This window comes from Tamandua tetradactyla, chromosome 1 (genome assembly GCF_023851605.1).
Source record: "Tamandua tetradactyla isolate mTamTet1 chromosome 1, mTamTet1.pri, whole genome shotgun sequence".
Classification (NCBI taxonomy): domain Eukaryota; kingdom Metazoa; phylum Chordata; class Mammalia; order Pilosa; family Myrmecophagidae; genus Tamandua; species Tamandua tetradactyla.
The window spans coordinates 182669215-182813393 of NC_135327.1; the positions used below are offsets into that span (position 1 = coordinate 182669215).

General features: G+C 40.7%; 1 protein-coding gene across 1 annotated transcript; it reads right to left on the reverse strand.

Annotated features, from left to right (window-relative positions):
- Window positions 1-7127: 7127 nt before the first annotated feature.
- Window positions 7128-93228, reverse strand: KLRG2 (killer cell lectin like receptor G2). The gene is made up of 5 exons (XM_077164438.1): window positions 92418-93228; window positions 38418-38519; window positions 37812-37957; window positions 10682-10785; window positions 7128-10089 (listed from the first exon to the last, which is right to left on the reverse strand). Exons 1-5 carry the CDS (start codon window positions 93226-93228, stop codon window positions 9969-9971), a joined length of 1284 nt encoding a protein of 427 aa, XP_077020553.1. The 3' UTR covers window positions 7128-9968.
- Between the last annotated feature and the right edge of the window lie 50951 nt (window positions 93229-144179).

The window sequence follows — 144179 nt, forward strand, 5'->3', positions numbered from 1 at the left end:
TGGAGAAATGTGACAAGGTCTCAGGGAATTCAATGACAACAAGAAGTGCACAAATACACGTCTGTGAGTGTTCCAGATGGATAAGAGAATGGAAAAGGAGCAGAAAGAATATTTGAGGAAATAGTGGTCCTAAATTCCCCAACTCTTATAAAAGACATAAATGTCCATGTCTAAGAAGTACAACATACTCCAAACAGAATAAATCCTAAGATCTACTCCAAGGCACTTAGTATCCAGATGTCAAATGCCAAAGACAAAGAGAGGATTTTGAAAGTATCAAGGAAAAAATGATTCATCACATAGAAGAATACTCAATAAGACTAAGTCCCAATTTCTCATCAGACACTAAGAAGGCACTGAAAGAAAAAAGCTAGCCAAGAATTCTTTATCTGGCAAATCTGTCCTTCAAAAAGGAGGGAGAGCCTGAAATAGTCATGAACCAACAAAAACTGAGAGAGTTTGTGCACAAGAACTTATCCTACAAGAAGTACTAAAGGAAGGTATACAGGCTGAAAGGGAAAGACAGGGCAGGGAAGCTTGGAGGATAGTGCAGAAATGAAGATTATCAGAGAGGGTAACTAAAAGGGTAAAAAAAGAGTCAAAATAATATAGGATATATAAAGCCAAAGGATAAAATGGCTGAAGTACTTCCTTTACAGTAATAACATTTAATGTTAATAGATAAAACTCCTCAATCAAAATACAAATTGGCAGAAAACATTTAAAAATATGATCCATCTATATACTGTTTACAAGAGACTCACCTTAGACCTAAGAAAACAAATAGGTTGAAAGAAGTAAAAGGGTGGAAAATGATATTCCATGCAAAGAGCAACCAGACAAAATAGACTTTAAAAACAGACTGTTGGGGGGGGCAGAGGTGGCTCAGTGGCAGAATTCTTGCCTGCTGTGCCAGAAACCTGGGTCTGATTCCTTGAGTGTGCCCATGCAAAAACAAAAAAACACAGACTGTTAAAAGAGAAGGATATTATATATTAATTTAAAAGGATATTATATATTTTAAAAAAGGGCAATCCACCAAGAAGAAATAACAATCATAAATATTTATGCACTCAACCAGGATGGCCCCCAAAACATGAGGCATACACTGGAAAACTGAATGGGGAGATAGATATTTCTACAATAATAGTTGGAGGTTTCAATACAGCACTCATCAATAGGTACAAAATCTAAAAAAGAGGAGAAATAAGGAAACAGAGAACTTAAATAAAATAGACGAACTAGACTTAACAGACATGTACAAAACATTGCACCTAAAACAGAATATACATCCTACTCAACTACTCATGGGTCATTCTCCAGGGTAGATCACATGTTGATCACAAAGCAAGTCTAAATAAATTTTACAAGGACTGAAATTATACAAAACACCTTCTCTCATAATGGAATGAACCTGGAAATCATAAATATATGGACATTAATGCACTCTTAATCTCTGGGTCAAAGAAAAAATTGCAAGATAAATCACTAAACATCTCAAGATGAACAGAAATCAGAACACAATATATCAAAACTTGTGGGATGCAGAGAAGGCAGTGCTGAGAGGGAAATTTATAGCCTTAAATGCCTTCATTAAGAGGGAAGAAAGAAGAGCTCCATCCTCCCTTGCACTTGGTTTTGCCCTTTTGTGCTCCTGTTCAGCTCCAACCCCAGAATAAGGGGCTTGACACCCAAGCCAGGATGGAGTGGTTGACAAAGATGCGCCAAGGGGCAGAGCCTAGAGAGATCCATCCTCTCCCCCCTGCCCCAGGCCTAGAAATCTTGGCCCGCAGTGGGAGGGGCGCATCTGGAAGTGGTTTTGTATAAGTGATGCTGGCCGGCATTTAAAGGCCCTGCCACTGCAAACGAACTTGTAGTTAACCCTGTGCCAACCCTCCATTCACAACAAACCCCCCTATGCAGGCTCTGCTCCTAATCGCCCTGGCCTTGCTTCTCCTCGGCCCTGCAGTGCCTGCGCAAGTTCTACAGAACCAGTCGCTTTTCGTGGGATAACTGTGATAAGGGAAAAGACCCTGCGGTAGTCAAAAGCCTGACTCTGGAACCTGACCCTGCTGCCATTCCTGGGAATTTGACTGTGAGTGCTGAAGTCAAGACAGCGTCCCCCTCACTCCTCTTCAGAAGGGTGTGAGATTTGGATGGTCTTTCATTCTTTTGCATGTGGATATCCAGTTCTCTAGGCACCATTTATTGAAGAAACTGTTCTGTCCCAGGTGAGTTGGCTTGACTGCTTTATCAAAGATCAATTATCCATAGATAAGAGGGAGAGGGTCTATATCTGTGCTGGCTTGAAATGATGTATGTACCCTAGAAAAGCCATGTTTTAATTCGAATCCCACTTTGTAAAGGCAGCTGTTTCTTCTAATCCCTATTCAGTAGTGCATGTTTGAAACTGTACTCAGATCATCTCCCTGGAGCTGTGATTTAATCAAGAGTGGTTGTTAAACTGGATTAGGTGATGACATGTCTCCACCCATTTGGGTGGGTCTTGATTAGTTTCTGGAGTCGTGTATAAGAGGAAACATTCTGGAGAATGAAAGAGATTCAGAGAGAGTGGAGCAGAATAACATAGCCATGAGAAGCAGAGTCCACCGGCCAGCGACCTTTGGAAATGAAGAAGGAAAACACCTCCCGGGGAGCTTCATGAAACAGGAAACCAGGAGAAGAAGCTAGCAGATGATGCCATGTTCACCATGTGCCCTTCTAGATGAGAGAGAAACCCTGACCATGTTCACCATGTGCCCTTCCATTTGAGAGAGAAAAACCCTGAACTTCAAGATACCTTCTTGAACCAAGGTATCTTTCCCTGGATGCCTTTGATTGGACATTTCAATAGACTTGTTTTAACTGGGATATTTTCTTAGCCTTTGAACTGTAAACTAGCAACTTATTAAATTCCCCTTTTTAAAAGCCAAAAAAAAAAAGAAGGAAGAAAGAGCTAAAATCAAAGACCTTACTGTACAACTGGAGGAACTAGAAAAAGAACAGCAAACTAATTCCAAAATAAGTGGAAGGAAAGAAATAAAGATTAGAGCAGAAATAAATGAAATTGTGTATGTGTGTGTGTGTGGGAAGCAATAGAAAGAATCAACAAAACCCAAAGTTAGTTCCTTGAGAAGTTCAATATTTGAGAAAAACTTAGCTTGACTGAAAAAGAAAAAAAGAGAGAAGATGAAAATAAATAAAGTCAGAAGTAAGAGGGAGGACGTTACTACTGACACAACAGAAATAAAAAAGACCAAAAGAAGATAATATGGACAACTGTATGCTAACAAATTAGAGAACTTAGATGAAATGGACAATTTCCTAGAAACACATAAACAACCTACAATAACTCTAGAAGAAACAGGAGACCTCAACAAGCCAATCACAGGTAAACAGGCTGAACTGGTCATCAAAAACCTCCCCACCCAAAAAGTCTAGGACAAGATGATCTCACAGGTGAATTTTATCAGTCATTCTAAGAAGAATTAATACCAATACTGCTCAAACTCTTCCAAAAAAAATTGAGAAAGAAAAACCGAGTTGGAGGACTCACACTTCCTGAATTTAAAACAGTAGTCAAAAAAACACACATGCTATTGGCATAAAGATCTATTGATCAATGGTACCAAATTGAAAGTTTAGAAACAGATCAGCTGAGATTGGGCACATACAGGGTGGTATGGCCTAAGGGTACAATGACTGAGGAATGGAAAGGGGAACTATGGTAATGGACTACTGAGTGGTCCCAAGAAGGAATGAAGTTGTGAGGCATGCAACTAGGTGTTTTGGACCTTAAGAACTGTATATTGAATGAAATCTCAGAAACAAAAAGACAATTATTATCATGCCTCACTCATATGGACTAACTATAACATAAAAACTTGACGACCTGAAGTTGAGAACATGAGTTATCAGGTTGGGGTCTATTATAAAGGGTCCTAGATAATAAGCTCTTACAGCAGTCACATATATTCAGGAGTTGTAACTGTTATTTCAAAATTCTGAGATAATGAGCTCTTTGTATATAACCTGGTCATTCCCAGAAACTTTGAGTATTTATGTGACACCTGAGACTCAGAGTTAGAGCTCTGAAGCAGTGAAAGTCAGCAATAGCCCATACAGGAACTAGTTAAGAAGTTGAATGAGTGATCAGACTTTGGGTAGAGATATGAATGAAGCTGATCTGGATAGGCGGAGGTAAATCAGAATACAGGGCAAAGGATGATACCATCCATATTTTAAAACTTCAACTTCTGTGTGAGACCAAAGGAAAGATGTTTATTCGGTGCAAAATTTATATTTTGGGTAGTGCATTACCTAATTGAACTTGTATGGTCAGTTTAGTTGAATACCATTAGTACCTGGAATCTAGAATAGGGCGTGATCTTGGTTTGTCCAAGATAGTGATGCCCTGATACAGTAATTTAGTAACACAGTGATTTGGGCAGCGAATAAAAGAAGTATTTGTAAAGTCCCCTTGTGGGACTGGGAAGAAAGGAGGAAATATTTAACTTCCCCATTTGGAGAATTCCTGATAATTCTCACAAGCAGTGGGGACAACCAAATCAATAGGCTGAGCCCTAGATCTTGGGTTTCACCGCTATGAAACTTATTCCTGCAAAGGATAGGCTAAGCCTACTTATAATTATGTCTAAGATTCACACTTAGAGAACCTCTTTTGTTGCTCAGATGTGGCCTCTCTCTAAGCCAACTTGGCAAGAGAACTCACTGCCCTACCCCCTATATGGGACATGACTCCCAGGGGTGTAAATCTCCCTGGTAACATGGGATAGAACTCCTGGGACAAACTGGGACCTGGCATCAAGGGACTGAGAAAGCCTTCTTGACCAAAAGGGGTAAGAAAGAAATGCGACAAAATAAAGTTTCAGTGGCTGAGGGATTTCAAACAGAGTTGAGAGGTTATTTTTATGCATTATATAGATATACCTTTCTAGTTTATGGTGTATTGGAGTGGCTAGAGGGAAGTACCTGAAACTACTCAGCTTATGTCCCAGTAGCCTTGATTCTTGAAGACAAGGATATAAGAATATAGCTTTTACAGTGTAACTGTGTGACTGTGAAAACCTTGTGTCTGATGCTCCTTTTATTCAGGGTATGGACAGATGAAAACAAAAATATGGATAAAAAATAAATAATAGAGGGGATAAAGGGTTAAAGAAATTGGGTAGATGGAAATACTAGTGGTCAATGAGAAGGAGGGATAAGGGGTATGATATGTGAGTTTTTCTTTTTATTTCTTTTTCTGGAATGATGCAAATGTTCTAAAAAATGCTCACGGTGATGAATACACAACTATGTGATGTTATTGTGAGCCACTGATTGTATACCAAGTACGGTATGTAAGTGTGTGAAGATTCATCAAAAAAAATATTAAAAAAAAAAAGAAAGAAAGGAGGAAAAGAAACAGACCAGCACATTTTTGGTCAACCGATTTTCAACAAGGCTGTCAAGTCTACTCAACTGAAACAGAACAGTGTCTTCAACAAATGGCACTACATGGACAGGGTATCCATATCCAAAAGAATGAAAAGAGGACTCTTAAGTCACACTTTATACAAAAATTAACTCAAAATGGATTAAAGACCTAAATATAAGAGCCAGTATTGTAAAACTCCTAGAAGAAAATGTAGGGCAGCATCTTCAAGATCTTGGGATAGGCAGTGGTTTCTTATACCTTACACTCAAAACATAAGCAACAAAATAGAAACTAGATAAATGGGACTTCTTCAAAATTAAATACTTTTGCACTTCAAAGGAGTTCCTCAAGAAAGTGAAAAGGCACCGGAGTTCCTCAAGAAAGTTAAAAGGCACCCGACTCAATAGGAGTAAATATTTGGAAAACACATATCTGATAAGTAGTTAACATCCAAAGTATTTAAAGAAACCCTACAATTCATCAATAAAAAGACAAATATCCCATTAAAAAAATAGGCAAAAGATGTGAGTCGACATTTTTTCAAAGAGAAAGTACAAATGGCTAAAAATCACATGAAAAAATGTTCAACATCACTAGTTCTTAGGGAATTACAAATCACAGCTTCAGTGAGGTATTTCACACCTACTAGAATAGCCATAATTGAAAGAAATTAAGGAAAACTACAAGTGTTGGCGAGCATATAAATAGAAACACTTAATCACTGCTGGTGGAAATATAGAATGGTACAGTCACTATGAAAGACAGTCCGGCAGTTTCTCAGGAAACTAAGTATAGAACTGACATATGATCTGACAATCCCACTACTAGGTATATACTCAGAGAACTGAAAGCAGGGACATGAACAGGCATTTGCACACCAATGTTCATAGCAATATTATTTCCAATTGCCAAAAGGTGGAGATAATACAAGTGTTCATCATGGATGAACAAATAAACAAAATGTAGTATATATGAAACAATGGAATATTACTCAGCTGTAAAAAGGAATGAAGTCTTGATGCATATCACAACAAGAATGAAACTTGAGGACACTACGTTGAGTGAAATAAGGCAGACATGAAAGGATACTGTATGGTCTCACTAATATGAACTAATTTTTTTTTGAGGGAAATGAAATACAAACTTTATTATTATTATTAAAATAATAAATGTCCATGGTAAAAAAAAAAAGCAATAATCACAATACCATGAAAAGAATAATAATTATTTTAAAATGTGTTGCTCTCCCAAGGAAACCATTAAAAAAGTGATTTGTACTTTCTTCTGTCATTTACAGACTTTTTCAGATATTCCTTTATAATGGAAAATAAGAACCCCTTCTGGGATTTTTGAAGGCCTAACCCTTTCATGCCCCTGACAATAGCATCATTGCCCAAGAAAAATACATGTATTTATAGATCTGACAGTTTTGCAAGCAACTTTCTTTCTTAAAAACCACTTTATCTCTACACATAAAATATAAATACCTTCTAAGAGCAATACTGTACTATGCAGAGTCATGATACAGAAAACCCCCATTTCTTCCCCAGTCCTGTTCTCCAGCAGGAGGGTAACCCCCTGGACAGTTGGGTGAGTTTCCTTCCAGCCCTTTAAATTAACATATAAATTAACTGTTCTAGTTTGCTAGCTGCCGGAATGCAATATACCAGAAACAGAATGGCTTTAAAAAAGGGGAATTTAATGAGTTGCTAGTTTACAGTTCTAAGGCCGAGAAAATGTCTCAATTAAAACAAGTCTAAAGAAATGTCCAATCAAAGGCATCTAGGGAAAGATACCTTGGTTCAAGAAGGCCGATGAAGTTCAGGGTTTCTCTCTCAAGTGAGAAGGCACATGGCGAACACAGTCAGGGCTTCTCTCTCAGCTGGACAGGCACATGGCGAATACGGTGACATCTGCTAGCTTGGTCTCCTGGCTTCCTGTTTCATGAAGCTCCCCGGGAGGTGTTTTCCTTCTTCATCTCCAAAGGTCGCTGGCTGGTGGACTCTCTGCTTCATGGTGCTGCAGCATTCTCTGCTCTCTCTGAGTCTCTCTGAATCTCCAAAATGTTTCCTCTTTTATAGGACTTCAGATATGAACTAATTTTAATAAGCTAAGTCACAGAGTTAAGATCTTAGAGTATAGGTTACCCAGGAGATAGAATGAGAGTAGAGAATAGGGAGCCGATACTTAATTTGTGAAGAATTTCTAATCAGGATGATTGTAAAGGTTTAGAAAGGGATGGAGGTGATGATAGAACATTATTGTGAGTGCCATTAACAACCCTGAACTATGGGTGTGATTGTGGTTGAAAGGGAAAGTTTAGGGATGCATGTCGCTAGGAGGAAAGCTTGAATGAAACATGGAACTGTATAACATAGTGTACCCTGATGTGGATGATGACTGGTAAATATAAGACTGTTCTTCCATGAACTAGAACAAAGGTATGCCACTATTGCTGGTGTTAATAGGTTGGTGTCATGGTCAGGTTCATGTGTCAACTTGGCCAGGTGGTGCTTGTCTGGTTGGGCAAGTGCTGGCCTGTCTTTTCCTATGAGGACATTTCATAGAATTAAATCATGATCACATCAGCTACATCCACAGCTGATTCCACTTGTAATCAGCCAAGGGGAGTGTCTTCTCTAATGAGTGATGCTTAATCACTGGAAATCTTTTAAGGAGGATTCAGAGACAGGCTCTCTTTCTGCTTTGGCTGGCAAGCCTCTCCTGCGGAGTTTGTCCAGACCCTTCATCGGAATCATCAGCTTCACAGCCTGCTCTACAGATTTTGGACTTTACATTCCCACGATTACACGAGACAGTTTTATAAATTTTATATTTACAAATATTTCCTGTTGATTCTGTTTCTCTAGAGAACCCTAACTCATACAGGTGGTATGTGGAAAAAGCCTGGTGCAAACTGTGGACTATGGTTAATAGTAATATTGTAACAGTCTCTCATCCATTGTAACAAAGGTACAATACCTATGCCAAGTGTCAATAATTGGAAGCTATAAGGAGTATGGGTTTTTCTTTTTGGAGCAGTGAAAATGTTCTCAAATTGAGATGAAGATCACCTCAAATTATTGTGGTGATGAATGCACAACTCTGATTATACTGAGAGCCACTGATTGTACACTTTGGATGAATTGTATGGTACATGAATAAAAGTGTTTGTTGTTGTTGTTGTTTTTTAAAGCAAATGAAGTAGAAGTATCTGTCTCCATTTTCATACAAAATGTTGATGTATATGGCCAGAGATTCTTTGCTACTCCTCTCATCAAGAGGTGGAATCTATTTACTCTCCCTTTGAAGGCTGGTGTATAGATAACATGGTTTGTGAAAATATAATATATATCAATAGAAGTGCATTAAAATTAAAAAAAAAAAAAGCAAGCTGGCCCTGTGACTCATTTATACCAATAAAATGTGGAACAAGTGATACTGTGTCACTTCTGAGGTATGGCCTTAAGAAATCTGGCTAATGGTGTCACTTCTTTGGGAATGCTCCTTTTTGAAATCCAGCTACCATACCATGAGGAAGCCCAAGCAGACAAGTTGAAAGGCCCTTCCTTGATCCCCAATACAGGGACAGACACCTTCAGGCTGGTTGTCTCCACAGGTGTGGTTAGAAGAGCAGCCCTTAACCTCCCCAACATTTCTTCAATTTCATTTCTCACTCAGGCCCTATACTTTCCATTAATCTTTCCTTACCAAGCTGGGGATGAATCCTTGCCTTCTTTTACCCAAGTGACCCTATCTTCCCTGCCTTGGGCATCACACCAGCTCCACATGTCAGATACCCCACACAAAACCTTGCTCTCTGCCAGTGCTTTGCCAACTTGCAGGGCAGGGGAAGAAAACCTCACTGTCCTCCCACATGCGGACCACCTGTTTCCATTTGCTATTCTCCAGACAGACTGCTGGTTAGCTGTGCCAGCTGTGTACCCAGCCATCTGGAAATGGAATTTATAGCAATGATGTTATTGCCAAACCCCACTGCAACAAAACAACGGAAGACTCATTTCAACGAGTTCTAATGAGAACCCACATTGGAATAATCTGTGATTAATCCTTTCTTTTCCCCTATGATTTAAAGGGTGTGTATGTGTGTCATATAAGCAGGTGAGGGAGAGAATAGAGAAGAAACCATTCACTATTCTTAAGCATACATAATTTTTAAATACTTAACAACAACAACAAAATCCCATCTTTAATTCACTGAGCAAAAAAAGCTTTGGAGACTTTATACTGAAACTGCTGCTTGGACCTGAGGCCACAGAAAATCTCTTTTCCCTCAGTTGTGACCTTCCTGTGGCAGAAGTCCAGCTCCCTGGGTTCTCTCAGGCAGGGTCTTCAGAACAAGCAGACCTGGAAGCCTGCTTTCAGGGAAGCTGCTAACCTGGTTGTCAACATGGCCTCCATTGTGTGTGTGTGTGTGTGTGTGTTTGTGTGTGTGTGTGTGTGTGTGTGTTGGTGCAGGGAGGGGGTTGCATGCTCCCCAACAGGCTTAGGTGAGGCAGAATCTGAATCACTTGGCCCCCTTGGCACAGAGCCAGGGTCTTACAGAGGTACAGTCCAAAGCCACAAGCTTGCCTTCCTCCAGGCCCCCACAGTTCAGATCTGGCTTGTCCTTGTCTTCCTCCGGGAGTCTGGGAAAGGGTGAGAGAGGGAAGATGGCAAGGAGTTTAGGAAAGTGGTGCCTCCTTTCCTTAGCAGGCCTGAGCCTGTGTGCCTGTTGCCCTCCATTGGCCCTGAGACTGCTTACGTCACTGTACAGAGCCAGTGGGGTGTCTGGAAAGACCACTGGAGCGGCGGTCACCAGATGTCCCCCCTGGTATCAGCTATGTGGCACTGGATGAGCTACTACACCTGAGCTGCAGACCCCTTATCTATAAAATTAGCATGACAGTCCTGCTTGTGTTGGAGTTGTTCTAGGGGACCCAAACAATGGGCGGAGTAGCATGGACTAAATAAAACCATGGCCCTATGCATGGGGGCAGAGGGGGTTTCACAAGTGGTACTCCAGGCATAGAGCAAGGAGGTTGAATCTGAAGACCAATGGCAGTGAGTGCAGGCACCCAGGATAAAGAAAAGCCACGGGAGAAGGTATTGGTAAAGAAAGGAGAAGGCCCCCATGGCTCTCTGATACCTGCTGGGATGTGACTCTGGGCACACTTGGGGGTCCAGACTAGTATATTTGGGAAAGAGGGGACCTCCCACCCAGGCCCACTGGTCACTTACAGCTGGGGCGGCAGGGGGGCCCCGTCGATCCAGTGCCAGCCCTGGGAGCCTCTCCGGGCCCCCACCCAGGTGTACTTGGTAACTTGGTTTCGGCTCAGGAAGTCCTGAGGGAAGAAAAGCAGGCTGGTCACTCATCTCTGGACACTAGTACAAATCACCTGGGTCATCCATTTTTCTTGAATCTTCTATAAGCTCCCAGCACCAATCCAGAGAAGTGAATCAACTCAACCTGACTTTACCAAACCCCAATAATTTAAAAAGTTTTATTGGGTGCTTACTGGTTGTCAGGCACAACACAAATGACTGGTAACTCGGAAATGAGAATGACCCCATCTCAGCCCTCAAGGGAGAGATGTGGACAGTGGTCACCAAAGACCTATGTATGGTGACAACTGAGTGGCCCAGAGAAACAAAGATGCTTAGGGATGGGGTGGGAGGGGGAGCAGAGGCACTAATAAAGGTGGAAGACACAAACAGGTTCAGATAGCAGCAAGTAGCTTAGTTTGGCTGGAGGACAGTGTGGGGGGTTGATTAGGCTACAGGGGCAGCCTGGAAACAGATTGTTAAAAATAAAAATGTCAACAGGATCATAAATTATCTTCCATCAAGTTAATGTAATACTCTTGAGGCAATTTAAAAAGATGAGTATGATGATGATACAGCAACATGGGGAAAGGGATATGCTGTGTTAAGTGAAAAAGCTGGATCAAAATTATAATATGGTTATAATAATGAAAAGATATGAATGCACACAGATGTAAGCATGTGGGGAACAAAATAAATAAAACAAGTATGCTAGAGAGAGAGTAGATATTTTTTTCTTTTAAATATTTATTCTTGGTATTATTATTATTTTTTTATTAATTAAAGAAAAAAGAAATTAACACAACATTTAGAAATCATTCCATTCTACATATGCAATCAGTAATTCTTATCATCACATAGATGCATGATCATCATTTCTTAGTACATTTGCATCGATTTAGGAAAAGAACTAGCAAAACAACAGAAAAAGATATAGAATGTTAATATAGAGAAAAAAATAAAAATAATAATAATAATAAAAAAAGGAAAAGGAAAAAGAAAAAACAAAAGACACAAACAAACAAAAAACAAACAAACAGACAAACAAAAAAAACTATAGCTCAGATGCAGCTTCATTCAGTGTTTTAACATAATTACATTACAATTAGGTATTATTGTGCTGTCCATTTCTGAGTTTTTGTATCTAGTCCTGTTGCACAGTCTGTACCCCTTCAGGTCCAATTACCTATTATCTTACCCTGTTTCTAACTCCTGCTGGACTCTGTTACCAATGACATATTCCAAGTTTATTCTTGAATGTCGGTTCACATCAGTGGGACCATACAGTATTTGTCCTTTAGTTTTTGGCTAGACTCACTCAGCATAATGTTCTCTAGGTCCATCCATGTTATTACATGCTTCATAAGTTTATTCTGTCTTAAAGCTGCATAATATTCCATCGTATGTATATACCACAGTTTGTTTAGCCACTCGTCTGTTGATGGACATTTTGGCTGTTTCCATCTCTTTGCAATTGTAAATAATGCTGCTATAAACATTGATGTGCAGATGTCTGTTTGTGTCTTGGCCCTTAAGTCCTTTGAGTAGATACCTAGCAATGGTATTGCTGGGTCATATAGCAATTCTATATTCAGTTTTTTGAGGAACCGCCAAACTGCCTTCCACACTGGTTGCACCATTTGACATTCCCATCAACAGTGGATAAGTGTGCCTCTTTCTCCCCATCCTCTCCAGCACTTGTCATTTTCTGTTTTGTTGATAATGGCCATTCTGGTGGGTGTGAGATGATATCTCATTGTGGTTTTGATTTGCATTTCTCTAATGGCCAGGGACATTGAGCATCTCTTCATGTGCCTTTTGGCCATTTGTATTTCCTCTTCTGAGAGGTGTCTGTTCAAGTCTTTTTCCCATTTTGTAATTGGGTTGGCTGTCTTTTTGTTGTTGAGTTGAACAATCTCTTTATAAATTCTGGATACTAGACCTTTATCTGATATGTCGTTTCCAAATATTGTCTCCCATTGTGTAGATTGTCTTTTTACTGTCTTGATGAAGTTCTTTGATGCGCAAAAGTGTTTAATTTTGAGGAGCTCCCATTTATTTATTTATTTATTCAGTGCTCTTGCTTTAGGTTTAAGGTCCATAAAACCACCTCCAATTGTAAGTTTCATAAGATATTTCCCTACATTTTCCTCTAACTGTTTTATGGTCTTAGACCTAATGTTTAGATCTTTGATCCATTTTGAGTTAACTTTTGTATAGGGTGTGAGATACGGGTCCTCTTTCATTCTTTTTCATATGGATATCCAGTTCTCTAGGCACCATTTATTGAAGAGACTGTTCTGTCCCAGGCGAGTTCGCTTAACTGCCTTATCAAAGATCAAATGTCCATAGATGAGAGGGTCTATATCTGAGCACTCTATTCGATTCCATTGGTCGATATATCTATCTTTACGCCAATACCATGCTGTTTTGACCACTGTGGCTTCATAATATGCCTTAAAGTCAGGCAGCGTGAGACCTCCAGTTTTGTTTTTTTTCCTCAAGATACTTTTAGCAATTTGGGGCACCCTGCCCTTCCAGATAAATTTGCTTATTGGCTTTTCTATTTCTGAAAAATAAGTTGTTGGGATTTTGATTGGTATTGCATTGAATCTGTAAATCAATTTAGGTAGGATTGACATCTTAACCATATTTAGTCTTCCAATCCATGAACACGGTATGCCCTTCCATCTATTTAGGTCTTCTGTGATTTCTTTTAACAGTTTTTTGTAGTTTTCTTTGTATAGGTTTTTTGTCTCTTTAGTTAAATTTATTCCTAGGTATTTTATTCTTTTAGTTGCAATTGTAAATGGGATTCGTTTCTTGATTTCCCCCTCAGCTTGTTCATTGCTAGTTATACAAATGCTACAGATTTTTGAATGCTGATCTTGTAACCTACTACTTTGCTGTACTCATTTATTAGCTCTAGTAGTTTTGTTGTGGATTTTTCAGGGTTTTCGATGTATAATATCATATCATCTGCAAACAGTGATAGTTTTACTTCTTCCTTTCCAATTTTGATGCCTTGTATTTCTTTTTCTTGTCTAATTGCTCTGGCTAGAATCTCCAACACGATGTTAAATAATAGTGGTGATAATGGACATCCTTGTCTTGTTCCTGATCTTAGGGGGAAAGTTTTCAATTTTTCCCCATTGAGGATGATATTAGCTGTGGGTTTTTCATATATTCCCTCTATCATTTTAAGGAAGTTCCCTTGTATTCCTATCTTTTGAAGTGTTTTCAACAGGAAAGAATGTTGAATCTTGTCAAATGCCTTCTCTGCATCAATTGAGATGATCATGTGACTTTTCTGCTTTGATTTGTTGATATGGTGTATTACATTAATTGATTTTCTTATGTTGAACCATCCTTGCATACCTGGGATGAATCCTACTTGGTCATGATGTATAATTCTTTTAATGTGTTGTTGGATTCGATTTGCTAGAATTTTGTTGAGGATTTTTGCATCTATATTCATTAGAGAGATTGGTCTGTAGTTTTCTTTTTTTGTAATATCTTTGCCTGGTTTTGGTATGAGGGTGATGTTGGCTTCATAGAATGAACTAGGTAGCTTTCCCTCCACTTCAATTTTTTTGAAGAGTTTGAGGAGAGTTGGTACTAATTCTTTCTGGAATGTTTGATAGAATTCACATGTGAAGCCGTCTGGTCCTGGACTTTTCTTTTTAGGAAGCTTTTGAATGACTGATTCAATTTCTTTACTTGTGATTGGTTTGTTGAGGTCATCTATTTCTTCTTGAGTCAAAGTTGGTTGTTCATGTCTTTCCAGGAACCCGTCCATTTCATCTAAATTGTTGTATTTATTAGCGTAAAGTTGTTCATAGTATCCTGTTATTACCTCCTTTATTTCTGTGAGGTCAGTGGTTATGTCTCCTTTTCCATTTCTGATCTTATTTATTTGCATCCTCTCTCTTCTTCTTTTTGTCAATCTTGATAAGGGCCCATTAATCTTATTGATTTTCTCATAGAACCAACTTCTGGTCTTATTGATTTTCTCTATTGTTTTCATGTTTTCAATTTCATTTATTTCTGCTCTAATCTTTGTTATTTCTTTCCTTTTGCTTGCTTTGGGGTTAGTTTGCTGCTCTTTCTCCAGTTCTTCCAAGTGGACAGTTAATTCCTGCATTTTTGCCTTGTCTTCTTTTCTGATATAGGCATTTAGGGCAATAAATTTCCCTCTTAGCATGCCTTTGCTGCATCCCATAGGTTTTGATATGTTGTGTTTTCATTTTCATTCACCTCGAGATATTTACTAATTTCTCTTGCAATTTCTTCCTTGACCCACTCGTTGTTTAAGAGTGTGTTGTTGAGCCTCCACGTATTTGTGAATTTTCTGGCACTCCGCTTATTGTTGATTTCCAACTTCATTCCTTTATGATCCGAGAAAGTGTTGTGTATGATTTCAATCTTTTTAAATTTGTTAAGACTTGCTTTGTGACCCAGCATATGGTCTATCTTTGAGAATGATCCATGAGCACTTGAGAAAAAGGTGTATCCTGCTGTTGTGGGATGTAATGTCCTATAAATGTCTGTTAAGTTTAGCTCATTTATAGTAATATTCCGATTCTCTATTTCTTTATTGATCCTCTGTCTAGATGTTCTGTCCATTGATGAGAGTGGTGAATTGAAGTCTCCAACTATTATGGTATATGTGTCTATTTCCCTTTTCAGTGTTTGCAGTGTATTCCTCACGTATTTTGGGGCATTCTGGTTCGGTGCATAAATATTTATGATTGTTATGTCTTCTTGTTTAATTGTTCGTTTTATTAGTAGATAGTGTCCTTCTTTGTCTCTTTTAACTGTTTTACATTTGAAGTCTAATTTGTTGGATATTAATATAGCTACTCCTGCTCTTTTCTGGTTGTTATTTGTGTGAAATATCTTTTCCCAACCTTTCACTTTCAACCTATGTATATCTTTGGGTCTAAGATGTGTTTCCTGTCGACAGCATATAGAAGGATCCTGTTTTTTAATCCATTCGGCCAGTCTATGTCTTTTGATTGGGGAATTCAGTCCACTAAAATTTAGTGTTATTACTTTTTGGATAATATTTTCCTCTACCATTTTGCCTTTTGTATTATATATATCATATCTGATTTTCCTTCTTTCTACACTCTTCTCCATACCTCTCTCTTCTGTTTTTCGTATCTGACTCTAGTGCTTCCTTTAGTATTTCTTGCAGAGCTGGTCTCTTGGTCACAAATTCTCTCAGTGACTTTTTGTCTGAAAATGTTTTAATTTCTCCCTCATTTTTGAAGGACAATTTTGCTGGATATAGAAGTCTTGGTTGGCAGTTTTTCTTTTTTAGTATTTTAAATATATCATCCCACTGTCTTCTAGCTTCCATGGTTTCTGCTGAGAAATCTACACATAGTCTTATTGGGTTTCCCTTGTATGTGATGGATTGTTTTTCTCTTGCTGCTTTCAAGATCCTCTCTTTCTCTTTGACCTCTGACATTCTAACTAGTAAGTGTCTTGGAGAACGCCTATTTGGGTCTATTCTCTTTGGGGTGTGCTGCACTTCTTGGATCTGTAATCTTAGGTCTTTCATAAGAGTTGGGAAATTTTCAGTGATAATTTCTTCCATTAGTTTTTCTCCTCCTTTTCCCTTCTCTTCTCCTTCTGGGACACCCACAACACATATATTTGTGCGCTTCATATTGTCATTCAGTTCCCTGATCCCCTGTTCAAATTTTCCCATTCTTTTCCCGATAGTTTCTGTTTCTTTTTGGAATTCAGATGTTCCATCCTCCAATTCACTAAATCTAGCTTCTGTCTCTTTAAATCTACCATTGTAGGTATCCATTGTTTTTTCCAGCTTTTCTACTTTGTCCTTCACTCCCATAAGTTCTGTGATTTGTTTTTTCAGTTTTTCTATTTCTTCTTTTTGTTCAGCCCATGTCTTCTTCATGTCCTCCCTCAATTTATTGATTTGGTTTTTGAAGAGGTTTTCCATTTCTGTTTGTATATTCAGCATTAGCTGTCTCAGCTCCTGTATCTCATTTGAACTATTGGTTTGTTCCTTTGACTGGGCCATATCTTCAATTTTCCGAGCATGATCCATTATCTTCTGCTGGCGTCTGGGCATTTAATCAGATTTCCCTGGGTGTGGGACCCAGCAGGTTGAAAGCTTTTTCTGTGAAATCTCTGGGCTCTGTTTTTCTTATCCTGCCCAGTGGGTGGCACTCATGGTGCCCGTCTGTCTGCGGGTTCCACCAGTAAAAGATGCTGTGGCTCCTTTAACTTTGGAAAACTCTCGCTGTAGGGGAGGGTCGCCGGCCGAAGCGGCTTGGGGGAGTGCCAATCCGAATCTCCCAGCCAGCCCGGGAATCCGCACGTGGGGAGGGTTGCCAGCCTCCGCGGCTTGGGGGAGTGCCTATCCACTGTTCCCAGCCGGACCAGGGAGCCGCGTGTTTGGAAGGGACCCCGGTCACCGGTCTCCGTGGTTTGGGGGATCTCCGATTCAATTCTCCCAGCTGGTCCAGGGGGCCGCGTGTGGTGGGGAGGGGGCGCCAGCCGCCGTGGCTTGAGGGGATCACCTGTCCAATTCTCCTAGCCAGCCCGGGAAGGAGGGAGGGAGGGACTCCAGCCGCCTGCCGCCCTGGCCTGGGGAAGCGCGCGTCCCTCGGTGATCTCACCGCAGCGGATTCTCTCAGCCAGTCAGCCGTTCCAGAATGGGGTACGCTGTCTTCCTGGTCTCTGTCGTGGCTCCGGGAGCTGTTCTGTAACGTTTCTACTTCCCTAGTAGCTGTTCTGGAGGAGGAACTAAGACCCGTGCATCTTACTAAGCCGCCATCTTCTCCAGAAGTCTCCCCTTGGTATTATTTTTAACAATGAATTAAAACCAAAAAGACATCTTAAATCTACTTAAAATGTTTTAACTTAAAAAAATAATTTTTAATATTGTAAAAGGCCCAGTGTGCAGTAGGGTGGGTGCACTGATACTGGCACAGACCATATCAGTTGTTCTTTCTGGAACATAATCTGGTACTATGTAACAAAAGCAGTAACACTGTTCCTATTGCTTGAATGGGTGGTTCCACTTTGGGGAATACATCTAAGAACATACAAGGGATAAAATTAACCAAATCCAACGACTTCCTGGAAGATGGCGGCTTAGTAAGACGCGCGGATCTTAGTTTCTTCTCCAGGACACCTACTAGGGGAGTAGAAACGATACAGAAAGCGCCCAAAGCCACAACAGAGATAAAAAAAGACAGCGTACCCCATCCTGGAACGGCTGGCTGGCTGAGAGAAGCAGCTCGGGTGAGATCGCCGAGGCGCGCGGGCTTTACCGGGCGGGGTGGCAAGCGGCCGGAGTTACTCCCTTCCCCCTTCCCGGGCCGGCTGGGAGAATTGGAGAGGTGGTCCCCTGAAACCAAGGCGACTGGCGCCCACACCACGCGCAGCCCCCGGATCAAATGAGAGAATTGGATCGGAAACCCCCAGGCCGCGGAGAACGGTGACCCCGTGACTCCCGGGGAACGTGCACTCTCTCGGGCGGGCTGCTGCCGCTGGCGCCCTCCCACCACGCTTGTTGCCCAGGGCCGACTAGGAAATTCGGACGGGCTCTTTCCCTGGCTGCGGCAACCAGCAACCCTCCCTGCGTTCGGACCCCGGGCCGGCTCAAGCCGCTTCGGCTAGCGAACCCCCAGGACGGCGAGAGTTTTCCAAAGTTTAAGGTCCCACAGCACCTTTTACTGGTGGGACCCACAGACAAACGTGTGCCACGAGCGCCACCTACTGGGCAGGATAAGAAAAACAGAACCCAGAGATTTCACAGAAAAATATTACAACCTTACTGGGTCCAACACCAAGAGAAATCTGAATAAATGCCCAGAAGCCAGCAGCAGAAGATAACTGTCCACGCTCAAAAGATTGAGAATATGGCTCAGTCAAAGGAACAAACCAATAGCTCAAATGAGACACAAGAGCTGAGACAACTAATGCTGGATATACGAACAGAAATGGAAAACCTCTTAAAAAATGAAATCGATAAATTGAGGGAGGACATGAAGAGGACATGGGCTGAACATAAAGAAGAAATAGAAAAACTGAAAAAACAAATCGCAGAACTTATGGAAGTGAAGGATAAAGTAGCAAACATAGAAAAAATAATGGATAGCTACAATGATAGATTTAAAGAGACAGAAGATAGAATTAGTGATTTGGAGGATGGAACATCTGAATTCCAAAAAGAAACAGAAACTATAGGGAAAAGAATGGAAAAATTTGAACAGGGTATCAGGGAACTCAAGGACAATATGAACCGCACAAATATACGTGTTGTGGGTGTCCCAGAAGGAGAAGAGAAGGGAAAAGGAGGAGAAAAACTAATGGAAGAAATTATCACTGAAAATTTCCCAACTCTTATGAAAGACCTAAAATTACAGATCCAAGAAGTGCAGCGCACCCCAAAGAGATTAGACCCAAATAGGCGTTCTCCAAGACACTTACTAGTTAGAATGTCAGAGGTCAAAGAGAAAGAGAAGATCTTGAAAGCAGCAAGAGAAAAACAATCCATTACATACAAGGGAAACCCAATAAGACTTTGTGTAGATTTCTCAGCAGAAACCATGGAAGCTAGAAGACAGTGGGATGATATATTTAAAATACTAAAAGAGAAAAACTGCCAACCAAGACTCCTATATCCAGCAAAATTATCCTTCAAAAATGAGGGAGAAATTAAAACATTCTCAGACAAAAAGTCACTGAGAGAATTTGTGACCAAGAGACCAGCTCTGCAAGAAATACTAAAGGGAGCACTAGAGTCAGATACAAAAAGACAGAAGAGAGAGATATGGAAAAGAGTGTAGAAAGAAGGAAAATCAGATATGATATATATAATACAAAAGGCAAAATGTTAGAGGAAAATATTATCCAAACAGTAATAACACTAAATGTCAATGGACTGAATTCCCCAATCAAAAGACATAGATTGGCAGAATGGATTAAAAAACAGGATCCTTCTATATGCTGTCTACAGGAAACACATCTTAGACCCAAAGATAAACATAGGTTGAAAGTGAAAGGTTGGGAAAAGATATTTCATGCAAATAACAACCAGAAAAGAGCAGGAGTGGCTAAACTAATATCCAACAAATTAGACTTCAAATGTAAAACAGTTAAAAGAGACAAAGAAGGACACTATATACTAATAAAAGGAACAATTAAACAAGAAGACATAACAATCATAAATATTTACGCACCGAATCAGAATGCCCCAAAATACGTGAGGAATATACTGCAAACACTGAAAAGGGAAATAGACTCATATACCATAATAGTTGGAGACTTCAATTCACCACTCTCATCAATGGACAGAACATCTAGACAGAGGATCAACAAAGAAATAGAGAATCTGAATATTACTATAAATGAACTAGACTTAATAGACATTTATAGGACATTACATCCCACAACAGCAGGATACACCTTTTTCTCAAGTGCTCATGGATCATTCTCAAAGATAGACCATATGCTGGGTCACAAAGCAAGTCTTAACAAATTTAAAAAGATTGAAATCTTACACAACACTTTCTCGGACCATAAAGGAATGATGTTGGAAATCAATAATAGGCAGAGTGCCAGAAAATTCACAAATACGTGGAGGCTCAACAACACACTCCTAAACAACGACTGGGTCAAAGAAGAAATTGCAAGAGAAATTAGCAAATACCTCGAGGCGAATGAAAATGAAAACACAACATATCAAAACTTATGGGACGCAGCAAAGGCAGTGCTAAGAGGGAAATTTATTGCTCTAAATGCCTATATCAGAAAAGAAGAAAAGGCAAAAATTCAGGAATTAACTATCCATTTGGAAGAACTGGAGAAAGAACAGCAAGCTAACCCCAAAGCAAGCAAAAGGAAAGAAATAACAAAGATTAGAGCACAAATAAATGAAATTGAAAACATGAAAACAATAGAGAAAATCAATAAGATTGATGGGCCCTTAGCAAGATTGACAAAAAGAAGAAGAGAGAGGATGCAAATAAATAAGATCAGAAATGGAAGAGGAGACATAACTACTGACCTCACAGAAATAAAGGAGGTAATAACAGGATACTATGAGCAACTTTACGCTAATAAATACAACAATTTAGAGGAAATGGACGGGTTCCTGGAAAGACATGAACAACCAACTTTGACTCAAGAAGACATAGATGACCTCAACAAACCAATCACAAGTAAAGAAATTGAATTAGTCATTCAAAAGCTTCCTAAAAAGAAAAGTCCAGGACCAGATGGCTTCACATGTGAATTCTACCAAACGTTCCAGAAAGAATTAGTACCAATTCTCTTCAAACTCTTCAAAAAAATCGAAGTGGAGGGAAAACTACCTAATTCATTCTATGAAGCCAACATCACCCTCATACCAAAACCAGGCAAAGATATTACAAAAAAAGAAAACTACAGACCAATCTCTCTAATGAATACAGATGCAAAAATCCTCAATAAAATTCTAGCAAATCGTATCCAACAACACATTAAAAGAATTATACATCATGACCAAGTAGGATTCATCCCAGGTATGCAAGGATGGTTCAACATAAGAAAATCAATTAATGTAATACACCATATCAACAAATCAAAGCAGAAAAATCACATGATCATCTCAATTGATGCAGAGAAGGCATTCGACAAGATTCAACATCCTTTCCTGTTGAAAACACTTCAAAAGATAGGAATACAAGGGAACTTCCTTAAAATGATAGAGGGAATATATGAAAAACCCACAGCTAATATCATCCTCAATGGGGAAAAATTGAAAACTTTCCCCCTAAGATCAGGAACAAGACAAGGATGTCCACTATCACCACTATTATTCAACATTGTGTTGGAGGTTCTAGCCAGAGCAATTAGACAAGAAAAAGAAATACAAGGCATCAAAATTGGAAAGGAAGAAGTAAAACTATCACTGTTTGCAGACGATATGATACTATACGTCGAAAACCCGGAAAAATCCACAACAAAACTACTAGAGCTAATAAATGAGTACAGCAAAGTAGCAGGTTACAAGATCAACATTCAAAAATCTGTAGCATTTCTATACACTAGTAATGAACAAGCTGAGGGGGAAATCAAGAAACGAATCCCATTTACAATTGCAACTAAAAGAATAAAATACCTAGGAATAAATTTAACTAAAGAGACAAAAAACCTATATAAAGAAAACTACAAAAAACTGCTAAAAGAATCACAGAAGACCTAAATAGATGGAAGGGCATACCGTGTTCATGGATTGGAAGACTAAATATAGTTAAGATGTCAATCCTACCTAAATTGATTTACAGATTCAATGCAATACCAATCAAAATCCCAACAACTTATTTTTCAGAAATAGAAAAACCAATAAGCAAATTTATCTGGAAGGGCAGGGTGCCCCGAATTGCTAAAAACATCTTGAGGAAAAAAAACGAAGCTGGAGGTTTCGCGCTGCCTGACTTTAAGGCATATTATGAAGCCACAGTGGTCAAAACAGCATGGTATTGGCATAAAGATAGATATATTGACCAATGGAATCGAATAGAGTGCTCAGATATAGACCCTCTCATCTATGGACATTTGATCTTTGATAAGGCAGTCAAGCCAACTCACCTGGGACAGAGCAGTCTCTTCAATAAATGGTGCCTAGAGAACTAGATATCCATATGCAAAAGAATGAAAGAAGACCCATCTCTCACACCCTATACAAAAGTTAACTCAAAATGGATCAAAGATCTAAACATTAGGTCTAAGACCATAAAACAGTTAGAGGAAAATGTTGGGAGATATCTTATGGATCTTACAACTGGAGGCGGTTTTATGGACCTTAAACCTAAAGCAAGAGCACTGAAGAAGGAAATAAATAAATGGGAACTCCTCAAAATTAAACACTTTTGTGCATCAAAGAACTTCATCAAGAAAGTAGAAAGACAGCCTTCACAATGGGAGACAATATTTGGAAATGATATATCAGATAAAGGTCTAGTATCCAGAATTTATAAAGAGATTGTTCATCTCAACAACAAAAAGACAGCCAACCCAATTACAAAATGGGAAAAAGACTTGAACAGACACCTCTCAGAAGAGGAAATACGGATGGCCAAGAGGCACATGAAGAGATGCTCAATGTCCCTGGCCATTAGAGAAATGCAAATCAAAACCACAATGAGATATCATCTCACACCCACCAGAATGGCCATTATCAACAAAACAGAAAATGACAAGTGCTGGAGAGGATGCGGAGAAAGAGGCACACTTATCCACTGTTGGTGGGAATGTCAAAGGGTGCAACCACTGTGGAAGGCAGTTTGGCGGTTCCTCAAAAAGCTGAATATAGAATTGCCATACGACCCAGCAATACCATTGCTAGGTATCTACTCAAAGGACTTAAGGGCAAAGACACAAACGGACATTTGCACACCAATGTTTATAGCAGCATTATTTACAATTGCAAAGAGATGGAAACAGCCAAAATCTCCATCAACAGAAGAGTGGCTAAACAAACTGTGGTATATACATACGATGGAATATTATGCAGCTTTAAGACAAGATAAACTTATGAACCATGTAATAACATGGATGGACCTAGAGAATATTATGCTGAGTGAGTCTAGCCAAAAACTAAAGGACAAATACTGTATGGTCCCACTGATGTGAACGGACATTCGAGAATAAACTTGAAATATGTCATTGGTAACAGAGTTCAGTAGGAGTTAGAAACAGGGTAAGACAATGGGTAATTGAAGCTGAAGGGATACAGACTGTGCAACAGGACTAGATACAAAAACTCAAAAATGGACAGCACAATAATACCTAATTGTAAAGTAATCATGTTAAAACACTGAATGAAGCTGCATCTGAGCTATAGGTTTTTGTTTTGTTTTGTTTTGTTTTGATTTTACTATTATTACTTTTATTTTTTTCTCTATATTAACATTCTATATCTTTTTCGGTTATGTTGCTAGTTCTTCTAAACCAATGCAAATGTACTAAGAAATGATGATCATGCATCTATGTGATGATGTTAAGAATTAATGACTGCATGTGTAGAATGGTATGATCTCTAAATGTTGGGTTAATTTCTTTTTTTCTGTTAATTAAAAAAAAAAAAAAGAGAAGGGATAATTGGAGATGAAGGGATACAGACTGTACAATGGGACTGGATATAAAAACTCAGAAATGGACAGCACAATACTACCCAATTGTAATGCAATTATGTTAAAACACTGAATGAAGCTGCATGTGAGGTATAGGTTTTTTGTTTTTGTTTTTTTTTCTTTCTATTATTGTTTTAATTCTTATTCTGTTGTCTTTTTATTTCTTTTTCTAAATCGATGCAAATGTACTAAGAAATGATGAATATGCAACTATGTGATGTTATTAAGAATTACTGATTGTACATGTAGATTGGAATGATTTCTAATTGTTTTGTTAATTCTTTTTTTAATTAATAATAAAAAAAAATTAAAAAAAAAATTAACCAAATCCAAAGATAACATAGTGCTATTTATAAAGTAAAAGTAGAAACCAACCAAATGCTCAGCAATCAGAAAATAAGTTAAGAAAATTATGGGATATTAACATGATGGAAAACTACAGTGTTATTAAAAATGAAAATTACACAGGAAATGTAGCTAGGCAAGAAAATGTGAAAATAAGCCAAATAAAAAATAGTAGACCCCACCAGCAAGTACACAGGGCTCACACACCACTGGAGCACATACCCTCATCAATGATAACACAAGTGGAGCAGCAGACCTTGAAGTTTTAACATATATTCAGTTCTTTTTCTCTATAAAAGTGTTCACATTACCAATGACGATGTCTCTATTATTGACTCTGGAAATTAAAAGGTAAGCAATTGTGATAGTTCAGAGCTGTATGTACTCCAAAAAACATACGTTTTTAAATTTAATTCATTCTTGTGGGTATGAACCCAGTGTAAATAGGACTTTTGATGAGGCTACTTCAGTTAAGGTGTGACCCACCTCAATCAGAATGGGTCTTACTCCTCTTGCTGGGGTCCTTTATAAGCAAAATGAAATTCAGACAGAGAGAAAGTCGCTGGAAGCGAGAAGCTGAAGTTCAGCAGATCCCTGAAGAAAAGGAGGCCAGGAGAAGCGGCCATGTGCATTGCTATGTGTCAGAGGACACCATGTCCAAGGATGACCAGCAGCCAATCCCAGAATACCATAATCTTCAGGGAGACACCATTGCCCTGATAATGCCTTGATAATGCCTCGATCTGAGCTTTTTCCTAACTTCAAACCCCTTGCATGTATTTGCTTAAGCAGCTCAGGAAACTAAAACAGCACTGGAGTGATTACTGCATTCCATTTGGCCACTCCTATCCATCCTTCAGATCGCAGCTTAAACGGCACTTCCTGTAGGGAGCTGTGCTGACCCCCTCCAAAGTGAGCTAGATTCTCCTTCCTCCCCTGTGCTTCTAGATTTTCACAGCATAGTGCTTGTTGAGCTGCATTTTAATTCCTTGCTGACTTGTCTGTTTCCTGTATTAGAAGGCATATTTGGTGGGACTGGTAGCCTTAGTTACCATCACACCATTACAGCTCAGGACACAGGCCAGCCCAACAAAAGCTGCCTCCTTGTACTCTCTGCCAGTAATGAAGAGGGGCCCTCAGATAAACACCAACATCAGGCCAGCTCATAGGTGTCAGCACAGACCCATCTTCTAGACCTCAAGAGAACACAAGCCAGTTGACAGATGAGAGAGAAGGCACAATTTTCAGGCCAAAGGGTGCTAATCTCCAAAATCAGATTTCAAATGAAAATTGAGAGTGAATTTCAATTATAGAGTGGCCAAAACAGATAAACCACATGCCCAGCCTTTCATTGGCTGGTCATTTCCTCTGCATCATAGCTGCAGTCTGGGGATAAGGCTGATGTGGCAGCCGATAAGTAGACTCGGCTTCCTGAGAGCAAGCAGTAGCCTGTTCACTTGGGAGTTGGTTCAGAAGGCATACCAGGGTTTAGTGCTTCTGCCAGGGCTGAGAGTGGAACTACCATTGTGGAGAGAAGTAGGGCTTTGGGGCCAGGCAGACCCATATTCAAATTCTGGTTCCATGACTTGTAAACTATATGACTTTATGCAATCCAACTTCAGGGCAGTCATCTGTAAGATTGGCTGGCCTTTTCTGTGAGGCTTGAAATATGCATAAAGCACATGACAGTACTCATTAAAGGTTCCCTCAGTCGTGGGTTCTCTTCACAGTCTCTGAAGTATGGCGTGCAATGCATTGTAACCCAAGAGGATTCTGCACTTCTTTTTTGTCCTAGCCCTAGACCACCTCCCTTCCCTCCCTTCCATTCGGGGCCTCCTGCAACAAGAGCCAATGGCCTGTCCCCTGCTCAGCTCCACATACTCTATTCTTTTCTCCTTTACTTTAGTAAAAATCCAGGCTCTATTAACTTGTTCTTATTGTTAGCAAAAATTATGATGTGGGAAAGGCATTGTCCAGAGAATTATATATAAATTACAGAAATTACAAGACTTCTAAGTAAGTTATGGCTCAAAGGACCGTTTTCTGATGAAGAAGCAAGAGATCCCAGGCCCTCCACTGACTTAAGGTGGAATTTCTTTAGCTTTTCCCACCAATGTGGGGAGAAGGAATTGTGATCCTAAGGAGAATTTACTTGAAATCTCATATTTTACATCTTAAAAATTAAGATAACCCCATTTTTAATGCCTTCAATATTCTTGTTTAGTGTTAAAATGTTTCAAATCAATTGATATTCTTAATTCCATGATGTATACTTATTCACATTTTAAACTTTTTGAAATCAAGAGATATTTTACCTTCAATGTATACATTTAATTTAGCTTCTTTCCTGAACTTTGCAAACAAAGCTGTTAGTAAACCAATGGTGAGTTCTTATTAAGACAGCATCTTAGATGGTAAATAAATATAATACCTAAACTTTCTCATTTTTTTTTTCTAACCTTGAGCAAAACTGACTCTTGGTCTTAGATGAGTTTATGCTGTGACTAGCTGCTACAAAGATGCAGGGTACTCATTCTTGTCCAGCCTGTCCTTGGGCTGCTCCTGCTCCCTGCCTGGACACCTTCTGGTGCTGCTGGCCCCTTCCAGAATGCAGGGGGACTCCAGAGCCCTACAGTCATGATACTACAGTTTTTTTAAAAATTTATTTATTAATTAAAAAAATTTAACAAATGAACTAAAACATTAACATATATAATCAGTAATTCACAATATCATCACTTAGTTGCATAGTCATCATTTCTTAGAACATTTGCATCAATTCAGAAAAAGAAATAAAAAGACAACAGAAAAAAAAAGATTATACATACCATACCCCTTACCCCTCGCTTTCATTAGCATTTCAAACTAAATTTATTTTAACATTTGTTTCCCCTATTATTTATTTTTATTCCATATGTTCTACTCGTCTGTTGGGACAAGGTAGATAAAAGGAGCATCAGACACAAGCTTTACACAATCACACAGTCACACTGTGAAAGCTATATCATTATTCAATCACCCTCAAGAAACATGGCTACTGGAACACAGCTCCACATTTTCAGTCAGTTCCCTCCAGCCTCTCCACTACATCTTGAATAACAAGGTGATATCTACTTAATGCGTAGGAAAAACCTCTGGACTCTATTTGGAATCTCTCAGCCATTGACACTTTGTCTCATTTCACTCTTCCCCCTTTTGGTAGAGAAGGTTTTCTCAATCCCTTGATGCTGAGTCTCAGCTCATTCTAGGGTTTTTCTCAATCCCTTGATGCTGAGTCTCACCTCATTCTAGGATTCTGTCTCATGTTGCCAGGAAGGTCCACACCCCTGGGAGTCATGTCCCACGTAGACAGGAGGAGGGTGGTGAGATTGCTTGTTGTGTTGGCTGGAGAGAGAGGCCACATCTGAGCAACAACAGAAGCTCTCTTGGGGGTGACTCTTAGGCCTAAATTTTAAGTAGGCTTGACCTATCCTTTATGGGGTTAAGTTTCATATGAACAAACCCCAAGACTGGGGGCTCAGCCTATAGCTTTGGTTTCCACACTGCTTGTGAGAATATCAAGAATTCAACTTGGGGAAGTTGAATTTCTCCCCGTTCTCACCATTCCCCGAAGGGGGCTTTGCAAATACTTTTCCACTCACTGATCAAATCACTCTGGGATCCATTGGGGCATTACTCTGGACAAACTAACAAAATCTCATGTCCTACCTGAGATTCCAAGTACTTATGGTGTTCAATCAAACTATCTACATAAGTTATATTAGGAAATGCACTAGTCAAAATATAATCTTTATACCAAATAAACATTTTTTGCTTTACTCTCACACATAAGGTGAGATTTTAAAATATTAATTACCATCTATTTTCAGCACCCTGCAGTAATGACTCCTTTGTTCTTCCTTATGCAAAAACATTTTTTAAATTTGTACATTTAGTCACTATTATTATGCACTCTAGGCATTCCTAGATTACACCATCTCAATCTTTAACATCTATCTTTCTTTCTGATTTCATTTATGCCCCCAGCCCTCCTCCCTCTATCATTCTCACATGCAGCTTCATTCAGTGTTTTAACATAATTGTATTGCAGTTAGGTAGTATTGTGCTGTCCATTTCTGAGTTTTTCTATTCAGTCCTGTTGCACAATCTGTATCCCTTCAGCTCCAGTTACCCAATACCTTACCCTCTTTCTATCTCCTGGTGGTCTCTGTTATCAACGAAATATTCCAATTTTATTCACTAATGTCAGTTCATATCAGTGAGACCATACAGTATTTGTCCTTTATTTTTTGGCTAATCTCACTCTGCATAATGTCCTCAAGGTCCATCCATGTTGTTACATACTTCATAACTTTATTCTCTCTTAAAGCTGCATAATATTTCATCGTATATATATACCACAGTTTGTTTAGGCACTTGTCTGTTGATAGACATTTTGGCTGTTTCTATCTCTTTGCAATTGTAATAATGCTGCTATAAACATTGGTGTGCAAATGTCTGTTTCTGTCTTTGTCCTTATGTCCTTTGAGCAGATACCTAGCAATGGTATTGCTGGGTCATATGGCAATTCTATATTCAGCTTTTTGAGGAACCGAAAAACTGCCTTGCATAGCAGTTGCACCATTTGATATTCCCACCAACAGTGAATAAGAGTGCCTCTTTCTCCACATCCTCTCCAGCACTTGTCATTTTCTGTTTTGTTGATAATGGCCATTCTGGTGGATGTGAGATGATATCTCATTGTGGTTTTGATTTGCATTTCTCTAATGGCCAGGGAAGTTGAGCATGTCTTCATGTGCCTTTTGGCCATTTGTATTTCCACTTCTGAGAAGTGTCTGTTCAAGTCTTTTTCCCATTTTGTAATTGGATTGGCTGTCTTTTTGTTGTTGAGTTGAACAATCTCTTTATAAATTCTGGATACTAGACCTTTGTTTGATATGTCATTTCCAAATATTGTCTCCCATTGTGTAGATTGTCTTTTTACTGTCTTGATGAAGTTCTTTGATGCGCAAAAGTGTTTAATTTCAAGGAGTTCCCATTTCTTTCTTTCCTTCTTCAGTGCTCTTGCTTTGGGTGTAAGATCTATAAAACTTCCCCCTAGTAAAAGATTTGTAAGATATTTCCCTACATTTTCTTCTAACTGTTTTATGGATTTAGACCTAATGTTTAGGTCTTTGATCCATTTTGAGTTAACTTTTGCATAGGGTGTGAGATATGGGTCCTCTTTCACTCTTTTGCATATGGATATCCAGTTGTCTAGGCACCATTTATTGAAGAGACTGTTCTGTCCCAGGTGAGTTGGCTTGACTTCCTTATCAAAGATCAATTGTCCACAGATGAGAGGGGTCTATATCTGAACACTTTATTCCATTCCATTGGTCAATATATCTATCTTTATGCCAGTACCATGCTGTTTTGATCACTGTAGCTTCATAAAATGTCTTAAAGTCAGGCAGCGTGAGACCTCCAACTTCATTTTTTTTCCTCAGGATACTTTTATAGGATACTATTTGGGGCACCCTGCCCTTACAGATAAATTTGCTTATTGGTTTTTTTATTTCTGAAAAGTAAGTTCTTGGGATTTTGATTGGTATTGCATTGAATCTGTAAATCAATTTAGGTAGAATCGACATCTTAGCTATATTTAGTCTTCCAATCCATGAACACGGTATGCCCTTCTATCTATTTAGGTCTTCCGTGATTTCTTTTAACAATTTCTTGTAGTTTTCTTTATATAGGTCTTTTGTCTCTTTAGTTAAATTTATTCCTAAGTATTTTATTCTTTTGGGTGCAACTGTAAATGGAGTTCATTTCTTGATTTCCCCCTCAGATTGTTCATTACTAGAAACACTACAGATTTTTGAGCGTTGATCTTGCACCCTGCCACTTTTCTGTATTCGTTTATTAGCTCTAGTAGTTTTGTTGTGGATTTTTCAGGGTTTTCGACATATAGTAACATATCATCTGCAAACAGTGAGAGCTTTACTTCTTCCTTTCCAATTCTGAGGCCTTGTATTTCTTTTTCTTGTCTAATTGCTCTGGTTAGAACCTCCAACACAATGTTGAATAACAGTGGTGAGAGTGGACATCTTGTCTTGTTCCTGATCTTTGGGGGAAAGTTTTCAGTTTTTCCCTATTGAAGATGATATTAGCTGTGGGTTTTTCATATATCGCCTTTATCGTTTTGAAGAAGTTCCCTTCTATTCCTATCCTTTGAAGTGTTTTCAACAGGAAAAGATGTTGAATTTTGTCAAATGCCTTTTCTGCATCAATTGAGATGATCACGTGGTTTTTCTGCTTTGATTTGTTGATATGGTGTATTACATTAATTGATTTTCTTATGTTGAACCATCCTTGCATACCTGGGATGAATCCTACTTGGTCATGATGTATAATTCTTTTAATGTGTTGCTGGATTCGATTTGTTAGAATTTTGTTGAGGATTTTTGCATCTATATTCATTAGAGAGATTGGTCTGTAGTTTTCTTTTTTTGTAATATCTTTGTCTGGCTTTGGTATGAGGGTGATGTTGGCTTCGTAGAATGAATTAGGTAGATTTCCCTCCTCTTCAGTTTTCTTGAAGAGTTTGAGCAGGATTGGTACTAATTCTTTCTTGAATGTTTGGTAGAATTCACATGTAAAGCCATCTGGTTCTGAACTTTTCTGTTTGGGGAGCTTCTTAATGACTGATTCAATTTCTTTACTTGTGATTGGTTTGTTGAGGTCATCTATTTCTTCTTGAGTCAAAGTTGGTTGTTCATGCCTTTCTAGGAACTTGTTCATTTTATCTGCATTGTTGTATTTATTAGCATAAAGCTGTTCATAGTATCCTGTCATTACTTCCTTTATTTCTGTGAGGTCAGTAGTTATGTCTCCTCTTCCATTTCTGATCTTATTTATTTGCATCCTCTCTCTTCTTTTTGTCAGTATTTCTAAGGGCCCATCAATCTTATTGATTTTCTCATAGAACCAGCTTCTGGTTTTATTGATTTTCTCCATTGTTTTCATGTTCTCAATTTCATTTATTTCTGCTCTAATCTTTGTTATTTCTTTCCTCTTGCTTGCTTTGGGGTTAGCTTGCTGTTCTTTCTCCAGTTCTTCCAAATGGATAGTTAATTCCTGAATTTTTGCCCTTTCTTCTTTTTTGATATAGGCAGTTAGGGCAATAAATTTCCCTCTTAGCACTGCCTTTGCTGCATCCCATAAGTTTTGATATGTTGTGTTTTCATTTTCATTTGCCTCAAGATATTTACTAATTTCTCTTGTAATTTCTTCCTTGACCCACTGGTTGTTTAAGAGTGTGTTGCTGAGTCTCCACATATTTGTGAATTTTCTGGCACTCTGCCTATTATTGATTTCCAACTTCATTCCTTTATGATCTGAGAAAGTGTTTTGTATGATTTCAATCTTTCTAAATTTATTGAGACTTGTTTTGTGACCCACATATGGTCTATCCTCAAGAATGATCCATAAGCTCTTGAGAAAAAGGTGTACCTTGCTGTTGTGGGGTCTAATGTTCTATAAATGCCTGTTAAGTCTAGCTCATTTATTGTATTATTCAAATTCTGTTTCTTTATTGATCCTCTGTCTAGATGTTCTGTCCATTGATGAGAGTGGGGAATTGAAGTCTCCAACTATTATGGTAAATGTGTCTATTTCTCTTTTCAGTGTTTGTCACATGTATTTTGGAGCATTCTGGTTCGGTGCATAAATATTTATGATTGCTATGTCTTCGTGCTGAATTGTTCCTCTTATTAGTACATAGTATCCTTCTTTGTCTCTTTTAACTGTTTTACATTTGAAGTCTAATTTGTTGGATATTCGTATAGCTACTCCTGCTCTTTTCTGATTGTTATTTGCATGAAATATCTTTTCCCAACCTCTCACTTTCAACCTATGTCTATCCTTGGGTCTAAGATGTGTTTCCATATGTGCACAGATGTCACAGCATATAGATGGGTCCTGTTTTTTAATCCATTCTTCCAGTCTATGTCTTTTGATTGGGGAGTTCAATCCATTAACACTTAGTATTATTACTGTATGGGTAGTACTTTCTTCTACCATTTTACTTTTTGGATTTTATATGTCATATCTAATTCTCCTTCTTTTTACCTTTACTGATAGTCTTCCTTTCTACACTCTTCTCCACACCTCTCTCTTCTGTCTTTTTGTATCTGTCTCTAGTATTAGTATTTCTTGCAGAGTTGGTCTCTTGGTCACAAATTCTCTCGGTGATTTTTTTGTCTGAGCATGTTTTAATTTATCCCTCATTTTTGAAGGACAATTTTGCTGGATATAGAATTCTCGGTTGGCAGTTTTTCTCTTTTAGTAATTTAAATATGTCATCCCACTGTCTTCTTGCCTCCATGGTTTTTGCTGAGAAATCTATGCATAGTCTTACTGGGTTTCCCTTGTATGTGATAGATGGTTTTTCTCTTGCTGCTTTCAAGATTCTCTCTTTCTCTTTGACCTCTGACATTCTGATTAGTAAGTGTCTTGGAGTATGTCTATTTGGATCTGTTCTCTTTGGGGTACGCTGCACTTCTTGGATCTGTAATTTTAAGTCTTTCATAAGAGTTGGGAAATTTTCAGTGATAATTTCCTCATTAGTTTTTCTCCTCCTTTTCCCTTCTCTTCTCCTTCTGGGACACCCACAACACGTATATTTGTGTGCTTCATATTGTCATTCAATTCCCTGAGTCCCTGCTCATATTTTTCCATTTTTCCCCTATAGTTTCTGTTTCTTGTCAGATTTCAGATGTTCCATCCTCCAGTTCATTAAAATCCTATTTTCTGCCTCTTGAAATCTACCATTGTAGGTTTCCATTGTTTTTTTAATCTCTTCTACTGTGCCTTTCATTCCCATAAGTTCTGTGATTTGTTTTTTCAGACTTTCCATTTCTTCTTTTTGTTCATTCTTTGCCTTATTTATATCCTCCCTCAATTCATTGATTTGGTTTTTGATGAGGTTCTCCATGTCTGTTCGTATATTCTGAATGTATATTCGTTAAATGAATTAATTTTTTCAGCTCCTGTATCTCATTTGAATTGTTGGTTTGTTCCTTTGATTGGGCCATATCTTCAATTTTCCAGGTGTGATTTGTTATTTTTTGCTGGCATCTAGACATTTAATTACCATAACTATTTTATTCTGGAGAGTGCTTGCACTTCCTTTACCTAGGAAGTGGATGAATTTGTTGTTGATGGATGAATTTGTTGTCTGTCTGTTCTTTGACACTCAGTTCAGCTTATTCTGGACCTCTAGTTTAGGTTTTGTTTAACAGAGGAGAATTTTTCAGTTCTTGTTTTCTTGTTTCTTGCCCTGCTTGTATGGTGCCTTCCTCCCCCACCCCCACCCCCAACTTAGGAGGGTCTGCTTAGGCATTATAGACCCCAGCCAGATTTTCCCAGGCCACACTGGCCTCCTATCAGGAAGAAAGAGTCATCTGCATCGGTTTTCCCTGAGGGAGAGACCCAGCAGGTTGAAAGACTTTCCTGTGAAGTCTCTGGACTTTGTTTTTCTTATCCTACCCAGTATGTGGTGCTTGTCTGCCTGCGGGTCCCACCAGCATAAGATGATGCAGTACCTTTAACTTTGGCAGACTCTCTCTGCTGGGGGCGTGGTGGAGACAGAGGACAGGTTGTAGGCTGGTTTTAATGGCCTCAAATTACCAAGCCTTGCTGTCTGAATTCCTTGAGGGAGGGATTCCACCTGAGTTGGGCTTCACCCCTCCCCTAGGGAAGGTACAGGCTCCAGACAAGCCCTCAAAGGAGCTCCTTTCTGCCTATGCCTGGGGCAGCTGCAGCCTGAGAAGTCCTCCCACTGAATCTAAAGGCAGTCAAGCCACAAAAACCTGTTTCCTTTTTTTTTTTTTTCTTTTTCAATCAGTCCTGCCCCCTTGGCGCTGGGGCAAAAATGAGCAACCCCCACTTTGATCAGTTTCACCTGAACTAGGGGCCTATTTTTAGTAGTCAGAATTTGTTAATTAATGCCAAAATTGGTGTTTGGTTGGGCTCAGCCCCTGCTGCTGTTAAAGTCTCTTTCCTTTCCCCTCTGGGAAGCAGCCTGTGGGGGAGGGATGCTGGCCACCATGGCTTGGGGAACTCACAGTTCTGGGGATGCTCGCAGCTGGTCCATCTGGTCCAGACTGGTATACGCTGTGTGTCCGGTCACTGACGTGGCCCCAGGAGCTGTTCTGCACTGTTTCTGGTTATTTAGTAGTTGTTCTGGAGGACAAACTAAACCGTGCACATTGGTAAGCCACCATCTTGGCCCGGTCGATACTACAGGTTTTAACTACCTGGGACCAAATCTTAGTTTTAGCATTTTTTACAGGTTAGTAGCTTATCCAGGTTCTATGATATTTTTTCTGATATTTATCTTTTACTTGTGTTTCAAATAATTGATCTTATATGCTTTGTTTTTAAAAAGTTCTTCATCACAAGTCTGGTTTGCAATTTGAGCTGTTAAATCCATCCTTCTTTATGGACACACTGGCCACAAGGAGGCTACTTGTTCAGCTGAGGTCCAGGCTCATCCTGGGTTAAGCCTGTCAGATGACAGGCTGGAGATAAGGGATCCTTTGTCTTACAGGCTTACCTGATGGCACATGCTGTGCCCTTTGGTCCAGAGTCCTGGAATGGTTTCTCTGCACAGCCTGCTTTCACAATGATAACAGCTAGGGGCTGGGAACAGGCCCCAGGCAGAAACCGTTTAGTATCCAACTCTTCCTGCCTTCATGGGCTACCATTCCTCTGGCATATTCTCCCTAGTCATAGCACATACTGTTTATAAAACATTTAGAAAATAAAGATTTAAAGAAGAAAATAAAATGACTTATAATCTTGTCTCCCAGTGGTAACCACTATTAAAATAATGGGATATTTCCTTTCAATCTTTTTCCTGTGCATATGTATTTACCATAGTGGTATCTAGACTTTACTTTTCCATCTACACTGCATCTTTTCCATTTCCCCATTTTTTAAAAAAATAAACATCTTTCTGTTTAAAGTAAATAATCCACATTCACTGTAAAATATTGTCTCATAGATTTTCAAATGGAAAAAGTGGTGTGCCAGTTTGAAGCTACTATGTACCCCAGAAAAGCCACGTCCTTTAATCCTCATTCACTATTGCTGGGTGGAATCTTCTTTTATTGTTTCCACAGAGATGTGACCCACCCAATTGTGGGTGGTAACTTTTGATTAGATGGTTTTCACGGAGATGTGGTTTTTTTCCATTCAAAGTGGGGTTGCTTACTGGAGCCCTTTAAGAGGGAACCATTTTGGAAAAAAGCTACAGAGCCAAAAGAACCAACAGAGCCCACACAGGCTGAGGCTTTTAGAGCAGAAGAAAAATTCCCCCAGGGAAGCTTTATGAAACAAGGAAAGAAAGCTAGCCAATGTCATCATGTGCCCTCCCAGGTGAGAGAGAAACCCTGAACTTCATTGGAGTTAAGGTATCTTTTCCCTGAAGGCTTAACTTGGACATTTTCATGACCTTAGAACTGTAGACTTGTAATTTAATAAATTCACTTTTTAAAAGGCCATTCCAGTTCTGGTACATTACATTCTGGCAGCTTACTAACTAGAACAAATGGGAAGATACAAGAAAGTCTTTCTTCTCTCTGTTGTGGGAGATGGGAGCATGGAGAGGGACTGGACTGAAAGTCAGAGGACCCAAATGATGGTTATGACTTGAACACAGTATTGGAGTGGGGGAGTGGGGGTTGTTGAAGTCAGTCCACCTAGATACAAGTCTTTTCTCTTCACTCTGTGACCTGGGGTAGATTACTCAATTTTTCTGTCTCAGATTCCTCATCCATAAAGTTGAAAAAAGAACAATATTTAATTCACAGGGCTGTTTGGAGATTAATGTATTAATACATATAAATTCCTTAAAACAGTATCTGGCATACATGAAGAACCCAATAAATACTGGTGATTATTACTGAGGCAGTTTAATCTAACGGTTAAGATCATGTACTATGGTGTCAGATTTGTCCCAGTTCAAATCCCCACTCCAACTCTCTCTTACTATCTCTAACCTTGGGCAAGTCACTTGAACTCTGAGCCTCCGGCTCCTCCTTAGAGCTCAAACAGACAGCATTCTGCAGAATGCCTGGCACGTAGTTAGGATTTCTCACTGCACTGCACTGTCCCTGCTCAGTGCCAAGTGTTCGGCCAAGAATCTTGTGTCAATTATCTCATTCAACCCTCACAAAGAGCCTATGAGGTAAACACCATGCCCTTATCATCCCTATGTCATCAACAGGAAAATGGAAGTTCCTGAGGTTAATTTGGATAAATTAAGTGGCACAGCCAGGATTTAAATCCAGACACGATATGATTTATAATTCCAAAGCCTATGTTCTTCACCACTGTTTCACAGAAAACAGACCTGGGAATAGACAGACCAGGATGCTAAACGTATCTGGGTTTTGGAGTGGGGTGGGGAGGGGGTCGGTATGGAATACCAGCTTATGTGGCATTTCTGGGAGAGGTAAGAGGGAGACCTAAATTAATTCTCATTGACATCAGGCAAACACATCTGCCCTGACACTCATCAAGAGCATACACATGCAAGTTCCTAGCAGGGTCAGCACCTCGTGATTTCTGGAAGTCCTGACCCAGCTGTGTTCCTGGCTTAGCCTGAGCAAGCCCATCTCCTAAGAGGTCTGGGACCAACAGCCAAGTGGAGCTTTCCTGGATAAAAGATAGTGAAGCAAAGCTTGCACAATTCTGGGGCAGAAACTTTTCAACCCAGAATTCTATACCCAGCCAAGCTATCAATCAAGTGAGAGGGCAGAATCAAACTATGTTCAGACATAAAAGGTCTCATGTACTTTTCTTCAGGGAGTTTGCCGAGGACATGTTTAACCAAGGAATGGATACAAACTAAGAAAAAGAAAGACATGAAACCTAGGAGACAAGTGATCAGAAATAGAAAAGAGGCAAAAGGTATAATGAGGATGCAGGGAAACATAAATTCCAAGACAATAGCTGTGCAGCAGGCCTAGTGAGCAACCAGTCCAGACTGGAGAAAAGTACAGAGACACAAGGAGGCTTTCTTGTCCAGTCTCACTGACCTTTTACAATTTTTTTTGAAAGGCTCTTGCTGCCTTGCCCACCAGTTTTATAAGACATGATATTCATCTACTGGGATACTCTTCCCTTGCAAAATAATTCCTACTTATCTTCATTTCAACTTAAATCTCACTTCCCAAGGGAGATATACACATGTCTCCCCAATCAGACAAGGGCCAGTACAGACTGGACCTTGAGTTCACTGTTAACTGTAGGATGTAAGCATCCCTATTCCAGCTTTCCCAGCTCGGCTTCCACTCCTTATAATGAAAAGTAAGTTGAAGGCTCTGGAGATTTGACTTTTGGTCGCCTCTGCATTTATTTATTTCTCTGAGTGACTTCTTGGTGACTTCTTCCATAATGTGTTGGACTCCATCTTTGAGATTTCTTCCAATGTTAGGATTCTGTAATGATATCCACATACCTCTCGTGGGTCCCCCACCACTTCTCACCTGCATGTGACTCAGCAGGGGCAAGGAAGCATGGTGGGCTGAACAGAAAGCCTGGCTGGCCTCCCAGGTCTGAGCTTCCTCAGGGAGGTAGAAACAGTATTCCTCTGACCACATCCAGTCCTTGGGGCATGGTTGGCAGCTGCCCCCTGCTAGCATAGAAACCACTAGTGAGCTGCAGGGTAAATCGTAAATAGCAGGCACACATACATTAAAAAATAAAATGAAACAAAACCTGGCCACCTTGACTGAGGGAGCAAATCTGGAGGGATGGAACTAGCAAGCCCTGGAGGAGAAAGGGTAGACAGGACCCCGGGAAAATTGTAAAATTTATGCAATGTCCAAAGTTCTCCTGAGTGGGGGATGAAATCCCATTACCTGTCAGGGCGCAAGTTGGTTTTGTAGGAGGAAGGAACTCTGTTTTCTTTGCAAAAAGTAATGTTTGCTCGACAAACCCTTCATGCTCGACAAGTTTCTCGTGCTGTATCTACCCAGTGGGGATGTTTTTTCCTAATTCTCACAATGGTGCTATTAAGAGGTAGAGACAGCAATGATGGGGGGTAGGGTGGGGGGTGGGGATAAAGGAGGGGACTAGAATGGGGCACATACCGACTCTAGAGGCCAGGACCACAATGGTGACAGCAGACACTGCCAGGAGCACTGCCATAACAGCCAGGGCCCAGCGCAAGGACTTCATGTACATGGGGAGTCCTGCAGGGTGATGGAGAGAAATAGACTAGTTAGGAGACCACCCACCTGTACTCAACTCAGAACAGCATTAACTCATTTCACCAGTCATCTCACCCACTTTAGCCCACACAACCTTAGCCTAAGAGACGAGGAAAAAACATTTGATTTAGGTTAGACTTTTGTATTCGGGAGAAAGATGCTAGAAGATGTTCTATTTCTTGAATAGTTAGATATAAAAACACTATTCAAGAAAGAGAACAAATAATCGGCAAGCAACCATTTGTTGAGCAAGACTCAGTGTACGAATGCCACTCAGAATAGGGTAAGGACACTACCCCTCAGGAGCTTACAGGATAGTCCAGGATACCAGGGGATAAAACTACCAAAAAAATAGAGGAATGAAGGTGAGATTTGAAGTTCAGCAGGCCTGGATTTGCATCTTAGCTGCATGGAAATCAAAGATAATCTTGGTTTTTCTCATTTTAAAATAAAAAACACAGCTGACTCTTCAATCTTTCCCGGTCAATGACACACTTGAAACACTACACATGAGCGTGCTTTGCAGATTTTCAAGCACTGTATAAATGTGAGCTGTCAAGTAGTGTTGCTGCTGACTCAAGGGCCACGATGGCTGAACGAGACTGCAGAGATGGGGTGGGTAGGTAGTCCAGGAGGCTGAAGGGCACATGCAAAGGCTCCAAGATGCAGCATACTTAAATTCTACATCCTGTCCTGTGAATGGAGTAGAAGGGAAGTGAGAGGGGAAAAACTGAAAAACAACTGTTAAAGAAACCAAAAAAAGAGATCAGGCTTCAATTAGAGAGAAGAATGAAGCCAGTCAGGTTGGGACTAAGGTCAATCAGAATACAGAGATAAGGAGGACATTGTCTATATTTTAAAACTTCAACTCTTGTATAAGACCAAAGGAAGAGAAGTTTATTTTGCCAAAACTTAAATTTTCTCTGTAGCACATAATCTAACTCAACCTGTCTGGATAGCTCATTTAAACAACCCAAACACATGGAACCCAGAATGGGAATCAGGGCTTGTGATTCTGTATAGTTTAATGTAATACCTGGATACATCCCAGAGTAGTTGGGGCAGATAATTAAGAGAACAAAGTCCCTTGATGGACAGGAGAAAAAACATGTAACTAATAAGCTTTATCAGTGGGAAAACCACTGACACTGCCTCAAACATTAGGGACTCCCAAGTCAATAAGCCAAGCCCTTGATATTGAGAGCTTGTTCTTATGAAACATATTTATGTAGCAAAGAGCTCAGCCTACCTATAGTTATGAGTAAGAGTTACTTCCAGAGAATGTCTTTAGTTGTTCAGATGTAGCCTCTCTCTCTCTCTCTCTCTCTCTAAGCCTAACTCTGCAAGTACACTCCCTGGCAATGTGGGACATGACCTCCAAGGATGAGCCTGGCCCTGGCACTGTGAGATTGACAATACCTTCCTGACCAAAAGGGGAAAAAGAGATGTAACAAAATAAGGTATCAGTAGCTAAAAGAGCGTTCAGATAGAGTTGAATGGCTATTCTGAAGGCTACTCTTATGCAAGCTTCAGGTAGATATTGCTAACTGCCACAGTTTGCGAAACCCCAACCAAAATCATTCCTGTTAACCCTAAAGAACACCTAGGGCTCTATCTGAGATTCTACAAAAGTTTAATATACTAAGATTCCTTTCCAGAAACCTAAAACCTCCAGATGGGTTCCTAGGCCAGATAAGTCTGAAACCCAGAGTGGCCAGTCTCTCCAAAAACATCAACTACTTCCATCCCCTTATTCCATATTATTGACAGCCTTTCCAACACAAAAAAGTTAGAATGGGCAGAGCCCAAATAGCCCTAAAGATTGAGAGAAAGATCAAAGGAGAAGGAGGAGTTATAACAGAGAAGATAGGGTTTAACAAATGAGTATGAATCACTATATTGATATTTCTGGAGTCTTGGAGCAGTTAGAAGTAAAAACCTAAAATTGTGGAACTGTAACTCATACCACATTCTGAAATCTGTTCTATAACTGCTTCTTAACATGTGCTTTGAAATGTATTGCTTTTTTTGTATGTATGAAATGTTTCACAATAAAAAAAATATCTTAAAAACAAACAAACAAAAAGATAGTAGGGGAGGGACGAAGCCAAGATGGCAGATTAGGGAGCACCAGGATTGTTTATGCTCTAGGGCCACTAGCAAACAGCCAGGAACTGTCAGAAATAACTTTTGGGGTCTCCAAAGACCAGAAAAACACTGTACACCAACTGTACGTTATGCAGGAAAGAGTGGCAGGAAGAGACTGATAAACTGTGGTTAAGGTCTGTGAGTACTGTGGAATCTGGTGCCTATCCTTCCACTGTCGCGGCAGGTTGCCTTCGGAGCCACTCCCTGGCTGGACACAGAAGTCCTCTTCCCCAGGAACAAACACACAGGGGGTAGGGGAACATGACTGGGTACCAATGGTGACTTTTTTTTTTTTTGAATGCTGTATGGTAGGGGTCACATTTCATTATTTTTCCATATGAGTATTCTGTTATTGGAGTACCATTTGTTGAGTTTTTTTGTTTGTTGATTTTGCTTGTTTGTTTTTTGGGCAGTTCATGGACTAAGAATTGAACCCGGGTCTTCCGCATGGCAGGCAAGAATTCTATCACTGAACGACCCTTGCTGCCCCTAATTATGACTTTCGATTAGTGAATTCAGGTTGCTTGGTTCCAGCTCTGAGAACAGCTAAAGTTCCAACCTGCCCAGGAAAGAAAGCAGCCAGGAGCCTGTTTCAATCCTGTCCCCAACCGTGGAAAAAGCAGTGGATGATTTAGAGACATAGTAACTTCTCAGGGTGGTGGGGAACAGTTTTCTGAAGCCTTGGGGCAACTGGGAACAGTTTGCTAAAGGGCAGATCTTTCTCAAGAAAAGTGGGGGGTGGGTGGGGGGGTGGGCGCAGGTCATAGCCCAGCACAGTTTAAGGCTTTTGATTAGAGAATTCAGATTGCAGGGTTTGGGATCTGAACAATAGCTTCAACCTGACCCAGCCAAAAGCACCTGGTAGCCTCTGTATCAAACATGCCCCTGGCAAGGGGGGAATCAGTTGAGAATTAACGGTACAATACCACTTTAGGACTAGGAGGTGTAGTTGGCTGAAGAACATCATATGCTGGGTTCATCAGGAAAGCAAAGATTTGGGCAGTTGTCTGAAAGGAGATTGGCATATATCTGGGTCTTCACCCCAGGGCACTTTGGAGCCCATCTACACCCTCTTTGGGGACCTTTTTCTGAATGCGAAAATTTGATTTGGGAAAGTCCTCTCCAGGGGGACCCACCTCCAAAATTACCTTCCAGATAAAAGTAAATAAAGATAATGAAAACAGTGTTAAAATTATACAGATGTGGGTGCACAAGTAGTTTAGTGGCTAGAAAGCCTGCCTTCCATGTGGGAGACCCTGGTTCAATTCCCAGACCACGCACCACCCCCCAAAATATACGTATTTGCCCCTATAAATAAATAAATAAATAAATAAATAAATATATAGGCAAATACAAAACAAAGAACAGATCAACATTCCCAGAGGAGGAATAGGGGAAAAGATGAAGCAATTGCACAAATAGTGCAATGTCAAAAATTATGCCATATATCCAAGGCAAGAACATAGATGAATAAGATCTGAAAAAATCTGATCTGTTATATATGAGCTATTCTAAAAGTATAGAATAAGTTGAATTGAGTATCAAAGAACAGTATTAACACAAAGCCAGTCAACAAGAAAATCCTAGGCAAGAGAGAAAAGCTGACCTCCAGAGAAAATTTATCAAGAAAATGAAATTCCCAGACACCATCAAAATATTACAAGCCATACTAAGAGACAGGAAGATATGGTCCAGTCAAAGAAACAAATTAAAACTTCACATGAGATACAGAATTTGAAACAACTAATCAATGTTCAAATAAATTCCCTAAATCAATTCAAGGAGATGAAGGAAAATATGGCTAAAGAGACAAAGGATATTAAGACACTGGGTGAGCCTAAAGAACAACCTGAAAGTATGGAAAAAAAAATAACAGAACTATGGGAATGAAAGGCACAAGAGAAGAGATAGAAAATTCACTAGAGGAGAGGTGGGGCAAGATGATAGCTATGCCAGTTTGAATCTGTGATGTACCCCAGAAAAGTCATGTCCTTTAATCCTCATTCAACATTGCTGGGTGGGGCATTTGATTAGATTATCTCCATGGAGATGTGACTCACCCAGTGGTGGGATTAGAGGGATATGTAACCCTACCCATTCCAGGTGGGTCATGATTAGTTTACTAGAATCCTTTAAAAGAGGAAACATTTTGAAGAGAGTCACAAGAACTACAAGAGCCCATGCACCTGAGACCTTCAGAGATGAAGAAGGAAAATGCCCCTGGGGGAGCTTTATGACACAAGAAACCAAGAAGTAGATGTTGCCATGCTCGCCATGTGCCTTTCCAGTTGAGAAAGAAACCCTGAACATCATTGGTCTTCTTAAAACAAGGTATCCTTCCCTGGATGCCTTAGATTGGGCATTTCTATAGCCTTGCTTTATTTGAACACTTTCACATGTAAATTTGCAACTTAATGAACTACTCTTTTTAAAAGTCATTCCTTTTGTGGCATATCACATTCTGGCAGCTAGCAGACTAGAACAGTGGCATAGGGAGGAGTGAAATTTAGTTCATCCTCTAGAGCAGCTAGTCAATAGCCAGGAACTGTCTGGAACAACTACCTGAGTGATGTCTGTGACCAGACACACATCACACACCTGGATGTGTCTGGAATGGGTGGAAAGACTGAGATTACACTACAGATCTGTGAGTAAAGACTCCAAAATCTGGAGATTGGCATCCCTCCCCCCACTAGCAAGGCAGGTTCAGTTGAAACACTTCCCCATGGGAAAAAGAAGCAGTCTCTGCTGGAGCAAGGGACAGAAGCACAGCTAAGCTCCAAATACAGATAAACCCAGAGAAATCAGGAAAGTAAGCCTGAGGTCCCTCTCTCCCTGCAGAGTGGAGAAAGGGCTGACTAAGAAAACAAAACAATACCAAACCAAACAAAACAAAACAGAGGCTTCTGGAGTTGGACAAGCTCAGAATACTAGAAAAGGGCTATGTCCATTTTTAGATCTGGGTACCAACCTCAGATTGTAATTGGTGAACTGTGGAGGCTGAGGACTGGCTCTGAAAAGGGATTTTTTTTTCCTTTTTAAAAAAGTATTCTAAGTAGCTCATTATAGAAAGCCTCAGGCACTTTCAATTGTCAGCACTGACCCAGGCAAGGGCACAGTTAAAAGAAAAAAGTCAGGTGAAGGAGATAATTCCCTAAAAGTTGTATCTTCCCCCCAAAAAGGGGGGAGCATGGCCCAATTTAAGTGGTGGCCCTCCTTCAAAGAAGTCAGACCCCAGGGGCTGGGAATCTGAAACAGCTTAAGCTTGCTTTCCATCACAGTCTCTGTCTCAACTAGGCCCCTGGCAGGCTGAGCATTGAATAAACCACACCACTTTTTGCAGGTGGCTGACAAATACCACCTGCTGAGCACGGTAGGAAAAGCAGAGTCTAGAGCTCCACAAGAAAGTCAGACAACCTCCTGGGTCTCATCCTCAGGGAAACTGGATACTGATTACACCCTCCTCCTGACACCTGGGCTCATCTTGTCTGGAAACTCTGATTGGGGCTGCTGATATCTATAGAGCTCATCCTAAATAAAATGCCCCATTTAGGCAAGCCAAGAACCAGAAAAAGAAGAGCTGAAAAATTCTGAGCAGTTAGCTAGAAGCTATGCTAGAGGTCTAGAATATTTTGAACTGAACAGCCCCCCCCCCGCAAAAAAACCCAAACAAAAAAGAAAAAACAGATAGAGAGCAAAGCGAACCAATAAGAAAACACTAGGTAAAAGAGTGAAAATGACTCCAGAATAAACTAACCAAGGAGATCAGATGCCTAGACACCTCAAAAAATTACAAGTAATAGTAGGAAAAACAAATATAAGGCCCAGTCAAAGGGAAAAAACCTAACACATCAAATGAGATACAGAAGTTGACACTAATTAATGTTTAATCAAACACGCTAAATCAAGTCAAAAATCAAATCAACGAGTCAATGGAAGATACAGCAAAAGAGATGAATGATATAAAGAACATTTTATGGTGACCATAAAGAAGAACTCAAAAGCTTGAAAAAACAAATTACAGAACTTATGGTAATGAAAGGCACACTGAAGAGATGAAAAACACAATGAAGACTTACAACAGCAGATTTGAAGAAGCAGAAGAAAGGACTAGTGAACTAGAGGACAGGACATCTGAAAAACTATACACAAAAGAACAAACAGGGAAAACAATGGAAACATATGAGCAGGGTCTCAGGCGAAATAAATAACACCACTGTCTGATTTTCCTGTGGACTCTAGACTCGGTGCTTTTCCTTCTGGATGTCCCAGAAGGATAAGAGAAGGGAAAAGGGGTAGAAAGAATAATGGAGGAAATAATCACTGAACATTACCCATTTCTTATGAAAGATATTGTTGTGGCTTGCTAAAGCTGCCAGAATGCAATATACCAGAAATGGAGCAGCTTTTAAAAAGGGAATTTATTAAACTGTGAGTTTACAGTTTTAAGGCCATAACAATGTCCATAGTAAAGCATCCAGAGAAAGATAACTTGACCCAAGAAAGAGGGATGTTTCCAGAGCACCTATGTTAGCTGGGAAGGCATGTGGCTGGCATCTGCTTGGGTCTGTGGCTTCTGGTTTCAAACAGTGTCCCTCAGGACATTTACTTTCTGTGTTCCCAAATGTCTGGGTCTCATGTTGGCTCTGGTTCCTGTCTACTTTCTTCTGGCAGTCAGCTTCTCGCATGTCCTGGGATTTCTGTCTACTCTCTGCTAGCTCTGTCAGTTCTTGGCATGTCCTGGGATTTCTGCATTTCCAAAATTCTGTTTCTGCATCTGAGGTTTCTCCAAAATGTTTCTCCTCCAATAAACTAATCAAGACTCACCTGGAGTGGGCAGAGTCACATTTCTATCTACTTAAAAGGCCACATCCATAAGTAAGTGGGCCACATCTCTGTGGAATTAATCTAATAAAATGGTCACACCCACAATATTGAATCAGGATTAAAAGAAGCATGGCTGCCCCCAGAAGACTGGACAAGGAAAAAGGACATAGCTTTCCTATAGTACATAAAGCTTCAAACTGGCACAGGCAAAAAATTACAGATCCAAGAAGCACAGCATACTCCAAACAGAATAGAGCTGTAAAGACCTACTCCAAGACACTTACTAATCAGATTGCTAAATGCCAAAGACAAAGAGAGAATTCTGAAAGCAGCAAGAAAAAAGAAATTCATCACATACAAGTGAAGCTCAATAAGACAATGTGAAGATTTTTCAGCAGAACCATGGAGGTGGTAGCAAAGTTCAACAGCCAAAGGAACTGCTAGAGTTAGAGCCAATCTGGTATAACTTAGGAATGCCTAGAGTGGGCAATGATGGTGATTAGCTGTACAAATATTAAAATGTTTTTGCAAGAGGGAGAACAAAATGAAATAGGCCCCCAGCTCAGCTGAACTTCAAATAAAAGCTAAAATTACTAGTTTTTGCCCCAGTGCAGAGTGGGCAAGGCTAATGGGGGGAGGGGAGAGGAAGAGGTTTTTTTGCACAAAATACTTGAAAAGGTCTGGACCCTTAAAAAAAGGGGGGGGGGGCACATAGGACCTGGAGATACATAGAGCAACATATCAATTTAAGCTCTTGATTAACAAACCCAATTAACAAACCAGAGCAGGGGGCCCTGTCTGAAAAGGATTTCTTTTTTTTTTTACAACTGCAAGGCTTCTGAGACTCCAACTGCCCCAGGCAAGGGCAGAATTAAGCTTGTGTAAGAGACAAAGAGGCTTTTCAAGTGAAAGGAGGTAACTCCCTGAGGGTGTGCCTTTCTCATGAGAGGGGTGGGGCCCAGTTCAGATTGAATCTCTCCCTCAAAGAATTCAGACTCCAGGATCTGGAAAACTGAAGCAATTAAAGCCAGGCTACAACTTCTCCTGTCTCAACCACACCCCTAGCAGGGAGAGTCTACTGAAGTTAAAGGCATTGCATCACTTTATACTGGGGGGACCCACAGACAGACAACCACCCCATACAGGGTAGGATAGGGAAAACAGAGAGTCCAGAGGTTGCATAGGAAAGTCTCTCAAACTGCTGGGTCTCACCCTTATGGAAGACTGAGACAGGTGATTCTTTCCTCATGAGAGGAGGCCAGACTGGTCTGGGAAAATCTGACTGGAGTATATAATACCTAAGTAGACCCTCCTAAGTGGGGGGAAAAGGCACTATAGAGGCAGGGCAAGCAACAAGAAAACAAACTGAAAAATTCTGATCCATTAAACAAAACCCATGCTAGAGGTCTAAAATAAGCTGAACTGAATGTTAAAGGACATAGAGAACAAAGCCATCCAGTAAGAAAATCCTAGGTAAAAAAGTGAAAACAATCTCCAGAATAAACTATTTAAGGAAATTAAATGTCTAGATGCCAGCAAAAAAGTAACAAATCACACCAGGAAAATTGAAGATATGGGCCAGTCAAAGGAACAAACCAACAATCCAAATGAGATACAGGAGTTGAAACAATTAATTCAGAATATATGAACAGACATGGAGAACCTCATCAAAAACCAAATCAATGAATTGAGGGAGGATATAAAGAAGGCAAGGGATGAACAAAAAGAAGAAATTGAAAGTCTGAAAAAACAAATCATAGAACTTAAGGGACTAAAAGGCACAGTAGAAGAGATGAAAAAAAACTGGAAACCTACAATGTTAGATTTCAAGAGGCAGAAGATAGGATTAGTGAACTGGAGGATGGGACATCTGAAATCGGACAAGTAAAACAAAATATAGGGAAAGGAATGGAAAAATATGAGCAGGTTCTCAGGGAATGGAATGACAACGTGACTTGTGGGTGTCCCAGGAGGAGAAAAGAATGGAAAAGAGGAAATTATCACTGAAAAGTTCCCAACTCTTATGAAAGACTTAAAATTACAGATCCAAGAAGTGCAGTGTAACCCAAACTGAATAGATACAAACAGACGTACTCCAAGACACGTACTAATAAGAACGTCAAATATCAAGGAGAAAGAGAGAATTTTGAAAGCAACAAGAGAAAAGCAATCCATCACATACAAGGGAAGCCCAATAAGATTATGCGTAGATTTCTCAGCAGAAACCATGGAATTGAGAAGTTAGTGGTATGATATATTTAAGACTCTAAAAGAGAAAAACTGCTAACCAAGAATTCTATATCCAGCAAAATTGTCCTTCAAAAATGAGGGGGAGGGTGATGTGATGGTAGCTCAGTGGCAGAATTCTTGCCTGCCATGGCAGAGACCCAGGTTTGTTTTCTGGTGCCTGCCCATGTTAAAAAAAAAAAAAAAGAAGAGGATGAAATCAAAACATTTTCAGACAAAAAGTCATGGACAGAATTTGTGACCAAGAGACTGGCTCTACAAGAAATACAAAAGGGAGCACTAGAGACAGATAGGAAAAGACAAAGACAGGAGAGAGAGGTGCAGAGAAGAGTGTAGAAATGAAGACTATCAGTAAAGGTAAAAAGAAGAAAAATTAGATATGACATATAAAATCCAAAAGGCAAAATGGTAAAAGAAAGTACTGCCCTTACAGTAATAACAATAAATGTTAATGGACTAAACTCCCCAATCAAAAGACACAGATTGGAAGAACAGATTAAAAGACAGGGCCCATCAATATGCTGTCTACAGGAGATGCATTTTAGAACCAAGGACAAACATAGGTTGAAAATGAAAGGTTGGGAAAAGATACTTCATGCAAACAACAATCAGAAAGAAGCATGAGTAGCTATACTAATATCCAGCAAATTAGACTTCAAATGTAAAACAATTAAAAGAGACAAAGAAGGCCACTATGTATTAATAAAAGGAACAATTCAACAAGAAGACATAACAATCATAAATATTTATGCACTGAGCCAGTGAGCTCCAAAATACATGAGGAAAACACTGAAAAGAAATAGACATATCTGCCATAACAGTTGGAGACTTCAATTCCCTACTCTCATCAACAGAGCATCTAGACAGCAGATCAATAAAGAAACAGAGAATTTGAATAATACAATAAATGAACTAGACTTAAGAGACATTTATAGAACATTACACCCCCAAGAGCAGGATATACCTTTTTCTCAAGTGCTTATGGATCATTCTCAAAGATAGACCATCTGCTGGGTCACAAAGCAAGTCTCAATAAATTTTAAAAGATTAAAATTATACAAAACACTTTCTCAGATCATAAAGGAATGAAGTTGGAAATCAATAACATGTAGGGGGCCAGAAAATTCATAAATATATGGAGGCTCAACAAAATACTCTTAGACAACCAGTGGGTCAAGGAAGAAATTACACAAGAAAACAGTAGATATCTTGAGGCAAATAAAAATGAAAACACAACATACCAAACTTATGGGATACAGCAGAGGCAGTTCTATGAGGGAAATTTATTGCCCTAACTGCCTATTTAAAAAAAGAAGAAAGAGCAAAAATTGAGGAATTAACTGTTCACTTGCAAGAACTAGAGAAAGAACAGCAAACTAACCCCAAAGCAAGCAAAAGGAAAGAAATGATGAAGATTAGAGCAGAAATTAATGAAATTGAGAACATGAAAACAATAGAGAAAATCAACAAAACCAGAAGTTGGTTCTGTGAGAAAATCAATAAAATTTATGGATCCTTACAAGGTTGATAAGAAGAAGAGAGAGGATGAAAATAATATCAAAAATGGAAGGGAGACATAACCATTGACCTCGCAGAAATAAAGAAGGTAATGAGAGGATACTATGAACAACTTTATGTTAATAAACTAAACAATGTAGATGAAATGGACAACTTCCTAGAAAGGCATGAACAACCTTATTGATTCGAGAAGAAATAGACAGCCTCAACAAACCAATCACAAGTAAAGAAATTGAATCAATCATCAAGAAGCTCCCCAAAAAGAAATGTCCAGGACCAGATGGCTTCACATGTGAATTCTACCAAACATTCAAGAAAGAATTAGTGCCAATCTTGCTCAAACTCTTAAAAAAAACTGAAGAGGAGGGAAGGTGTTCTAGTTTGCTAGCTGCCAGAATACAATACGCCAAACATGGAACAGCTTTTAAAAAGGGGAATCTAATGGGTTGCTAGGTTACAGTTCTAAGGCAGAGAAAATGTCCCAATTAAAACAAGCCTATAGAAATGTCCAATCAAAGGCAGCCAGGGAAAGATACTTTGGTTCAAGAAGGCCGATGAAGTTCAGGGTTTCTCTCTCAAGTGAGAAGGCACATGGCGAACACAGCATCATTTGCTAGGTTTCTCTCTCAGCTGGAAGGGCATGTGGCAAACACAGCATCGTCTGCTAGGTTTCTCTCCTGGCTTCCTGTTTCATGAAGCATCTCAGGAGGCATTTTCCTTCTTCATCTCCAAAGGTCGCTGGTTGGTAGACTCTTTGCTTCTGGTGGCTATGTCGTTCTGCTCTCTCAGAATCTCTTTCATTCTCCAAAATGTTTTCTGTTTTATAGGACTCCAGAAACTGATCAAGACCCACCCAATTGGGTGGAGACATGTCATCACCTAATCCAACTTAACAACCACTCTTGATTGGGTTACATCTCCAGGGAGATGATCTAATTACAGATTCAAACATACAGTATTGAATAGGGATTATTCTGCCTTTACGAAATGGGACTTTGATTAAAACATGGCTTTTCTAGGGGACATACATCCTTTCAAACCAGCACAGAAAGCTACTTAACTCATTCTATGAAGCTAAAATCACCCTCATACCAAAGTCAGACAAAGATACTACAAGAAAAGAAAATTATAGACCAATCTAATGAATTTAGATGCCAAAATCCTCAACAAAATTCTTACAAATTGAAACCAGCAGCACATTAAAAGAATTATACAGGGTGATGTAATGGTGGCTCAGTGGCAGGATTCTTGCCTGCCATTCTGGAGACCCGGGTTCGATTCCTGGAGCCTGCCCATGTCAAAAAAAAAAAGAACATGCTCTTATAACAGACAAGGCAGTAAAAAATAAATAAATATTAAAAATAATAATAAAAAAAGAATTATACACCATGACCAAGTAGGATTCATTCCAGGTATACAAGGATGGTTCAACATAAGAAAATCAATTAATGTAACACACCATATCAACAAATCAAAGCATAAAAAATACATGATCATCTTGATTGAAACAGAAAAGGCATGTGACAAATTTCAACATCCTTTCTTGTTGAAAACACTTCAAAAATAGGAACAGAAGAGAACTACTTCAACATAATAAAGAGAATATGTGAAAAATCCACAGCTGACGTAATACACAATGAGGAAAGACTGAAAGCTTTCCCTCTAAGATCAGGAACAAGACGAGGATGTCCACCATCACCATTATCGTTCAACATTGTACTGAAAGTTCTAGCTAGAGAAATTAGACAAGAAATAAAAATTTAAAGGCATCAAAATTGGAAAGGAAGAAGAAAAACTTTCACTGTTTGCAGATAACATTGTATTATATGTCGAAGATCCTGAAAAATCTATAACAAAACTATTTGAGCTAATAAATGAGTACAGCAAAATGGCAGGGTACAAGATCAACACCCACAAATCAGTAGTGTTTCTATACACTAGTAATGAGCAATCTGAGGAGGAAATCAAGAAAAAAAAATTCCATTTACAATAGCAACCAAAAGAATCAAATATTTAGGAAAAAATTTAACCAAGGCACAAAAGACCTATACGCAGAAAAATATAAGAAATTGCTAAAAGAAATCAAAGAAGAATTAAATAAATGGAAGGACATACCATGTTCATGGATTGGAAGACCAAGTATAGTTAAGATGTCAATTCTATCCAAATGGATTTATAAATTCAATGCAACGCCAATAAAAATTCCAACAACTTACTTTGCAGAAATAGAAAAACCAATAACCAAAGTTATTTGGAAGGGCAGAGTGCCCCAAATAGTCAAAAATATCTTGAGAAAGAGGAATCTAGTGGGAGGTCTCACACTACCTGATTTTAAAGCATACTACAAAACTATACTGGTCAAAACTGGTACTGGCATGAAGACCGATAAACTGACCAATGATTCAAACTGAGTTTTAGAAATAGACTCTCTCATCTATGAAATTGATTTTTTTTAAAGTATACATAAAAGTGGATTTTTTAAAAAGGTCAGTAAAAAAATACAAGTTTGGCAAGGCTAATAAATAAGCACACACTCATATATAAAGGCAACAAGTAAAAACATTAGGATTAAGAAAGGATTCCTAAGATAAACCATGGTCTATAGTTCATAGTAAAATTATAAAAATGTACTTTCATCAATTGTAACAAATGTTTCACACCAATGCAATGTGTTAATAATAAAGTGGTATGTTTTACACCTGTGTTATCACCATGATTTTTCAGTAAACCCACAACTTCTCTAATCAAAGAAGATATCACTACAGATAAGAAGGAAATTTAGAAAATTCACAAGAGAATGCCATGTAAAATTATTGCAATAAATTTTTAAATCTCCTTGTAAAGATGGTTTTCCAAGGAAATGTAACTGTGTTAGTTAATTATTGCTACATAAGAAACTCAGTACTTTAAATCAATAAGCATTTATGATTCATCATGAGTCTCTGAGTGAGTTGGGGAGGTTCTTTTGGTCTTGCCTGGGCTCACTCAGTCTGCAGTAAGCTGCAGGTCAATGAGGCAGGTCTGCTGATCTTGGCTGGAATCTTGGCTGGGATTGTAGGCTATAGGCTCCTCTATATGCTTGTGGATGGGACATCAGGGTTCTTTCACGTGGTTTCTCATTCTCTAGCAACGTGGTGGAATTCAAAGTGCAAGAGCAGAATTGCAAACGACTGCTTGAAGTCCAGGTTTGGAAATAAAACATTGTCACTTTTATCAAATTCTATTGTCCTAAGCAAGTCACAAATCCAGCCCAGATTCTCTTGAGAAAGATAATCCATATCCTGATGGGAAGAGCTGCAAAGTTATGCTTCACAACCTCCCTGGGGATTTTGTTTTCCACTCTGTTGAGCTGGATTCCTGTCTCATGGACCTTGTGTCATCCACGTTCTTTGCTGCCTTATTTTGGTGAAGCATCCATAATAGTTCCCTAAAAACAGCACATTTCTAAAGATATTACATTATTCTGCCCTCTCAGTTTCTTAATGGTTTGGCTGGTACCTTTTTGGCCAGGGCTACTGTAACAAATTGTCAAGACTAGTTGGTTTAAACAACAGAAATGTATTGTCTCACAGTTCTGGAGGCTAAAATCTAAAGTCAAGTTGTTGGCAGGGCCGTGGTTCCTCCATCTATTCCATGCCTCTGGGTTTTGGTGGGTACCTAGCAAACCATGATTTTCCTTGGTTTGTGGCATAACTCAGTTTCTCCCTCTGTCACGTGCTCCCTCTCTCCTTCCTTCCCTCCCTCTCTCCCTCCCCCCCACCCCATCTTTGTAATTGATCTTTGGTAACACAGTCAAGCCATCTCAATGGGGACAGAGCGCCTATTCAATGAATGGCGTTTGGAGAACTGATATCCATATCCAAAATGAAAAAGGATCAACATCTCATATCTTATACAAAAATTAACTCCAAACAGGTCAAAGACCTAAACATTAGAGCTAAGACCATAAAGCTTTTAGAAGAAACTGTAGAGAAATACATATCTTGTGATAGGAGGTGGCTCCCTAGACCTTACACCCAAAGCGCAAGCAATGAAAAAAAGAAATAGATAAATGGAATCTCCTAAAAATTAAACAGTTTTGTGCATCAAAGGACTCTGTCAGGAAAGTAAAAAGGCAGCCTACACAATAGGGGACAATATTTGGAAACCATATATAAGATAATGAATTTTTTTTTTTTTTTGCTCTTACAGAAGTTAAGGATTTAATGTCCAGAATATATAAACAGATCCTACAACTCAATAGCAAAAAGACAAACAACCCAATTTAAAAAATAGGTTAAAGACATGGACATTTTTCTGAAGAGGAAATACAAATGGCCCCAAAACATATGATAAGGCTTCTATCCTCTTGTGAGAGTGTCTACATGCTCCTTTTCTGCATGTGTACTCAATAAATTTTCAAAGAAAAACATATGAAAAGAGGTTCAACCTCCCAGGCTGTACTGGTTTAAAACTGTAAAGCACCCCAGAAAAGCCATGGCCTTCATCCTAATCCAATCGTGTGGGAGCAGACCTATTGTTTGGGTGGGAGTTTTTTATTGTTGTTTCCATGGAGATGGGACCCACTTAATTGTTGGTAGGACCTTTTGATTAGGTTGTTTCAATTGAGATGCATCTCTGCCCATTTGAGAGGATCTTAATCTGCTTACTGGAGACCTTTAAGAGGGAACCATTTTGTAAAAAACTTAGACAGAGACATCTGGAGATGGAGAAAGAAAATGCCCCCAAGGAAGCTGTTTGAAACCAGAAGCCAAAGGACAGAAGGCACCAGCCAAATGTCTTCCTAAGATCAGCCTTTCTTGAATCAAGTTATGTTTATCTGGATGCCTTAGTTTGGACATTTTTATTGCCTTAGAACTGTAAACTTGTAACTTAATAAACCCCCTTTATGAAAACCAACACATTTCTGATATATTGTATTCTGGCAGCATTAGCAAACTGAAACACTAGCTATCAGGGAAATGCAAATTAAAACTAGGTGGCAGATATCTCACATCTACTATAATGGCCATTATCAAAAAAACAAAAACTACAAATGCTGGAGAAGAAGTGGAGAAAGAAGCACACCTATTCACTAGGTAGGAAATTTGAATTTTGTTTTGGTAGGAAAGTTGAATGGTGCAACCACTCTGGAAGAAAGTTTGGCAGTTCCTCAGGAAGCTAAGTATAGAATTGCGATATGATCCAGCAGCCCCATTACTAGGTATATATTCAGAGGAACTGAAGGGAAGGATATAAACGGACATTTGCATCCAATGTTTACTGCAGCATTATTCATGATTGCCAAGAGATGGAAACAGCCCCAATGAACATCAACCAACGAGTGCCCTAACAAGCTATAAAGTATATACATATGATGGAATTTTAAGCAATTGTAAGACAGAATAAAGTCATGAAGCATGTAAAAACATAGGATGAACCTTGAGGACGTTATGGTAAGTGAAATTAGCCAGAAACAAAAGGATAAATACTGTATGGTCTCACTAATATGAACTAACATTAATGAGTGAACTTTCAGGGTTAAAGTTATAAATACAAGTTATCAGGAGATATGAAGAGGGTAGAGATTGGACATCTGATGCTGAAGGAGAACAGAATGTTTATCAGGATTGATGGCAAACATCCCAAAATGAATAGCACCTACACTATGTGATGGCAGCACAATATTGTAAGTGTACTGAGTGAAGCGTAGTGTGAGTATGGTTGCAGGAGGAGGGCTGGGGCATGTAGATACCAGAAGGGAAGACAGGATAAGGACTGATGGTTTATAACTTAGCAATGTCCAGAATGGATTAAATGTCCAAATAAAAGAATGCTTTTGCTTGAGGGACAAGAAATGAGTGTCAACATTGCAAGGTGTTAAAAATAGGATGGGGGGGGTAGGGGGTGGGGGGTGGGGGAGGGAATACAATCATTGCAAACTAGAGTCTATAGTTGACAGTAACATTGTAATATGCTTCTGTTGATTGTAACAAAGGCAATATGCTAAAACTAAATGTCAATAAACAGGGTATATGTAGGGAGAGGTATGGATTCTCTGAGGAAAAAATGGATATGTCCTCATTTAGATTGTGGTTCTGATGGCATGGCTATGTGATTATATGAGGAAACACTGATTTTTTTTACTTAGGTTGGATTTATGCTGCTTGACTACAACTATTTTGAAATGAACAGAGAGATACAAGTGCTGGAGAAAATGTGGAGAGAGAGAGCTGTACCTATTCACTTTTGTTAGGGAAGTAGAGTGATGCAGTCCTACTGGAGGGCTGTATGGTGGCTCCACAGAAGTAGTGCGGTTGCCGGATCATGCGGCAACCCCGTAATTAGGTGTAATCTTGGAGGAACTGAGGGTGAAGACACAAATGGACATTTGCACGCTGGTGCTATGGTGGCAGTGTTCACTTCTGCAATTGATGAAGGTGGCCTAAGGGTACATATCAGCTAGGGAATGAATGGAAGGAGGAACTGTGGTGTACACATACAATGGACTCTTGAACATCTGCAAGAAGGAATGAAGTTGTTCCTTCATGCAACTAGGTGAGTGAACCTTGAGGACAGTATTTTGAATGAAATGAGCCAGAAACAAAAATACAAATATTATAATGCCTCACTAATATGGCCTAATTATAAGGTGCAAACTCTGAGAACTTAATTCTAGACCATAGGTTACCTACTATAAAGGTTCTTAGATTGTAAGCTCTTACAGCAGTCACATCTATTTTGGAGTTGTAACTGTTGTTTCTAAATTCTGAGATGCTGAACTCTTTGTATATAACCTGCTCATTCCCTTGAACTATGGGTATTTGTGTGACACCTAAGACCAAGAGCTAGAGTTCTGCAGCTATGAAAGTCAGCAGTACCCCACACAGCAACTGTTAAAAACACTGAAAAAGTGATCAGACTTCAACAAGAAATATGAATGAAGTTGATTGGGGTAGGATTAAGGTAAATCAGACTATATACTTATGCAATAAATAGATATCAGACTAAAGGATGATATTGACTGATTTTTTTCTTTTACAAAAATTTTTTATTGTGAAAAATTACACATATATCAAAAAAGCAATAAATTTCAAGGCACATCACAATAATTAGTTATAGAACAGATTTTAGAGTTCAGTATGGGCTATAGTTCTACAATTTTAGGTTTTTCTTTCTAGCTGCTCTAAGACACTAGAGCTAAAAGAAATATCTAGATAATGATTCTGCAGTCATCCTCTTCTGTTATAACTTCACCTTCTCCTTTGATGTTTCCCCCACTCTTTAGGGGTATTTGGGCTTTGCCCATTCTAGATACTGACTGCCTCTTAAAACTTCAACTTCTGAGTGAAACCAAAGGAAGAGATGTTTATTTGGTGCTAAATTTATATTTTTGGTAACACTACCTCATTAATTTGTATGGTCAGTTTATTCAAACACCATAACTATATGGAACCTTGAACCGGGAGTGAGATTTTGTGGTTTGTACAGATTGGTGTGATGTCCCGACACATCACAGAGTAATGTGGGTAGAAGATTAAATTGCATTTGCAAAGTCCCCTTGAGGGGACTGCCAATTTGATGGGCTAGGCCTGCTTTGTGGGGCTTTCCCTTATGAAACTTATTCCTACAAAGGAGAACCTAAGCCTACTTATAATTATGTCCAGATAATCTCTCTCTTTTTTTTGGCCCAGATGTGGCCTCTCCAAGCCAACTCCACAGGTGAACTCACTGCCCTCCCCCCTACATGAAACATGATTCCTCAGGGTTTAAATCTCCCTGGCAATGTGGGACCTAATTCCTGGGGATGAGATTGGCCCTGGGATTCTGGGATTTAGAAAGATTTCTTGACCAAAAGGGGAAAGAGGAATTAAAAAACATAAAGTTTCAGTGGCTAAGATAGAGTTGAGAAGTCATTCTGGAAGTTATTCTTATGCAGTATATAGCTATCCCTTTTAAGTTTTTGGTGTATTGGAGTAACTAGAGGGAAATACCTGAAACTGTTGAACTGTAATCCAATAGCCTTGATTCTTGAAGATGACCGAATAATCACAGAGCTTTTATGATGTGACCATGTAACTGTGAAAACCTTGTGACTGCACTCCCTTTATCCAGAATATGGACAGATGAGTATGAAAACAAAAAAGACAATAAATAAGTATAGAAAGGAGGAGGGTTTTGGATGTTTTGAGTGTTCTTCTTTCATTTTTACCTTTATTTTTATTCATATGATACTGTTCTAGTTTGCTAGCTGCCGGAATGCAATATACCAGAAATGGAATGACTTTTAAAGCGGGAATTTAATAAGTTGCTAGTTAACAGTTGTAAGGCATCCAAGGAAAGATACCTTGGTTCAAGAAGGCTGATGAAGTTCAGGGTTTCTCTCTCAAGTGGAAGGGCACATGGTGAACACAGTCACAGTTTCTCTCTCATCTGGAAAGGCACATATCTGCTAGCTCCTTCTCCTGGCTACCTGTTTCATGAAGCAACCCGGGAGGCATTTTCCTTCTTCATCTCCAAAGGTAGCTGGTCGGTAGCCTCTTTACTTCTCATGGCCATGTCATTCTGCTCTGCTCTCTCTGAATCTCTTATTCTCCAAAATGTTTCCTCTTTTACAGGACCCCAGAAATTTACCAAGACCCACCCAAATGCGTGGAGACATGTAGTCACCTAATCCAGCTCAACAACCACTTTTGATCAAATCACATCTCTAGGGAGATGATCTGATTACAGTTTCAAACATACAGTATTGAATGGGGATTATTCTGCCTTTATGAAGTGGGATTTTGATTAAAACATGGCTTTTCTAGGGGATATACATCTTTTCAAATGAGCACAACTGCAAACCACTGATTTTACAATTTGGATGATCATAAGGTATATGCATATATAATATATCTCAAAAAAGTGCATTTAATTAAAAAATAAATCATCACAGTGATGAATATACTATGTGATGATATTGTGAGCCATTGATTGTACATCATGTATGGAATGTTTGTATGTAAAGAATGTTCGTATTTGTATGTTGTTTTGGCTTGTCAATTAAAAAAGTAGATAAAACAAAATTTTAAAATTACACTAGAGTCTCTTGCCTCTCACCTCTTTCCTTGTGAGCCTGCCTATGTATCTTCTCACATGCTTACCTAATAAACTTTCTACCCACTTATGCTATGCTGTACCCTTGAATTCTTTCTCACAGCATGGTCAAGAGCCTAGGAATCATATCCAGCAACATACTTCGGCAAGTTAGTCAGGAGACACTTCTACTCTCTGATCCTCTGGACTGGTAAGTCATGGCTATTGACCAGAAGGCTTGGCCACATGCTTTTGCTTTTTTTTCTTGCTTGGCTCATTCTTATTCTCTCCTATGTCCTCATGTAACTGTGTGTCTCTAGGAATCTGGGGACTCTGATCCGGCCTCCCTCTGAGTTGTCTGGTTCCCTCCTCAGACTTTTCCCCATGTTGGGAAGTCTGATGGGAGTCAAATCAAGTCTCCCATTTCTCTTGCTCTTTCTCTCTTTCTTTCAGTTCTCCAAGACTTGCCCAAACTCTTTCCTTTCCTCTCCTCTGGGAACCCAGACTGTGCCTCCTGCTGGATGCTCTTTCACCTCTTCAGCAGAGGTTCTCTCCCATTTCTCCACGTGAGTCTCCTTTCTCCTCTGTCTGGCTCTCTATGCTTCTGAGGCATTCCATTTTGTAACACAAGCTATGGATTCTTGTACCAAACAATATTTGTCTTTGACATTCCAGAGAGTCACCTCTGGTTTAGGCCCATGGGAACTGGGACTTAAACAATCCAAAGCTTTGATTATTTAGTCTCTATTGAGACCCACTGTGGTCAAATATAAAGCTCCCCTTCTAGAGCAATCTCATTTTTTTAGCCCTCAGGAAACAGGAAAGTAGAGGACAAAGGTATTTCTGGGAATATTGTCCTAGATTTCTCTCAGGTGGGGTGAGTGCCCCCACCTCAGGAGCATAATTCTAGACATCTCCCAGGAAAGAACATCTGACCCCCAGTGACTTTATTCCCTGTGTTCTCAAGACATTTGGCTGGTGGAGAGGAAGGACTCCTGGAGAGTATTGTCCTGGAATTCTTCCGGGCAAGGCCCAGAAAATACCCTAGTAGCATAGGTCCAGACATCTCTCAGGAAAGGTGCTGTACAGGGTACAGGGCCCTGACTCCTCAAGAGCATTGTCCTGTAATCCATCTGAGCAATGCCCAGGAAACCACTGGAAGCACTGGTCTAGATATCTCTCAGGAAAGGTGTCCCAGGGATGCCCAGTGACTACACTTTCCATGTTCTCAAGAGATTGGGCCAGCGGGAAGGAAACACCTAGCTCTGACATTCATTGGAACACCAAGCAGTCACACTGGCACTAGCAAGCCTCCTCTATTTTCTTTTCCAGAGAAATTCAGAAATGCTGACAGTTAATATAGATAAAAGATGGGGAAGCATAGCCCTCCAATGGCACTCTCAATTATAATACCATCCTCCAGTCTGAAAAAGACAGGGAAAGCATCAGATTACTCTATCAAGACAAGGACATGAGAGGGACATGCCACTTGTGTTATGCCCATGTCTCAATTTCTATTAGAGGAGACAATCTTCTTAATGATTCCCTTTTAATGCTTCTTTGCTAAAGGAATGATAAAATATAACACCAAGCCAGTTAATTATAATAAGGTAAGGAAGATCACTCAGAAGAAAAAAGAAAACCCAGCCCTGTTCCAGGGGAAGTTGACAAAACCCTAAAAAAAGTATACTAACATAAGCCCAGATTTCCAGGAAGGTCTGATTTTGCTGGGCACCCATTTAATCAGCCAGTGTGCCCCTGATACTCAAAGAAAGCTGCAAAAACTCTTGAAGGGCCCATAAACTCCCAATAATAATTTATTAGAAACTGCCTTTTCTGTCTCTATCAGTTGGAACAAGGATGAGGAGGAGGAGAAGGCAATGAGATGTAAACCAAAGACCAAAGAACAGGCTCAACTTATTGTAGTCACTATTAAAAGTGCCCTGTCCCCTTGAGGTCACCAGAATTGTGGCACCAAGTCTCAAGGGCTTTGTTTCCACTATGGTTCAGAGGGACACTGGCAGAGAGAGTGTCAAACCTTGAGACAACCCTCGGCCTTGGGACCCACTGGCGTCTTATCTCCAAAACGAGCATTAAGTCCAGGGATGACACTGTCTACTAAAGGGAGAAGGGAGGATAGGATGGACCCCAGATCCCTGCTTGTGGCAAGGGAAGAAGACAGAGGGTGCCTGAAGCTGTTTATGGCTCTGCTGACTTCACATCTGATCATCAGCCTAGAAGAGCCTTGGGTGACACTCCATGTGGCAAAAAAATTATAGATTTCTTAACACTGGAGCCACTTACTCTGTTCTGAGCTGCCACACTAGACCTACCTCCACTAGGACTTGCCTAATTATAGAGCTAAACGTGAAGCCAAAACTAGAATCTTCACTACCCCTCTCCTTTATAAGCTTGTAGACATTCTAATATCCCATCAATTTCTCATTGTCCCTGACTGCCCCATCCCTCTTCTAGGGAGGTATCTTCTTCACTCCCTGAGAGCTACCTGTAACTAGTAGACCCAGTTAGTATTTATCTTCTTGTTTGCCCCAAGGCCCTTACTAGATCAAGGCCTCCTAGCCTCCCAAAGGAATCCTTGAGCAAGTAAACCCATCCATGTAGGAGGAAACCTCCCTGGGTGAGCCCACTGAATAGCCCCTATTTATTCAGATCCTCAGTCCTAGATCTTAAAAATGTATTTTTTTTTTTTGTATCCCTCTTCAACCTGACTCTCAAAACCTATTTGTTTTTGAATGGCAGGGACTTAGGGCTCAGATTCCTGCTCAGCCCACTTACACAGTGCTGCACCAAGAGTTTTGAAATTTAAGAATATCTTAGCAGTAGACCCTGCTCTCTTCCAACTGCCTCAGATCACACTGTTGCAATATGTTAATTTTGTGAACATATTTCCAGTATGAAAGTGAATCATGTTTGTAGTCATTATTACTACAGTGGATGGATATAGAAACTTGTAGGTTTGTGAAAGTGAATTTTGTTTATTGTAATTAACGCTAACTAAAATTCAATAAAATTGTCTGAAGGAGAACAGCTTTGTCCTCAAATAAAATAGCCATACAAAATGTGAAGGAATGTCTTCTCTGTTAAAATAACGCAGATTTTTAAACGAATGAAAGGTTATAAAATGGTATACCTGAAATGAAAGGTAATAAAAAGTTTTTCTGAACCATCTGATTACTCTGTCTGGAAGATAAATATTTTTATATCATATCAGAATAACATCCTTGTTGATGACCTTATCCTTTATTTCAAAAGACAAGTCTTCTTGCTTTTACAGGAAAACTGTCACAAAGGATTTGTTCTTTCACCTTGTAAAAGTGAGGTGTTAGAATAGTTTTAATATTATACAGGAAATGTATAAGCATTATAATAATTAGAAGAGATTTTCTATCCTTCTGTTAAGCTAAATTTGTATGAGTGAAATGTTAGTCATATATTTAGAGATTGTATAAAACTCTTAAAAACTTGACAATGTTCTCACTGTTGATGTTATATTCTGATACTGAGCTGCATGATATTAGATGTTGTTAGTCATGGCTTTAATTATTCTTAGAAAAAATTACAGATCATAAAAACAACCAAACATCATTTATACTACTTTTTTCTAAAGCTTTCAATATTTATATTTTCTGTAGCAGTTTATTTAACAACCTAATTCAGTATTATTTAACATGGAACCTAGAAAATAAAATAAAATCTTAGTCAGAAAATGAAAATACTTGAAAACTCCCTTAAGAGACTAAAAACTTCCCCACTTGGGGAATTCTTGCTAATCTCTTAAGCAATAGGGGCTCCCAATTTAATAAGCCAAGCCCTTAATCTCGAGGCTTGTCCTTATGAAATATCTCAGTAATGGCAAAGCTAAGCCTATTTATAATTAATGCCCAAGACTCACCCCCAGAGAACCTCTTTTGTTGCCAAAGTCTACAAAAACACCTCACTGCATTCCCCTCTACGTGGAACATAATTTCCAGGAATATAAGTCTCCCTAGTAACATGAGACATAACTCCCAAAGATAAGCCTGGGCCTTTCATTGTAAAATTAGTTAATGAAAAAAGGGAAATAAAATTTTAGTGCCTGAAAAATTTCAAAGAAAGTCAAGAAGTCATTCTAGAAGTTACTTGTGATGGTTAAGTTCTGGTATCAACTTGGCCAGGTGATGGTGCCCAGTTGTCTAGTCAGGCAAGCACTGGCCTAACCATTACTGCAAGGATATTTCATGGCTGGCTGATAAATCAGAAGGCTGGTTTATTAAATCATCAGTCAGTTGATTGCAGCTGTGCAGAATTGGATTACTCCCAGTAATCCAATCAGTTGAAGATTTTTAAGGGAGAAGAGAGAATTTTCAGTGTTTCTTCAGCCAGCAAGCCTCTCCTGTGGGTTTCGTCGAGGTCCTTCAGTCTCGCAGTCTGCCCTACAGATTTGGGATTCTTGCATAACCATGGTTGCGTGAGACACTTTATAAATTCTGTATTTACAGATATCTCCTGTCGGTTCTCTTTCTCTAGAGAATCTTGACTAATACACTACTTTTATGCAAATTTTGGCCAGATAGTATAAACTCCCACAGCATGCCAAGCCCCAACCAATAGTGTTTCCTGAAATCTCTAAAATACCCGAGTACCATCTTGCTCCTGCTTCTGTTCAGACTGAGTACGCAATTTCTCAGCCAGTTTGTTTTTCCATATTAGAACAAATTTCTCCTTACCAAAGGCCCCACACTCAACCAGACACCCTCAATAGTATATCCAGAGACATCTCTGCTCCCACAAGCAGGACCTGTGACCCACTGAGAGCTTGAAGTAGCTATAGAAGCTGGAACATCAGTCCAAATTCCCAGAGCTAGATATCTCTGAGGGGGAAATTGAACAGGGTTAGAATTAGGGAAGTGGCTGGCTGATGAGCAAAGGGAAAACTCCAAAAAGTGGTAAGGCCACAAGAAGAAAGATATCGCTTTCAAGGGGGCAACAATCCTACCTGAATGAGTCATCTATGGTCAAGCATCAACAGAGGAGGAAAAAGTGGAGGGTAGTAAAACAGTTAATAAAAATCCAAAAGGAACAAAAACTATAAAAGCAGATTTCCCCACATTGCCGGGGTCTCTCACCTCTTACCTCTTTCCTTGCAAGAGTGCCCACAGGTCTTCTCACATCTTGTTTCAGTTTGCGAGAGCTGCTGGAATGCAATATACCAGAAATGGATTGGCTTTTACAAAGGGGATTTGTTAAGATACAAGTTACAATTCTAAGGCCATGGAAATATCCAAATTAAGGCATCCACAAGAGGATACATTCACTAAAGAGAGGCCGATGCCACCCAGGTTCCTCTGTCACATGTGAAGGTACATGGCAACATCTGTGACCCTTCTCTCCTAGGTTGGTTTAAAAAACTGGTTCTTTCAGCTCCTGTAGTTTCTTATGGTTTCTGCTGGGGCATTTTCTTACTCCAAGCATCTGTGTTTTCTCCAAAATGTTTCTCCCTTAAAGGACTCCATTAAGTGGATTAAGACCCATCTTGAATGGGTAGGGTCACATCTCCATAGGAAAAACCTAACCAAAAGGACTCACCCAACAAAAAGTCTGCTTCTACAAGCCTGGACTAAAAGAACATGACTTTTCTAGGGTATATAATAGTTTCAAACCAGCACACATACGTAATTAATCAAATTTTTACCTGCTTAAAAAATGTATATTAAAGGCATATAACAGCAGATTTGAACAGGCAAAAGAACAGATAGAGAAAAGAATGGAAAAACTTGATTAGAATCTAAGGGAGTTGAATGAAAGCACAAGAACACAAGCATACATGTCATGGGTGTCCCAGAGGAGAAGAGAAGGGAAAAGGGGCAGAAAGAATGTTTGAAGAAATAATGGCCCCAAATTTCCCAACTCTTATGAAAGACATAAGTGTACATGTCTAAGAAGTGCAACATACTCTAAACAGAATAAATCCTAAGATCTACTCCAAAATACATACTGATCAGAGCATTTAATGTCAAAGACAAAAGTAATTCTGAATGCATAAAAAAAAAGTGATCATCACATACAAGGACACTTAATAAGACTAAATGCTGATTTCTCATCAGAAACCCTGGAGGCAAGAAGGCAGTGGTATGATATATTTAAGGCAAGGAAGAGAAAAACTGTCAGCCAAAGATTTTTTATCCAGCAAAACTGTCCTTCCAAAATGAGGGAGAGTTTGAAGTATTCACAAATAAACAGAAACTGATAGCTTTGTCATTAAGAGCCCTGTCATATAAGAAATACTAAAGGAGTTCTACAGGATGAAAGGAAGAGACAGGAAAGAGGGGCTTAGAGGAGAGTACAGAAAGGAAGATTATCAGTAAGGGTAGCTAAAAGGGTAAAAAAAAAAAAAAAAAGATATGACTTATAAAAGGATAAAATGGTTGAAGGTACTACTACCTTTACAGGAGTAACACTGAAATGTTAATGGAAAAACTCTTCAATCAAAACACACGGATTGGAAGAATGGATAAAAAAAATACACAATTCATCTATATGCTGTGTATAAGAGACTCACCTTAGACCCAAGGACACAAATAGGTTGAAAGTGAAAGATTAGAAAAAGATATTCCACACAAACAGTAACCAGAAAAGAGCTGGGGTAGCTATACTATTGGACAAAATAAACTTTAAACACAAAAACGTTAAGACAAAGAAGGGCATTATATATTAATAAAAGAGGCAATTGACCAAGAAGAAATAATAATCACAAATATATATGCACTTAACCAGGGTACCCCAAAATACATAAGGTAAACGCTGGCCAAAGTGAAGGGAGATAGACATCTCTACAATAATAGCTAAAGACTTCAATAAACCACTCTCATCAATAGATAAAACATCTAAACAGAGTATCAATAAGGAAACAGATTTTGAATAATAACAATAAATGAACTAGGCTTAACAGACATTTACAGAACATGAGACCCCACAACAGTAGGATACATATTTTTTTCAAGTGCTCATGGATTGTTCTCCAGGAGGGATCACATGTTGGGTCACAAAATAGGTCTCAATAAAAAAGGACTGAAATCATATAAAGCACTTTCTCTGATTATAATAGAATGAAGCTGGAAATCACTAAGATGAAGAGAACTGGGAAATTCACAAATACATGGAGGATAAACAACACAATCTTAATAAGTGGGTTAAAGAAGAAATTGCATGAGAAATTAAAATATCTTGATAAGAATGAAATCGAGAACATAACATATCAAAACTTATGGGATGCAGCAAAGGCAGGGCTGAGAGGAAAATTTATAACCCTAAATACCTCCATGAAAAAAGAAGCAAGAGCTAAAATTTAAAACCTACCTGTACACTTGGAGATACTAGAAAAAGAATAAAACTAACCCTAAAGCAAGCAGAAGGAAGGAAATAACAAAGATTAGACAGAAATAAATGAAATTGAGAATAAATAAAAAATGAATCAAACTAAAAGTTGATTTTTGAGACTGACAAAAAAAGGGAGAAGATATACATAAATAAAATTGGAAATGAGAGGGGGATATTACTATCAACCCTACAGAAATAATTTTTAAAAAATCATAAGAGGATACTATGAACAACTGTACACCAATAAATTAGACATCTTCGATAAAGATTTCCTAAAAACACACAAACAACCTATACTGATTCTACAAAAAATAGAAGACTTCAATAAATTGGTCACAAGTGAAGAGATCGAAATGGTCATTAAAACCTTCCAACAAAGAAAAGCCCAGAAACAGACGGCTTCAAAGGTGAATTTATCAATCATTACAAGAAGAATTAATGCCAATATTCTCAAACACTTGCAAAAAGTTGAAGAGGACAGATTGCAACCTAACTCATTCTATCAAGCCAACATCACCCTAATACCAAAGCCAGTTAAAGATACTACAAGAAAACAAAATTACAAACTAAGTATAAATGCAAGAATTCTCAAGAAAGTATCTGCAGTAAAATCTGACAACATATTAAAAGAATTATGCACAATGATCAAGTGAGTTTTATCCTAAGTATGCACGGGTGGTTCCACAAAACAAAATAAATTAATGAAGGGGAAGAAGACACATAATCATCTCGATTGACACAGAAAAGGCTTTTGACAAAATCCAGCTTCCTCCCAACTACGCAAGTGAAATCATTGCCCTTTCCCCTACATGGGACATGATATCCAGGGGTGAAAGTCTGGATATTTTTATTGGAACTGCAATGACTCTGTAAATCAATTTGGGTAGAATTGACTCCTTAACTATATTTAGTCTACCGATCCATGAATGTAGCCTCTGTTTATTTAGTCTTCACTGATTTTTTTAAAGCAATGTTTTATAGTTTTTTGTGTACAAGTCCTTTATGTCCTTTGTTAAATTTATACCTAGATATTTGATTATTTTGCTAATGTAAATGGAATTACATTATTACATTATACAATACAGCCCTACTTTGCAGAAATGGAAAATTCAATCATCAAATGTATTTGGAAGGGTAAAGGGCTCCAAATAGCCAAAAAACATCTTTAAAGAGAAAACAAAGTTGGAAGACCCATACTTCCTGACTTCAAAGTATATTACAAAGCTACTGTGACCTAAATAGCATGGTACTGGCAGAAAGATAGCTATATTGAGCAATGAAACAGAATTGAGAGTTCAGAAATAGAATCTCATATCTATAGTCAACTGAATTTTGGCAAGGCTGCCACATCCACTCAACTGGGACAGGACAGTGTATTCAACAAGTTCTCCTGGGAGAACTGGATATCCATATCCACAAAAATGAAAGAGGACATCTAACTCACACCTTACACAAAAATTAACTCAAAATGGATCAAAGACCTAAATAAAATAGCCAAGACCATGAAACTCCTAGAAGAAAATGTAGGGAAGCCTCTTCAAGATCTTGGGCTAGGTAGTGGTTTTTAACACTTTATATCCAAAGCACAAAAATAGAAAAAGTAGAAAGAAAAAATAGATAAATGGGGCCTCCTTGAAATTGAATACCTCTGTGCTTCAAAGGACTCAAAAGTGTGAAAAGGCAGCTGACTCATTGGAGAAAATCGTTGGAAACCATATATCTGATAAGGGTTTGATATCTAGAATTTATAAAGAATACTACAACTCAACAATAAAAAGGCAAAAAATTCAATTACAAAATGGGCAAAAAACATGAATAGGCATTTCATGTAGGAAATATAAAGAGGAAATATAAATGGCTAAAAAAAAGCACATAGAAAGATGCTCATCTTCACTAGCTATTAGGGAAATGCAAATCAAAACTACAATGAGATATTATGTCACAGCCATTAGAATGGATTCTATTAAACAAACAGGAAAGGGCTAGGGTTGGAGAGGATGTGAAGAAATGTGAAACACTTATTCTCAGCTGGTGGGAATGTAAAATGGTACAGCTGTTATAGAAGATAATTTGGTGATTCCTCAGAAAACTAAATATTGAGTTGCCCTACAACCCAGCAATTCTGCTTCTCGGCATATACTCAGAAGATTTGAAAGCAAGTACATGAACTGATATTGCACACTGATGTTCACAACTGCATTATTCATAATTGCCAAGAGGTAGAAACAATCCAAGTGTCCATCAACCAATGACTGGATAAACAAAATGCTATATATGTACGATAGAATATTAGCAGGAAGAAAAAATGAAGTCCTGAAGCACGCAACAACATGGATGAACCTCGAGGACATAATGCTGAATGAAATAAGTCAGACACAAAAGGACAAATATTTTTATTTCACTAATGTGAACTAATTAGAATATGTAAATCCACAGTCATAAGACTTAGAATATAGGTCACACTAAGAGACAGAATGAGGCTAGAGAAAGGGGAGCCATTGCCTAATAGGTATGAATTTTTAACGAAGTTGAACTTAAAATGTTTGGAAATGGATAGAGGTGACGGTAGCTCATTATTGAGATTATAAATAATAGTGCCTAATTGTACGTGAACATGGTTAAAAGGGGTTGGTTAGACTCTCGTATGCCACCAGAATGAAAGCTAGAGAGGTTAAAATATGGGAAGGTATAACACAGTGAACTTTGTGGTAGATGATGTTTATGATTAACACTAAAAACATACATAAGTTTACGAACTAGAACAAATGTAGGACACGTGTACAAAGAGTTAATAATAGAGTGGTATATGAGAAAAAAATACCTATTGCAAATGACAGACTATGGTTACCAGTAATATTTTAATATTTTTTCATCAACAGTACCAATTCTGTGTGTTAATAGGGGGTGGATAAGAAGTATGATGTGTTTGGGGTTTTCTTTTTTATGTCTATTTTTTAAATTTTTCTTTTTGGAGAAATGAAAATGTTCTAAAATTGATTGTGACGATGACTGCACAACTAGGTGATGATACTGTGAGACACTGATCGTATATTTTGGATGGATTATATATGGTGTGTAAATACATGTCAATAAAATATGCAGTTAAAAAAAAGTAAAAGAAAAAAGCCTGGAGAAGAGAAGGAAAATAAATCTTCCAATCACCTAGGTGAGCACGATATTTAGCTCTGATCATTTTAGGAGATAAACAGTAAAGAAATACAGCAGGTTACAAACTCGTCACCCATATACATTAGTGCTACCACTAGTAGACCCCAGCAGCTGCTGGGCTGGGAAACGGCCTCCAGTGACGTGGCCTCCCCAACTTCCAGTCAATCAAAGAGGAAGTCCCCACCTCCTACTTTTAAAAAGCAAAGCTTAATTTTAATTACACAGACTACGCAAACACATTTTCCTTATAATAAGAAAATACAGATGAAGCTAAAGCTCTCTTTAACCAGTCTTCTCCCTACCCCCAATCCTGGACCTTCTTTTCTTTAAATCTAATTCTCTCAGTGCCTTCAAAGCTACCCATTTCCAATTCCTAAGGGACTTCACCCCCACCATGACAGAATAGTTAAAAATAGGGCAGTAATAATGTATATCTCCTTCCTCTCCAGCAATTTCCCCCTTGCCCTATTCTTTAGCTTCCACCCAATTTCCTTTGCAAGTCACGGATTAACATCTCTGATGCCTACATCCTCTACTTACTTTCTCACTGCTTATCCCACCTCATTTTCTACATCTTGACTATCCTTTCTACCCCACAACTGCAACTCTATCTGCCTCCTTCTAGACAAATCCCATGACCATGAGTGGATCCAGATTTTGTGGGACTTAAAGTTTATTAAATTGGGTGGACCATCTCAAAAACTAATACAAATTTACAAAGTTATGTACCAGGTTTCAGGAGGACTAGTTCTGTGAGTGGCCTGCTTTTGTATCAACTTCAGGTACATCTATTTTTGCCACAGGATCTGTTCCTTCCTACCGAGCCTGGCCATGCTAGACATCAGCATCTTTCTGAAGCTCCCCTCCAAGGCTTGACAAACAGGGCTCTTCTCCCTCCCTGTCTCCATATCCTCTGTGTACCGAGAGCGTTCTTCCTCTCCACCTACCCTGATCAAAAAAGAGTCCTAATTATATTTGGAGTGTCTATGCTGTCCCACCTTCTCCAAAAGATTCCTTTATCCCTGCAGACTCTGTGTGCATTCTCAATTTCAGTCTTCCTTGCCCAAACCCCTATTTGCTACATTCTAGAATGCCTTGTGATTTTGCTCTACAAATGTTTTCTCTCATTGCCCAGACTGAGAACTCCTGGAGGGCAGGGGCCAGGTAAGGATTTCTTATCCTCCCCCAAACCTCGGCTGGTATACTTCACATACTAGGTGCTCAATAGGTATTAGCGGATTAGCCAACTTTTGAAATCAAAATCTTTTCCTCTTTCCCCAAGAGGGCTGAATAATCAGGATTTCTGATATGGACACATACTCTGAGAAGTCTGCAACCATTCATTTAGTAATTTTAATTACTTATGGTACTTATATGCCAGGTTTTGGAGATTCCATGAAAGTCAAGACTGCCCTCTTCCCAGAACCCTAGGGCCTCAGAATCTAGTAGAGGATATTCACAAAGAGGTAACTATTAAATGTGTGAGGAATGCTACACTTGGAGAAGTACAGGGGCTAATGAGCATATGGAAGAGGGACCTAATCCAGCCTTGAAAAAGAGGAGAATTGAGGAAGTGACATCTAAACCAAGAGGTGAGGCAGAAGTATTCTCTATCTGAGGAGCTGGCTCTTCTCCCAGTTCTGGCTCTCTGCAAGCCAACAGCTCTTCTGTTTGCTGCCTGGATTTGTGCAATGTGGCAGCCTTCTGAAAGCAGCCATTCAGAATATTCTCTATTTGAGTCCATGATCCCTCAATTTATGACCAGACAGCTTCTATGAGGACTTGCCCAAACAAGTGAGGGAAAAGATAAAACAGGGATATTTCCAAGCCTCTTCAAACTTCTTCCCTCTTAGGTTCACAAGGAGGGGACTGTGAAGCAGCTGGGCTGTGGCATCACCTTGTGGTAAACCAGCATCTACCCTTACCTGACCCTAGATAATGGTCACCACAGGAAGAAACCAACCAGCAGTTTCTTGTCCAAGCAGCATCTCTCAGGTCAAGCCTTAGTCCTGTTCTAGAAAACCCAGGCTCTTTAATCTCACATTTCCCAGAAAGTAGAACCAAAGCACCAACCATCAGCATCTACCTTGCATTATTTCCTGCCTTCTATCTCCTTCTCCCACCCATCCTTCTTCACATCCTGGCCAGAGTGCTGCTTCAGTGTGGTAACACTCCCTAATCACTCAACCCCAAAGTCTGCAACTCACCTGAAACCTCTAATGTTTCACACTGTTAATACTGTTCTAGAAACTCTCCTTTTCTGTTTCTTGGCCTCCAGATTCTCCTCCTACCACCCATATTTTTCTTTCCCAATCTCTGCGGCTAGCTCCTTTTTCTCTTCCTTTGAATGATATTTCTAACTGTAACTCTCAAAAGTACCTTATTTATTTCTCCAAAACCTCCTCTTCCCACACTCTCCATCTTGGAATGATACCACAATCCATCACCCAGCTACTCAAGCCAGACATGTAGGCATTACACTCGCTCTTCCCTTTGGCTCACCTCATCCAATCAGTGGCCCAGCCCACTAATTCCACCTCTTGAACCCTCCCTCCTACCTCTGCCATCGATCAGGGCTTCATCCTGCTTTCCTTGAACTACTGCTGGTCTCTCCTCCTTTAATCTCATGCCTGTTCCATCGTTCTTCCACAATACTGTCAGGCAGCACTTCCAAAAATAAAAAGCTAATCATGTCACCCCCCCCCCCTCCAACTGGCTCCTCACTTCCTTATCAGCTCACTGCTCATTACAGCTTCTTTTAGGAATATGATAAAAAGCTAAAGACCCATTGTGGTAGGCAGAATAATGACATCCCCAAAGATGTCCAAGTCCTAACTCCCAGAACCTCTGAATATGTTAGGTTACAATGCAAAGGAGAAATAAGGTTGCCAATCAGTCAACCTTAATATGGAGAACTGGATCATCCAGCTGGGACCAAGGTAATCAGAAGGGCTCTTATAAGTGAAAGAGGGAGGCAGAAGAGCATGAAGGTCAGAGAGAAGGACTCAGGCTGACATTGCTTAGTTTTGAAGACAGAGGAAGGGGGGCATGAACTAAGGAATGTGGTGGCCTCTAAAACCTGGAAAAGGCAAAGAAATGGATTCCTTGCCCCTCCCTGCAATAAGAGATTCCAGAAACACAGCTTTCCAACAACTTGATTTTAGCCCTTTGAGACTTGTATCAAACTTATGACCTACAGAACGATAAGATAATAAATATGTGCCATTTTAATTCACATGTGATAATTTATTACAGCAGAAAAAAAAGCTAAAACAAACATACAGAGAGATTTCTGGAAGTAGGGAGCTGCAGGGTTCACTCCTCTTACAAAAACAGCCAGCAGACAGGCAAAACTGTCCAAAACAGCTGATCTGGGGTTCAAGAGACCAGGACAGTATCAAGTAGCATCCAGGAAAGAGCACGATAAAGAAACCAAGAAAGTATGATGAAGAACTGTGAGTAATGTGTTTGGCTGTGGCTTCTGGTACCCACCCCACCATCCCCAAGCAAGCAGCTTCGAGTTAGATGTGTCCCTGCATGGTGGGCTGCTGCAGACTGTGAGGACCACAGAAGTCCTCTTCCCCAAGAAAAGAGGGGGACATGGCCAAGGGCTGATGCAGCTATTGGCCAGCGAATTTAAACCACAGGGTCCCACTGGTTTAGCTTATCCCAGATAGGCGCTGCCATTCACAATCAGAGGCAGAGTTGGCAGAGGGCTAAAAATACTCTGCCTTCTTATGAAGAACATCATCTTCTGGGCAGGACAGGGCAGGACAGCACAGCCTTGGGGAGCTGGAAAAAAGGCTTTTTGACATCTGTTCTAACCCTCTCCCAAGGGCCGTTTGGAACTGGTTTGTGCCCTGTGCAGGGTCCCCAACTCCGTTTTAGCTTGGAAACTCTTATGAACTAAATGTCAAGGAAGTGCCTTATACAAATTCAATTAACCATAAAATCCTAGACAAAAAAGAGAAAAACCGAACTTTAGAATAATCTCATTGAGATCATCAGATGCCCAGATATCAGCAAAAAATTATAAGCCATACTGAGAAACAGGGAGACAGAGGCCCAGTCAAAGGAATAAATTAAAAATCAGAGGAGGTACAGAATTTGGAACTGATCAAAGATGTTCAAACATACCATAATTACATGGACTCTTTAGTAGGGCATGAGATCTTGTAGGTTTGTACGGATTAGTGTGATGCCTTGATATATCCCAGAGTAATTTTGACAGAGAATAAAAAAGTATTTGCAAATTTCCTTTGGGGGACTGGGGAGAAAGAAGGAAATATTCAACTTCCCCATCTGGGGAATTCCTGATATTCTCTCAAGCAGTGGTGACAACTAATTCAATAGTCTGAGCCCTCAATCATGGGGTTCACCCCTATGACACTTATTCTTACAAAGGAGAAGATAGGCCTAATTTTAATTATGCTAAGGGTCACCTCCAGAGAACCTCTTTTGTTGCTCAGATGTGGCCTTTCCCTCTAAGCCAACTCAGCAGATGAATTCGCTGACCTCCTGACTATGTGGGACATGACTCCCAGGGGTATAAAACTCCCAGGCAACGTGGGACCTGAATTGATCTGGCATCATGGGAATGAGTAAGCCTTCTTGACCAAAAACGGGAAAAGTGAAATGAGACAAAGTCTCAGTGTCTGAGAGATTTCAAACACAGACAAGAGGTTATCCTTATGCATTACATAGATATCCCTTTTTAGTTTATGGTGTATTACAGTGGCGAGAGGAAAGTCCCTGAAACTGTTAAGCTGTGTTCCAGTAGCCTTGATTCTTGCAGAAGACTGTATAAATATACAGCTTTTACAATGTGTGTGATTGTGAAAATCTTGTGTCTGATGCTCCTTTTGTCCAGGGTATGGACAGAAGAGAATAAAATAAGATAAAATAAAATAAAATAAAATGAGAATAAAGAACAAATAAATAATAGGGGGAGATAAAGGATACATATTCAGTAGATTGAAACACTGTGGGTTAATGAGAGGGAGGGATGTATGAATTCTTTTTTTTTATATTACTTTTTCTAGAATGATGCAAATGTTCTAAAAATGATCACGGTGAAGAACACACAACTATGTGATGATATTGTGAGCCACAGTTTGTATGATATGGCTGGATTGTATGTGTGTGGATGTTTCCCAACAAAAATGTATTTTTAAAAATATTCAACAAATCTTTTAAAACAATTCAAGGACATGAGGGAAAATACAGCTGAAGAGATGAAGGATATTATGAAGACACTGTGCAAGTATAAAGAAGAATTTGAAAGCATGCAAAGAAAAATAACAGACTATATGGAAATGAAAGGAACTATAGATGAGATTTAAAATACACAATATAAAAAAAAATGCACTATAAGCATACAACAGCAGATTTAAAGAGGCAAAAGAAAGGATCAGCAAGCCAGAAGACTGGACATCCAAAATCAGACACTCTTACACAAACTTCAGTTAGACATTGTTACCTATGATAACACGTCAAACCCCAACCAAAACCATTCCTGCCAATCCCAAAGAACACCTAGGGAATTATATAAGATTAAACAAAGTTTCCATGCACTAGGGTACCTTTCCAGAAGGCTGCAACCTCCAGATGGTTCCCTGGACCAGATATGTCCTGAAATGCAGAGGGGCCAGCCTTTCTAGAACATCAGCTAGTTCCGAGCTATCTAAAATCTGTTCTGTAACTACTTGTTGAAGTGTACTTTGAAAATCATTGCTTTCTCTTTCTTTTCTCTTTATATGTTTTATATATATATATATACACACACACACACATATATATATATATTTATGTGTCCATTTGGCTATAGGCTGTTGCCCAGGGGTTTGGTTAAAGACTAGTCTAGATGCTGCTGTGAAGATTTTATAGAGGTGGTTAACTATATGTTATATTTAACAATAAAAACACTAAAAAAAAAAAAATTAAGCAGACAGGCTGTCGCCATCTTAGGCAGCAGTCTACCTGCACACAGCCTCACAATAAAACTCCTTTAATTGGGTTCAAATTCACATTTCCTCTCCTCCCAGTTGAAAAACCTATCATTTTGGGGTTGAAACACTGAAACACAAAAGGAGATAAAAGCACCATTGTTAAGGATGGAACTCAATTGCCTGACTTCAGCACCAATACCAGTGAATCATCTCAGGCCTTATTCGCAGAACCATCCAAACAATGACAAATCAGGCTTTCCAGGGACATGCAACTCCTCTGGCAAAAAGACCAGTACTAGCCACTGCCCTGTGACAGCTCTACAACCCCACAAGCCAGAGCAGATACAGAAAACAGACATTCACCCTTCAGTCTCCCAGGAAAACTAAAAGGAAAAGGCTGGAATGTTAGGCAGAACCTCTTCCCCCAGGATATGACCAACCCCTAGCAAATATTCTAAGAAGTTTCCCCCCACCCATAAGTTCCCAGAAATCCAGGGAGCCCACCCAGCCCATGCCCTCTTGCTCTCAGGCAGCTATAATCTTGAGATAAGCTCCCCTTATCCAACATCCACCCTTTAGCAGTTATAACCCTACCCAACCATGGGGGGTTTTAAATTTTAAAGCTCACCAATGAAAAGCTGCCAGCTCCCAACTTAGCCCCCTGCTTCCAAAACTAACCAGTGGAAACCTGCCAACTTCCTGTTACCAAGCTAGACAGTGAAAATCCACCACCTCCTGTCAACCATCCTATATAGAAGCTGCACCCTTTCCCCTGCTGTCGCTACCTTAAGCAGCAGCCCACCTGCACATAGCCTTGTAAAAAAATTCCTTTAATTGGGGAAAAAAAATTTTTTAAATCAAACAGACAAAATAACAGATACAGTAAAGATGGAAAAAATCGAGCAGGATCTCAGGAAACTGAATGACAGCACAAAGCACTCAAACATACATGCCATGGGTGTGACAGAAGGAGAAAAGAAGGGAAAAGGGGCAGAACAAATATTTGAGGATACAATGGCTGAAAATTTCCCAACTCTTACGAAAGACATAAATGTACCTGTTCAAGAAGTGTAACATACTCCAAACAGAATAAATCCTAATAGACCTACTCAAAGATACATATGAATAAGGATGCCAAAGACAAAGAACACTGAGAGCAACAAGAGAATAGCAATCCATCATATACAACATATGCTCTATAAGACTAAGTGCTGATTCCCAATCAGAAACTATGGAGGCAAAGAAGGAAGTGGTGTGATCATTTAAGATACTGAAATAGAAAAACAGACAGACAAAAATTATTATGTACCAAAAAGTTTCCTTCAAAAGTGAGGCGGGAAAAGATAAAATAAACAAGGACCAGATAACTAAAAAAATGAGAGGGAGTTTAAAATCTTCACAGATGAACAGAAACTGAGAAAGTTCATTAACAAGAGATTTGCCTTACAAGAAGTACTAAGAGAGTTCAGCAGGTAAAAAAGAAAATAAAGGAGAGAGAGGTTTCAAGGAAAGTATAGAAATGAAGATTATCAATAGGGATAACTAAAAGAGTAAAAAGAGAGACAAAAATAAGATATGATATATAAAAACCAAAAGATAAAATGGTTGCAGGAAGCACTGCCTTTACAGTAATAACACTGAATGTTAATGGACTAAACTCTCCAATCAAAAGACAGAGATTAGTAGAATGGACAGAAAAAATTATCCATCTATGCTGTCCACAAGAGAGCTTAGACCCAAGGACAAAAGCAATTGAAAGTGAAAAGATGGAAAAAGAGATTCCACACAAACAGTAACCAAAAAAGAGCTGGGGTACCTATACTATAGGATGAAATAGACTTTAAATACAAAAATGTTATAAGAGACAAAGAAGGACATTATATATTAATAAAAGGGGGAATCCACCAGGAAGAAATAATAATCCTAAATATTTATGCACTGCGGTAGTTTGGAACTGTTATGTACCCCAGAAAAGGCCATGTTCTTCGATTCCATTCCTGTGGGTGCAGACCTATTTGGGAGGTAACTTCTGGTTAGGTTATTTCAATTTAGATGTGACCCAATCCTTTCGAGGTAGATCTTAATCCTTTTACTGGAGTCCTTTATGAGAGGATAAAAGACAGAAAAAAAAAAAACAGAGATCTTAGAGAAAAAGCCTCTGCAGGAGTTGAGAAAGGAAGCCACTGAAACCAGAAGCTGAAGGCAATGGAACCCAGAGAGAAGGATCAACAGATGATAGCCATGTGCTTCCCATGTGACAGGGGTGTCCCAGATGCCAGTGGCCTTTCTTCAGAGACGGTATCCTCTTGTTGATATCTTAATTTGAACATTTTCTTAGAACTGTAAATTTGTAAACTAATAAATCCCCATTGTAAAAGCCAACCCATTTCTGGTTTGTAGTATTCCAGCAGCCTTAGCAAACTGAAGCATGCACCTAACCAGGATGTCCCCACAGTACATGATGCAAACATCGGCAAAACTGCATGGAGAAATAGTCGTCTCTAAGATAATAGCTGTGGACTTCAATGCACCCCTCTCATCAACAGATGAAACATGTAGAGAGAAGATTAATAAAGGAAACAAAGAACTTGAATAAGACAATAAATAAACTATAACTAACAGATATTTACAGAACATTACTCCCCAAAACAGCAGGATATACATTCTCCTCAAGTGTCCATAAACTATTCTCCAAGACAGACTACATGTTGGGTCATAAAACAAGTTTTGATAAATTTTAAAAGACTAAAATGATTGAAAATGCTTTCTCTGATCACAATGTAATGAAGCTGGAAATCAATAACAGGCAGAGCACTGGAAAATTCACAAATATATGGAGGATAAATAATGCACTCTTAATCAATGGCTCAAAAGAAGAAATTACAGGAGAAATTAGTAAATATTTTGAGATGAATGAAAATAAGAATGAAACATATTAAAACATATGGGATGCAGTGAAGGCAGTGCTGAGAGGAAAATTTATAGCCCTAAATACCTTATTAAAATAAAAAAGGAAAACAGAGCAAAAATCAAAGAACTAACTGCACACCTGGAGGAACTAGGGAAAGAACATCAAACTAATCCCAAAGCAAGCAGAAGGAAAGAAATAATAAAGAGAGACTCAACAAAACCAAAAGTTGCTTCTTTGAGAAGATCAATTAAATTGACAAACTCTTACCTAGAATGATCAAAAAAAAAGGGAGACTGTAAAAATAACTAAAATCAGAAACAAGAGGGGGACCTTACCACTGAACCCTCAGAGACAAAAAAGACAATAAGAGGATACTATGAATGTCTGCCTGTCAACAAATTTGAAAACTTAGATGAAATGGACAATTTCCAAGACTGTCTGAATAAGCCCATCAGAACCAGCTTTGGAAACCCTTTTCCAAAGTAAGAAGCCCCTGCCCCTCCCAAAACCAAAGCCAAAGCAAGGACTTTGATGGCCAAGAAGGCGGTACTGAAAAGATGTTCACAGCCACAAAAAAAAAAGATACCCACTTCACCCACATTTCGCCAGCCCATGACACTGCATCTCAGAAGACACCCCAAATATCCTTATAGAGTGTACCCAGGAGAAATAAGCTTGACCACTGTATTAGTTAGGGTTCTCTAGAGAAACAGAATCAACAGGAAATATTCATAAGTATAAAATATATAAAAGTGTGTCATGTAACTGGGAACGTACAGTCCAAAATCTGTAGGGCAGGTTGTGAAGCCGAATTTCAATAGAGGGTCTGGATGAACTCCACAGGAGAGGTTCACCAGGTGAAACAGGAAGATTCTTCGGAATCCTCCTTAAAAGGTTTCCAGTGATTAGATTAAGCATCACTCATTAAAGAAGGCATGCCCCTTGGCTGATTACAAGTGGAATTAGCTGTGGATGTAGCCGACATGATCATGATTTAATTCTATGAAATGTCCTCATAGCAAAAGACAGACCAGCACTTGCCCAATCAGACAAACAGGTACCACCACCTGCCAAGTTGACACATGAACCTGACCATGACAGTCCACCCCTCGTCAACTTGGCAACTATACTCATCACCTTAAACCATACCTAATTTCTAAATAGAAAACAATAAAACACATTTTTTTTTCAACTAACAATACTCAATGGTCCTGCATATAACCAGAAACACATTAAATCTCTCCAGAATAGGGTGCAAGTCCTTGGGTGATATTCATTCTTAAACTTGATATCTTACAACTTAAATCATATAATATGAACAAAACAGCATTACAGTTCTTGTTTCCATAACTGATCATGTGGTTGTAGTTCATATTTATCACTACCTTCTTCCACTACTCATTCCATGTTCCCTTTACCCTCAGCAAGCACTTCAGCTGGCTGTGGTTCTTTGTCTGGTGGGGTGACCCAAACCTTCATTCCTGAAGTTTCAGAGCCATTGGTAGCATTGCCTAGATTGGGTTGTTGCAGTTTTCCACTGATTTTAATCACAGGACATAGTAGTACTAAAAGACGCCCTAGGGGCTCTCCTATATTCCAGGAAAATCCTTCTTTACCTCCATTGTGCAGCTGCAGTCCTATTTCCCTCTGATAGTCAGGATCAATCACTCCAGCCAGTGATATAATCCCCTTCTTGGCTTGTTGATCCAGGGGCATGAGTAGCCCAAAGTGACCAGGTGGCAGTCTTAGATTCCAGTTCAATGGAATCATTGTTGTTTCTCCTGGAGGAAGCACTCCCCCTTTTGGAACTAAAACCTGTAGACCAGCAGAGCTCAGGATCACAGGGACAAGAAGCAAAATTTTTCCTAGTGGATCACTCCCATTTCCACCCCTTGGTTCCTGGACCCATGGATCCTGGCTATGGAGGAAACGGCACCTTACAATGGATGCTGATTCAGAGCATACACAGCTTCCTGGAGAACATTACCCCAGCCTTTCAAGTTTTTGCCATCTAGTTGGCACTGTAATTGAGTTTTCAAAAAGCCATACCATTGCTCTCTCAATCCAGCTGCTTCTGGATGATGGGGAACATGGTAAGGCCAGAGAATTCCATGAGCATGTGCCCATTCCCGAACTTCACTTGCTGTGAAGTGTGTTCCCTGATCAGAAGCAATGCTGGGTGTAATACCATGATGACGGAGAAGGCATTCTGTAAGCCCACAGGTGGCAGTTTTGGCAGAAGCATTGTGTGCAGGGAAAGCAAACCTATATCCATAGTATGTGCCTATTCCAGTTAGAATAATCACTGCCCCTTCCATGAAGGGAGTGGTCCAACATAATCAATCTGCCACCATGTAGCCAGCTGGTCACTTCAGGGAATGGTGCCATACTGGGGGCTGAGTATGGGTCTCTGCTGCTGGCAGACTGGGTACTCAGCAGTGGCTGTAGCCAGGTCAGCCGTGGTGAGTGGAAGTCCATGTTGCTGATTCTTCCGGAGTTCCAATTTTACCCTTGAGGCAGGTTGGCCCTGCCCTGGGGGACGACCGCCCACCTTTCATGGTCTATGTCCCCATTTCCTCTAGTGATCTGTATAACTGGAAAAATCAGAATCCCTCTTTCTCTGAAAAGCCCCAAGGGTTCATCTCCTTCTTGGAGACTGTCTTTTTGACCCACCAGCCCACCTGGGATGACTGCCAACAGCTCCCCAGGCCCTCTTCACCTCCGAGGAACGAGATTGAGTCAGGAGAGGGGCGAGGAAGTTAATTCTTGGACTTGACGGACAGCCTACTACTGAATCAACCCGATTAGAGGCTGTGTTCCCCTCCACCTGCCCCAAATGGGACCCCAACACTGATAGAGGTAAGGAGGCTCTCAATCGGTATGGCCAGACTCTGCTCTGGGGGATAAGAGCGGCGGCCAAGAAGCCGACCAAATTGTCTTAGGTGAGCGAAACCATACAAAAGCTGGACGAATCTCCGGCCGCTTTCCTTGAGCGCCTCCTTGAGGCATACCGCTTGTACACCCCTATAGATCCAGAGGCACCCGAAAATAGGCGAGCTGTAAATATAGCATTTGTCACCCAGTCAGCCCCAGACATAAGAAAAAAATTACAGAAGTTAGAAGGATTTGAGGGTAAAGTGCCATCCAAATGGATAGAGATTGCCCAAAAGACTTTTAATAACAGAGGTGACCCCGTGGCTGTGCAGTCCAAAAACATAGCCAAAATTTTAGTATCCTCAATGGCTGAACAGGAAAAACAAAAAGAAAGATGGGGAACTATTGAAAAAAGAAAGGGAAACCAAGGAAAAAGGTTGGGCCTAGGTGCAAAGCAATGTGCCTACTGCAAAGAGAATGGACATTGGAAAAATGAATGCCCTAAAAGAAGACTTAAAGGAATGAAACCGGCCCCTGTTCTGGTTGAAGAGGGGAATTGACGGGGCTGGGGCTCCATTCCGTTGAGCCCCCGAGAGCCCAAGGTCACATTAGAAATCGGGGGCAAGCCTATAAGTTTTCTTGTGGATACTGGGACAACCTTCTCCGTCCTCCAGCAAGCAGAAGGGCCCACATCTAAGGAGAAAACCCCCATACAGGCAGCAATGGAAAAGACAAAGTCCTACCCATGGACTAAGACTAGGATCACTAACCTTGGGGAAGGAACTGTCACCCGCTCATTTCTTGTGATGCCTGAGTGTCCATACCTCCTTTTGGGGAGAGACCTTCTCCAGAAATTACAAGCCACCATCTCTTTCAAAAACGATTCGGCTGAGCTCTCCTTCAATACAAACCCCTCGGCAATCCTCCTCACTTGCCCCTTATCGGAAGAATATTTACTTACTGCAGAGGTGGCACCGTCGGCCCCAGGTCCATATTTGCGGGAGTTTAAAGAAAAAATACCAGGCGTATGGGCAGAAACTAACCTACTAGGATTAGCTGCCCACCGGCCCCCATCATCGTCCAGCTAACTAGCACTGCCACCCCAATCAGAGTCTGACAATACCCAATAAGCTTAAAGGCTAAAAGAGGCATCGCAGTCCATATCAAAAGACTCCTGGAAGCAGGTATTCTGGTTCCATTCAGCCTGGAACACCCCCCTTCTCCCAGTCCAAAAACCCAGGACCAACGATTATCGGCCAGTGCAAGATCTCCAAGAGGTAAACAAAAGAACTGAAACTATTCACCCCACTGTGCCTAATCCATATATGCTTTTGAGTCTGTTACCTCCCAGCCAGCAGGTCTACACTGTTCTGGACTTAAAAGATGCCTTCTTTTCGCTTCCCCTGGCTGCAGTAAGTCAACCCATCTTTGCTTTTGAATGGACTGACCCCAAAGGGGGGGTTCTCTGGACAACTAACCTGGACTTGGTTGCCACAAGGTTTTAAAAATTCTCCCACCCTGGGCAGGCCACGGTGGCTCAGCAGGCAAGAATGCTTGCCTGCCATGCCAGAGGACCCGGGTTCGATTCCCGGTGCCTGCCCATGTAAAAAAAAAAACACACAAAAAAAAACACAAACACAAAAACAAACAAAATTCTCCCACCCTGTTCGATGAGGTCTTAAGCCAGGATCTGGCTCGTTTTAGATAACAGCATCCAGAAATAACCCTCCTACAATATGTGGATGACCTCTTACTGGCAGCTAATGATCTGTCAAACTGCAGAAAGGCAACCAAAAACTTGTTACAGGAACTAGCCCAGTTGGGCTATCGAGTCTCAGCCAAAATGGCCCAACTCTGCACTAGCTCAGCAACATACTTAGGGTATGAATTAGAAGGGGGAAAAAGAGCTCTGTCTTCTAGTAGGATTGAAGCTATCCTAAAAATACCCCAACCAAAACCAAAAAGGCAGGTATGGGAGTTTTTAGGAGCAGTTGGATACTGCCGGTTCTTGATTTCTGGATTTGTAGAAATAGCAAAACCCCTGTACACTATCACAGGGGGAAAGGAGGAAGCTCTAACCTGGACCGAGGCTGAGCAAAAAGATTTTAAAACGTTGAAACAGGCGCTTGTGAGCGCTCCTGCCTTGACTTTGCCTGACCTGTCCAAACCTTTTCAACTACATGTTGTTGAAACCCAAGGAATAGCAAAAGGAGTTCTCACCCAAATGTTAGGACCATGGAAAAGGCCAGTTGCCTACCTGTCCAAAAGACTAGAGTATGTGGCTGCCAGGTGGCCAAGCTGCCTCCGAGCCATTGCAGCCACTGTCATTTTGGTAAAAGAAGCATCTAAATTAACTCTGGGACAGGACTTATATATAGTGGCCCCACATTCAGTAGAAACATTACTAAGGAGACTGCCTGGGAGATGGCTCTCAAATGCCCCGATAACTTAGTATCAGGTATTGCTACTGGATCCCCCAAGAATCTGCTTCCTAAAAATGGCGGCTCTTAACCCTGCCACCTTGCTTCCGGATGATGACCCATCCGAGCCCATCCATGACTGTCGCGAGATCCTGGAATCTTTCACGAACCTGAGGGCTGATCTCACCTGGCCAAATCCTGATGAAGAATTATATACAGATGGGAGCAGTTACGTCTCAGAGGGAATCAGGTATGCGGGGGCAGCGGTGGTAACTGTGGACCGGGTCATCTGGGCTTAGGCCCTCGGACATGGGACTTCAGCCCAAAAGGCTGAACTAATAGCTCTGACTCAGGCTCTAAGGTAGGGAAAGGGGAAGGTTGTCAACATCTACACAGACAGCAGATACACCTTCGCAACTGCGCATGTCCATGGGGCACATCAGGAGTGGGGACATGGGGACTTTTGACATGGGGAGGAAAGGAAATAAAAAATATACCAGAAATACTCACCTTGCTAGAGTCTATCTGGTTACCAAAAAGGGCAGCCACTATACATTGCAAAGGACATCAGACTGCCAAAACTCAAATTGCCAGAGGAAATGCCCTGGCTGATAAAACGGCAAAAGAGGTTGCCCAAAAAACAGTGGGGACGCTGCAGATACTTCCTGTTTTACCAGGGCGAGTGCTGCCGAGCTCTCCAGAACATACCAGGGAAGAAATTAAACTAGGTGAAACACTGGGCACCAAAACAGATTCGGATGGTTGGAAAATTCTCCTAGATGGGAGAATCCTAGTGCCAGAGCTCCTGGGGCACAATTTGGTTGCCCAGGTTCACCATAGTACACATCTGGGCAGTACAAAACTAACTAAACTCCTACAAAGGGATTACTACATTCCCCGATTGCAGCAACAAGCCCGGCAAATATCTTCCAGATGCCACATCTGCACCCAGGTAAATTCCAGCCGAGGGAGAGAAATGCCCCAAGGAACAGTGGGAAATAGACTTCACAGAAATATTATCTGGTCCATATGGATACAAATACCTGTCAGTCTTCATCGACACCTTCTCTGGATGGACTGAGGCATTTCCTACCAGAACCGAGACAGCACAAATAGTAGTAAAAAAACTAGTTTCTGAAATTGTCCCCCGATTTGGCCTCCCGACTGCAATGGGGTCTGACAATGGGCCGGCGTTCATCGCCCAAGTTACCCAACTGTTAGCAAAAATATTAAATATCAAATGGAAATTACATTGTATTTATAGGCCACGGAGTTCAGGGCAAGCTGAAAGAATGAACAGAACAATAAAGGAAACTTTAAATAAACTAAAGCTCAAGACTGGCGAAAACTGGGTGAGTCTCCTTTCATTTGCCCTCCCCAAAACTAGATGTACTCTCTATGTTAAGGGAATTACCCCATATGAAATCATGTTTGGACGACCACCTCCACTAACCCCTAAATTGGGGGAAGAAAAAATAGCTGAATTAAATAACCATTCTCTTCTAAAATCATTACAGGCCCCGCAGTCTACCACCCAGCAAACTCGGGAACTGGTGAAGGCAACCCATTCGGGACCAACAAATCCTGCCCCTGAAAAAGATTTATTTCAGGTGCAGCCCGGAGACCTAGTCTGGATAAAGAAACTTCAGCCAGCCACCTTGGAAGCCCGGTGGACAGGACCCCTGCCAGTGATCCTCTCAACTCCAATGGCAGTGAAAGTTGTGGGAAAACGGCACTGGATTCATCACACCCAGATAAAAAAGGCCGCCCCAGACCAGATCCCTGAAAAATGGACCATCCAGTGAACCGAGGCTCCACTAAAGATAAGACTTTCCAGAAATCCCTCTGGGTCCTCTTAATATCCCTGGTGGGGGGTCACGGGAAAAAACTCTCACCCAGTTATAAACTATACCTGGAACTCAGAAAAACGGTGGATGGAGTACTGGTAGCTGCAACCACCACTCCCTCCCAACCAACTCCACACTTTGACCTCTGCCAGCTGTTTGGACACCTGGGGAAGGGGAGTTATGGTAACATGCTCAGATATGGGTGTGCTACCCCCCACCAAGAAAAAGGCTTATGGCATACCCAATACTATGCCTGTCCTGCGGAGGGAAGTTCTAGCTGCCAAGGGGGAGGCCAATATTACTGTGCCAACTGGGGTTGTGAAACAATCGCAGAATGGACTGAGACCTGTTCATAACTTTAACAAGGGCACCAGCCTATTACCCCAACAGTTGCACCCAAGACGCCTGTAACCCAATGATTATTACTATCCCTTCCTGGCATAGCCAAACCTGGGCAGGTGGAAAAACTGGGGGATTGAGATTATATGTCTCAGGTCACAACCCAGGCACCATTTTTACAATTCAAAGGTTCCATTCCCATAAAGTGGACAATCCCATAGGACCTAATCGAGCTCTCAACCCTGGCATAAAACTGGCACAGCCCCCCCAGACTCATAAATTCCCCTCCCTCCCCTAAGAAACCCCAGATTGACATGTTAAATCCAGTTTTCCAGTTTATGAATCAAACCAATCCACTTATTACTAAAGACTGTTGGCTTTGCTTAAACCCTGAACCCCCTTATTACATCGGAATAGGAGCTTATATCTCCCTCGGCCCCACAGATCCCCATATCAGAAACCTCTCCGTCCAAGAAGCACAAACCCAACACCTATACAGGCGGGGACAGGAACCGAAACTCACCCTAGGAGATCTCCAAGGGCAGGGAACCTGTACTTATTCTGAGAATTTTAATCTAGCTAAATCCCCCTACAGTGACTCCTACGGTCTCATCATGTTACTAAAGGGCATTTTAACTTAAACCTCAGGTGGATGGGACCGCCTCCTTGTAGCCCCTGATGGTACCTGGTTTGCCTGACATCCGGCATTACCTCCTGTATAACTCACCCAATAAAGACAGTCGAGGAGGAGTTTTGTATTTTGGTTCATATTATCCCCCAAGTATATTATTATTCTGGGGAAGGAGGTAGGGAACATTTAGAACCTACTTACCGGGTCAAGTGAGCCCCAATCTTAGTGCCCCTCCTTGTCGGACTGGGCATTGCAGGATCAACTGCAGTCAGGACTTCAGCCCTTATCACCGGGGACCAAAATTTTAAAACTCTTAGCAAACAAGTTGATCTAGATCTTAGTGAATTAGAAAGCTCCGTCAGTCGTTTGGAAAACTCCCTAAATTCACTGGCTGAGGTTGTCCTCCAAAACTGCAGAGGCTTAGACCTCCTGTTTCTGAAACAAGGGGTGTTATGCGTGGCCCTCGGAGAAACCTAGTGCTTCTATGCCAATCATTCTGGAATAATTAGAAATAGTCTATCCCTACTCCATAGCAGGTTACGAGAGCGGAAATAACACCGACAAATTGAAACCAACTGGTAGGAAAACTTATTTTCCTGGTCTCCATGGCTGACCACGCTCTTGTCCGCTGCAGCAGGGCCCCTAATCCTCATATTATTAGGCTTAATGTTTGAACCCTGTGTAATCAACTGTCTAACCTCATACGTGCAAAGAAAAATACAAACTTTTAAACTGTTAGTTCTTGGAACCCAATATCAACAGATTTATAATCAAAATGAAGAAACAATGATTTGATTCTCCCATAAAACCAGTGGGGAATGTGGAGGGCCAGGAGCAATTAATCAAGCCCAAGCAGGGAAAGTTCCCACACCATTGGGGTGGAATGTCCCCAAGAGTTAAACAATAACCAATGCTAAGAAACTGTGGGAATGGGATAGGTTTTGGCAACGGCTAATGGCATTCTTCTGCTTCTATGAACCGCTTGCTTGCTAGCAACTGCAAAAAAACCACAGCATGATTTTAGTCTTAATAAGCACACCTTGAAAACCTCTAGGGGCTGCTCTCTGAATCCTCTTTCTTGGAGGTTTCTGAGGCAGTCGCGAGCCGGCTAATAAAGACTCCAAGTTGGCTTGCAGTTTTGATTTGTGTGGTCTCTTTTTCGGTGTGCCCCACAACAATGATACTTTGCCAACTCACTCCATGGATTGGCAATGTCATTCTGATTATGGGAATCAGAGCCCTTAGTACCTTTGAGTCCAGTCAGTTTAGAAAACCATTCATAAAAACGCATTTTTAAGATTCTGTTTCTTAAGAACCACTCCTGGTACCAAGTTGTATTAGTTAGGGTTCTCTAGAGAAACAGAATCAACAGGAAATATTCGTAAGTATAAAATTTATAAAAGCATCTCACGTAACTGTGGGAACGCAGAGTCCAAATTCTGTAGGGCAGGCTGTGAAGCTGACAATTCCAATGGAGGGTCTGGACGAACTCCAGAACTCCACAGGAGAGGCTTGCTGGCTGAAGCAAGAGAAGAAGAAGGAAGAGAGCCTGTCTCTTCTGTATCCTCCTTAAAAGGCTTCCAGTGATTAGATTAAGCATCACTCATTAGAGAAGACACTCTCCTTGGCTGATTACAAGTGAAATCAGCTGTGGATGTAGCTGATGTAATCATGATTTAATTCTATGAAATGTCCTCATAGTAAAAGACAGGCCAGCACTTGCCCAACCAGACAAATAGGTACCATCACCTGGCCAAGTTGACACATGAACCTGACTATGACAACCACTATGCCATCATCAAGTTCCTAGTGAATCAGCCACGAAGAAGACTGAAGACAACACACTTGAGTTCACTGTGGATGTCAAGGTCAACAAATAGGCTGTGAAGAGGTTCTATGACATTGACATGGCCACAGTCAACACTCTGATCAGGCCTGCTGGAGAGAAAAAATCATGTGTTTGACTGGCTCCTGACTATAACATTTTGGCTGTTGCCAACAAAATTGGAATCATTTAAACTGAGTCCAGCTGGCAAATTCTAAACATAAGGTTTTTTGACGATTAAAAAAAAAAAAGGACAATTTCCTAGAACAAATGAAAAACCAACACTGACTATGAAGAAAGAGAAGACTTCAACAAGCCAACTACAAGGAAAGATATTAGATAGCCATCAAATCCTCCCCAAAAAGGAAGACAAGAGCTAGCTGACTTCACAGGTGAAGTAAACAATCAAGAAGAATGAATATCAATCCTGCTCAAACTCTTCCAAAAAATTGGAGAAGAGAGAACACTACTCATTCTATGAAGCTAACATCACCGCAATATGAAAGCCAGATAATGGTATTATAAGAAAAGAAAATTACAGATCATTCTCTCTAAAGAATATAGATACAAAAACTCTCAACAAATATTTGCAGATTGAATTCAACAATACATTAAAAGACTTATACACGATGATGAAATGGGTTTTATCCCAAGTATGTAAGGGTGGTTCAACACAAGTAAAGCAATTAATGTAATACACCACATTAACAAATTGAAGGGGGAAACACATGATTATGTCAATTGATACAGAACAGGCTTTGACGTAATCCAGCATCCTTTCCTGATAAAAAATACTTTGAAAGATAGGAATACAAGAAAACTGCCTCAACATGTTAAAGGGCATGTATGGAAAAACCCACAGCTAACATCGTATTCAATGGTGAAAGACTAAAAGCTTCCCCTCTAAGATCTGGAACATGACATGGAGGCCACTGTCACCACTGTTATTCAATATCATGCTAGAAGTTCTAGCTAGAGGAACTAGGCAAGAAAAAGAAATAAAAATCATCCAAATCAGAAAGGAAGAAATAAAGCCTTCCCTATTTGCAGATGACATGATCCTATATTTAGAAAGTATCCAAAAATCTGCAACAAAGCTACCAGAAGTAATAAACGAATTCAACAAAGTAGTGGGATACAAGACCAACCAGCAAAAACAGCATTGTTTCTATATATTAGTAATGAGCAATCTGAGAAGGAAATCAAGAAAAAAATGCCATTTACAATTGCACCTAAAAGAATCAAATATTTAGGAATCAATTTAGCAAACAATATAAACAACCTGTATCCAGAAGACTACAAAACAATTGCTAAAAGAAATCAAATAAGATCTAAATAAATGGAAGGGCATTCCGTGCTCATGGATTGGAAGGCCAAATATAGTTAATTGTCAATTCTACCCAAATCGATTTACAAAATGAACGTTATCCCAATCAAAATTCCAACATTGATTTGATGCCAACTTTGCAGAAACGGAAAACTCAATCATTAAATTTACCTGGAAGGTTAAGGGGCACTGAATAGCCAAAAACATGTTGAGAAAGAAGAATAAAGTTCAAAGACTCATACTTGCTGAATTTAAAGCATATTACAAAGCTACAGTGGTCTAAACAGCATGACACTGGCATAAAGATAAATATACTGATTGTGTTAGTTAGATTCAGTTGTCAACTTGGCCAGGTGAGCATACCTAGTCTAGTTGCTGCTGACATGAGCCAATGGTACGTGAACCTCATTTGTTGCTAATTACATCTGCAGTCGGCTAGGAGGCGTGTCTGCTGCAATGAGTGACGTTTGACCCTAATTGGCTGGTGCTTAAATGAGCAAGCGCAAGGTAGCACAGCCCAAGCAGCTCATCATTCCTCATCTCAGCACTTGCAGCTCAGCCCAGGCCTTTGGAGATGCAGAAAGAAGTCACCCTGGGGAAAGTTGTTGGAACCCAGGGGCCTGGAGAGAAGACCAGCAGAGACCATCCTGTGCCTTCCACGTAAGAAAGAACCTCAGTGGAAAGTTAGCTGCCTTTCCTCTGAAGAGCTAATGAAATAAATCCCCTTTTATTAAAAGCCAATCCATCTCTGGTGTGTTGCATTCCGGCAGCTAGCAAACTAGAACACTGATCAATGGAACCAAGGTGAGAGTTCAAAAATAGACTCGCACATTTATGGTCAACTGATTTTCCGCAAGGCTGCCAAGTCTATCAGCTGGGAGAGAACAGTATCTTTAACATATGGTGCTGAGAGAACTGAATACCAATATGCAAAAGAATGAAAGAAGACCCCTGTCTCAATACCTTATACAAAAATTAACTCAAAATGAATCAAAGCCTAAATACAAGAGCCCAGATCATAAAACTAGAAGAAAATGTACAGAAGCATCTTCAGGATCTTGAGTTATCTTAGACTTGACATCCAAAGCACAAGCAACAAAAGAAAAGATAAATGGGAGCTCAAAACTGAATAGCACTGTGCATCAAATGACTTTGTCAAAAAGGTAAAAAGACAGCCTATTCAATGGGGGAAAATATTTGGAAACTACAGATCTGATAAAGGATTAATATCCAAAATATATAAAGAAATCCTACAACTTAACAATTAAAAGACAAAAAAAATTTTTTTAATTGGCAAAAACTTGAAGATTTTTCCAAAGAGGAAGTACAAAAAGCACATGAAAAGATATTCAACATCACTAGCTATTAGGGAAATGCAAATCAAATGAGATATCATTTCACACCTTCTAGAATGGCCATTATATATTAAAAAAGAAAACTACAAGTGTTGGAGAGGATGTAAAGAAATAGGAACACCTATTTACCACTGGTAGGAATGTAGAATGGTACATGGTTGCTGTGAATGACAGTTAGATGGTTCCTCAGGAAGCTAACTATAAAACTGCCATTTTTATATTGGGATGATCCGCCAATCCCACTACTAGGTATATACTTTGAAGATCTGAAAGCAGGGACACGAGCAGACATTTGCACACTGATGTTCATAGCAGCGTCCTTCACTATTGTCAAAAGATGGAAACAACACAAGTGTCCATCAATGGATGAATGGATAAACAAATGTGGTTCATACACATGATGGGCTATTATTCAGCTGTAAGAAGAAATGAAGTCCTGATGTATGAACAGCATGGATGAACCCTGAGGACATTATATTGTGTGAAATAAGTAAGATACAAAAGGACAAATGTTGTATGATCTCACTAATGAACTAAATACAATGAACATATTCGTGGAGTTACATTTAGAATACAGGTTACCAGAATACAGAATGAGGGTAGAGAATGGGGAACTAATGCTTAATTTGCGGATTATTTTTAATAAGGTTGGTTATAAAGATTTGGAAATGGGTAGAGGTGATGGTTGCATATTATTGTGAGTATAATCAACAGTAGTGAACTATGGGTGTGATTATCACTGAAATAGGAACTTTAGGTTTGTGTACATCACTAGAAGGAAAGCTAGAGGAAGGAACATGGGACCGTATAACACTATAAATGATGTTGTGTACAATAAAGGTAATCAATAATACAAATATAAGAATGTTCTTCATGAACTAGAAAAATTTATCACTTATCTGATGTTAATAATAGGGTAATATATTGGGGAAATATACCTAATGCAAACTATGGACTATAGTTTGTAATTATAATATTCTTTCATCAGTTCTAACAACCATACCACATGCTAAGTGTCAATAATAAGGGGTTATAAGGAGTGTGAGATTTTTCTTTTGCAGCAATGAAAAAAGCCACTGTTCTTGTTGGATGGGCTGCATGTTGCATGACTAAAACTGCTTAAAATTATATATAATATATACACACACACCTTATAGAAAACCATGCAAAAGTTCCTAATGATCAGAGTCTCTCAACTCCACTCATGTCTAAGAAACCCTCTCACAGAGGCCTTTAGGATTTGCTGCCTACCTAGCTGGCACCTACCTCTCAATAAGCCAAACTTCTGGCAGTTCGCCTGCTGGCTCTTGCCCCTCCTGGCCTGTTCCTCTCTCTCCAAGAAGGGGCCTCTATCACCCTGCACTCCTGCTCACCTTTCAAGGCTTAGCTCCAGGAAGCTTTCCCATGCTCCCAAGTTCACCAGCCACTCCCTCGTGGTTCCTTTATCCAAGATCGTTTACATCTTTTTTCAGGCTCTTTCTTCTTCTGTTCTCCTACCCCTCTCCCCCAAAACACACACACCCTAGCACAGTTTGACGCCCTTGTCTTCACATAGAATCTGCTAAATGGATCAGTGTCTGGGGGCAAATGTTCCTCTGTTTGGGAGTGGGGTGGGGAGTGAGTGAAGAGGGAGCCAGCGAGTCAGGGCGAAGGCGGGATCTCCGCCAGCCTAAAACCAAGAGTAGGTCTGTGTTCCAGCCCGGGCTCTGTCACCTCTGTATACACTGTCACGTGATCCTGGCTGACATCATCTCATCTGGAATTGCTTCTCTCTCTACTTCTCAAAGACGCCGTAAACACCAAGAGGGAGTGTGAAACCTCTTGAACAGATATACGGTGTTATTTGTTTTTTGTATCCCGCAATTTGAACTACGTTGACCAGAGTGTTACCGATTGCACAGCAAGATAGGCCAGGTGGGGGTCAGGGCGTCGGGATCTCTAGTTAGGTTCCCTAGTCCCTCCGTGGCCCAGGGACCCAGGGTCGGGTGGGCATGTGAGAAGTCCCAAGCCGCGTCGACCCCTGCTGGGGAGCGCGGTCTCCCGGCGCGGTGGTTCACTCACCTATGAGCGTAATCGCCCGGGACAGCTTTCTCTCACCACCGATCTCCGCGCCGGGCAGCAGCGCTGCGCCCTCCTTCCCCAGCCCCAACTCCTGGCAGCGGCAGCAGCCCGCGGGGGAGCCCGAGGAACCCGCAAGCCCCTCTGCAGGGCTGGCGCCGCCCTCGGCGTTTCGGCTCCGCTCGGCCCAGGCTGCCGGGTAGGGCGCGCCGCGCACCCACGTGCCGCCCGGGGACGGAGTCCGCGACAGCAGCGAGTGAGAGGCCGAGGCGTGGCGGGAGAAGGCTGGGGACTCCGGCACCCTCACCGTGAGGAAACGCGTGGAAGGCGCGGGCGAGGGCGAGCGGCTGCCGCCGGCCGTGCCCACGGGCTTCACACGCACATCCACTTGCAGTTCCATGGGCGCCCAGGTGCCGGACGCCGGCTCGCCGGACGCCCCCGAGGGCACCAGCTCGGCCCCCGACGCCTCGCCGTCCCCGGGCTGCTCCGCCGCCACGGGGCCGGGCGACGGCTGCTCGGGGCTGGTGGATCCCTGGCGACGGAAGGCGCCGTAGCCCAGGCTGGGCGTCGGCACCCGCGGGAGCGCGAGGCGTGGCGGGGGAAGCTGCTTCTCCTCGGAGAGGTCCCGGCCCGCACCCGCCGCCTCCTTCACGGCCCGGGTCAGGCACGGGCTGCTTTCGGGACTCTCGGGCCATCCCGTCTCCTCCGCAGAGCCCTGCGGCTGCTTCTGCCCCGGGTCCCGGCTTCCCAAAGGCTCCATTGGGAGTTCAGCCCCAGCTTGGCCCCCATCCGATGCCGCCCGCGCTGACTCCATCACACTCAGTAAGCAGCGGAGAGATGCCGGGGACACCTGGGCCGAGCTAGGGCTCAGTTTAGCTCTCCTGGTTTGGGATTGGTCCTGCAGCGTACCTGAAGTTGTCAGGCCACGCCTCCCCGCCGGCCCCAACCGAGGCCCTGCTGCGATTGGCTGTGGCTAGGCTCTGTTGGCCACGCCCCTCCACAGTTCCTAGCCTCACGTTCACCTGGCAAAGAAACCCAGGAGGGACTACAGGGTTTGGCTGAGGGGTTATTGGGTGTCCAGCAATCATTGGGGAAAAGGCAGAGCTGGGAGCAGAGGCGTGTAAAACGGAATCCGGAACCCGCCTGACTCCTACTTCTTCTTTGGCCCTGGTCTCACCCATTTCCCCCTATCGAACCTGGGGGCTTCAGAAATATTAGCGGGTTCAAAGGGGATGGGGCAGCCTGAGAAAAAGTAGCAGAGCTGGTTGTCCTGCCGATGTAGTAGGGGAAGGAGCACCACACCTGAGAGGAGTCCCGCACAGCCCAAGTCCCGGAAAGAGCAGAGTCTGGAGACCTATTAGCTAACTCAGTAAAGGTTGAGGAATGCGTAAGTATAAAATGTGTTTATTTTCAAGGGGAATGGGGTCTGATCCCAGGTGAGCCGGGTGTGGAGAAATACAGGGTTCCTGATCTCAGCCGGTGAACTGATTCTTGGCTGGGTTTCCCCCGGACGTACTGAATCTCCTAGGGGGAGCAGATTTTTATCAAGTATCCGGTGAGGGCTTGGCAGATAAACTACAGACCGCTCAGTTAAATCTGAATTTCAGATAAACGAATAGTTAAATTTTTTTTCACTGTAGCAGTTTCCAGAAAAATCATGAAGAAAGTACAGAGTTCCCCTATACCCCACCCACCCAGCCACAGTTTTCCTATTATTAACACTTCACATTAGTGTAGTAGCTTTGTTACAATTGATCAAACAATATTATCATAATTGTATTATTAACTATAGTCCCTTAATCCCTAGATTCCATTAGGTTTCACTATTTGTTTTGTACAGTTCTATGGGTTCTTTTTAATTGTTAATGTGGTAATATATATAAACCCTAAAATTTCCCGTTTTAACCACTTTCAGGTATACAATTTATTGTTAATTGTATTCAATGTTGTGCTGCCATCACTATAATCCATTACCAAAACTTTTCCATCACCTCAAACAGAAATTCTGTACCAATTAAACATTAACTCCCCACTCCCCATCCCCACCACTGCCCCTTGTAACCTGCATTCTAATTTTTGACAATATTGTGTATTTTAATTATTTCATATCGGTGAGATCATACAATATTTGGCAGTATGATGTCTTCAGGGTTCTTCCATGCGGTAGCTTGTATCAGATCTTCATTCCTTCTTATGGTTGCATAATATATCCTTGTATGTACATAACATTTTTGCTTACCCCTTCATTCATTGATGGACACTTGGGTTGCTTCTCTTTTATGTGTGTGTGTGTGCTCTTTTTTAAAAAATATGTTTTTATTGACACGTCTTCACACACGTACAGTCCGTACATGGTGAACAATCAATGGCTTACAATATCATCACATAGTTGTGTATTCATCAACAGATTGCTTCTCTTTTTTGGCAATTATGAGTAGTGCCACTATGAACATCAGTGTGTAAATACCTGTTCGAATCCCTGCTTTCAGTTCTCTTGTGTCTATATCTAGAAGTGGGATTGCCAAGTCATATGGTAATTCTGTACTTAAATTTCACATTCTATACTTAAATTTTCCACAGTGGCTGTACCACTTTACATTCCCACCAACAATGTTTGAGTGTTCCTATTTCTCCACATCCTCTCTGACACTTGTTTTTGTTTGTTTGTTTTTTACTAGTAGCCAATTCTGGTGGGTGTGAAATTGATTTGTATTTCCCTAATGGCTAATGATGATGAGCATCTATTCATGTGATATTGACCATTTATAAGTCTTCTTTGGAGAAATGTCTATTCAAATCCTTTGTCCGTTTTTAAATTGGGTTGTCTTTTTGTTGTTGAGTTATAGGAGTTCTTTATATATTCAGGATATTAAGCCCTTATCAGATATATGGTTTCCAAATATTTTTTCTCATTCTGTAGCTTGTCTTTTTCCTTTCATGATGAAGTCCTTTGATGCACAAAGTTTTAAATTTTGATGAAGTCCCATTTATATATTTATTCCTTTTGTTGCTCATCCTTTTGGTGTGAAGTCTTAGAAACCATTGCTTAATACAAGGTCTTGGAGATGTTCCCCTAGTTTTTCTTCTAGGAGTTTAATAGTTCTCATTTTTATATTTAGGTCTTTGATACATTTTGGGTTAATTTTTGTATATAGAGTGAGATAGGAGTCCACGTCCATTCTTTTGCATGTGTGGATTATCCATATTTACAGCACCATTTCTTGAAGAGATTATTCTTTCCCCATTGAGTGGACTTAGCAGCTTTGTAAGAACTAAATTGACCATGAATGTGAGGGTTTATTTCTGAACTCTCTGTTCTATGTCCTTGTGTCAGTACTGTGCTATTTTTATTTCTGTAGATTTCTAATAAATTTTAAATCAGGAAGTGTGAGTCCTCTAACTTTGTTCTTATTCTTAGATGGCATTGGCTGTTTGGGGCCTGTGCTGGTTTGGAGCTGATAAGTACCCCAGAAAAAGGCCATGCTCTTTTCAGGTGTCCCTGTGGACACCTTAAACAATAGGCAGACCTATTGTGGGTAGGACCTTTTGGGTTTTTTGTCATGAGACCCAGCCCATTCAAGGTGGGTCTTAATCCTGTACTGAAGCCCTATATGAGAGCACAAAGAGAGAAAAATGCCCAGAAACGTTTTGGAGAGAGCTTAGAGAGAAATGTTCCAGAAATGCAAAGAAGGACCCACAGGAGCTGAGAAAGAAATCCACTGAAACCAGAGTCCAGGAGAGAAGGACCAGCACATGTCACCATGTGCCTTTGCCTGTGACAGAGGATCCTTGTATGCCAGCAGCCTTTTCTCAGAGAAGGTATCTTCCTCTTGACACCTTAATTTGGATACTTTTAAGAACTGTAAATTTGGAAACTAATGAATCCCAATTGAAAAAAGCCAAACCATTTCTAATATATTGCATTCTGGAAACTGTAGCAGACCAAAACAGGGTCCCTTATAATTCATACAAATTTGATGATTAGCTTTTCCATTTCTGTAAAGAAGGCTGTTGTAGTTTTTATTGGAATTGCATTGAATCTGTATCTCTTTGGATAGGAATGACAATCTTAGCATAGGCTTCTAATCTGTGAACATGGAATGTCCTTCCATTTATTTTTGGTCTTCTCTAATTTCTTTCAGCAATGTTATGTAGTATTCCATGCACATATTTTGTTTTAGTATGAGTACATCCCAAATGTTGCATGGGAACTACTTTTATAAAAATTACTCAATGTTTATCTGAAATTCAATTTAACTTGCCTCTGTTATTTTTATTTCCTAAATCTGGCAACCCTAGCCCAGGGACTCCTTCTGGAGTGGTCATAGGAGCAGCATTTGGAAAGACTATGGACTTGTTACCCGTGGGGGTAGCATGAGGGAGGAAGATGTAGAGGGGAAGAAATTTATGTGGAGGAGTAATCTACTGGAAGGAATGCTCCATGATAACAAGCAATTGAGAGACAGAACATGCTAAAACACTTTATGTTTAATCCCTTAAAAGAGTCAGACTATAAATTTTATGTGGGAACGTATATTCATGAGAATGCAACAGAAAAAGGTATGGAAAACCATATAAGTCATGTATTTAATAAAACAATAATAATATTCCTCTGCGAATTGTGTGTGTGAGGAAGATGGTCTAGGAGACTTTAGCCCTATGTATGTTTCTACCTTCTATAAAGAGAGTGTATTTACATATATTCTTAAATGAAAATTCAGTTTTTAAAAAGATGGAATATTGTATGTTAGTACTAGAAAATTCTTGTAAGGCTAGTAAAATTCCCTGTAGACATTAAAATAATCCCAAAATATATAAAGCATGAAATAAAAGATTCTTCCTTCTCTCCATCCTATTTTACTTCACAGAGGCAGCCACTGTGCGTCCCTGCTGTATCTGGTCACTTGCCCATCTTCAATGTGGTCTGAAGCTCAGAGAGGAGCATCCTGACTGTATTTTCCTGCTTCAATATCTTCTCCTGGGATGATGATTATCAAATAGTTTGTAAAAACCAAGGGCCCCTTACCTTCCAGGTACTCCATGTCAGAGAGGGTCATGTGGGCAACACAAGGTATGTCACTCTCAGGCATGTCCCCTTGGCTCCGTGGGAATTACCCCAAGGCCTGGCTCCCTTGGCCACCACTAACTTACCTGAACCCAGAGATGACCCAAGGTCATCTATAGATTGGTTGAACTCACTAAATTCTGTCTTTAATTTGAACTCTGGGGCACAGTGTCAGTGAGGAGTCTGCGAGGGGGACAGCATTGTCAGTAATGTCGGGCCATATGCAAGTAGAATGGACGGCGGAGTTCAAGTAGACTGAAAAGGTGGAGCTCCTCCATCTGTGTTTTGGATTCCATCCATCATATATTTCACAGGCATATATTGAGCACCTATTATTTGCCTGGCATGGTGGATATACAGCCTTGGATACTTCTTGGGAACTTGGAACCACATTATTTCCTCACTCCTAGTAGATATTTAATCTCTCCCTTTCTCTTGGTTCTTCTCCATCATTAAACATGCTTAAATTTTTAATGATTTTTTTTTTAGAGAAGTTGTAGGTTCACAGAGAAATCATGCAGAAGATACGGAGTTCCCATTTACTCACCCCATTATTCACATTTTGCATTAGTGTGGTACCTTTGCTACAGTTGATCAGAGAATACTATTATAATCATACTATTAAATCCATGGTTTACATTAAGCTTCACTGTGTTATACAGTCCTATGTTTGTTTTATTTTTCTTCTAGTAACATGTATGCAACCTAAAATTTCTTCTTTTAACCACATTCAGATATATAATCCAGGGATATTAATTACATTCACTATTGTTGTGCTACTATCACCACCATCCATTAGAAAATAGTTCCGTCATTTCAAACAGAAATTCTGTACCAATTAAGCATTAACTCCCCATACCCTACCCCAGCTCAGCCCCGGGTAATCTGTATTTTAATTTCTGATTCTATGAATTTTCTTATTCTAATTATTTCATAGCAGTGAGATCATACGGTATTTTTTCTTTTGTGTTTGGTTTACTTCAATCAACATGATGTCCTCAAGGTACATTCTTGTTGACATGTGTATCAGAACTGTGTTCCTTTTCATAGCTGAGTAATAGTCCATTGTATGTATATACCACCTTTTGTTTTGTTGCTGATGGACACTTGAGTTGCTTCCATCTTCATGGTCAAGTTTTTAAATCCCTCCTTGGACCCTATATCCTTTTCCAACTAACACCCTATTGATTTCTTCCCCATCACAGCCAACCTTCTTTCAAAAGAAGATTGTACCCACTCACTGTCTCTTTTATTACATCTCAGGCACTTCTTAAATCACTTCAGTTCGTTTTTCTGCCCCCTCTTGTCTGCCAAGGACAGTGATGGCCACCATGTCACCAAACCCAACAGATACTCTTCAGTGCTTATTTTCTGTATCTCAGAAGCTTTTGACATTGTTGAGTTGCTTCCTCTTCAAAGCCCACTCACCTGTGACTTTCGTAATACTACATTCTGTTGGTTTTCCTTTTACCTCTCTGGCTGCTCCTTCACCAATTTCTTCTTCATCGTCCAAACCTTAATTGCTGGGTTTTTTCTTTTCAGCCTACACCGTCTCCCAGAGAGTTCTCATTCACCAGCATGTCAGTGACTCTCAAGGTTGTCTCTCCATTCTGCCCAGTGCTTCCTCCTGAGCTTGAATTTTACCTCTCTGGCTGCTCCACTGGGGATGGCTCTCCAGATGTAAGTGGTTTCTGCCGAAGTGTGTTTGTGCTATGTGCCTCTGTCCTAGGTGCCTGCTGACTCAGCTGATCCAGTCAAATTCTCCTTCACAGATATTTGCCACTTAATCTGAGAGACCTAGAGCTGGGAAATGTCAAAACTCTCCACAAGGACTGCACTCTAGAGAGAAGGTCCACAAATGCCTCCAGAAATCCCCAGATTTTCTCTGCTTTCAACCTTTCCTAAGGCTCTTTTGTTCAATTCTGTGGACTTCAGAGACCCTGGAGTATACTTTACATGCTCTCCCCTCCTCCCTGCCTTTTTAGTTTAAGTTACTCTGTCATTTTTTGACTTTGATTGTATGGGGCAGAAAACCCAAGTCAGAGCTGGACTGCTTCAGGCTCTCTCCGGTGAGGGCCAGGTTTTGTTGCAATCTCCAATGCTCCTTCCATGGCAGAACCTCAGCAGCTCTAGCACAACGAGGCCATATGCTTCTATGATGGGAAGTGTGCTTTGTTTCCCACCAAGCCCACACACTAGGGGAATTATCCAAATGTTTCAAGAGGTTCAGATGCTGGCTGGCCCAAAAGAAGGACAAAAATCTACTGCAGTCCTTCCCCTTCCCCACTCCCTCCCCTCATTCTCCCTTCTAGCTCCCATCTTTCCTTCTCTCTCAATTTCCTTCCCTTTAAATTCCTTTTACTTTTTTTCTACTTAAAACAGCAATACATGCTTCTGATAAAAAACATTATAAGATTATATACTGTAGAAAGTGTAAGTCCCCAGCATTCCATGCTTCAGAGATTTCTATTTTTAACCTTTTGATATACAGTCCTCTAAATTTTTTCTATGCAAACACTAACCTATATTGTTAAATATATACATATCTTTATTTCCAAAAGTTCACTTATACTAAATGATGCACATACATAATTTATTTAAATACAATAGAAAGTGTAAGTTCCCAGCATTCCATGCCTCAGAGATTTCGATTTTTAACAGTTTGATATACAGTCCTCTGAATTTTTTTCTATGCTGTTCTAGTTTGCAATCCTTCCACCAGAGAAGGATTGGCTTTTAATAAAAGGGGATTTGTTTCATTAGTTCTTCAGAGGAAAGGCAGGTAACTTTCCACTGAGGTTCTTTCTTACGTGGGAAGGCACAGGATGGTCTCTGCTGGCCTTCTCTCCAGGCCTCTGGGTTCCAACAACTTTCCCTGGGATGATTTCTTTCTGCGTCTCCAAAGGCCTTGGCTGAACTGCGAGTGCTGAGATGAGGTATGCTGAGCTGCTTGAGCTGTGCTACGTTACGCTCACTCATTTAAGCACCAGCCAATTAAATCAAACATCATTCATTGCAGCAGGCATGCCTCCTAGCTGACTGCAGATGTAATAAGCAACAGATGAGGTTCATGTACCATTGGCTCATGTCCACAGCAACAGAACTAGGTGCCTTCACCTGGCCAAGTTGACAACTGAATCTAACTGCCACACTATACAAACACTAACCTATATTGTTATATATACATATATACATACCTTTATTTCTAAAAATTCACTTATACTAAATGATGCATATACATAATTTATTTAATTCATCTCTTTCTGGTATGCATTTGTGTGACATAATATTGTGAAGCTGCAAAAGCTATGGTTATAATTCAGTGACCATCCTTGTACATCATTTTTAAAAATCACATCTCTGATAATTTCTTTAGAATGGATTCATGAAAATAGAATTGCTGGTGGGTTCAATTCCCAGACCCTGCACCTCAAACAAACAAACAAAAAAATAGAATTGCTGGGCCAAAGGGGGGGGGGTGTCAGTTTCATTTTTGGCTGGATTATGTCAAATTACCCAAATAGGTCCAAGAGGCTGAACAAGCAATGGATGAGAGTGCTGCTCCCCCACAGCCTTGCCAAAACTCCATATTATCAATCTTCCTGGTCTTTACCAATCTGATCGGTGGAAATATTTAAATTTCAACTTGTATTTCTTTAATTATAAATGAGGTTGTACATCTTTTCATTTGTTCCCCATTGTGCTGGTTTGAAAGGATGTTTGTCCTCTAGAAAAGCCATGTTTTAATCAAAATCCCATTTCATAAAGGCAGAATAATCCCTATTCAATACTGTAATCAGTATTGAACTGTAATCAGATCATCCCCCTGGAGATGTGATTTAATCAAGAGTGGTTGTTAAGCTAGATTAGGTGATGACATGTCTCCACCCATTTGAGTGGGTCTTGATAAGTTTCTGGAATCCTGTAAAAGAGGAGACATTTTGGAGAATGAAGTAGATTCGGAGAGAGCAGAAAATGCTGCAGCCATGAAGCAGAGAGTCCACGAGCCAGCGACCTTTGGAGATGAAGAAGGAAAATGCCTCTTGGGGAGCTTCATGAAACAGAAAGCCAGGAGAGAAAGCTAGCAGATGACGCCGCGCTTACCATGGCCCTTCCAGCTGAGAGAGAAACCCTGAACTTCATCGGCCTCCTTGAGCCAAGGTATCTTTCCCTGGATGCTTTTGATTGGACATTTCTATTGACTTGTTCTAATTGGGACATTTTCTTGGCCTTAGAACTGTAAACTAGTAACTTATTAAATTCCCGTTTTTAAAAGCCATTCCGTTTCTGGTATATCGCATTCCGGCAGCTAGCAAACCAGAACACCTGTGGTAAGAAGCATCTATGACAGTCCAAGGGCCTGTTTTAATGTTACCAGACAAAGGCCGTAGATGCTTTTGCCCATGCATTCCAATGACCAATTCCTGAGACACCGGGGTTGCAAAGAGAGAAAAAGTTTATTGCTAGGCATGCATGAAGCATGAGATCAGATGACCTATCACCCCCAAAATAGGTCTCCCTGAACTGCAGTAATTCTGATAGTTTTATAGCATTAAAAGATGGGCAAGTTTTAGGATAATGAGCACAAAATGTCCCCAGACGATGCATTTAGAGGTGATTTAATTATTGATCATGCGCAGATTGATTACATGCTTAGTCATAGAACATATGTAAGAAAATGGCAGCCTTAATATGAGGATAGTCCTGATTTTTAGTATTATAATGAGGTATAGGTGATTTATAGGTTAAAGTTTAAGCTACTGCACATGTCAGACAGGTGCATTTTGATTAGATTCAGTTTCTGTTATCAAGATAACTTTGGACTTGAGGTGGGTTAGTTCTGGGCTGATCCAAGACCCTTCATTAATAAACATTAGGGGTTGTCTTTAGCGATCACAAGACTCTAAAGTCCAAAAACTGGATAAATGGGTACAAGTGAAGATTAGACACAAGGTTTTTATAATCACAAGGGCACAAAATAAAGGGTATACAATCATTATCAGAGATCAAGGCAGCTGGATTACAATTCAAAGATTTCAGATATTTCCCTCTATCTACTCTAATATACCAGAAAGTAAAAAAGAATATTATATAGCAATTCAGTAATCATAATTATCCCTTAAATCCTAACTTCTCGGTTACATTGAAAACCACTGAGAGGCCCTCAAATGCCAGTTACAGATCACTGGCTGGTTCCAGGAAGTGGCCTGGCAGGAACCCTAGTCACGCCCTCCTATCACTGCAGCATGGAGTTCAGTGGTTCAGGGAGGCTGATGGCATCTGGCCCACCTGAACAGACTAAAGAGGTATAAGAGCATAAGGTAAACCATGGCTGGTTGTTCCCAGAGGGGAGACAAACATGTCCTTTCTGATTCTTGGATGATGTCACCCCTGTGGCATCCTGGGCCCTTCTAGGGCCCCTGGACATACAGATGAGGGGGTGGATGGGCTTTCTGCTCGGCCAGCTCCCTGGCACAGCCCAGCCTCAGCTCACATTCCACCTGCTCAGAGGCTCAGAGGGCACCTAATCCTGCATGGCACTCCTGCCTCCCTGGTTCTTCAGTTCCTTACCCACTTACTGTCACTCAGCACTATCTGAGGTCAATTTGATCACATATTTGTTTTGTTTTTTAATTTTTGTCTCTAGCCTTCTAGATATAATCGTTGCATCCCCCGAACAGTGTCTGGCAGCTAAACCCTGGTTCTTGGTTGGTATAACCCTGAATGACTTTGTGAATGTTCAATACATAAATAATGCCCAACAGGGAACTTTGCAGGGTGCTTTACATATCTTATCTCATTTACTCCACCCTTCCCCAAGTATTTATTTGCAGATTTTAGACATTAGGAAAAATTGAAAGAATAAACAATGAACACTTGAAATTCCTCCATCTAAATTCACCGGTTAACATTTTACCATATTTGCTTTGTCTCCATGCAAACGTACTTTTGGTTGTTGTTGTTGAATCATCTGAAAGTGTACTGCAGACCTCATGGACTTCATCCTTAAATACTTCATCCTGCATTTCTAAGAATGATTGTATCCTATATAAGTCCAACACTATCATCACACCATAGAATGAACAATACCTCTGTATTAGATATTATTGAGACCATTTTTAATTTCCCAGGCTCCCCCTATTTTTTTCAAACCAGATTTCAATCCAGGTTCACACATTGCATTTGATGGCTAAACAAATGTCCCTTTACGCTTCAAAATAATTCTGTGACGTAGGCACTAAAATCCCTACTTTACAGGTGAGGAAACTGAGATTTAAACTGAGGATGTTGCCCAGAATCACATGACTTCTAAGTGAGAAAGTTAAAGTGCCATCATACGTCTCTCACTCCCCAAATTCCTGTTTGGAAATCTCTTTTTCCCTTTTTAGCTGCAACATGCTCCCCCTAGTCCTCTTGCTTCGCAGTGGTTCCATCCTCTGGTTAATCTGGTCCATGCAAGTTGTGGGTTGGGGCAGAAGCTGGAATGTTGACTCAGTTACTCAGAAGACTAGGCCTAGCTTTTAAGCACCTCCATTTTTTACCAGCAATACCACCTCCCTGACCTTATCTTTTGTTACTCTCTAAGACATTAGCCATTAACTGAGAGTGACAAGGCAACCAAGAACCAGGAGTGGGTATGTTTGCCTCCTCTCTGGAAAGGATCCATTTACTGCTACTCTGGACAGAGGAAAGACAAACAGGGCTCCAGGAGAGAAACAAAAGTTGGCTTTTTGTAGGTAAAGCTACCACAGGGAATTAGAAAATATTCCACCTGGATGCACACAAGCTCCTTCTCTGAGAATTCAGAACCATACTACCACAGGAAAACATCTCCCTGAGTCATCAGCTGCCTTCTGTCTGCATGTTGAAACAAAGACCTTTTTTTGCTGCACCAGAAACTGGATGCTCCACCCCAAGATTCTTTTCCAGTAAGATGCAGTGAATGTGGGATTGTAACTAATGTGTGTGTGCATAGACAGCCCTGGCTCAGTGACATTTTGGGCAGACCTACCGCACCCATGGATTAATGTCTCCCTGCCTTCAGTTAATTTCTCTGGGTCTGAGGCTCAACGCTTAGAAATACCTGGATAGGGAAAGGGAGAAGAACCAGGAGACCCAGGGGGAGAAATGGAATGGAGCTGGGCAAGTGGAAATTAGAACAGGAGAAGCAGCACTCACCACCTCACTTTGCAGGTCTATATTAGACACTTTTCACCAGGCTGGGTGGGAACTCCTTTACCAGAATCTTCAGACGCAAAGGACAGATATGCAAGTGCCCATGAGAGTACCTTGGTAAGAAAGCCCCCAAATTTGGGGATAAAGTTACCCTCTTCTTCTCTGAGCTGAATCAACTTGCTATGAATGAGATTTACTAGTCCAGGAGTCTTCTTCAAGCATAGGGTGTCTCCAAAATCAAATCAAGCCTTGCAAAAATCTAATTAAAGGACCTAAGGTACATCACCAGGAATCATGAGTAAATTTAGAAAACTGTTGTCTAATCACATATATTAAAAGCTGGAGAATATGTGTTTTAAAACAAACGTGGTAATTGTATAAACAAGAAAAAAGCCATGAGGCAATCAGTTTTCAGGGGGAAAAAATACAGATGATAGGAGTGGAGTGTAAGAAAAGGTTACCCTGAAGGTTATTCGTATGCATTATATAGATGTCCCTTTTTAGTTTATGGTATATTGGAATGCCTGCAGGGAGATACCTGAAACTATTGAGCTGTGTTCCAGTAGCCTTGATTCCGGAAGACGACTGTATAACTTACGTTACCTTGTGATTGTGAAAACCTTATGTCTGATACTGCCTTTATCTAGGGTATCCAGATGAGTAAAAAAATAAGGACAAAAAAATAAATAATGGGAGGGGCGTGTAGATAAGGGGTAACAAAAATGGATAGATTGAAATATTAGGGTTCAATGAGACAGAGGGGTAAGGGGTATAGGATGTATGAGTTTTTTCTTTTCATTTCTTTTTCAGGACTGATGCAAATGTTCTAAAAAATGATCATGGTGATGAATACAAAACTATGTGATAATATTGTGAGCCATTGATTGTATACTTTGGATGGACTGCGTGTGAAAATATCTCAATAAATATATTTGTTTAAAGATGAACATAAAGATCCAAGTGCTGGAGAAAATGTGGAGAGAGAGATGTGCCTATTAACTGTTGGTAGGGAAGTACAGAGGTACAGCTCCTCTGGAGGGCAGTGCATGGCTTCACAGGAGGCTAGGGGTGGAGTTGTCATATGATCCTGCAACCCCATTGCTAGGTGTTTACTTGGAGGCACTGAGAGTAGGGACATGAATGGACATTTGCACACTGGTGTTTATGGCAGCACTGTTTGAGATTTGCAATGGATGGAGGTGGCCTAAGTGTATATCGACTGAGGAATGGAGGGGGGAACTATGGTATACACATAGAATGGACTATTGAGCAGCTGCAAGAAGGAGTGAAGTTGTGAGGCATGCAACTAGGTGAATGAAACAAATATGTTGACTGAAATAAGTAAAAAAGGAAAAGACAAATATTATCATGTCTCACTCACATGGACTAACTATTACATACAAACTCTGAGAATTGAAATCGAGAGCATAGATCATCAGGTTAAGGTCTATTATAAAGGTTCCTAGATTGTAAATTCCTACAGCAGTCCACATCTATTCTGGAGATGTAACTGTTATTTCTAAATTCTGAGATGCTAAGCTGTTTGTGTATAACCTGGTTGTTCGATGGAACTTCAGCAATTTGTGACATCTGAGACTCAGAGTTAGAACTCTGAAGCTGTAAAAGTCAGCATTACCCCATTTAGCAACTGCTAAAAAATTGAAAAAGCGATCAGACTTCAACAAGAGATATGAATGAAGCTGATCTGGTAGGACTAAGGTAAATCAGAATATGGTAAAGGATGATATGACCTATGTTTTAAAACTTCAATGTCTGTGTGAAACCAAAGAAGAGATGTTTACTCCTTGCAAAATTTATATTTTTGGCAGCACGCTATCTAGTTTAACTTGTATGGTCAGTTTATTCAAACGCCATACTCTTGGGGCATCACCAGAATCTTGAACAGGGAGAGAGATCTTGTTGGTTTATACACTTTAGTGTGATGCCCTGACACATCCCAGAGTACTTTGGGCAGAGAATAAAATTGTACTTGCAAAGTCCCCTTCAGGGACTGGGGAGAAAGAAGGAAATATTAAACTTCCCCATCTGGGGATTACCTGATATTCTTGCAAGCATTGGGGACAACCAATTTAATAGGCCAAAGCCCTTGATCTTGGGGGTCACCCCATGAAACTTACTCCTGCAAAGAAGAAGCTAAGTCTACAAATAATGATGCTTAAGAGTTACCCCCAATGAAAGGGAGGGGTAAGAGGTATGTTACGTATAATTTTTTTTCTCTGTTTTCATTTTATTTCTTTTTCAGAATAGATGCAAATTTTCCAAGAAATGATCATGATGATGAATATGCAACTGTGTGATGATATTGTGAATTACTGATTATATATGTAGAACGGAATAATCAAAATAGGAATGTTTGCATTTGTTTGGTGTTTTTTGGTATTTAAAAAAATAAAATAAAATGAATTATATATAAAAAAAATGAGTCACCCCCAGAGAACATCTTTTATTGTTCAGAGGTGGCCTCTCTCTCTAAGCTAACTCAGTGCCCTCCCCTGCTACGTGGGACATGACTCCCAGGAGTGTAAATCTCTCTGGCAATGTGGGACATGACTCCCAGGCATGAGCCAAGATCTGGCATATGGGATTGAGAAAGCCTTCTTGACCAAAAGGGGGAATAGAGAAATGAGAAAAAATAAAGTTTAGTGGCTGAGAGATTTCTAATAGAGTCAAGAAGTTATTCTGGAAGCTATTCTTATGTGTTACATAGAGATCCCTTCTTAATTTTTAGTGTATTAGAATAGCTAGAAGGAAATACCTGAAACTGTTGAGTTGTTTTCAAGACTTGATTCTTGAAGATCATTGTGTAACTATATAGCTTCTACAGTGTGACCGTGTGATTGTGAAAACCTTGTGGCTGATGCTCCTTTTATCCAGACTATGGACAGTTGAGTATAAGTAAGGACAAAAAATAAATAAATAATGGGGGATGGATAAGGAGTAAAAAAAAAAATGGGTAGATTGCAATACTAGCAGTCAATAAGAAGGAGTAGTAAGGGTTATGGGATGTATGAGCTTTTCTTTTATCTTTTTATTTCTTTTTCTGGAGTAATGCAAATGTTCTAAAAATGATCATAGTGATGAATATACAACTATGTGATGGTATTGTGAACCATTATTGTATACTTTAGATGGACTATATGGTACATGACACTATCTCAATAAAATTATTTTAAAAAGAAAAGAAAAGAAAAAGGTGTCCTAAAGGCAAGAATCTGGAGAGTTTTTCCAGCACTGCCCGAGACAGCAATAGCAGACATTCCAGTCTCCTGTGGTATGGATGCTCAGTCCCTGCCTGCCCCATTCCACCTGCTGCTGGTGTCAGTGGTGAGAACCACTGCCAGGCTCTGCCACCAAGGCCCTGGACCAATGAGGGGAGGGGAAGCAGGGCCTGGAAAATACTTGGTGTCCTTCACTAGTAATGTGCAGATGGTTGGGGATTCTACAGCACAACTCTTATCAGCTTCTGTGTCTGGCCCCTCAGTTCATGGCCATTCTGCCTACCTGGCCTTCTGCTGAGACCCTGAACCCCATTGCCCACCTAGAACTTTCCGAACTCTGCAGCCTAACTCTGAAGTTTGGCCTAGTAGTAAGTTTCTGAACCCACCCTGTCCCTGTGGTTCCTGGCCATCTCCTTCCACTTTACATGGATTTGGACAGCTGAGCCCGCAGTCTGCGGTGAAAGCCTGCCATTGAAAACCATCTATACCATTTGCCCCTGTAGAGTAGACCCTGCCTGATTGATCTAGAGTTTACTACTTCCTAGTGGGCGAGTGCCCTGTGGGTGCCTCACCACCAGGACTCCCTCATCTAGGTTGATGTCTCCAGCTCCTGTTCTGCCTAACTTTGACTCCTTTCTCTGCTCAAAGAGATCCCTGCAAGAAGGGTGGAGGCTATGAGGCTAGTACTGCCCTGCCATTTATGAACAGTCTTGTATTCGATATATATTTGATTTGGTGACCATCTGCTTAGGTTTTTAGGCTAGATCCTAGACTGGAGCCTGGAGATATCCAGGCTCAGGCACTGTAACTAGCGAATACCATTCCTGACCTATCTCACTTTCTTTAAAATTCAACCCCTCACCTTAGGTAACAGTGAAAGGGACTGAAATTGCCATGTACTTCATATACTAAACAAGATTGTCATGTACTAACCCATTAGACTAGCCCCCTCTAACTTGTTTAAACTATCAATTATTAACTAAAACTTGTTTAATTCCAAGATGAGTTCCTGTTTTCTTCTACAGAATTAGCCAACCTAGTGAAGCATGCACTGAACAAAAGAGCAAGGTCACCCCAGAACATAAAATACCCTGTGAACAGAACCAAAGTGAGCAGGAATAACATGAGGAAAGAGAAACACCAGACCAGAAAGAGAAGGGAAGGGTCACACCATTACAAGTTCAGCAAGCCCATTCATCAAAATAAATGGCCAATCAGCAGTTAGAGCAAACTTGCCTTCTTTAGTTTCATGTATACTAGCCAATCACCTTCCCTAATTTGAATGTATGTGAGCCAAATACCATGCACCAACATCCTTTTCTCTACTTCCCTTTGACTTTAATTTAAAAAACTCCATGCTTCTCAAGTTTGGGAAGGCCAGTTGAGGCTGTCTCCTGACCTCTGCCAGCTTGCTTAAGAATAAAGGTCTTTCTTCTTTTCCAGAAGTCTCAATGTCTCTTTTTGGCTCAGAGAACATTGGGCGAGGACTCACCTTTGAGAGGGTCCATTTCAATAACTATGTAGATAAATTGTTAGTTAAATCCTAGCAATTTCCTTTCTTATCTCCACATTACTGTTGACCCTTTGATGTACAGGACTTCCAAAGGTCTTGTAATGAGTAGGAATATGCTTCTCAACATTCGAATACAAGAAACATCACATTTCCTTATTTTCCTAAATCGTGTTATGCCAAGTCTGAGCCCCCTCGCTTATTTAGGTGTATGAAAACTCTACTATGAGTCGATTTTAGCATCCCCTCTCTCAAGCTAACCATAACATTAACTAAGTGCTCAGGGATTATTAGTATTCTAAGAGAGGATACTCATTTTAGGGGCTTGGGGGTCACAATTTTGCTGCTGCTTTGGCCTGTGACCAGCTGTAGCAGGCAGGTGCTGGTCTCTCACTCTTGAGGGGTTAGACACCTCTCCTCTTTCACATATGGGCTCAGACACCCCGCCCCTAATGGGTGTTCCACAGCCACATCTCTTGAGGTGGCCTCCACAGCATCCACTCATCCCCTCCCTACAGAGGTCCTGCCACCTTGCTGGCCCCTTTGGCTGCAGCCCTTTGGCATTTGGAACACCTGTCCCCACCCAGTCTCCTCCATCCTTAGGCTCTTCTTTGGTTTCAGTCCTTGGAGTCTTTCCCATCTCAAACCTCCTGCATTATAATTATTTTATGAGTCTAGACTTTAAAATTAAAAGACTCAGCTTTCCCCTGAGGCTAAGTACACTCCACTTTTTGGGACACAAAGTCCAGCTGCCCTCTTATAAGGAGGAAGTACAAAGTAGCCTTTTTTCTTTTGGTGATGAGTTTATAGGCAAGTAAAATGGCTCATTTTAAATCCAACTTCCTGTGTTTCTTTACTGCTGCCAGGAGCAGAGATGATGAGTTGCTCAACTCTAGGGATGCCATTCACATCACAGACCGCAGAATGGCACACCCTGGGGTTAAGCAAGGCAGAGCCCTGGGCAGGAGCCCCTCTGTTAGAACCTGTCCCTGGGAGGGGGGCGACTAGACTATAGAGGAAGATGTTGGGAGAATATCTTCATAAGTCTTTGTCCACTCTAGGCCCAACTGTGCGTGCAATGCTCAATGAAAATTAAGAAGCTTGAGTTAATTTTAAACCATCCATGTGGTTCCACCTGAATCTAAAAGATTGGTCCTCCTGGAGAAGTCAGGCTGCTCCAGCTGGGCTAGATGTGAAGGCTAAATAGCCATGCACGTGCGTGAGCCAGTGGATGGCCCTGGACTGCTCAGGGTAGAGGTTAGAAGAAAGGTGTTCACAACAGAATATAAAATGTTGGTGGATCTAACACAGAAGCTAGAGATGGGTGAACAGTTAGCTAATGAGGTTGAACTTAAATGTAAGGGAATAGCTAGTGAAGGCAGTTCACTAGTTGGGTCTTTAAGTAATATTACTGTATTGAAGGTGAACATGATTGAAAGAGGTTGTATAGACCCATGTGTCCCACCAATTAGCACTACAAATGTAAATAAGTTCTTGCATGAACTACTGCAAAGGTATGAATCTGTACAAAGACTGTATAAGTTCGGGGAATAGAGGGAAAACTGCTATTGCATGCTATGGGCTATGTATAACAGGAAAACATCAGCAGTAACACAATAACACCAGGGATAAATAATGGAGGGAGAGACAAGAGTTAAGGGGAATGTCATGGTCAGGTTCATGTGTCAACTTGGCCAAATAGTGGTACCTGTTTGTCTGGTTGGGCAAGTGCTGGACTGTTTTGATGAGGACATTTCATAGAATTAAATCATGATCATATCAGCTGCATCCACAGCTGATTCCACTTGTAATCAGCCAAAGGGGAGTGTCGTCTGCAATGATGATACTCAATCTAATCACCGGAAGCCTTTCAAGGAGGATTCAGAAGAGACAGGCTTTCTTCTGCTTCGGTTGGTGAACCTCTCCTGTGGAGTTCGTCTAGACCCTCCATCGGAATCATCGGCTTCACAGCCTGCCCTGCGGATTTTGGACTCTGCATTCCCACAGTCATGTGAGACACTTTTATAAATTTTATATTTGCAGGTGTTCCCTGTTAATTCTGTTTCTCTAGAGAACCCTAATTAATACAGGGAGGTTTGGATTTTCTATTTGTGTAAGCGTGTGTTTATTGGTTATCTTTCTTTTGGGAACAATGAAATCATCTAAACTTGAAAGTGTTATGGACTGTTGACTTCCTACATTATACATGATGCCTAATGAATGGAGGTGGCTGAAGGATGCACTGACTGAGAAGTAGATTGGTGAACAATGGTGGATACATGTGATTGAATATTGTGCTGCTACAAGAAGGAATGAAGTTGTGAGGCATGCAACCTTGTGAATGAACCTGTGGGACATTTGGTGAGGCAAAATAAGTCAGAAACAGAAGAGCAAATATTGTATTATCTCATTTAGAAAATACTTATAAGAAAACAGGTGCCTAGATTGTAAGGTCTGATAGCTTACATTTAGTCCAGAGCAGTAATTGCTATTTCTGGATTTTGAGAGGCCGTTTTATACGTGTGTAACCTGGTATTTAGAGATAAGAACAAAGGCAATCAGGTCAGGATTAAGGTAACTCAGAACACGGGGTGAGGAAGACATTGTCATCTACTCTTTGAGACAAAAGGAAGAAAGGTTTATTTTTTCCAGAACCTAAATTTTCTTTAGCACATAATCTAACTCAACCTGTCTGGATAGATCATTTAAACAATCCAAACACAAGGAGCCCAGAATAAGAATGAGGACCTTTAATTCTGTATAGCTTAATGTAATGCCTGGATACGTACCAGAGTATATTAAGCAGATAATCAAAAAGTACTGGCAAAATCCCTTGAGGGATGGTGTCATGGTTAGGGACACGTGTCAACTTGGCCAAGTTGTGGTACCTGTTTATCTGATTGAGCAAGCGCTGGCCTGTCTGTTGTAATGAGGACATTTCATAGGATTAGGTCATGATCACGGCAGCTGCATCCACAGCTGATTCCATTTGTAATCAGCCAAAGGGGAGTGTCTTCTGCAATTAGTGATGCTAAATCTAATCATGGGAAGCCTTTTAAGGAGGAATCAGAGGAGACAGGTCCCATTCCTGCTTTGGCTGGTGAGCCTCTCCTGCGGAGTTCATCCAGGCCATCCATTGGAATCGTTGGCTTCACAGCCTGCCCTGTGGATTTTGGACTCTGCATTCCTGCAGTCACGTGAGACACTTTTATAAATTTTATATTTGCAAGTGTTCCCTGTTGATTCTGTTTCTCTAGAGAACCCTAACTAATACAGATGGGAAAAAATATATAGAACTATTAAACTTTACCACTGTGAAACCCCTAATGTTGAAACATTAGGGACACCCAATTCAATAGGCCAAGCCCTTGATCTTGAGCTTTGCTCTTGTGACACTTATGTATGTAGTGGAGAAGCTTAACCTGTCTATAGGTATGCCTAAGAGTCTCCTCTGGAGGACTGCTTTTGTTGCTCAGATGTGGCCCCTCTCTCTCAAAACCAAACCCTGCAAGTGAAATCATTGCCCTCCTCCCTACATGGGACATGACATCCAGGGGTGAAAGTCTCCCTGGCAGTGTGGGAGATGACTCCCAGGGATGAGCCTAGCCCTGGCACCATGGAATCAACAATGCCATCCTGACAAAAAGAAGGAAAAGAAGTGTAACAAATAAGGTATCAGTGGTTGAGAGAGTTCAAATAGAGTCAAGAGGCTACACTGTAGGTCACTCTTACTTTTGCTTCAGTTAGACACTGCTACCTATCATAGCTTGCCAACCCCCAACCAAAACCATTCCTGCCAATCCTAAAGAATACGTAGGGCATTATATAAGATTCTACAAAGATTCCATGCACTAGGGTACCTTTCCAGAAGCCTACAACTTCCAGATGGGTCTCTGGACCAGTTAAGTCCTGAAATGCAGAGGGGCAAGCCTCTCCAAAACATCAGCTAGTTCCATCACCCTATCCCATATTATTGACAGCCCCTTCCTATATGAAAAAGTTAGAATGGTGCTCTAGTTTGCAAGCTGCCGGAATGCAATATACCAGAAATGATTTTTTTTTAAGGGGAATTTATTAAATTGCAAATTTACAGTTCTAAGCCTGTGAAAATGTCCAAATTAAAGCAAGTCTATAGAAATGTCCAATCTAAGGCATCCAGGAAAAGATACCTTGGTTCAAGAAGGCCAGTGATGTCCAGAGTTTCTCTCTCAAGTAGAAAGGCACATGCGAACATGGCGGCGTCTGCTAGCTTTTTCTCCAGGCTTCTTGTTTCATGAAGCTCCCTGGGGATTTTCCTTCTTCATCTCCAAAAGTCTTGGCTACATGGGCGCTTGTGGCTCTAAAGCTTTTTCCAAAATGTATCCTCTTTTAAAAGATCCCAGTAAACTAATCGAGACACACCTGGAATGGGTGGAGACACATCTCCCTCTAATACCCACAGTGGGGCATGTCACATCTGCCCCATGTGGAGATAATCTAATCAAGCTTCCAACCTACAGTGCCAATAGGGATTAAAAGAAATAGCTGCCTCCACAAGATGGATCAGGATTAAAACATGGCTTTTCTAGAGTACATAATCCTTTCAAACCGGCACAAATGGGCATAGCCCAAATACCCCTAAAGAGTGGGAGAAAGATCAAAGGTGATGGTGGAGTTATACAGAGAAGGTAGGGTTTAACAAATGCATATGATTGCTCAATCATTATATTGATATTTCCTTTAGTCTCAGTATTATAGAGCAGCTAGAAGTAAAAGCCTAAAATCGTGGAATTGTAACCCACACCAAACTCTGAAATCTGTTCTACGACCTACTGTTGCAATGTGCTTTGAAATGTATTGCTTTTTGTATATATTTTATTTTCCACAAAAAAGAAAAAAAGTCGATTGTGATGATAAATGCACAGCTATATGATATTGTGAACCACTAACTCTATACTTTGGATGATTACATGGTATATGAATATATTTTCATATGTATTAAGTTGATGCATCTGGACATCTGGGAGTGGCTATGCTGGCGTTCTCTGTATGGGTTTTGTATTATTTTTGCAACTGTTCTGTGTGAAATGATTTCAAAATAAAAAGTTAGAACAACAGCAACAAACGGACTCAGTAACCCCATAGTCAACTGCCTCTTGGGCCCTGGACTTGGTTCTAATGGAACTGCACTGACCTGGCTGCCTCTGCCTTTCTGAGGCATGGGCTCTGTTGCCCTCCCAGGCCCTGGTCCATCTCAATCCTGTTCTGCCTCTGTGAGGGCTCCCTCTCTCCTGCCTCCCACCTGTGCTACTGTGAGGCCTCTCCATCCCTTCAACCTACCCAAGGACAGGTGGACTCCATTCCTGAGACCTGTCTCAGATACTGAAAGGGCCCCAAACTCTGCAGGTTTTAGCCCAGGTAAAAGATGCCTTACATGAGCCTTGACTCACGAGGGCCACTCATCACCCCTCACAAGGAGGCAGCCCTTGAATCCAGGGATTCTCCAAATCAAGACCTGCCCCCAAATCAAGGTTATTCCCCTCCCTGCCAGCACAGCTCATGGCCAGATCTTCCCATGGCCTTAACTCAAACTGTATGTCCCTTTTCTCTAGAGGTTCAGGGCATGACCCTATCTGCCACCCACAGATCCAGGCCTACTTCAGTGGCCCTAATGACTCTGGGAGAGTGGAGATGAGACTGATATAGTCCACTATGAAACTCCAGGTCTTTTCTCCTCCAGGTAGAAAGATGAGAGCAACATCTAAGTGTGAGGGCAACAGCACATTATAAAAAATTTGCTGGCAGACTTGAATTGGACTGAGCTTCCATTGGACTCTGGGGAGAAGACTGCTACCAGGCTGTTGTCTGTAAAACATAAGGCAGGGCCAGGCAATGGTTTTGCTCAGGGTTCTGGGGAAGTCCTGGGGTTTCACAGCAGTGTGTCCGGGCCATGCTGGTAAAGGGGAAGAGGGGGAGGCGCTGGGTGGCAGAAGAGGCAGAGTCTGTGTCCCCTCAATCCCACTTCAACCAGAGCAGCTCTGATTTCATGTTTCCTGTATTAGTGATCTCTGTAGATTTCATTGAGGAAAAGATTCAGGTGCGAAAAAGAGAAAAGTTTAACAACCACCAGGTTAGACTGAAACACCCTCTAAATTTAAAGTTTTCTAGGTCCTAGGGCGAGTTGCATGGTTTTGATCATTTTAGCAATATTCTCCTTATAGCATCGTTCAATCTCGGGAAAATCATAAAGATAATTGGGTCTCTTACCTAAATAATGGGGGCTAGACCCTGTGATTAGCCTAAAATTATTACCTGTTGCAAGAAAGATTGCAGTCTGTACTTCAGACCATGCTGTGCTTGCTTTCTGCCTTTCAAAATTCCCAAGACAGGGACCCAGGTCCTTCTCAAGCAGCATTCCCTAGGAGAGAATGGAAGCAGACTGTACCAAGCCAAGTGCTACAGCGAAGGAAGAGGGACCACTGAGTGATGTATCCACTGCTTCTTGGTGCAATGCCCATTGTATGTAGCGTCACTGTCCTCTACCTGATAATTCTGATATAAATTGACATCTGTGGGCACTCGTGGGTCCAGCATGGTCCTGAGCACATCACACCTGTGATGAGAGGTTGTTTCATTTAGTCCTCCCATCAACCCTGTGAAACAGGTGCTTGTCATGGTTCACTGAAGTTTTTTGAACATTTTATATTTAAATAATTTCAAACTTACAAGAATGTTGTACAAATAATACAGAAGCAATACATAGAAGCCTATTGTGGCATTTTGCCACATTTGTTGCATCATTCTATCTATATATCCACCCATCCATCGATCATCTATCTTCTGTTTACTAAACATCTGAGAGTAAGTTGCATACATCATGCTTCTCTTAACACTTAGATTTCCATGTACATTTCCTGAGAATTAGGGCACTCACTTATGTAACCACCTTAACTAAAGTAATCAGGTTCCAAAAATTTAATGTTGATATAAAGCTTACAGTCTATATTTCAATTTTTCCAGTTTTCCCAACAGTGTCCTTTTAGGCATTTCCTCCTCCATCTAATCCTAGATCATATATTGCATTAATTGCCATTGTCTCTTTAGTCTCTCTCTTAAAAAAAAAATGCTGTAACACATAATCAAACAAACTTTCGCATCTCATCTACTCCAAGTGTAAAACTCAGTGGCATCAATCACATTCACAACGTGATGCTGCCATCACCACCCTGCGATGGTAAATTTAACGTTTCAACTTGCCTGGGCTATGGTGCTCAAATAATTGGGCAAGCACTAGTCTAGATGTTGCCATGAAGGCATTTTGTAGATGTGACTGACATCTACAATCAGTTGCCTTTAGGTAAAGGAGATTACACCCCATAATATGGGAGGTCCTTATCTGTCAGTTGTAGGCCTTGAAAGCAAAAACCAAGATTTCCTGGAAAAAAATTCTACCCCAACATTGCAAAACGAATCTCTTTATATATATCCCTCTCCTATTAGTTTTGGTGTCTCTGTTGAACCTGGACTGCTACAGTGCTACAATCATCGCCATTTATAGGTGGGGAAACTGAGGCACAGAGCTGTTAGATAACTTGCCCAATGTTACCCCTTTAGGAAGGGGGCAGCTGAGCATTGAGCCCAGGTAATCTATTTCATACTGCCTATTGAAATAATAATAACAATAGCAAAACCCACTTTTTGTAGAGAATTTACCATGTGCAAGGAACTGTTCTAAATAATTTTCATGCATTTAAATGATTTAATCTCTCTAACAGCTCTATGTGTGGGTTTCTGGACTCTATCCTGTTTCCTGACTTGCAGCTGTAGTTATCCATGTTCGTACTGCCTACAAAATCCTTTTTCATCTAATATGCCTCTTGATCATTATAACAGCCCAGTGAGACAGGCAAGGTCTGTATAAGCAGAAAACTCACCCCTAGAGAAGTTGCTGCCTGAGGCCACACAGCTAGCGGGTCAGTGTTAGTCCTGGAAAGGGAAGTAGAGGTAGATCTTCCCAGGCCTGGCTCAAGGCCTTTCACACAGATCCATCTTCTTCCCCAAGGAGGACTGGCAGATTAAAACCCCATTTAATGATGAAAGGAATCTCTAATGAGCTCAAACCCAAGGCTGCCAAAGCACCGTGTCTCCTGGTTGAGGGGCAAGGGGAACCCCCAGCCTGGGCTTGCTTCCCCATGGATATTGGTTCAGGCCACGGCTGCACCCACATGCTCAGGGGACCGTGTCCCCGCCTCATTCTAGCCCACATCAGACAGGACCTTTTCTTTAATACCGTGCCACACAGCTGAGACAAACCCAGAGCATTTAACAAGAACATTTTCTGTAGCCTTGGGCATACCACTTGGGAAATAAACACAAAGGGTAGCAGGCAACGAGACAACTAAGTGTTCATCTTCAACACAGAGGGTGATGGGAATCATTTTTTCCTAACTCTTGGGCTATCCTACTACTTGGGACCACCTTCAAGGTCTATAAACTCCTCAAATCCAGACCAAATATGACCCAGAAAGAGCCTGTGATTCCCTCTCCGGCCCTAAGTGGGAGTTGTGAGGACCTTTGTGGGCTGGTAAGGACCATGGGCTTTAAGGGAACCAAGAACACGCTGCAGTATGACACACTGATAGCAGCGCCCCTGCAGGAATTACACATATAGGGCTTGGCGGGGGAGGGCTATTGGTACTATTTCTCGTGGTTGTGGTTTTGAAACAGGGAGATGACTTGGGCAGGCACTGCACATTCATGAATGGTATGGTAATGAGCATAACATGACTCCAGCCAGTCATACACAAGGAGAGAGATGGTTGTAGCACCCAGTGGGGTAGGGTAACGGGGCGTTCTCAAGATCTTTCTGGGACACCTATGTACAGGGTACCCCATGCTTATTAGAAGACATTAATAAGCTTATTAGAAGCTGTTAGAAGACTTAAAGCAAAAATGCAAATAAAAAGAGAAGAAAGCTGCTTCACTCCTGTTCTAGTTTGCTAGCTGCTAGAATGCAATATACCAGAAACCGAATGGCTTTTAAAAAGGGGAATTTAATAAGTTGCTAGTTTACAGTTCTAAGGCTGAGAAAATGTCCCAATTAAAACAAGTCTATAGAACTGTCCAGTCAAAGGCACCCAGGGAAAGATACCTTGGTTCAGGAAGGCTGATGAAGTTCAGGGTTTCTCTCTCAAGTGGAAGGGCACATGGCGAACACAGTCAGAGTTTCTCTCTCATCTGGAAAGGCACGTGGTGAACACGGTTAGGGTTCCTCTCTCAGCTGGAAGGGCACACGGCAAACACAGCATCATCTGCTAGCTTCTTCCCTCTTGGCTTCTGGTTTCATGAAGCTCCCCGGGAGGCGTTTTCCTTCTTCATCTCCAAAGGTTGCTGGCTCGTGGCTCTCTGCTTCATGGTGCTGCAGCATTCTCTGCTCTCTCCAAATCTCTTTCTCCAAAATGTTTCCTCTTTTATAGGACTCCAGTAAACCAATCAAGACCCACCCAAATGGGTGGAGACACGTTGTCACCTAATCCTGTTTAACAACCACTCTTGACTAAATCACATCATCCAAGGAGATGATCTGATTACTGTTTCAAACATACAGTATTGAATAGGGATTATTCTACCTTTATGAAATGGGATTTTGATTAAAACATGGCTTTTCTAGGGGACATACATCCTTTCAAACCAGCACAGCTCCCCAAAGTTTAAAGAGTTTGTTAAAATTTCTGTAAAATGAAATTTTATTTCTGTAAAAAGTTGATAGCTGGCTGTCCTTTTATATAAGGCAGACTGAGGATTTTCCCAATCATGGATTGTGAATGTTATTCAGATTACTTTGGCAAGAGCATGTTACCCAAAATGCCTCTTTAGATTTTCAGAATGCAAAGTCACCCTCTGCTGCATTCAGAGTAGATCAACATGCTTTGATAGAGTAGAGTGGTAGAGGAGGTTCAGACAAATGGGAAAATGAGAGAAAGAAGTGAGGAGAGAGAGTGCCTGCATGTGCTAGAGTTGGACGATTTTTTGTCCTAACTGTAAACAATGTGAATCCTTTGGCCAAATAGGAGTTGCCTGCCACTTGACTCTCACTGAGATGAATTGTACAGCGCAAACGTGTGAGGGAGGTGTCTTAGATCCCCTATCAATAGTGGAACCGAAGCCACAGACTTCATCAAGTTCCCACTACTTGACCATAAAAGAGTAGACATTTCTATTACTAGGAGATAGTAGGTACTGGGCTACCATCAGAGATTCCAGCCCAAAAGAGGACCATGTCTATGCCATTTTGTAGCTACAAGAACTTAGACTGCACATCCCAGATTGTAAATCTGCATGCATTTGTCTGTAACCTTGACAGAATTTTAAAGTTCTGTGAGGCTCAGCTTGGGAGATTTGCCATTACAAATTTTATAGGTTTTGCTCTCATTGCTAATTATTCTGAGTTCACGGTGAGTTTTTCTCTGCTTTAGGGGAAAACTGAGCATATTGTTTTACCATAAAGATTTGTGGGGGGATGTGAGTCTTTAGGGCAGTAGTTCTTTGTAAAATATTTTTATTGACAAAAACATAGCAACATACAAACACGAACATTGTTAACATAATGAGAATTCCATTTTTGGTATATAATCAATGACTCAAAATATCATCATGTAGTTGTATATTCATCACCATGATTATTTCTTAGAACATTTGCATCACTCCAGAAAAAGAAAAAAGAAAAAACTCACACATACCATACCCCTTACCCCTCCCTCTCATTGACCCCTAGTATTTTCATCTACCTAATATATTTTAACATTTGTTCCCCCTATTTTTTTCCTATACCCCTTACCACTAACTTTCATTGATCACTAGTATTTCAATCTACTCAATTTGTTTTAACATTTTTCCCCCTATTATTTATTTTTAATCCATATATTTTACTCATTTGTCCATACTGTAGATAAAAGAAGCAACAGACAAAAGGTTTTCACAATCACACAGTCACATTGTGAAAGCTATATCATTATACAATCATCTTCAAGAAACATGGCTACCGGCACACAGCTATACAGTTTCAGGCACTTCCCTCTAGCCTCTCTAATACACCTTAAACTAAAAAGGGGATAACTATATAATGTGTAAGAATAACCTCCAGGATAACCTCTTGACTCTGTTTGAAATTTCTCAGCCACTGACAATTTATTTTGCCTCATTTCTCTCTTCTCCCTTTCGGTTGAGAAGGTTTTCTCAACTCCTTGATACTGAGTCCCAGCTCATTCTAGGATTTTTGTCCCATGTTGCCAGGGAGGTTTACACCCCTGGGAGTCGTGTCCCATGTAGACGGGGAGAGGGTAGTGAGCTTGCTTGTCATGTTGGCTGAGAGAGAGAGGCCACATCTGAGCAACAAAAGAGGTTCTCTGGGGCTGACTCTTAGGCCTAATTTTAAGCAGGCTTAGCCTATCCTTTGTGGCGATAAGTTTCATATGAAAGGGTAGTAGTTCTTAATTGTTATGTGAATAGATTCCTTTGAGACTCCAATGAAAGCTGAGAACTTATTCACTAGTAAAATGCATGCACTTTTGCACAGTTTTCAGTTTTCTGGGGGATCACAGGCTCCCTGATACACACCTATGAACAGCTATGTAATGATCCTTGGTTTATAGTTTAAAGCTCTAACAGGCTGGCTTATTGATTCCACCACATTTTTGCCCATGATGTTTTCACGTGCCACTGCAGAGAAGTTAGAATTTAACAAATGAGCATGACTGCTGAATCATTATGTTGATATTTCTTTCAGTCTCCAGGGTCTTGGAGCAGCTAGAAGGAAAAATCTGAAATTGTGGAACTGTAACCCATACCAAGCTCTGAAATCTGTTCTACAACTAATTGTGATGCTGTGCTTTGAAATTTATTGCTTTTTTGTGTATATGTTATTTTTCACAAAAAGAGAGAAAGCCAATTGTGGTGATAAAATATATACATATTTAAGCCCTCTAGCCTCCTATATTCTGGAGCAGCTAGAAGGAAAAATCTGAGATGATGGCTTGGTAGCCCATGACACACTCTGGAATCTGTCCTGTAACTACTTGTTGAAGAGCACTTTGAAAACTATTATTTTTTTATTTATTTGCTTTGTCTTTATGTTATACCATACAATAAAAAAGTTAAAACAACAATAACAAGAGACTGTTTGGAAGTTGTCTGTTTCAGAGATTTTACTGGTTTGGGGATCAAATACAATCCTTATCCAAGCCAAAGGCAGAAAAAAAGAGCTCATCTTGCCCATGTTCGCTCCAATCTCTCCCCCTCCTGTCACCATGACACTGTTTTTTAGTGCTATTTAGTCTGGGGATCTTACCTGGTGTGGGGATATAACCAAAGTCCTAGTTCTCCACCATCCCATTTTTTTTATTACTAAAAAAAATTTTTTTAACATAACAACAAATATGAAAATTCTTACCATATGATCATTACACTCTTGGTATATAATCAATAACTCACAATATCATGCCATAGTTGTCCATCCCATTTTAAACATCAAAAAGTGCTAAATTACCCAGATTTTATTGAGCAGACTTAGGAAACATACACCTACCTTAGGACCCACTTTAATCTCTGTTCATTAGGATTGTAGTGACTTTGCAGTCTAGAGATGTGTTTGTGTATCTGAGATATTATGGGAAAAGAGAAATGAGGGCAGGCCATTCACAGTCTTGCTTCAGGAAGCAGGTCAGGGACTGCAGAAGAGTGGCAAATTACAGGTTTCTGCCTGAGAAACCCTATCATTAATACCAGGCTTCCCCAGCTGTGCCCCCTGGTGGTGATTAGAAGCATTGGAAAAGGTTGCCTCACCGGCTAACATACGGAACACCGCTGAGGGAATTTCTGCATGCGGAGAACAGAGGCGAGTCAGAGCCCACAGACGCCAAGGAGGCCACAGCTAGCCCTTTACCTATACCTGTGTGGGTATATAATTAGGAAAAGGGGGCCCTGCCTCACAGCCCTGCTCTTGGAGAGTGCATTTGGATAAATTTTTTAAAAATCTGCCCCTTTCTCCATGCTGATACAGTTCCTTACCAAGGTATACAACCTCAGGATCAGGTGAGAGCTGAATTTCAGATTCCAGTGGTCCCTTAGGCTGGGCGACCCTGGCAGTGAGCAACTTGCACAAACATACATGACATCTCTGATTGCTCCCTCCCCTCTTCAGTTTGCATCTGTTTCTTTTAACAGGCTTTCCCATGTTTGTCCTCTTGCCCAAGAATGACAGCTAAGGTCCAAAGGTGTGCACAAGAGGTGCCTAGGACCCCACATTCTAAGTCCAAGGAGCTTCCAGGAGTTGGGTTTGCCCTCCCCGCAGGGCTTATATAGACGCACCTGTTGGGGACTTTCTTCCCCTTCTGTGCCACCGCCCATGCCAATATAAGAGCCTTGGGAGGCAAGGGAGTCATTAGCCTTTGGAACCATAGAATTTGTAGAGACAAGCTATTCCCTTAAAGGGGGTATGCTTTCCCTTCGCAAAGCCAAGCTGGGGGAGTGCAAGAAAATCCCTCGTAAAGATGAGATGGTATCTGAAAAAAAAGCGGACTGGTACCTTTTTCCCTGTTTGAATGTTTGCTGAGTTGCAGAACACACTTCCTCCTTGGGTCTGTGCCCAGAACAAGGTGGAGTGGTAGGTAGCTCCTGGGAACCTAGGACCATACAGGGAGTAATTCCATCACTCCATCCACTGTGAATAAGATGAGCTTCATAATGAGCACCTGAAATTGAAGGATGTCTATGAACACAGAGACTGGTGTTGCTTACTGGGCCAGTAGGGCTTGAAGGGATAGGATGGTGTGTACCTGGGCAGAAGATGGGGCACCCACCACCTATCCCTGCTCCCTCTCAGCCCTCAAGGAGTACATAAAGTGTACCAGCAGTTCTAGAACAAAGGACTAGAGTAGCTGGTAATGCAGATAGCTGCTGGGTTTAAGAACAGGATAATGAGAAGAGGTTGAGGGTGTTTGGCATAACTGAGACCATGGAGGTACAGGGGCCCTTTTAGGGTGGCTGGAGTGGCAGTCCTTGGCTACAGAAAGGCCTGTGGTGAATCACATGTACAATTTGCCCAGAGGCCAGTTGTAGAGGACACCATATCCAATGGAACCAGACTGGACCAGAGCAATGTCAGGGACATCTCTCCAAGGCCCATGTGCCAACCAGGGGAGCAGACTCTCCTCTCCTCCCAGCTGACCCTTCGGCAGTGGGAGGATGTTCAAAGAAAGCTTTGTGAAAAGCAGACCACACTTTACCTAGGCTCCAAGCCACTAGAGCAAAAGTTTTCCACAGGGCAATATTGAGCCTGGGAAGCTTTGTGTTATTACAGTGATGGAGGGATACTATTGGTATTCAGAGGGCATGGGACAGTCCTAAAAAAATGAGGATCTGACTCATGTCCTGCATAACTTTTAGATGACCTGCCAGTCATTCTTGTAAGTGTAAAGCATTTGTAATTATTTGAACATGGCCCCTAACTCTGTTCATATACAGAAATAAAGGTTTGGTTTGTTTTTTTTTGCATGGTTTTAATATATATTGGATTTCTCAAAATGTAATACCCACAAATTGAGAGAAGATTATCTTTTGTTCAGAATGTTACTAAGAGTTGTCCACCATTTTGGATAACCATACCACCAAGAGCAGTGCAGTTTGGTGTTTCTATGTATAGGTGGAAATATTTGACAACTTCATTTTTTCTCTATGGTGATTGTGCTCAAGAATTTACATATTGATACTTAATATTTTAGTAGTGGTTTCTTTTTATTTCTGCCTGATATTTTCTATGAGACATTATATTTGTGGTAGTTTAAAAATACATCCATATGGTATGTATGAGTTTTCTTTCTTTTTTCTTCTTATTTCTTTTTCTGGAGTGATGCAAATGTTCAAAAAAACGATCACAGTGATGAATACAGAACTATGCCATGATATTGTGAGCCATTGATTGTACACTACATATGCAATGTATGTGTGTGAAAATTTCTCAATAAAAATATTTTTAAAAATCCGTATCTACCTTGATACTTCTCCTATCAAGAGCTACCTAATTCCCCTTCCCTTGAGTGTGGACTGAATTTAGTGATGATTTGATTTGCTTCTAATAAACAGAATAGAAGTGTTAGGTTGTGACTTCAGATACTAGGTTATAAAAGGAAAGCATTGCACCTTCCTCTTGTTCTCACTCTTGAATCACTCACTCTAGGAGAAGCTACCTGACATCTTATGAGGACACTCAAGTGGTCTATGAAGAACAGGTCCCTGTGGTGAGGAACTGAGGCCTTGTACCTACTGCTATCTGGGCGAACCATCTTCGGAGCAGATCCTGCAGCCCCAGTCATGTGCCTTCAGGTGAGACTGCAGCCCAGGACAAATGTCTTGACCTATCCTCATGACACACCCAGGGCCAGAACCACTGAGCTAGTAAGCTGCTTTCAAATTCCCAACCAGTAGAAACTGTCAGATACTACCTTTTTGCAATTTTAAATCATCAAATTTTAGAGTAATTTGTTTTGCAGATATAGATCATTAATGTAATAATGAATTGTCAAAAATATTTGCATGGCTAGGTTTCATTAACTATGAATTTTATTTTAAGAGAATAAAGGTAGTATTTCAAAACATTTTCTACAACATGAGAGTACTGGGAAACAATCCAAATGTCCATTGACAGGTGACTGGGATATACAAAATGAGGAATATCCATACATATAATGGAATACTATTCAGCCATAAGAAAGAATGAAGTTTTGATACATGCTGCAACATGTATGGATCTTGAGAATGGGACAAATATTGTATGATTCCACTTATATGAAATATTTCAAATAGGAAAATTCATAGAGGCAGAAAGTAGATAGGGGTTACCAGGGGATAAGGGAGTGGAAGAGGGGCAATAAGGAGTAATCTTAAAAATAGTTGAAATGACAAACTTTATGCTTTATATATACACATTTTATATATATATACACATATATATATGTTACAACAGTAAAAAAAGAGAGCAAGAGTGTTGGATTTGGAAGTTTGCATTTAGTGTTTATGTCTCTGCAGTAGGTTTTAAACTAGAACAATTCCCTGTCTCTCCTTTTTTAAAAAAAATCACATTGACCTTTTCAGGAATCAAGGCCAGTTGTCTTACAAAATTTCCATATTCTGGATTCCTTCTATATCTGCACTGTCCATTATGGTAGCCACTAGCCACACATGACTATTTTAGTTTTAAATGTAAATTAATTAAAAATTAAATGTAACTAACTATTCAGTTTCTCAACTGCACTGACCATATTTAAAGTGTTCAATAACCATATGTGGCTAGTGGTTGCTGGGTTGAATAACATAGATACAGAATATTTCCATCATCATAGAAAGTTCTATTAGACAGCATTGGTAATTGCTTCCTCATAACATCACCTAGTGTAGTAGTTAGGTTCAGGTGTCAACTTGGCCAGGTAAAGGTGCCTAGTTCTACTGCTGTGGACATGAGCCAATGGCATGTGAAGCTCATCTATCGCTGATTATATCTACAGTTGGCTAGGAGGTATGCCCGCTACAATGAATGATGTTTGATTTAGTTGGCTGGTGCTTAAATGAGAGAGCTCAAAGTAGCACAGCCCAAGCAGCTCAGCATACCTCATCTCAGCACTCACAGCTCAGCCCAGGCTTCTGGAGATGCAGAAAGGAATCACCCCGGGGAAAGGTGCTGGAACCCAGAGGCCTGGAGAGAAGGCCAGCAGAGATCACCCTGTGCCTTACCGTATAAGAAAGAACCTCAGTTGAAAGTTAGCTGTCTTTCCTCTGAAGAATTGTACATTTTTAACTAAATAAATTCCCTTTTATTAAAAGCCAATCCATCTCTTATGTGTTGCATTCTAGCAGCTTTGGCATACTAAAACACCTAGCTTGTTTCTCTATCCCCTGTAGATCTTATGAACAGACAATTGTGTCTAGAGACTTGATTAAATTCATGTTAAACATTTTGGTAAAAATATTTCATGGGTGATAGTGGATGATTCATATTTATCACCTCAGGAGGCATTTAATGTTAAGCTGCCCCCTCCCTGCCAATGGTGATGGCTAAGTTGACTACCTGGTTAAAGTGGTAATGAACCGGGGATTTAAAATAAGGGAGGACTGTTCCAATAAGTAAAGGTGACAGGTAAGTTATAGAATCTGGCCAAGAAGTCATTACAGAATCTGCTTAACTCAGAGGGAGGCTGTCATTGAAAACGAAACCATATCTTGTTTATACCTCCAGCTGAAACTGGATTTATATGCCTGTTTCCCCAGTAAAATACCAATGGCTGGCCCTATATTTTATTCATCATTGTATTCCTGGTATGTAGCAGGGTGAGGAAAAAATGGAAAGGCTCATTTGTTGACCAGATGGATGAAATGATGGGTACATGTTGAGAAGGGCAGAGGGAAAGAACTTTCTAGAAAATCTGCAGGTGTGAGGGAAGTAGCTTTACTTGGCTAAAGAAAGTATGGATTCTATCAGTACTGCTTCCTGCCCCCGCCTGCCCTCTGACACTACCTTGTTGGCCACACTTATATTGGTATCAGGATCCCCCTGCCAAATACAGCTGCTGTCCCCTGCCCCGACCTGACCCCCTATCTTACCCTACCTCCACCACTTACATGCAGGGAAATCTCAGCCAGATGATCTCAATTATCTGCTAACCCTGAGCTGACCCCCTGCAATGGCCTTGAAACCCCAACAAGCATATAAATTAATTAAGGGCTTCTCTTCATTCTCAAAGCCCTGTCTGTTACAGTGCCACTCTCCTCAGCTCTCTCCTCTTGCTCGACTGCTCCAGCTCCTTCCAATATCTGCCAATTTCTGGCTCCCCTTAGTTTATCTGAGCTGTCAAATTGCTGTTAATGTCTTTCTAGCTTCTGCCTGCTCCCCTGGTCTCTGACCAGCTCTTGACTTGCCCCTGTCTTCCCTGTAACTCTAAGTCTAGCTTGTCATCCTGGCTCTGGGTTCCACCAGCAGGCTGGCCTTTGAAGCCTGGAGTGCCCCCTGTTCAAGCACCCACCGACTTCCAGATTTTCCCCCTGGGCGTCATGAGACCACATCCCCCTTTCGGACCTGCCAACTCCCCCATTCACCCCTCCTGGTGTCCTGGGGACCGCTGTTCCTGTTCTGGGTTCTTAGTCACAGGTGCAGTCCGGTCTCCAAGCTTTCTTTTCCTGAACACCTTTTCCACCCCCCACCAAACTGTGAGGTTTCCTAAGTCAGAACTGCTTCCATATTGGTTTTATGCCACCAGACTTCCAGTTTTGAAGAACAAGGTAGGGTCAACATGAGGCTTGACTCAAAGGTTTGGGCTAGACCAGCTTCCTCCACAGAGACGGCGGCAAGCCACTTGTTAAAAGGCTAGGGAAGGGACGCTAACCGTCCTTCCCCACCAACGCCTGGAATCGGATCCCGGTAGGCCCACCCCCCATCTCCCACCATAAAGTTTTCCCACGCAAACCAGAACGTTTCCAAAGCGGTGGAGTTAGAGCGCGTTAGAATGTGGCAGTACATACTTTTGGTCACTAGATGGTGACCCCGCATAAAGGGAAAGCATAACGCTACCAGTAACCGCTCACCGCCAGGCTTCCTGAGATGGAACGGGAAACGCACGCTTCTTTTTTCCCAACGCAGGGTCCCAAGAGAAAATTTTAAAATCTCAAGGCTGGATAAAGACGGCACTAGCTTTCCTGTCCGCGCGGCGGCTCGGGAGCAGTGGTTCTTGATGGCAAATCCACCCCGAATGCCACGGCCCTTCCCGTGCGCTCCCACGGGGTCCCGGCGCCCTTGGGCTACCTGAGTCGTGCGCCGAAAGGAAGCGGCGCTACGCCACGGGTTTAGGAGGCTGTTTTGTCCCCAAAGTGCTGAAGCACTTAGGGCAAGAAAGTGAGCCCCGAGAGAGGGACAGTCAACACTCACTAGGCGAGCGGGAGCCTGTGAGCCGCTGATCACGACCCCGGGGCTCAGGGCCACAACGGAAGGCGCGCCGGGCGCCCGGAGCCGCGCGCAAATTGCCAAATCCTACCAGCAGAACAGTTTCCTTGCAAAACCAGAGTGGCTCTGTATGGTTGAATGAGAAAAACAACAACAAGCAATAATAATAACAATAGTGACAGCTCGCCATGTGTTTGGGAGCTTTTGGAAGCGTCATATACAACACCAAAATCAAACAGTTTGGGTCTCCTTGAGTCCATTAAGTAAAATAAATGGTCGTTATGGGAATTTTCTGCAGCCAGATCAGACTTCACGTTTGATGTTAATTCACTCCGCGGGCAAGTACGAGGGGCACAGGTTCCTTGGCCTCTGCAGGGCCGTAAGTGTTTGAAAAACAGAGAAGGGATAGGGTGAGGTTTCAGAGAGGGTTTAGCCCATTTTCCCAAAGCCAACCAGGGAAAATAAAGAGGTTTGAAGGTTGCATTTTTACCCCACTCAAATTGAAAACAATTTTGGTACTACAGGAAGCTGCTTATTCTTACAACTTTTTTTTTTTAAAATGCGGTTATTGAGATACACTCACACACCATACAGACCATCTGAAGTCTACAATCGCTGGCTCACAGTAGCGTCACGTAGTTGTGCATACATCCCCATGATCAATTTTGGAATATTTTCATTACTCCAGAAAGGAAATAACAACAACAACAAAAAAATCCAAATCCTCCCATACCCCTTATCCCTCCCCCCCGACCCACCCATTGGTGTGGTACATTTGTTAACTGTTAATGAAAGGCTATTAAACTATTACTGCTAACCATAGTCCATAGTTGGCAATAGGTACATTTCCCCCCATGTATCCATCTATTTTTTTTTAACATTTGTTCCCCCTATTACTTAATTTTAATCCATATGTTTTACTCATCTATCCATACCATAGATAAAAGGAGCATCAGACACAAGGTTTTCACAATCACACAGTTACATTGCAAAAGCTGTATCATTATACAGTCATCTTCAAGAAACATGGCTAGTAGAACACAGCTCTACAGTTTCAGGCACTTCCCTCTAGCCTCCCTAATACACCTTAAACTAAACACGGGAAATGTATATAATGCGTAAGAATTACCTCCAGGATAACCTCTCGACTCTGAAATCTCTCAGCCACTTACACTTTATTTTGTCTCATTTCTCTCTTCCTTCTTTTGGTCAAGAACATTTTCTCAACACCTTGATGCTGAGTCCCCGCACATTCTAGGATTTCTGTCCCACATTGCTAGGGAGGTTTACACCCCTGGGAGTCATGTCCCATGTAGAGAGGGGGAGGGCAGTGAGTTTGCTTGCTGTGTTGGCTGAGAGAAAGAGGCCACATTTGAGCAACAAAGAGGGACTCTGGGGTGACTCTTAGGCCTAATTTTAAGTAGGTTTAGCCTATCCTTTGCAGGGATAAGTTTCATATGAACAAACCTCAAGATTGAGGGCTCGACCTATTGATTTGGTTGTCCCTACTGTTTGCAAGAATATCAGGAATTCTCCAAATGGGGAAATTAGATTTTCCCCCTTTCTTGCCATTCCCCCAAAGGAACTTTGCAAATACTTCTTTATTCACTGTTTAAATCACTCTGGGATTTATTGGGGCATCACACTGGACAAACCTTCGAAATCTCATGCCCCATTCAAGGTTCCTTGTACTTAGGATGTTCAATCAACCTGTCCATAATATATTAGGAAATGCACTAGTCAAAATATAAATTTTGTACCAAATAAACATTTTTTGCTTTAGTCTCACACAGAAGTTGAAGTTTTAAAATATGAATGACCATCTATTTATAACACCCTGCATTATTGACATTCCTTTGTTCTTCTTCATGCAAAAACATTTTTTAATTTGTACATTTAATCACTATCATTGTACACTCTAAGCATTCCTAGATTATACCATCTCAGTCTTTATCGTCCATCTTTCCTTCTGGTTTCGTACGTGCCCCCAGCCCTCCTCCCTCTATCCTTCTCACATTCAGCTTCATTCAGTGTACTTACATTATTGTGCTACAATCAAGTAGTATTGTGCTGTCCATTTCTGAATTTTTACAATCAGTTTTATTGCACAATCTGTATCCCTTCAGCTCCAATTACCCAGTATCTACCCTATTTCTATCTCCTGATGACCTCTGTTCTTAACTGAAATTCTCCAAGTTCATTCACTAATGTCAGTTCATATCAGTGAGACCATACAGTATTTTTCCTTTTGTTTCTGGCTAATCCCACTCAGCATAATGTTGTCAAGGTCCATCCATGTTGGATTCTATCTTACAACTGTGTAATATTCCATTGTATGTATATACCACAGCTTGTTTAGCCATTCATCTGTTGATGGACATTTAGGCTGTTTCCATCTATTGGCAATTGTAAATAATGCTGCTATAAACGTTGGTGTGCAAATGTCTGTTTGTGTCCTTGCTCTCATGTCCTCTGAATAGATACCTAGCAATGGTATTGCCAGATCGTGTGGCAATCCTTCTTAGAACTTTGACAACCTACTTGACTGAATTTTGGAATGTGTATAATTAAAGAAAAATTGATGCTGCTTTTTTGATCCCTATAGTGTTAATGTCTGGGCCTATTTGAAAAGAAGCAACTTGAGGCAGTTTACTGATTTTTTTTTATCCCTTATATTCATCACAATATATGTGCATATACATTATTTCATTTCAGACTCAAAACTGCTCCAGGAGGAGGTAGAGTACAAAACTGAGGCTTAGAATAGGGAATTAGAATTGCTCAAAATCACACGGAAAATTAACAGCCCAACTAGGGCTGAAATTAGTTTGTGCCACTCTGTGAACATTTACAGAGACCTGGTGTGTGTCAGGTGCTGGGTTAGGTTCAGGGAATTTGGAGCTAAATCAGATGTTTGTTCCCTCATGCCCTTCAGGTTGAGTCATCCTTTCAGAGAGGTAATGGCTTTGACTATCCGATCTAAAATAGCTCACCTCCCCTTTAAGGTACACAGTTATCACGGTCTCTCCTTACCAGGCCCCATCATAGCAAGCATGGCTACCTGAAATGTATATTGTTCTGGAGGGGGAGGGGCTTCTGGTACCCAGAGGCCACCCCTCTTCCCTGTCATCTGTTTATCCTGCATTCAAGCTGCATTCAAGCTTCTGGTATAGATGAGGAAAAGCCCCTAACAATAACGACATAAAATCCTGAGCAGTTCCTACAGTTGGGGGTAGAGTCCACAGAAGCTGTTTGGAAGCTGCTAGATCTTCAGGAGAGATACTTCCCAAACCCTGAATCTCAAATATTCAAATATGGCAGTGGTTCTAGAGATGTCTTTGGTTGTTACAATGGAGAAGAGGGTTACTGGCATTCACTGGGTAGAGACCAGGGATGCTGCTAAACTTCCTTCAATGCACGGGACAGTGCTGCTCCATCCCCCCAACAAAGAGTTATCCAGTCCAAGGTATCAATAGTGTGAAAGCTGAGAAATCCTGAAATAATGGGATGTTTGTTTGATTCCTGAGTTGCTCCTTAAAAATCCCAGCCCAAGCTCTTGTGAAACTTATGTATGTAGCAAAGAAGTTTAGCCTATTTATATGTATGCCTAAGAGTCACTTCTAGAAGACCTCTTTTGTTGCTCAGCTGTGGCCTCACACTCTCTATGCCCAATGCTGCAAGTGAAACCATTGCTCTCCCCCCTACATGGGACATGACATCCAGGGATGAAAGTCTCCCTGGAGGCATGGAAGATGACTCCCAGGGATGAGTCTGGCCCTGGCACCATGGGGACAACAATGCCATCCTGACCAAAGGGGGAAAAGAAGTGTAACAAACAAGGTATCAGTGGTTGACAGATTTCAAATAGTTGAGAAGCTAATCTGGAGATCACTCTTATGCAAACTTCAGTTAGATGTTGCTACTATCATAACCTGCCAAATCCCAACCAAAACCATACCTGCCAATCCTAAAGAACACCTTGGTCAATATATAATATTCTACAAAGTACCCCATGCACTAGGGTAACTTTCCAGAAACCTACAATCTCCAGATGGTTCCCTGGACAAGATAAGTTCTGAAACCTAGAGGGTCCAGCCTCTCCAGAATATCAGCTAGATCCCTCTTCCTACCCCATATTATTTATAGCCCATATAATTGGCATAGCCCAAATACCACTAAAGAGTGGGAGAAAGATTAAAGGTGATGGTAGAGTTATACAGAGAATGTAGGGTTTAACAAATGAGTATGATTACTAAGTCATTTTATTGATATTTCTTTTAGTCTCCAGTATCTTACAGCAGCTAGAAGTAAAAACCTAAAATTGTGGAATTGTAACCCATACCAAACTCTGAAATCTGTTCTACAACTAATTGTTGTGATGTGCTCTGAAATTTATTACTTTTTTGTATTTATGTTATATTTCACCAAAAAGAAATATATATACATTTAAATATTCTTCACCCCATGATCATTTTTAGAACATTTGCATCACTCCAGGAAGAGAGAGAGAGAGAGAGAAAAAAGAATTCATACATCCTATACCCCTTACCCTCCCCTCTCATTGACCCACAGTATTTCTATCTACCCAAAAAACGATATAGATTATGATTCAGAAAGTTTATACTCTGGGTTTGGAAACAGCAGTGATGACAGCAGCTCACTTGGTTGTAAAATAAGCACAGCCCCAAAGGAATACTGAAAAATAATTCTGTTATCATCTTAGTAATAGCAAATTACGTCCAGTCATAAAGAAAGTTTGCTGATAATATATTCTTACCTAAAGCTCACTGTCATATTAGGTATTAAAATTCTTAAAGATGTTGGGTTATTAGTGGTATTTTTATGTTTTCTTATATTTGGTTAAGCTTTTGTAGAAAGCTAAAGCATGTGAATGCAATACTCTCCTTTATAGGCAAAAATTATTGGTAAACAAGACCCTGCCCTCAAATGAGTGATTTACATATATTTAAAAACCTAGTTGGTTATACTGAATCTTTAAGGTAGGTAAATAGGGGGTGCGAGGGTAGTTCAGTGGAAAATTCTCACCTGCCATGTGGAAGACTCACGTTCAATTCCCAGTCCATGCACTTCCCCCAAAAAACAACAAACAAGCAAAACAAACACAAATTCAACAAATGGTGCTGCAACAGCGGGATACTCACAGGGAAAAATAGTGAAATGTGACCCAGCCATACAGAATACACAAAGAAAAAAAAAGATAGGTAAATAAGTAGCTCTTAAAATCAAGACAGAGCATTCCTCCTTGTTTCAACAAGATGATGTTGTAAGTGTGTTGTAAGCACACTTGGTAAGCTATGTGCTGTCAACCATTCCGAAAAGAATATCAGTGTAGACCAGGCTGCCCCTTGGACATGTGGCTGATATTTTGCAGATACCTCCCCTGCACTGGGAAAGCACTTTGCTTTTGGGGTGTCTGGTTGAAATATTTCAATAATATTTAATCTTTCCAGTATTCCTCTTCACACTTAGATGGAAAATGTCTTATAAATAGAGACAGGTTAAGATACCCTTTACATCTTAGGAAATACATAGATAATGCTACTAATTGTTGTATTAGTTAGGGTTCTCTAGAGAAACAGAATCAACGGGGAACACTAGCAAATATAAAATTTATAAAAGTGTCTCACGTGACTGTGGGAATGCAGAGTCCAAAATCCCCAGGACAGGCTGTGAAGCTGATGATTCTGATGGAGGGTCTGGATGAATTCCACAGGAGAGGCTCTCTAGCTGAAGCAGGAAGAGAGCCTGTCTCTTCTGAATCCTCCTTAAAGGCCTCCAGTGATTAGATTGAGCATCACTCATTGCAGAAGACACTCCCCTTGGCTGATTACAAATGGAATCAGCTGTGGTTGCAGCTGATGTGATCATGATTTAATTCTATGAAATGTCCTCATTGCAACAGACAGGCCAGCACTTGCCCAACCAGACAAACAGGTATCACCACTTGGCCAAGTTGACACATGAACCTGACCATGACAGTCCACCCCTTGTCAACTTGACAGCTATACATATCACCTTAAACCATACCTAATTTCTAAATAAAAAACATTAAAAAACACATTTTTCTTTCACCTAACAATACTCAACCATCCTGCATATAATGGAAACACATTAACTCTCTCCAGAACAGGGTGCAAGTCCTTGAGTAATATTCATTCTTAAACTTGATATCTTACAACTTAAATAGTATAACATGAACAAAACAGCATCACAGTCCTCATTTCTGTAACTAATCATGTGGTCATGGTTCATATTTATCACTACCTTCTCCTACTACCCATTCCATGTTCCCTTTATCCTCAGCAAGCACTTCAGCTGGCCATGGTTCTTTGCCTGATGGGGTGACCCAAACCTTCATTCCTGAAGTTTCAGAGCCATTGGTAATCCTGTCTGGATTGGGTTGTTGTAGTATTCCATTGATTTTACTCACAGGGCATGGTAGTACTAAAAGATGCCCTAGGGGATCTCCTATATTCCAAGAAATCTCTTCTTTACCTCCATTGTGTAGTTGTACTCCTATTTCCCCCTTATAGTCAGGGTCAGTCACCCCATACAATAATGTAATCCCCTTCTTGGCTTGTTGATCCAGGGGCATGAATAGCCCAAAGTGACCAAGTGGCAGTCTTAGATTCCAGTTCAATGGAATCATTGCTGTTTCTCGTGGAGGAAGCACTCCCCCTTTTGGAACTAAAACCTGTAGACCAGGAGAGCTCAGGGTCTCAGGGACAGGAAGCAAAAATTTTCCTAGTGGATCACTAGGGGTAATAGTAAGTAGTACCACTCCCATTTCCACCCCTTGGTTCCTGCACCCATGGATCCTGTCTATGGGAGAAACAGCACCATACAGTGGATACTGATTCAGATCATATACAGCTTCCTGGAGAATATTACCCCAGCCTTTCAAGGCATTGCCACTTACTTGGCACCGTAATTGAGTTTTCAAAAGGGCATTCCACCTTTCTATCAATCCAGCTGCTTCTGGATGATGGGGAACATGGTAAGACCAGAGAATTCCGTGAGCATGTGCCCATTCCCGCACTTCATTTGCTGTGAAGTGTGTTCCTTGATCAGAAGCAATGCTATGTGAAATACCATGACGAAGGATAAGGCATTCTATAAGCCCAGGATGGTAGTTTTGGCAAAAGCACTGCATTCAGGGAAAGCAAACCCATATCCAGAGTATGTGTCTATTCCAATTAGAACAAATCACTGCCCCTTCCATGAAGGGAATGGTCCAATGTAATCAATCTGCCACCATGTTGCTGGCTGGTCACCTCAGGGAATGGTGCCATATTGGGGGCTGAGTGTGGGTCTCTGCTGATGACAGATCGGGCACTCAGCAGTGGCTGAAGCCAGGTCAGCCTTGGTGAGTGGAAGTCCATGTTGCTGAGCCCATACATAACCTCCATCCCTACCACCATGGCCACTTTATTCATGAGCCCATTGGGCAATGACAGGAATTGCTGGGGACCCTTTCCTGACTGGTATCCACAGAACAGGTCATCTTATCCATTTGATTATTAAAACCTTCCTCTGTTGAAGTCACCTTCTGTTGTTTATTCACATGGGACATAGAAATGTTCATGTTTTTAGCCCACTCAGAAAGGTCTACCCACATACTTCTTCCCCATACCTCTTTGTCACCAATATTCAAATTATAGTTTTTCCAAGTCCCTGACCATCCAGCCAAACCATTAGCAACAGCCCATGAGTCAGTATACAAATGCACCTCTGGCCAGTTTTTGTTCTAAGCAAAATGAACAACCAGGTGCACTGCTCAAAGTTCTGCCCACTGGGAAGATTTCCCCTCACCACTATCCTTCAAGGATACCCCAGAAAGCGGTTGTATTGCTGCAGCTGTCCACTTTTGGGTGGTATCTGCATATCTTGCTGAATCATCTGTAAACCAGCCCTGAATTTTCTCTTCCTCAGTCAATTCACTGTAAGGAACTCCCCAAGAGACCATAGTTTTGGTCTGGGAAAGAGAAGGTAATGTGGCAGAAGTGGAGACCATGGGCATTTGGGCCACTTCTTCATGTAACTTACTGTGCCTTCAGAACCTGCTCTGGCCCTATCTCATATATACCATTTCCATTTTACAATAGAGTGCTGCTGCGCATGCCCAACTTTATGGCTTGGTGGGTCAGACAACACCCAGCTCATGATAGGCAACTCAGGTATCATGGTAACTTGGTGGCCCATGGTTAACTGTTCAGTGTCTACTAAGGCCCAGTAGCAGGCCAAAAGCTGTTTCTCAAAAGGAGAGTAGTTATCTGCAGCAGATGGTAAGGCTTTGCTCCAAAATCCTAAGGGTCTGTGTTGTGATTCTCCTATAGGGGCCTGCCAAAGGCTCCAAATAGCACCTCTATTTGTCACTGACACTTCCAGCACCATTGGATCTGCTGGATCATAGGGCCCAAGTGGCAGAGCAGCTTGTACAACAGACTGGACCTGTCGCAGAGCCTCCTCTTGTTCAGGTCCCCACTCAAAATTAGCAGCTTTTTTGGTGACTCGATAAATGGGCTGTAGTACCACACCGAAATAAGGAATATGTTGTCGCCAAAATCCTAACCAATTAGGCATTGTGCCTCTTTTTTGGTTGCAGGAGGGGCCAGATGCAGCAACTTATCCTTCACCTTAGAAGTGATATCTTGACATGCTCCACAGTACTGGACACCTAGAAATTTCACTGACGTGGAAAGTCCCTGTATTTTTGTGGGATTTATCTCCCATCCTCTGACATGTAAATGTCTTACCAGTAAGTCTAGAGTAGTTGCTTCTTCTTGTTCACTAGATCCAATCAACATGATATCATCAATACAATGTACCAGTGTGATGTCTTGTGGGAGGGAGAAATGATCAAGTTCCCTGTAGACAAGATTATGACATAGGGCTGGAGAGTTGATATACCCCTGAGGTAGGACAGTGAAAGTATATTGCTGACCTTGCCAGCTGAAAGCAAACTGTTTCTGGTGGTTCTTACTAACAGCTATTGAGAAAAAAGCATTTGCCAGATCAATAACTGCATACCAGGTACCAGGGGATGCACTGATTTCTTCAAGCAATGATACCACATCTGGAACAGCTGCTGCAATTGGAGTTACCACCTGGTTGAGCTTATGATAATCCACTGCCATCTTCCAAGACCCATCTGTTTTCTGCACAGGCCAAATAGGAGAGTTGAATGGGGATGTGGTGGGAATCACCACCCCTGCATCCTTCAAGTCCTTAAAAGTGGCAGTAATCTCTGCAATCCCTCCAGAAATCCAGTGTTGCTTCTGATTTACTATTTTGCTAGGTAGGGGCAGTTCTAGTGGCTTCCACTTGGCCTTTCCCACCATAATAGCTCTCACTGCATGAGTTAGAGAGCCAATGTGGGGATTCTGCCAGTTGCTCAGTATGCCTACACAAATTATACATTCTGGAACCGGGGAGATAACTACAGAATGGGTCCAGGAGCCCACTGGACCCACTGTGAGATGGACGTGAGCTAAAACTACATTGATCACCTGGCCTCCATAAGCCCTCACTCTGACTGGTGGACCAGAGTGACATTTTGGGTCCCCTGGAATTAACGTCACTTCTGAACCAGTGTCTAATATTCCCTGAAATATCTGATCATTTTCTTTTCCCCAGTGCACAGTTACCCTGGTAAAAGGCCATCAGTCTCTTTGGGGAAGGCTTGGAGGAAGATTAACAGTATAAATTTGTGGCAGTGTAACAGGGTTCTCCCCCAAAGGGACCTGGCCTCCCCTTCATTCAAGGGCTCTGGGTCTGTAAACTGTCTCAAGTCTGGAAATTGATTAAGGGGCCGTGACTCTGTGTTTTTGTAATTCAGGTTAGACTTCTGTTCACTTGACCTAGAACTCTTGTTTATACAGTTCGAACAAGAATTTAGAGATTTCCCATCTATTGTATTTCTAGGTACCCCATGATTTACTAGCCAATGTCACAAATCTCTGCGAATCATATAATTTTGACTCCTGCTTTCAGTTTGCTGTCTATTACAATAGCCACGTCTACCCTGTCTTTGGCGATTAAGTGCTACCACTGGCTTCTGCCAACTCGGGATCCCATCATCCCCATTGTGTTTAAGGATTCCAGCTCAGTGACAGCAGCTCCCACAGTAATATCTGACCTACAGAGAAGTGCAACTACAGAGCTCTTCAGGGATGATGGCACTAGTCTCACAAATTTATTTCTCCCTGTTCTGGTAAAAGGTGCATCCTCCAGACATTCCCCGGGTGTAAGAGCAGGCTTTGTATGATAAATGCACTCTAACATTCTAATCTCCCTAAGCCTCTGGATCCCCTCATCTACATTATACCAGGGCAGTTCTGGCATTTCAACCTCAGGTAATGTCAGCCACCTTTTGATCCATGTTTCAACCAACCATGCAAACAAACTGTTAATACCTTTTCTAACCCCTCAAACTATAACATTGAATGCAGAATCTCTGCTTAGTGGGCCCATATCAATAGATCCAGCCTTATATTCCTCCCACCATTATCCCACATCCCTTAAAATCCATTGCCACACATATTCCCTTGATTTCTGCCTATATAAATTAGAAAACTCACACAGTCTTTTGGAGTATAATGTACCTCCTCATGTGTGATACTTTGTACCTCACCTTTTAGGGGCCTGTTGAGACTTTAGTCTAGTTATAGGTCTGGAAGAAACGAGGAGTGGTGTGGGTGGATCATGAAAAGAATTAGAAATATCTTCCAAGCCATTTGCTACAGGGCATTCGTTTGCAGTTTCATCTGGTGAAACAGGATTAATCACTCTAGGGCTAATCACTTCAGTGGAGGTTGGGTGGCCAGCTCCTCAAGGCAGGCTGGAGGTGGGGCAGCTATGTCCTCAGGGCAGACTATTACAGGGTTATCTAGAGAGGACTCAGCCTGACTTAGGGTTTCAACCTCACCCCTGACATCATTATCAATCTATATGTCACCATCCCATTTTCCAGGGTCCCACTCCTTTCCAATCAATGCCCTCACTTTAACAGCAGACACCTTGTAACATTGAGATTTCAGTTTATGTTGTAAAGTTGCTACTCTAAAATAAGATTCTGAGTCTGATTTTCAGAGATATCAGGTCAACGGCTACAGGAAGTAAGATTTTCCTTCAGGATACTCATAGAAACTTCTAAATCTGTCAGACGGCGCTTGAGCTTCTCGTTTGAAGCCTTAAGCCCATCCCTTTCACTTCTTAATGTAGCCAGTGTATCTAACAACAACCAGCCAACATCTCTATATCTCTTATTTCCACAAAACTCTGTAAAGATGTCAAAATCATTATCCCCCAGAGCCTGGCTTCGTACAAGTGAAGCATTAGGAGAATTGAATGGTGATAGTTTGACTATCTCTTTTGCCAACTCACTCCTTGGATTGGGAGTGTCATTCTGATTATGGGAATCAGAGTCCTTAGAGTCTTTGAGTCCAGTCAGAGTAGAAAACCATTCATAAAAACCCATTTTTAAGATTCTGTTTCTTAAGAACCATTCCTGGTACCAAGTTGTATTAGTTAGGGTTCTCTAGAGAAACAGAATCAACAGGGAACACTTGCAAATATAAAATTTATAAAAGTGTCCCATGTGACTGTGGGAATGCAGAGTCCAAAATCTGCAGGGCAGGCTGTGAAGCTGATGATTCTGATGGAGGGTCTGGAAGAACTCCACAGGAGAGGCTCTCCAGCCAAAGGAGGAAGAGAGCCTGTCTCTTCTGAATCCTCCTTAAAAGGCTTCCAGTGATTAGATTGAGCATCACTCATTACAGAAGACACTCCCCTTGGCTGATTACAAATGGAATCAGCTGTGACTGCAGCTGACGTGATCATGACTGAAGTCTATGAAATGCCCTTATTGCAACAGACAGGCCAGCACTTGCCCAAACATGCAAACAGGTACCACCACTTGGCCAATGACACATGAACCTGACCATGACAATTGTACTTAGACTTGCAATACAAAGATTCAGAAATACATTTTCATTGTCCAAAATTACTTTAAACAAGTGGTGTTGGGACATGGATAATTTGCTTTCTTTATTATGTAATTAGAATTACAGGTTAAGATTTATTCTCTGACTAATTGTGCAATTTCTTGTCTAGATAACTTTCAATATCATAGTAGTGAACTGTTATTTATTTTTAAGGCAGAAGGAAGATCTTATAAAAATTAATAAATTTACTTTTACCAATAAATATTCCCATAATTTAGAAAAGGCTGTTGACTTCCTAATCTCAGAATTAATAATTCATTTTAACTTTTATTTTTTGACATACTGAGAATTGGTATAATTTTAATAAAATGTCTTTTTTTAGTAGCCCAAGGATAAGATGTCTTAAACTAGTTTGAACTTCAAATTTCAGATGAGACAGCATTATTTTGCGATAACTATCCAAGTTGCCTCTTTGCTGAATGGTACAACATATGTCTCAGAAACTAGCAGAAAGATATTTTCACATAACTGAGGTAACCTGTGGCTTTAATTAAATGTTACCCAGACTATTTAATGTAGAGTAGCAGAGGCTGCCACAAAATGCAGTCTTTTCATTATTTATTTATTTATTTATTTATTTTTATTTTTAAATTTTTTATTAATTAAAAAAAATTACAAGAAACACAAACATTCCCAACACATACACTCAGCAATTCACAATATCATCACATAGTTGCATATTCATCATCATGATCATTTTTCAGAACATTAGCATCAATTCAGAAAAAGAAATAAAAAGACAACAGAAAAATATAACAAACAGAAAAAAAAAAATTTACAGGTCATACCCCTTACTGATCCCTTTCATTGATCACTAGCATTTCAAGCTAAATCTATTTTAACATTTGTTCCCCCTATTATTTATTTTTATTCCATATGTTCCTCTCATCTGTTGACAAGGTAGATAAAAGGAGCATCAGACACAAGGTTTTCACAATCACACAGTCACATTGTGAAAGCTATATCGTTATATAATCATCATCAAGAAACATGGCTACCGGAACACAGCTCTACATTTTCAGGCAGTTCCCTCCAGCCCCTCCATTACATCTTGGATAACAAGGTGATATCTACTTAATGCATAAGAATAACCTCCAGGATAACCTCTTGACTCTGTTTGGAATTTCTCAGCCATTGACACTTTGTCTCATTTCACTCTTCCCCCTTTTGGTGGAGAAGGTTTTCTCAATCCCTTGATGCTGGGTCTCAGCTCATTCTAGAGTTTTTCTCAATCCCTTGATGCTGAGTCTCAGCTCATTCCAGGATTTCTGTCCCATGCTGCCAGGAAGATCCACACCCCTGGTAGTCATGTCCCACGTAGACAGGGGGAGGGTGGTGTGTCTGCTTGCTGTGTTGGCTGGAGAGAGGGGCCACATCTGAGCAACAAAAGAGGTTCTCTTGGGAGTGACTCTTAGGCTTAATTTTAAGTAGGCTTGACCTATCCTTTGTGGGGTTAAGTTTCATATGAACAAACCCCAAGACAGGGGGCTCAGCCTATAGCTTTGGTTATCCACACTGCTTGTGAGAATATCAAGAATTCAACTTGGGGAAGTTGATTTTCCCCCCTTCTCACCATTCCTCAAAGGGGACTTTGCAAATACTTTTCCACTCACTGATCAGATCACTCTGGGATTCATCAGGGCATCACCTGGACAAACCAACAAAATCTCATGTCTTATACAAAGTTCTATGTACTTAAGGTGTTCAATCAACTATCTACATAAGTTATATTAGGAGATGCACTAGTCAAAGTATAGATTTGTACCCAAATAAACATTTTTTGCTTTAGTCTCACACATTAGTTGAAATTTTAAAATATTAATTGCCATCTATTTTCAGCACACTGCAGTAATGACATTCTTTTGCTCTTCCTCATGCAAAAACATTTTTAAATTTGTACATTTAGTCACTATCATTATACACTCTAGGCATTCCTAGATTACACCATCTCAATCTTTATCATCTATCTTTTTTCATGATTTCATTTATGCCCCAGCCCTCCTCCCTCTATCATTCTCATATGCAGTTTCATTCAGTGTTTTGACATAATTGTATTACAGTTAGGTAATACTGTGCTGTCCATTTCTGAGTTTTTATATTCAGTCCTGCTGCACAATCTGTATCCCTTCAGCTCCAATTACCCAATATCTTACCCTATTTCTATCTTCTGATGGTCTCTGTTACCAAGGAAATATTCCAAGTTTATTCACTAATGTCAGTTCATATCAGTGAGACCATATAGTATTTGTCCTTTTGTTTCTGGCTAATCTCACTCAGCATAATGTCCTTAAGGTCCATTCATGTTGTTACATATTTCATAACTTTATTCTATCTTACAGCTGCATAATATTCCATCTTATGTAAATGTCACAGTTTGTTTAGTCAACTGTCTGTTGATGGTCATTTTGGCTGTTTCCATCTCTTGGTAATTGTTAATAATGCTACTATAAACATTGGTGTGTAAATGTCCATTTGTGTCCTTGGCCTCGTGTCCTTTGAGTAGAGACAGCATATAGATGGGTCCTGTTTTTTAATCCATTCTGTCAGACTATGTCTTTTGATTGGAGAGTCTAATCCATTAACATTCAGTGTTATTACTGCATGGGTAGAACTTTCTTCTACTATTTTGCCTTCTGGATTTTATATGTCATGTCTAATTTTCCTTCTTTTTACCTTTACTCATAGTCTTCCTTTCTACACTCTTCTCCACACCTCTCTCTTCTGTCTTTGTATCTGTCTCTAGTGTTCCCTTTAGTATTTCTTGCAGAACTGGTCTCTTGGTCACAAATTCTCTCAGTGATTTTTTGTCTGAAAATGTTTTAATTTCTCCCTCATTTTTGAAGGACAATTTTGCTGGATATGGAATTCTTGGTTGGCAGTTTTTCTCTTTTAATAATTTAAATATATTATCTCACTGTCTTCTCGCCTCCATGATTTCTGCTGAGAGATCTGCGCATAGTCTTATTGGGCTTCCCTTGTATGTGATGGATTGCTTTTCTCTTGCTGCTTTCAAGATCCTCTCTTTCTCTTTGACCTCTGACATTCTGATTATTTAAATGTCTTGGAGTATGTCTATTTGGATCTATTCTCTTTGGGGTACGCTGCACTTCCTTGCATCTGTAATTTTAAGTCTTTCATAAGAATTGGGAAATTTTCAGTGATAATTTCCTCCATTAGTTTTTCTACTCCTTTTCCCTTCTCTTCTCCTTCTGGGACACCCACAACATGTATATTCGTGCGCTTCATATTGTCTTTCAATTCCCTGAGTCCCTGCTCATATTTTTCCATTTTTTTCCCTATAGTTTCTCTTTCTTGAAGGATTTCAGATGTTCCATTCTCCAGTTCAGAAATCCTATGCTCTGTCTCTCGAAATCTACCATTGTAGGTTTCCATTGTTTTTTTCATCTCTTCTACGGTGTCTTTCATTCCCATAAGGTCTGTGATTTGCTTTTTCAGACTTTCAGTTTCTTCTTTTTGTTCTTTCCTTGCCTTCTTTATATCATCCCTCAATTCATTGATTTGGTTTTTGATGAGGTTTTCCATGTCTGTTCGTACATTCTGAATTAATTGTTTCAGCTCCTGTATGTCATTTGAATTGTTGGTTTGTTCCTTTGACTGGGCCATATCTTCAATTTTCTTAGTGTGATTTATTATTTTTTGCTGGCATCTAGGCATTTAATTACCTTAATTAGTTTATTTTGGAGATTGCTTTCACTTCTTTTATCTAGGGTTTTCTTGCTGGATGAATTTGTTGTCTATCTGTTCTTTGACATTCCGTTCAGCTTTAT

What these genes read in the sequence shown, in the direction of transcription:
- KLRG2 (XM_077164438.1), bottom strand. Translation starts at nt 93,228, where the DNA reads ATGGAGTCAGCGCGGGCGGCATCGGATGGGGGCCAAGCTGGGGCTGAA. An exon ending in GGTCCTGGCCTCTAGAGTCG is followed by an intron (nt 37,958 to 38,417) that starts GTATGTGCCCCA and finishes CTATGCTAGCAG; the next exon opens with GGGGCAGCTGCCAACCATGC. An exon ending in CCCTGCTGAGTCACATGCAG is followed by an intron (nt 10,786 to 37,811) that starts GTGAGAAGTGGT and finishes TTCTTCCCTCAG; the next exon opens with GACTTCCTGAGCCGAAACCA.